Genomic DNA, 144,179 nt, shown 5'->3' with positions numbered 1-144,179 from the left:
TGTCTGGTTAATACCTTAAAACAGTGACGGGGGTTACACTGCAAGCACACCAAATATTGTTGAAAGAGTGGTTTATCCTCCCCTCCCAGCAGAAAGGTTGGGGGAGTGTGTATGTGTGTCTCTGTGTGTGTTTGGGGGGTGTGTGGGGGGGGGGGTGTTGCAAAATACATCCAGCCCGTGATGAGGAAACTCAAGCCCAGGCATACGGCTATGGGGGTCTGTGAGGAGGGTAGAGCAACTGCATTCTGCCACACGCAAGCAGATGCTACAGAGTCAAGAGAGCCAAAGCTACAGGTTGACTCCATGCATTTTAATTTCCCTACACAGATGCCTCTTGCCAGTTGTTCTCTAATAAACTTGCTTAAAGTGGAGACGCCTGTAGCGGTGCAGACTCGTCTGACTGAAGGAGAGAGAGAGGGGGCTAGAGGGAGATAGTGAGACAGAGAAAGAGATGTGGGGGTAGGTTCGGGGTAAATAGAGACTGGTAAATAAAGGTTGGTGGGAAAACACTACATTGACTGTCCAGCTGGATTCCCCTGACCACTGTTCTGTGTTGCTGTGGCCCTCTGTTTACAGCCAACATTGACCACGCAAAGTATCAGTTTCCCAAGACCATATGGCAGTTCTCCAAAATTGCACTTAAAGACTGGGAGCATTTTGCCCTTATCGTTGCACAGAAAACAGATTTATCCATTTGTTGTGGGTGGCAGTTTGCTAGCATCAAAGGGAGGTAGGGGGCGAACAAAACAGATGATATGTAGTGATGTGAAACAAAATAAAGAGACCATGTGACTGCAAAGAGCCAGTGACCACTATCAAGACAGTGCAAAGCCAGGAAACACATTAGTGGATTTCCTGACTCTTGGCCCTGCTTCCTTATGGACCACAAGCCAGCCAATTTATCAGGACAGGGACACTAAATTATTTCAAAAGCACACCCCCTTTGGCACGACAGCTGGTAGACAGAATGGTCAACTCACTCATGGCTCCCTTCTGGTCCAGTATCTCAGGCGTGGACATGACCAGGTTCAAGGACGGTACCATAACCACCCACATACTGAGAAGCTAGCACTAGAACAACCCTTCCCAGCAGGCCAAGTTCATCAGCAGACAATCTTGCACCGTCCAAGACGGCCCCCAGGCCAGGCTCAGCTCAGAAGAGCTGGATAAGGAGCTGGGAATTGAACGGAGGCATGAGTGTCATGTGATCCAACAAATTTTTTCTCGGTTCTGTCCCGTTCGGAGGCTCACTGCTAGTTTTCCACCCATTGCACTGCTCATCTCTCCATGTCCTCACAGTCTATGGAGGCTATGGAAGCCATCTGTGTGATGTTCAGTATCTTTTTTTGAAACACACTGGAGCGGGCGAAAGCCACAGCCTCCCATGCAACCTCAAGAGACACCAGACGCAAGGTCACTCTCTTCCCCTGTTGGTCCCTCTCTTGTCAGTATCTCCTAATCCAGTAGAGGTTATTTACTCACCCAAAATCAGCGAGAGGCAGATTATTAGGGTAATTTTCTAGAGAGTCAAGCTTTCACAGGAAATGTAAGCCAATCAGACGCTAATTAATATAATTTGAGGATAAATAAGATTTATGGGTGCTGCTTGCAGTGCATCTTGACCTTTCCCACGTCTTTCTCTCAAGCATGATCACGGATCAGAATAAACTTCATTATCCATCCTAATTTTTACCATTACGAAAAATAATGTTCCGTTAATACACGTATAGGTCACGTCAGCCATGGGTCACTGAATGTTACTTCCCCTGAAATTATGATCAATTGTGAGTCCATAATGAAATGTGCCGCGCTTTTACTCTGCTGTAAAAGAATCTCTGTTTGCAACGGTGGCCCCAGACGAAAGTGAATGTTTTAGTGTGCTTATGTTTTTTTTCCTAGTTTATACCTTGCGGATAAAGAAAGCCACAGATGCCCAGGCATGGATGGAGGATCAGAACGTCCTATCTCCGCCTTCAAGAGCAGACAGCGGCTCCTTATCGGCAAGTCGTGACAACAAAATTAAACTGTCGTGACAGCCGGAATGAGGGAGGAGCAGTGATGTGTGAAAGTGTTACGGGGTGAGACCACAGTTCTTCAGGATCTCCCGGGCTCCAGACAAAAAGGAAAGAAAAAAAATAATAAAGTCCAAATCACCCCTCTTCACCCCACCCAAAGTACAGCTACCATACCCACACACACACACTCACACACACACTCACATCTCAGCTCGTCATCTTACACACGCCCTCGCCAGTGGCTGCTGAAAGGCAGCAGGGCGGTGGCTAGGCACACACTTGACAACAGACGTGCCGGGCACGAGTGGCAGTTTGCTGTGGCGGACTGTTTTGTTTTCCGAGCAGGAGCGTCTCTGCCTCATCTCACGTCTCACATCCATCCATGGCTGGAATTTTGTCCTACTGGCGGGCCAGCTGGCTGGTTTGAAGCTCATTAGTCCTGCTACGCGCTTACGCAGGCTGTTGACAGGCCTTAGCAGCCACCGAGTGTTCATATGCCGCGATAAGAGATGAGATGAATTGTATGGTTTGTCTGCACTGCAGCTCTCAGTTGCCACTGGATTAAAGCACATTTGAAAAACCTTTAAGAAGCTAAGTGGAATCTGGGATTGCCCATACGATTTGTTTAATGAGATCGAATAAGGAAACCAAACCTCTATTTGGGTCTAGTCCAAAAGCACAGATTGGAAAAACTCAATGTACTCCCAAATGGGGCTGGGCAGAATACACAAACCTACTGATACAAACAGAGCCTTTCTCAACAACTTGATTTGGTTGTCTGGTAGAGAGTGTCTGGATTTACATTACCAAATAATCAAGCCATATTCAGTCATATGATACAGCAATTGGAAAACAGGCAACCAAAATATCAACTCTAAACCACACTTGTGCAAGGAGAACAGAAATCCAGATGAAGAAACTAGTATTTAAAAACAAGATATGCTCTCAATTATGTTATACAATTCTGGCCTCAAAAAATAAGACTAAGAGTGTGTCAGATATCCTTCTGGAAAATTCTTTGTGTAACAACAGGTAGGCCCTAATCACCATGTTCTTTAATGGCCCATATGATCAGAGCAATTCCTCTATGAAGTACTCATCAATATGCAAATTGTTAACACAGTTATATCAAATGACAGTGAACATGCTTTGCATAACCACCATCTTTCAGCAGATAACGGAATATAGCCTTGTAGCCATGACGCCCAACATGAAGCCATGTTGGCAGACCTGGTAAGCATGGAAAAAAAACTCTCTGAACTGGGGTTTAAAAAGGTACCATTAATTCATCATAATTAATTTCTGCTGCGGTGAAATGATTGTGATATTGTATATATAAATATATTGTATATATAATATATAAAATATATATTTTAAGGTCACATCCCCTGGCCTTCTTCTAAAAGATGTCAGGGTATTTACAAGACCAGTCTAAAAAAAGCCACATTATCATGTTGAGTGGTTAAAAAGAATACAAAAAAGGGAACTAAAATGCTTTTAAGTGCTCTAGTACTGCATGCTGCTGGCAGGCCAGTAAAGATATCTAGAGGAGGTCAGGATGTTTCTCCACACGGCCTCATTGCCCTCCGCACTCAGAGGGGCAGGCTATTGAGAAGCGCCACAGGGAAGGACCCAACGTCCACAAAACCGAATCCGAGGTGCAGATAGATAGATAGATAGATACTTTATTGATCCCCAGGGGAAATTCAAGGTCTCAGTAGCATACAGACAACACACACACATTCACTAACAGCAGAAAAAGTAATTAAAAGTATATAATATAAAAACACAACTAAGCCATAAGGGCAGTAGAAGATAAAGAATGTACTAAATATACTAAAATACAAATTATACTAACTAACACTTAATCTAAATCAATTCTAAAAACAGTATCCACATAGTGGTGATTAATTGCAGGGAGAGGGAGAGGGGGGGAGCGATGAGATAAGGGCCCTGGCCCTAATAGCGCCAGCCCCTCAGCTATATAGCCCCAGCTACCTGCGGAGAGATGGAGCACGCTGCCAGGGCTTTGCCTCCTCTCCACCTGCTCCCGCAGATTGCTGCTGGCCCGCCAGCCGCAAACACAACACCTGGGTCGGCCATCCGCTGACTCATGCCGTAACAGTGCGTCATGTGGAGGGGTGATAGATAGAGCGAGAAGGGGCAACAGTGAGAGAGAGAGAGAGAGAGAGATGGAAGGAAAAGGGGGAAAGTGAGCGCACCATTCCGAGTGTGCTGAGTGAAACTGAGCCAACTTGATATCACTCCGACACAAACCTTCCAAGTCATGACTTCATAAGCTTCAGCAACTGCACTTTCAATTTCTTTCTAACTACTGCACTTTTAAATGCAACACAGTTGATAATAAAGTTTTAAATATTTTTATTGTACCCCGTTTAAATAGATCTGAGGTCTGAGTCTTGTGTCTGGGTGAAGAAGGCATTGTGCTGTAACACTGTCTGTGGGCTGATCTGAAATCAGACACTTCATCGCCTGGTTTAAGGAGCGTTGACCCAGGAGTGATTTGATTAAGTATCAGTCACAGGCGTTTTGAGCTGGTGCCTACAAACCATGCATGAACTGGCAGGACGCAATGCCAGACACCAGTCTCTCTCCCTGGGAGTACTTGCTGGTCATGGCATGGGACTAAGGCAAGGGATAAATCAGGTCAGCATCACCTACCGCACTAACTGTTTACAGACCACTTTTTGACCCTGTATGTCAAACAAATCATTCAAAAGCCACTAGCGCTGCTTACGCTGTTTAAATCACAGAGAGCTGACAGTCAATCTTGGTTAAGACGGCTGAAATGAAGTATATTTTCAGACCAAGCATTATTTTCATTACACTATCGTACCAGAAGTCATTTTTCAGCTACTGCTGTTTCATGAAACTACCATGGAAGAATGCTGCCCATCTACAGGTTGTCTGCATTCTATGAGTGCAATGACAGTGGTGATGCATTCAGACAGAGAGTCAAGTCAAGGACAGTCTGACTGCAGCACGTCAACGCTGGGGAGCTGGGAAATCTCATCTCAATCATGCAGTCGCACTGACAGGGAGTTGCCAACACTGGCTCGTGTGTCAAAGCAATCAGCAGGAACTGCAAAACACTGGCATACCCCTTTCACACTGTTCTTTCCTGGTCAAATGCTCAAATGAGGGAAAGAGAAAGAGAGAAAAAAAGAGAGAGCACTCTTCCACATAATAGACCACTCAATGAGGGCTTCGGGAAGCTTTTCATCACAGTGGACCCACTCCACCCATCCTGCGACCCACTTAACTGTCCCAAAACCACAACACGTCTCGCATTACTACTGGAGTGGAAATGCCACACGCTACACCGAGCACAGCAACCGCTACTGCTGTCTTTGCTGTTGGACACACAAGCTCACACACACACACACACACACACACACACACACACACACACACACACACAGACACAGACACAGTGACAACTATTCTGTATTATTGGAAAGAGCAAAGTCACTGTTCGGGTGATAAGCCCTAAGGTGGGATTTCAAACGTCCTGTTCTTATTTGATTTCTTTCCACCTTTGCTTCCATCTTGTTTGTTTTTCACACAAAACACCACATCCGTCAATGAAACATGAGGTAACAGAATCTACAAAAAAAAAAAAAAAAAAATCACAAACTCAGGGAAAAGGGCAAGTCACAGTTGGATAAATGACCTTTGAAACTTTTATTTCTATCGTTCCCTCCATCTCTCCCTCCCCCTCCCTCTCCCTGTCCCTCTCTCCCTTTCTGCCGGTTCAATTTTTTCTATTTGTTTCCAAGCACACAGAAGCAATTCTCTGAGCATTCCCCTGGTAACGCTCACAGATTGTCGCTATGCACCAGCTCTGTCAATATGCAAGCAGAGGTTGCTTCATCCGCTCATTATTCCACATGCATTCTAATTGTTGCACAGCGAGGGCTGTGCAGGGACTAGCATTGAACCTGCTCCCATGTCCTCGTCTGCAGTCTCTGCGTACGCCGCTGGCACTGTGAAATCAGGAACAAAAAGGGGAAAGGACCAGGGCATCAGTTTTTCAACAGCTCGCTAATGCAATGGCAGGGCACTGGCCAACAGCACCGGGGTAAAAAGGCAGTGAATAGCCGTTCTGTTAAATGTGTTTGCTTTGTGACACTCCCAAAGGGCACTCCCAAACCAACTAAACCCCCTAAGTTATGCTTATGGTGTGTACTCCCATTGCTTCAAAACCATCTCTCGGCACAAGCTATCCAACCGACCAATTGTCAGCCCTCCTGCCATTACCGGTGGGTCAGCCACAGGTCAGTGACTTCCGATGACTATCCCATTCCCTTTGATGACTCCCGTTTCTCCCTTAGTAGGGTACATTATGCCAGAGCAGCAATAGAAAAGCCAAGGAAGTCCAAGATAATTCCCACCAAACTGGTATTGCTAGTCATTCGCTTTTTTACCATTTCCATTTTGTATTATGCAGCAATTTCTCTTTCGCCTTCAACGGCTGAATTATGAGCATGCAACAAGCATTGGCAGTGAAAAGATGGGGAAAGGATGGGAAAAGGACTTTCCGGAAACAGGGAAAGAACAGGGAAAAAAAACAATCTGCCACTTGCTGAAAGGGATCTCCTGTCTTATGCACGCTGAGTGTTGAATTTTGATCCAGTCTCCTGCGACTCCAAGCCGAGGGGAGGAGTGACCCCATATCACTCCCCATCCCTGGCTGCCTGCCATCTGCTTCTGAGGTAACACAAGGCAGACTATGACACCATGGGAGCCACATGCAAGCATGACCTCCTCTCTTATGTCACTTCAGTTTTCCCAGGATGTTTTAAACTGCCGGGCCTTATTTCAGATTGCAACAAAAACAGAGGAGTTTGGAGCTTTGAGTGCCTAGGTAGAGTAGCCAGCGGGTGAGGTGGAAAACCCTCTTCATGCAAGCCTCAAGCATCCTGTCGTCTGACTGGCTACAGTGTGATTACCCAGCCTGCAGTGCACTGAGGTGTTTAGCGTCAGAGCAAGATGAGAGGTTTCCCACATGCGTTCTCCCTGCATGTTTTGCCGCCTGCTCTCCAGGGATTGTCAGAGGCGGACAGGCTAATCCCCCGATGGGCGGCTCGTGATGGCGGAGGTGCCGGTGCCCACGCCCGCAGCTGCAGCAGGAGCGCAGAGGTGGTGGGTTAGTGTTCCACTCCAGTGGTGTGTCTGCACGGCCGCCCGGTCTCCAAGGACCCACAGCATGGGAGCAGAGGGGGAGTCCGGCCTGTCAATCTAATGTCTGCCACAGTGAAGTACATCAAAGCCAGACAGGCTCCCTCCTGACCCCACAAGTCCCACAGTAGCCAGACAGCAAGCCCAGCCTGTCTGACTACATCACTGAGTTTGGGGTTTTGTGTGGGTGTGTTAAAGTGCATATATCAATGCCGACTGACTGACTTTGTGGGTTTGTGTGCGTGCGTGTGTGTGTTTCGAAGGGGTGGGTTGGAGTGAAAGAGTAGCTGTCTATCTCTTTAGAAGTGTGTGTTTGTGAGCAATAAAAAAAGAATAGTTTTATACTTCAGTGCTCCCTATTTGTGACCAGCACAAAAGGGGGATACAGGGGCAATAGCCCTGACACCAGACACAACTGCCCAATTTATCACAAATAGAGGGGAAGACAACATTCACAGAGGCCTATATCAAAGCTGACTGCCTGATCACAACCTCATAGATTATTTTCACCAATCTGATGAATCAAACACTGCATGAAGGATAAATTCTCACTCATGTTTAAATGGAGGCAAAATGAGGGCTTTGGGTGATTTACTTGATTTACACACGCTTGCTTTTCTTAAAGGTATCAATGGAAATGCAAACGGACAGTACAGACCAACCCACATTCCATGAAAAAATGCACCCACTCTATCACTGGAATCTGTGAATACTTTTACAACCACACCAAGGGGCGACTTGCAATTGGTCAATTACAACCCACGCGTAAAAAAAGGATTTACAGCAACTCGTGTTTTCCTCGATGTCTATGAAAAGATTCATCTCCGCGGAGGTTATTTAACCAAAACGCATCTCTGTTAAAACGTGGGTTATGTTGCCGCATCCTGACTGGTTATTTAAAGAAATCAATTAGGTCGACCGAGGCTGACAAAATGCTGTGCTCCCTGCCACAGGGCACAAATCATCTATTCATTCCCCCTAATCGGCGAACATTTCGTTCGAGAAAACGGGGTAGGCTAAACGTGCATGAACTTGAGCCCGACACAGTGGGCTAATAACGTTTCCCTGGAGGAACAGGAGCGGCCAACAAGTAAAGCCTGTTCAGCCAAGCGAGATCTGAGTCACAGTGGCCTGTCAAACTCCGCGTCACTCTGACAGTAATGACTTGTTCTCGGCTTGGGTAAAAGCCTTCGTGTTCGTCGTGCGCTCCGTATTGCTCCGAAACCAAGGAATTTTCAGAAAAAGAGTCGTAAAAGGACAGTACGTAAGGGGGCGGTGATCTGAAAAATTCTTGCCACTGTCAAACAAAGCAATGAGAATGAGAATGGGTAGGGGTACTGCGCACACGGGTACTTCGTAATCTTAACATTACCAACTCACTTTATGAAGCAGCGGGCTCCCTCGAATGTGTATCCTTCTTCCCATCCTGTTGGAAGATCTATTATCGAGAGAGGGGGAGAGAAAGAGAGAGAGGTAGAGAGACAATAAATAAATCGAGCCCCGTGAAGCCCCAAATAGAGGCGTGTGTGTAATATGACTGCCGCCAACAGCTGTTACAATGCATGCGTAGTGATTTGCTTCAGCACACCTTTTTACAATTCCACAGTGATCTGCAGTGGTATTAACTGGTCACAACTATGTCCTTATTAACCCTGGTCTTTTTATGCAGCAAGTAAGCGTTGAATATGCAACACTGCAGATCACGCTGAGTGCACGTACGGTGGCTAGCATTCTCTGCTTTCCTTTACTAAGCCATCGCAGTCAATGTGTATTATTGGAGAAGATTAGCTATTGTAACACCTTTCTTCCAAGAAACACAGGTTACACGGTCCATTACAAGGGCGAATTATGCAGCATAATATGCTATTGTATTCTAAACTAGGAAGGAAATAGCCTACTAAAGAAATCCGTGAAACCAGGAACATTCTGTTTCAGCGTATGTTCGTTTTTGTAAAGGCAAGCAGGGCAGAAATGAGATTTTTCATTCTTTTAGCCACATGTTTTGTAAGAGGCGACCTGTCAATGACATCTTCACCAGAAAATGACACCTCTCACTCCAACTCCAAGCGTTCCGACAGACAAACGCCTTTCCAGTTGGTTCATTCCACTGAGTAAGACTGAACTTTTTAACAAGTGTCAGAATAAGTCCAGGTCAAATGGTTACTATACGCCAAAATGAATAGGCAGAGGTAGTCGATGCGTTAAACATGCTGCTTGGGACTTCAGTTAGATTTCTGTAGTTGCCAGCGGTGTCGAACTACAATCTTTATAATCAGATAGACATTTTTTCTGCAAACCTTATTCATAGGCCCTAAATATAAACAATACCTGGAGTTTTTCTGTGTCCCGTAACAACGGCTTCTCCAGTAATGGGATGTAACCAGGTTGTACTCTTTGCTTCTTCACTGTTGGTAAGAAATGGAAAGGGTGAAAACGTATGCAACAGCTGGAGGTAAAAAAAATTGAGATAAAAACAAGCACCGTATATCCGTAACATGAATCCATTAAGTATTTACTTGATGAAGAATACTCTTCCGTCCCTGGTTACCCCATAACTCCAAGAAGAAGGTAGGCAAGAGAGCCAGTCCGGGTTTAGATCCGCCGCCATGTCTGGTACTGTGTAGCGATGGAGGCGCGCGCCTCCGTGCTACTCGCGCGTACACAGACACCCTAGCAACGGGTCTGAGTATAAGGGGAGAGAGACATGCCTCTGGGGGGCGGGCGCGTGCTAGCAAAATTCCACTGAATTTACCCTCACCACCTCATCCTCGGGACACCAAAACTAAAGACTAAGATTGCTAATGTTTAAATTATTTTGGAGAAATGAAGGCAACGTCCACGTTGCCGTAATAGCCTGTAGCCTGCTTATGGACATGTTCAATTACGTTGTTTAGTGTCAAATAAACCACTTGGGTTGTTTTTAAAAAGAAAATCTTCAGTCAGGGAAACCCCTTGTTGCCCAATAAAATGGATTTAAATGACCTCTGAATGTCGTTACTATCAAAGGAATAAAATGGATGTATTCCGAAAGAAACCAATTCGAAGCCATTCGTGCTGCGTCAGTGTATCATTATGACAGCAGTTAGTCCAGCATATTCAGATTAATCGTTTCCCCGAGAAGAAATATTGAAATTCATTGATGAAAAATGAACTCTTATGCAGTAGGCCTAGCCTATGAAGCACAACCTGTTGAGGATCATAGGACCATAGCGAATTTTGTTTCATTTCACATCAGCTTTGAAGACAGCCTTCTTGCAAATATACAGTAGCCTAGTCTACCACTGAAAAACAGTGCTGCTCTGAAAACGATTCTGATATGAAATAACTAATTAAACATTTAGAAATTGATACAATAGTCACTTGGATACAACAGAGACTACAGAGAATAATGACTTACCAGAGTGTTCCTCTTCAGCAACTCTGTCTCATATGTCCTTCGTCATACAAAAGGCATATATATTGGAACAGTCATGTCACTGGCTCTATGATAAGTCTTCAGGGGATTTGAGTCATTTGTCTACCCAAATGGAACTCTCTCCCACCCTTTAGACTTCGCACAAAGAAGAAGAGTGATTGGCTCCAGTTAATGCCCCAGACATTGTGACCCCTGCAGACACTCCGGCCCCTTAACCGCTTGTAAATCCAACCAATTAATAATCCAGTCTGTCTGAGACGCTTTGGCAGATTAGCCTGTGCACAAGTAAAGGCCGCTCATCTGTTTAAGACCCTCCCAGCTTTATGTATTTTATTTTGTTTTGGTGACAATCAAAAGAACCAATACAAATTGGATGCCTCAGATGTTTATATTGTTGACTTATCTTTTTTCTTTAATTCCACTCTTGACTCAATTTGTTGTTTACAAGGGACAGGGAAAATTAGAATTTCAGCTGTGATTGTTCTGAATTTCAATGACTTATAGTTATCACTGTGGCTTAGCCGCCCCTTGTGCGTTCCTCTTGTGATGCTGTGGTTGACCATTTGTCTCAGCGGTCTTGTGTATCATTAGTCTGAACCCACTTATCACTTCATTAGAATGCAGAGTTTTCAACTGCCATGGCCGAACAGCGGACTAATCTGTTGCGAAATTCTCACATCCACCTGCACAAGTCCTCCTTGGGATGTCAAGGCCACTCAAGGCTCCCATCAACCTCCTAGATTATTTCTGAGCCAGTCCCCCCCACCACCACCACCACCACCACCCCCACCACAGTTATTAAATAACCAAGGAGCTCTGTTCACATAATGATTATTAATGAGTGCCCCACTCTGTCCAGTGTTTGAAGTGGTGCAGATTTTGTCCGTCTGACAGAACTGCTACCGAGTCTGTTTGGTGGTGTCCGCTGGGGAAGGGCTGTTGCTGCTTGAAAGCCAGCGCACCTGTGACTGCCGTGGATGAACTCCAGGCCCCTCTCCCAACCCAACTGTATTTTTGCTTTTAATTACAGAAGCTGACCTCTATTTCACATCTGTCCCCTTCTTGCTGGATCACAGACTGCTGTGGGACTCCAGGTCCTCTGAGTAGCTCAAGTGGTGAGTATTTCAGTACAACTTTTCAATTGCCTCTGCCTTATTGAGGGACAAGGACATGCAGCTTTTTGACACTGCTATGAGGATTACCTCAGAAGCGCAAATCCCCCCCCCCCCCCCCCCCCCCCTCCCCCACACACACACACACACACACAGTCCTTTGCTGTACTCTGTCTTCTTTTATGTTCTAGTACAACCTCTTTACCCTTTTCTTCCACAAGGAGTTTGTTCATTCATTTGAAGCACAAGGATAGTTATTTCCCTGGTTCACATTTCACTTTGTTATATGCACTCCTTTTACAGCACGGAGCTCTCTGTGTGTGGTAAACCTTGCCTGTTTATCCTGCGTGGGTGACCAACCCCCAGCACCCTCCCACCCCCCATGCCTTGCCTAGCAGAGATAACCATTGCCAGCTGCCAGCTGGTCGTTCTGTATGGATGCCTGTATCCCCCCCCAGAAGAGAGCAGGTGTGTGTTTCCAAAACACTCTAGAGGTGGTTCGTTTTGCCTTCATCTTAAATATTGTGACACGCTCTAAGTTACTGTTAACCAAAACAAAAGACCGTGATTTACCGTGATTTATTTCTGATGATGTAGATGGGTCTACAGTGAGGGTTTACACTGTATACCATTTTGATACCAGATTTGAATAGAAGTCAGGCAATAGTGTTTCACATGATACGGAAGGGCTATGTATTAACTTATTTCATTGTGTTGAACAATCTGTGGTTTTCAAATTCAGTGCAGAGTTGAATTGATTTGTTGAGAATGAAATGCAATGTTGTGTTTGAATGAAATGCAATGTTGAAGGTTGAAATTAAAAGCTTGGCAGGTGGTCATTTTGCATGTACATTGTTTAAGTTGTTAGTCGCATGGGCTAAAAGTATAGAGCACTGAACAGAGCAAGTCGTGACACCAAGTATTAAAAATGGCCGTCTGTGACTCAGGTCAAACGAGGGCAGCTCTGCCCAGGAGGAGATGAGAATGCCAATGCAGCTAAATACCAAGTTTGTTTATATTGATCCAGTCTAGCAGAGGCCATTGTTGGGTTTGGGAGGCAGATTGGAGCTCGATTATAAGGATGGAAATTGCACGACATGCAAGGATGGTCTTATTTAACACCACTATTCCATTCTCAGTTTTATTAAAAGGCATTTGAAATGGCTCTTCACTTGTATTCATCGTCAGGTTCTCCAAGTCACTGCAATTGTTATGGCAGAGTTAATTCAAAGATAGAAGCCAGATTTTTAAAGACAGAATTTTATCTTAGACCTAGCACGATCAAGCTGCTATAACAAAATGTATAACAATCAAAAGGGTTGCAACTTCTGCCAGTAAAAGGTGAGTGCTAAGGTGAACTTTAAAAAAAAAAAAAACAAGAGACAGCATAGTCATAAATATTTCAGTTGAAGAGTGTTTACTCCTGGATGGATTTGGTTTCAGTTCACGAAAAGTCTAGAAAGGTCTTTTATCATCTCAGGGGCGCCACCAAGGGGTGGCCAGGGGTGGCTGCGGCCACCACAACATAAACTCTGGCCACCCCTAGCTACTGTATGTTGCCGACAGACGCAAAATGTGTCCAAATTCACAACCATTATTCTCTGTTGAATTGCTCACGGAGTACTTGTCACACATAAATCACACACACGTCACGTGGAAAAGGAGAATCTGAGCTTTCCCATGATATAAGCGGCTAGGTGATGTGATAAACAGTTCACGAGAAAATTAATGTTGGATATACATGTAATTGAATAATATTTCTATTGGGCACATAGTGCTTCATCCATCTCCACACCCATTCTCGGTGGTATATCCCATGAACACTTTAGTCAACACATAGCAAACCATATATCAAAATAAACAGCAGACCTTACAGGGCACGAGGCTATGAAGTATTCCTCTGTAATCCCGAGTAATCCGGTTTTGAAATTGCAGCAAATTTCTACGTTATCCAACTTTGGGCTGAAATTGTAATATATTCTAATAGCAGCCCAAAAATAATGAACTTGCTTTCCAAATCAAAGAATCAAAAGTTGGTCATGGCATGAACAGATCAACAGTGCTTTTGAATAGATATTTCTACCAGTATGCTTCAGGTGACATGGATGCAGACACAACGTATTTTTCCCTAATATAAAGGCTGACATAAGATATATATGCAAGCATGATCACATCATCCCAGATATGGGTAGCCTACTGTAGACTGTCTTGAAAACGATATAGCCTATGAAGAGCTCTTTCCCAAAATGCTATTAATCCATTTTTGTAAACATTAATAAGTCATGTTATTTAATTGTGTTTTTCAGGTAATATCAATAAAAATGCAGTTGTGTTGCTTTGATTGACAAATAACAAATTACCCAACTGAATAACAATTACCCAACTACAGTTCTGAAAACAAAATCACAAAAAATAAATAGTTTATGAAAATGCATTAAAATTGAGGATATAGCGTTTTGGAGCCAAACTCTTACAATGACCAAGATTAGATTAGATTAAACTTTACTGTCATTGTGCAGAGTATAAGTACAAAGACAACGAAATGCAGTTTGTATCTAACCAGAAGTGCGAAAAAGCAATGTGATATACAAAGTATAGGCAGGTAGTGCATAAACAGTATAAGATCTCTCCACTGATTCACTCTCCAATTGATTCAAAGTAAAGTGACTGGTGTCTCTTTTCATCCAACAAAACAGATGGGACTTTCATCTTAAAAATGTTCTGGGTCCCAAATGACAAATTAAGTTGAATGACAAGATGGTTTAATAATTCATTTAGAGGACAAATTCCTCTTACATGATGAAAAATAATTCTAAGTTTGACCTAAGTTTGTCAAAAAATCAATGCTCATCCAACTGTCTAAAAGCCATTTTCTCAAAGTGGCTGCCTTCAAGGATTTTATGTCTTTCTGGTCTGTTTTGAACATAACTACATTTTCTTTGTGACCAGGGGGTGGAAAGCACATACTGTAATGTATGGTGTGTTTTTTTTCACCATCTGTAAACACCAAGTAAAATTCAATCATCTTAAGCTTGTCAAAAAGGCAAAGGATGATTTCTTTTTTACTCTCGCCACGGTAGAGTTGGCCACTCTGATGGCCATGGTTGAAGTATTTCGGAACTCTCCATTTCACGCCTTTGTTACCATTAATCTTAGACCACTTGGAATGATCAAGGTCAATTACGTGATGAATGGCTGGATCATGGCTCGGGAGTTGCCAGAGGAACCAAGGCTCCGGGCCATCTGGGATTTGCCTAAGAATGACTAGGGCCAGTGTTGTGTTGTGTAACAGTGTTGTGTGTCTTGGGTTCAGAGTCCGAGGCTCTTCAATTTCCTCACATCACCCATATTCCCTGCAAGACAGTGTTATTATATCAGGAAAAAGAGCCATGACTTGGCATAAAGCCTGGGCCAAACTTCAAAGACAGAAAAGCATCCTTACCATCAACAAACTACATGCTGTGTTTGTCAGGGGAATAGAGACCTACACATTTTGAGATCCTTGTTGTGTTTGGGAAAAGATGTTTTCTGGTAGAAGTCTGTAAAACATTAAAACTCTTCAGTTTAATTGCCATCATTATCTCATGTCGAAGCTCTTTTCACTGCGGGCAATATTACTGTATTCTATGTCTTTCTTCTTTCCAGTTTCCTTGTCAGATCCAAAGCATGTTTGCTTAGCCTTTTTTATTCTCCTGGAGGAAATGGAAAGAAACATCTCGTCCTCATTCTCGGTTGTCCGCCGTATTGACAAAAGGAAAGGTCAGTGTTTTGAGTCTCTTCCCGCTCCCTTTGACAGAGGCCAGCATTTCTGTGGTCTGATGAGCCGTTGCTCAGGCTATCACGTCCCATGGTCCTGGCAGAGAGAATGTCTGTCTTGCCTGGCCCCTGTTGGACAACCAAACCCCCACCCCACAACTCCACAGCTCTCCCCACTAGAGAGGCCCAGGTCAGGGAGGCCAAGAGAATGGCAGCAGGGGTGTGTTTGGTTAAACTCCCCTTGCCCCACATCTTACAGCGTAGGTGGGAGGGAAGATTCACAGTTTGGTATTTGTGCCCTGCGCATCCAAGCTGTTTCCAGAGGTCAAGCAATTTGGTTGGTAACGGTTGGCTAGTTTTCAGTTAGGATTGTACTCTAAAAAGTCCCTGAGCACATTGGAATATACATAATTCATGAAAACAGACATTGGACTAAATGGACTTGGGGTATACTGAATCTTTACAGAACACACATGTTTAAACTGTATTGTTATACCAATTTGATATAGAGCACATTTAAGTACATAAAACAGGATGTTATGAAAAAGATGTAACACGAATTCATGAAGAGATCTGTTCTCTAGCAGGTTTAGAGACACTTTCTCACGCAGTACAGTACTCTCACAGATTCCTGCATGCACACACTCAATTGAGAAGACAAACTCCCGTTCAGCACACATTCGGTAAATATTGCACTGTGCACCATTACGCAATCTCACCAGGATTCCAATCAAGCAGTTTTTAATCACGCCTGGCCAGACCAGAGGCATCATCATGTAATTAATGGCTGCGTATTATCAGACAGCTGTTGGAGCCTTTTTTCTGTGCGGGCTCCAACATGGCAGGCCCCTCTGGCTGCTCGTCGCCTGCTTGTTGCACGTGGTGGAAACCACACGGTGAGAGCCTCAGTGGAGCGTACACTGACACAACAGCCCGAGTCAAAACGGCACAAACAGACGACAGGATCATATGAAGAGAAAGGCTTGTGTTTCACGGACGTGCCTCTTTGCCTGTGTATCCATCCTTGTCTTTGTCACACTCTAACTTTTGTTCCGTCAATGTTTTCAGGTAACCTGGCAATAGCCAGATGAATTTCGCTCCGCCTAGCTCCACTCATCCATCTGGAACCGATCCATTGAAGTGTTGCTTCAGAAGGCTGGGCCTAATCAAACTCACATCGAAGCCAACCCATGACGCTAATAACAGACTCAGTCGCTTCTACGCTATGTCACATCTATGAAACTCCCGCCCTGCGTCCTGATTGGCTAAACCATAAAGTTGGTTGGAGAAATCACTCTCAATGGAAGAGGTCCCAGATGGATGTGAGTGAAGCTAGGCGGAGCTAAGCGGAACGACATTCATCTGGCTAGGGTCAGGTTAGTTTTCAGGACCTTTCAAGGGTCATATCACGTCAGCCATCATAACACACTTGTTGTCTAGATATTCATCCCCTATTGGTCGGTATGGCCTGATGGTGAGGGGTCTGGGCTTGCTAAGAGAACACTGGTAGTAGGTTGTGAGTTCCAGATCCCAGAGGATTTTCCCCATATGAGCATCTGCTAGATGACAAATAATGTGATGGAATCTCTCATTGGCTGACTATGGACTTTCCTCCTTCACACTCCCCGTCTCTTCTGTCTACACCACTGGGCTTCGCTCGGCCTTCCCTTCTCAGCAGCTCTCAAGCATGTGAATGAACTGCCTGCGCACATTCACTATGTAGTGGGTCACCAACTTGTTTTTGCACCATGGCACACAATGCTATCTATCTGCGTGCCGGGCAATTCTCTCGTTTTTTTTTTTTTGCAAACCATGCACAGCAGTGAGTGGAAACATTGTTTTGTCTCTGCGAAAAACAGACTTGTTGTTCCACTGCTCGTTATGGAGAAAAATGGGAGGCATTTTCCCCCCTCTCTGGCCCCGTCTCACTGTTGACACCACGCTTCCTCTAGGCTGGACCTCCATGTCGTGCTGTCAGGGAGGGGGAGAGGGTGGGGTGGGGTGGGGGAAGAGTGGCAGAGGGAAAGCTATATGGACTCAACTCTGCCACTGGCCTCATAATGAGTGTAGAAACAGATGAGCTAGAATGGACAACCTTCCAATCCATCTGTTTTAAATACTACCGTCAGTTTCTTCCTCACAGGTTTCTTGGTGATATTTATAATGAGGGCATTGTGGGAATTCATCGTGCCAGTTCATTCTACCTTTTTAATGTGCTGTTTGCTTTGTTATTGAGACTTGAGCACTCTTGAGGGGATATGGTTTCAAGCTAATGAGTCTAAAATGAGCAGCTTTTAAACACACCGCCTATCCAAACTCGCAGGTTTATCAAGATTGTTGCATTTCTCATAAACAAATATTATCTTAATTTTCATAAACACCAGAAAGGTGGTCTGAGCTCATTATGTGTAGCAATTCAAGGAAAAGACAAGTTTACTGTGTGGTATGTGTTGTTGATGTACTGTATGTAACTAGTTTGTACATGTATTTGTTATTGTGTTGTTGTTGTGTATTTTTAGTTGTGCACAGATTTGCGTTGCCACACAATGTGTTCTATTAACACTTCCCAGGCACATCAGGAGAGGTAACTCAGGTCTGTTTTGCAAACACTGACCTTTGCGGCAAATCCTTTAATATGTTGAGTGACAACCTGATCCTTCTGCATTCTTTTGGATAAAAGAGGTACTTCTCTGTGAGCTTCATATCTCCCTCTCTTGTTCAGTGGGTATTTTTAGTGTGATTGTGTCAAGCCTCATTAGTTGGTGATTTTCTATCGCATTGTTATTCATTGACCTGCAGTTTGTAGAGCTGGCTTGTGTATCCAGTTGCACGTCTACCAGGTTGGCTACTGTCTGATCTCCGCACTGTAAACCCATCTATATTGAATGTCCTCGTATTACACTATGTAAATTACTCAGTAAATTAAAATATACTGTATAAATATTGCATGACTTCTGATGTCAAGCTCAAATTTACACAGTGACATATTGCAGGCACTGGGTGCACTGCGTAGCTTGCTAATCATGAATGCAACAGTATGGAAGCACATTAGTCCCCATGAGTAATTTAGATCGAGAGAGGAATGGCATAACACGGCAAAACATAACTTAACATGGTATAACATAGCATATGTGGCCAGGTCATTTTATGTTAACGTCATGAAAAAGTAAACATTCACGTCTGCCACTATACATTTATGGTTTTGCTAAACTCAGGGATAAATTAACTGTCCCACTTTCGTCATAAACTCCCTATGACATTCCACTGGATTGCAAGCTTCGCTAATTTTGCACCATTTGCTTATACACACAGGAAATCAAACACACACAAGTGCCGTGCGGTGGAAGGAGTAATTAGACATCGCATCGTGCTGCCGTAATTGGCCTAGCGCCAGCCATCATTTGCTTCCTTGCAGAGATCAGTGGCAAGCCGAGCTGACAGACTGGTGGGAGGTTTCTCAGCAAGACAGCGCCATGTTCTGTGCGGAGAGAGTTTCGCCCTACAATCTGGTCTCTCATCAAACACCAGCAAATCATAATATGATCATGCAAACTCTACCCAACCCCTCAACCCCCCCCCCCCCCCCCCCCCCCCACAGCTCCCTTCCTTGGGCATCAGGGTTTCTTGCATAGTGGCTCACACTGCCATTTTGATTTCAGTTTTCATGCTGATACCACTGTATGTGTCACCAGATGTTTTGTTGTACTATTATTTGCACACCTGTTGTTTCCATGAAAACAAGTGCATCTTCACTGTGTGGTTTATCAATTGCTCTGTAATATCGCAGAGCCCAAGTTCCTGCTTCAGCTGGGTGGCATAATCTGCAGCTCCCTTGTTGGCGCGCTCCAATTGCAGGGACCAACCACAATGATATAAAATGCACAGAGAGCCTGATAAATCAAGCAGCCGGAGCGGGCTGCTTCAGCCGAGCGCAGTGCAGTGCAGTGCAGTGCCGCGCTGAGCAAAGCTGAATGCTGCTTTTGTCTGCGGTCCCAGGAGGGCACCTCGTAATAATTTACCAAGTGGGATCTGCAGCCGGAGCGCAAGCCATGTCTGCAAACAAAGTGCAGCTCTGTGTCGCTGGCTTGTGTTCTGTGTGTGCCTAATTTGCCATGATTCCACAGAGCAGGCATAGCGTGAGGTGAAGTGGCTCACAAAACATGCAGATCTCTCTCTCTTACTCTCTCACACACACACACACACACACACACCTCTGCCACGTCTGTTGAAATGCAGGGCTTTTCTGACTGAGTGGCTCCTCAGCCCGTCTTGGCTGTCATCTCTTGGCTGGCGTGTCTCTCAGCCATCCGTCAGTTAGTAGCCAGAGAGCAAACAGTGGCTCGCGTGTGTTCAGTCCCCCTCCTGCACGCACTCGTCTGTCTCTGTCTGTCTCTCTCTCTCTCTCTTTCTCTCTCTCTCTCTCTCTGCTTGTTTCCGCTCGCTGCAGACCAGGCCCCGTCGTGCCCACAAGCCCCTGAGGTCATGCCCTTGGTTGAAATCAAGCATATGGTGCAGCCTTTGGCTTTCCTAAGGCTTTTGGAGTTTTGTGGCCTGTGAAAAGCTGACAGTGCTTATTCAGGTCACGTTGCATTGCATATACACTCTCAGAGAGAGAAAGAGAGAGAGAGAGAGAGAGAGAGAGAGAGAGAGAGAGAGATAGATAGATAGATAGATAGATAGATAGATAGAGAGAGAGAGAGAGAGAGAGAGAGAGAGAGATCAATGACAGAGTCTTTAATGCAATGCAGTGACCCACTGCCATGATGAGAATGCAGAGAATGTTGTAATTGGGTACAGCATGAGCATCTGGGGTCTCTCACTTGGTGGATGTGCACCAGAACAATTCAAGCCCACCACTCACTCTAGCACCACTTTGTGATTTGTGTCAATGAAGGGAGCAGGTCAACTAGTTCTTGCACCAACTGAAGTAGCATTTTTATATGCAGTTGTGGGGGCTCTGGATTGCGTTTGCTCCTAGCCATGCCTCTGACACACACTTTTACTCTTGAGCCCTGAAGTGTCACCTTAATCCCCCTTAATCAAAAGTTTGTGTCAAGGCCACATATTTCATATCACAGAGTAAAACCTGGAGCCGTCATTCAGACCTCGGAGATGCCATGTGTGCCACCTGAACGAGACACCAGTGAGCACCATCAGGGGTCCATGTATCATGTCGCGCTGATTGATAGTGGTACAATGAAAATGTCAGCAGAGAAAGAGAGAGAGAAGGCTTCACAAGGCAGAGTTGATGGCTTGATTTAAAATCATGGTGGTGGGGGGTGTAGCATTCACAAACACCAGAGAAGAAATCTAATTAATAATAACGGACACAAAACCAGAGCCTTTATCTTAGGCACTATAATTGCAGTAAACTGCCTGCTGCAGTGTGATTGCTAGCCTTAACAGGCCAGGCAAGTGCTAAGATGATCGATATGGTTTATGCATTACCAGGACCAGAGTCAATTAACTGGATGAAACTTTTGTTAGCTCCATGGGTGAAAATTTATGTTATATATTTATGCACCATAAAATGCTGAGTGATAAATGATGGCCATGATCGATCTCTCCGAGCAAACGTGTTTTGCAATAGCTCTACAATAGTCCCTCTGTACAAGACATTACCTTTGGCAAGTGAGAATAAAATACTGAACATTTCTTAGCATAAACTATCTGCGCATCCAGATACTAAGACACAGAGTTGTGTAACACTTACTCAGATTGTGATTATTATGTTAAAAGCTGATAAGGTTACTCGTTTAATCAAAAGCGTTTAATCTGTCTAATAAAAACAGTACACTCAAGCCATTAATGTAATGAGATCTTGTCTGTTGGAAACGCAAGCATTAAACATAATTTAAAGCAATTGAGCCGCTTTGAAGAGGTGAATGCATTATTCTCGTCTCGGCTCTGGAGATGCGTACTCTACCGGCTGTTTTCCAGACTTCTGTCCTCAGACACCAGGAAATATTCATCAGCTTAGAAAGACACTCAGGACATGAAAAACTTTAATTTCTATTTAAATATCAAATGTACTGTAGACTTTACCTAAAGGATTGGGGACTATGGAAAGACAGAACTGTCCATGGGGCATTCTCTATAGAACTGCAATGAAATTACACCACATACTATAAATCTTGATGTGAAAAGATAATCAACATTCACTCCCCCGTACTTTAGTAATTACAACCTAATTCTTGCTGAGGCTTTTGGTAGATTTGTTCAGCTGAGGCCCGTACTTGAACTGGTCTTGCATCAAAATGAAGGTGATAAATTTACACTGACAAAAACAACAATGAAATAGCCAAAATAATTACAGTAACATGAATTATTAAGAAAGCTACTAAATAAGAGTGTAGATTCTCACTTCCAGAGGGAGTCAGTTGCCAGTGTCTGGACAACTTGTGTTTTCAGCATCACACAACTCACACAAGTTGTGTGATGCTGAAAAGCTCCCAAAACCCTGGTTTGACATTCCTATCCAGTCTGAGCGATGAGCCAGTGGTGAACCATTCTACCGATGCCACCGCACGGATTCTCTTTCCACCTAATACCTCTAAGCTCAGTATGGCTCTCTGAGCTCAGTTTCTTTCTGTATATAAATATCTGTTCTTTGGTACTGTGAATAAATGTTAGGCTCCTATTAATGCAGGCTAAGTGGTGACTAGAGGGATGCCACATGTCTAAATGCCATGTGTAAGGCAGGAGGGAGGCTAGCTTTGCCCAGGCTAGCGCTCCCTACCTTTTTAATGCATAGTTGTCCAATTGATGGAATAGATTGAAGCGCTAAACTAAGGGTGAATGCCAATTTACCTCCATAACATAATTGGAGAGGGGCGACAGAAATGCTAGGGCATGCATTTGGCCAATAATAGCACTGGCCTTGGCATAACATTAATGAAGCTGTTATTTGTCTGATTATTGTTTAATGTCTATTATACAGCATTCATAATTGCTGATCTCCACAGATAAACAAGCAAAACTGAAAACTACTGAAGTAAAACAGAGTAATTTTGAACATTGATTATTACATTTTAAATGTCACTTTATGGACATCACTGCCAGGTGTCAGAACCTGCAAAATATACAGGATGTGAGACAGCAGGCGATTCAACACCACAAGTCAGTGTAACAGCCTTCCTCTGCTGTGGTTAGTAGGTTTGGACATGGGGGTCTGCTGATCCAGCCCCTGCCTCTCCCTGTGCTGCTTCAGCGCTCTGGGCCAAGACCGCTGGGATCATTGGTCCTTCAGCCGAGCGCCTTTGAGCTCAGCGGGTGCCGATGGAGGCTCGGGGCCCCGCGGGGGAAGGGAAACCCAATGGCTCAGGCCCACTTTCATCCTCCACGGTGACTACTGGGGGTTGCCAATGAAGAGCACGAGTCAGCGAGCGCCCCTTGCTGTCTTTCGCCAGCACGCAGACGGACTGGGACACGCTGCTCTGATTGCCCCTGCAGAGAGGAGGGCATTACTGGCCCTCTCTGTGCTCCAACGATCAATAGAGACAGAGAGAGAGAGAGAGAGAGAGAGAGAGAGAGAGAGAGAGAGAGAGAGAGAGAGATGACATATATTATGCTTGATCAATTTTGGCTGCTGTTTCCTTTGATATGTGTAACATTATAAAACTTTTTTAATTTGTGTCTTGATCTTGAAAGTGTTAAGCTGTTGTATACAGTGAATTTGAACTGTATGGAAGCAATTATATGAACAACCTCCTCCATTTTCTTCACAACAAAATACCACAGAGGGTGGGGGGGTTGGTTTGAAAAGAAAAGCAAAAAAAAGGGAAAAAATGCAGCATCGGCACACAGCATCTATTGCTGCATGAAGCCTTGGCACCATTCTGCCCCTATGCAGTGCCTTCCATTCAGCAACGTGAGTGTCCATCACGCAGCCAGCTACTCTCACAAAAGCCTCGTCAATCTCCCGGAGTGACAAAAAACCAGCGGCCTTTAGCTGCTGAGCCGCTGAGACCACAGAAACCCTGATCACAGGGTGGGAGGCAATGCAGCAAGCAAAAAACAACAACACAAGAACAGCCTAATTTGATTAAACATCCCTCCCATTGTGTTTCTGCTTTATTGGCGAGGGGAGCTGAAGCCAAGCACTGTGGCACTGCCCGGACTTCACACAGAAGTGGGCGAGGCAGTGGCCGGCCTGTGAAACGCTCGCCATCCGCGCTGTAAAAACGGTGCCAGTCGCTTCTCCTGGTAATTGCGTAATTGTTAGCGGTTATCTGGTGCCAAAGGGGTGAATGGTGCCGTTTAGGAGCTCGAGTGCAGCTCTGGATAAGGCTACTGGTTCAAGGTGTTGGAGCATCAGACCTTGAGTATTCAAGGCAGTGGAGATTTTAATCTGCCTCCCTGAAGCTTTTTTTTTTTTAAGTATATTTTTTGGGCTTTTTATGCCTTTAATTAGATAGGATAGTGGAGATTGACAGGAAGTGAGTGGGAGAGAGAGTCGGGGTGGGAACCCGGAAAGGACCATGGGGCGGGAACCGAACCCGGGTCGCTGGCGTACGGTGCAGGTGGCCCAGCCAGTTGCGCCACAGCTGGGGCCACCATGGGTTTTTATCGTTTTTGAGCTCAGTTAGCTTCAGGACTGAAAGCTTGAACACTCTTTAAACTCGGGCATTATGGTTGTATGACAATGTTTGGAAATGTACCATGCAGCTCGTTTAAAGGCAGTTTATTTGCACTGTGAGGAATACAGGGGTGCTAAAATGCACTTCATACACTCAGTAAATAGAGGATTTTAATGGCTCAGTCAGTACTATTCTGCACAAAACACATTTACAACATCTCTTCAGTCAGGCGAAGCTAACAAAAGATAGCCATTAAAATACCTACAGTATGCCATCTTCTAGGTGTAAAAACAGATACATTAAATGAACATGACGTAATTGTGTTGCATGAAGACACTATTGTACACAAAACAAAATTGAAATACCAACCAAAATCATGTGCCACTTTGTAACTGCCTTGGGTTTGGTTTAGCCCGGCCCCGCCCGCACACCTAGATCTTCTTTCAGGGAGATCTAGTCTGAAACACCATAGTTCATAACCGTCTCCCTCAGACAAGAAAAATGTCAGGCCAATCAGCGATGAGAGAGGAAGACGAACCCGAAACTTATTGTGATAAACAGAAGCAACAACACCTGCAAACGTCAAAAAATGCAGTTGGAAAAATGCTGAAATTTATTTACAGCAAAGGTACAGTAGACCTACAATGTAGACCCACATACATTGTTTCCTGACTGTTGATGCTGTTTCCTGTCAGTTTGTAAAGTTTAGGCGAAGTAGAAAGTAACATTAGGAATCTCTAATCAATGTGATTGGTAAGGCTGGACCAATGATTTCAAATTTAGTGCCCGTCGCGATGCAAGTGTTGCAAACGTTTCCCAATCGAGTCACCAGACTTTATTTACTTCGTAAATGAGTTTGGATTTTTCCAGGCTAGGTTTGGTTGCCAGTCCACCAAATGTCTTGGGGTTGGTCATTCATACTGCAAATTCACATAAAGGGCACTTACACATGCAAACTTTAAAGGAGAATTCCGGTGTGATATTGACCTAAAGTGTATTGAAACATGATACCGAGTGTGAACGTATGTCTCATAGCCCATCTCGGCTTGTCCCCTGCACTCCAAAATCTGGCGCTAGTTAGCCGATGCTACCAACAGCTTTTTCAATAGTGGTGCTTCGGCATCGGGCTAGCCATGCAAATAAATCACTGTTTTACACCCATTTACAAGGCTCAATGTATCTCCACACTTCATTGGTAGACTTCCGAGGGCCCTGACATTTAAAACGAGACATTGAGAACTTTGAAAAAGCACTGGTAGTTTACTTACAAGACGATTTATACAGACAGTATCTTCACAAAGTTTAGCGTTTGCAGCCATCTTGAATTTAGTCACGATAAGTCGAGCAACGAGTAAGAATGAACAGGTATGATAAGGGATCAGATTCCAAAAATAATTCAGTGGAAATGCATGGATTCCAGTTTCTTCCAGTAGCAGCAACAGATTTTGGAGTGCAGGGGACAAGCCGAGATGGGCTATGAGACATACGTTCACACTCGGTATCATGTTTTAATACACTTTAGGTCAATATCACACCGGAATTCTCCTTTAACCACTTTAAGATTTCAACGCAAACATATTCTGTGTTTGAAATGCCTTGATCTGTCTGAACATTTAAATTATTCACCAGTTCAAATACCTTTATTACAATATGAATGCACTGTAGCTCATATTTAAGGTGGGCTGTTTGAAGAAACCATTTGCACTGGATCAACATCTCATGAATATTTACCTCCAGCAAACAGGCATCTGAATGTGATGAGTTATCATGGAGAGCAGCAGTTCAAGGTTCCTGTGCTCTAACATGTATTTATAGACACAGCATAATGAATCCTCAATGGCTAGCTGTTGACATTATAGTGTGCAGGAGAATAACGCTGTTCACCATTTTTGCCAAAATGTGAAATGCAACGTGGAGCTGACCATTCCGCCGTCTCTGTGGCCCTGCACTCCACCCTGTCATGTTAACTTGTTGAAAACAAGCTCATCCCGGGGATTGGTGTTTTATGATGTGGAAGCAATAAGGGGAGGAGATACATTTGTCTTTGTGTTTCCCTTGGAGACGGGTTTCATGTAAATGCAAAGTGCATGTGCTTACGCTGAGCCTTGCACTCTCCCCACCACTCACCCACACACAAGCGCTCACTCACTCACACTTCTTTTCTCTCTCGTTCGCCTCTGTAGCTTCTTTTCTTGGCGCTATGCTTGGATTGCAACCCCATTCCCTGCTCACATTCACTCTCTCTCTCCTTTCCTCTTCATCCCCTCCTCCTTGACACAGATACTCCACCGTGCAGTTGATGTGCAGAAGAGACTACAAACCAGCATGGCAGAGACACTTAAATAATAACAGAAATTAATGGGGGGTGCGAGAGAGAGAGAGAGAAAGAGAGAGAGAGACAAAGAGTGAGAGAGAGTGAGAGTGAGAGTGAGAGATACACACAACACACAGCGTTTCTGTGGTTTAAACATGTTTGCTTTGTTGCATTGAAATTGTAATATCATGTTCAATGGCCATGGTTTCATAGGCCATTAGGATTAGTGCATATGGCGGAATCTGGATGCAAGCCAGAGCTTTTCGCAGGCACACGACCTCATTTCCCACGCTAACATAGGCACAAAAAAAAACAATGAAATGAAAGAAAATCTCACCACACTTGTTTGCTTTTCAGTTAGTCATCCTGTAGGGACCTAAAGGCGACGAGTGAGAGGGGTTGGAACGTCCTCAAGCTCAAGCATGGCAGGCTCACTCACTAAATAATTGCTTGAGTGGGGGTGTGGGTGTGGGTGGGGGGGGGGTTACTGTACCATTTCCTGCACATTTGCATTTCCTACCAATTTGCCTAAGAGATGAGCCAATCTCTTCCCCTCTCAGTATCTTTTATTTGACAATTTATTTTGCGCGGATGTCATCCAGAGCTTTCCCGTGCCAGAGGCTTTTATGAGGCTTCTATGAATGGAGTGCATGTCAGATGAAATGGAACCTGAATGTACTATTTAACAGTTCAGGCGACTTAGAGGCAACCTGGATGTCAAAGTGAGCAGAGAGCAGGGTGACAGGGAATGAGAGGGAAGTGAATTGAGACTTCTCTGGCAGACCAAGTCCGATTTCATAACTCACACTGCCTTTTAGTCGGATTCTCCCCTTCAGTGGTCTTATTTCTCAACAGCTGGAGTTGTGAATCCGTCCCCATTTTTGACAGATTATTTAGAGGAATCCAAGCTTCACCAGTATAGCCAAATAGATAGCCAAGTTAACTCAAAGAGAACACAGATTGGTCTCATCTATTGAGAGGTATTTTACTACAGACAGAACACCCCACAAGTGTTCTACACGCACAAAAGGCCGGGGACCCTCTAAATGGGAAACTGTGCTGATCAATTAGATAATGCTGGTGTTTGCCAAAGCACCTCCCATGCCATCTGAGTGTGTTGCTTTCCTTTAATGGAATGGAGATGATCAAACAACTGGACTGTGGCAGAGCCATAATAAATTTATGGCAGGGAGATTACATTTTTACACAGTTTATTAGCAGAGGACATGGATTCCATGGTGTTCGGCAGCAGAAACCGAGCAAAAGACAGGTGAATCATCTCATAGGTCCTTGTTTGCTCTATAATGTGGGAGGCCCCTTAACACTTTCCAATTAAATACTTATCAGTCACATTCAGCAACAAGTTGGCTCTAAACAGCAGGCCTGAGGAATTGGTCTGAAGCCAAGGAACAAAAGCATTCAGAGCCAGCAACCCTGTGCATCAATGCATTTCTAAATGGGCTCCGGTGGTGCATCGATCGCCTCTCCCTTCCGCCACCCCCACCTTCCGCTTCCAAAGAGAGATCCCAGTAAAACACTGGCATCATTAGTGTAAGATTTTTTGGGTGGCATCAAAGTAATGGAGCAGATGATTAATTACCCAGAGGCTAGTGTTTTGCAATCGATTGCAGAACAGGACCCCTCCAACCCCTCCCCAAACCTGAATTTTTTTTTCAGTGTCAGACACAGACGTGGAGGTGTGTGTGTGTGTGGGGGGGGGGGGCAAAAGGCTGAGAGGGTTTGGTGCTGCAGGGGTGGGGGTTTCGGTGGGGTTTTATTTGATTAGATTTAGATCTCCTTCACATCCAGACGCGAGCGAGAGCAGACAGGGCCCGGAGCAGTGCAGCTCGGCTGCCAGGTCCCTCCCTCGTCTCGGCACCAACTCTGCCTCCTCCGCCGCCACTCAGGGAGACCCCTTCGCCTCGCTCGTCGCCAATGTCATCTTCAGTCAGTGGACGGGCTATCGATTTGTCCCCTCGAAGAACGTATCAATGTTCTTTATGCTAAGTGTCGATATCAATGCGGTACAACGCTGATTGGGTCGGGCTGGGAGGGATTATCAATCCCAGCGAAAGTGGATTAAGGGTGTTTAGCATGCAGGGGTACAAACTGATAACCAGGAATTACTTTGTTAATGTCACAGATACCCTGTGGCTGACAGCCTGTGTGTGGGGTTGTATAGGCTTTGTGCTTGCCCGTCCTAGCGTGTATCGCATTCAAATACGTCTGTGTTCAGGAACACATTGAAAAATGCCTCTATCAGATTCAAGAAGGGTGAGAGCATTGATGCATGGGATGGCTTCTCTGCTCAAGACGATCATTATGATTCGCAGCAGTTTGCTGAATGTGATTTTGCCTGACCAACTGATGGCCTCCCTTCCTCTGTTCTTTAGGCCGTGAGCCGCTGAGAAAGACCGATGCTGCCGACCCACCGCATAGTGACCTTAGTGAAGGTCAAGGAAGTGCAGAATGCAGACGAGGCCTTGGGCAGAGGAATGCTGTGGGAGGGGGATGAGGAAAAGCATGCTGGAGAGCGTGTTGGATTGCACGAGCAGTGTTTTAGCGTAGGAAACATCCAAAACCACAGCGCAGACACATAGTTTAAGCTCCTACTGATACGTGACCTCTGGCCTGAACTCATGTGCTTAACCCTTTCTTTACCTCCCCCCAACACACACAGGGAGTGAATGAGAGAGTGAGAGAGAGAGAGAGATACACACACACACACACACACACACACGGAGGACAGGCACGTAAAGCCAGACAGACACATTGTGATAAAGTCTCTGCGACACATCCACACACATATGCACTTAATCACTCCCACAAAAAGAAAAATACGCAAACACACACTACGCTATATTACCAAAAACTCTGAAACAGACACACACACAGACACACACACACACACACTCTCAGAGAGCCATCATACATGCATCCAAACAGAAAGACATTTTGTATGCAACATTTTCAACAGTCATACAACGAGCAATCATTTTTTTTGATGGTCATTATCATCACTGTGAAACATTTTGTTCTACTTGTTTGAGTTGCAAAGAGCATCTGGGTTGTGTTTCGCAGAGGGTGATGTCTTGCAGCATTTCACAGCAACTGGAAATGCTCCACATGAGTCTTAGAGGTCAGGCTGACTTCAGTGGACAGACAGCCCTTAAGTCTGTTTTTCGACACATTTCTCCTCCCAGCCATGGAATGACTCAGAAATTAGCTTTTGGGTGTATTTGCCCTGACATTTAAGAGCAGATAAACGGCGGCTTATGCAGCAAGCCTTTGTCACTTCCGCCTTAACTGGCTATTTGGACAATGCGAGGGCTGGTGTTTGGGTAAAAATGTCACCCAGTTTCTCTGGCAGACAATGTTGAGATTAGCTCTGGTTCTGCCCTGTGGCAATTTCCGGTCTCAGACTGTTAATTGCGAGCTGCTGCTATCAATTTTAATCTCATCATATTTTTTTGTTCATAGATAAAATCTCTGCTTTAGAGAGCGGTCTAAAGCCGTTTTGATCGCATGTTAGCGTAATAGTGAGCGGCACTTTTTAATAGAGATTAAATGTCCACCAATCCATCCGTCTTCATCACAATGTTATGCGTGAATCATTTGAGCATGTAAAATTGAAATTAGATAATACATTAGTTGATGGGGAGAGGAATGCTTGAAGGGAGTCATGTTCAGAGTTTATTTCTCCATTTATAGTTTGTCACAGATTGATGCTTCCTAGGTTGTGCTGGCCTCTTCCTCAGTGCTTAGCACATTTTCCCCCCCACTTTTTTCAAACTACGGGCCCTATCATGACATTCTAAAGTGCATCGTCACTCGTCAAAAGTCTATTCAAATTTAGTAGGATGTCCAGTTCACATTGGGAGGGGTTTCGTTATCAAACGTGATGCGCATGGCGCAACAAGGTCTTCCTACGTTTTTTAATCAGTCATATGGGTGTGTTTGGGGCGTACCATCATTTTAAACCAATGAGAATGACATCTGTCATTCCCTTTAACGGTGCAATGCGCGATATGTCAAATAAATGCATCGGTATTTTGGCATTCAACGGCGCATTTGAAGGAGGCTGCTTGCTAGACCGTATGGTCATAGTCATTCTTAGTCATTCTTAAACCATGCTTTACTAAAACCTAGCATAGCCTTCACGCATTTGCACTCGTCTATTATTTGAACTCATTGGCAAAGTGAAACTAACTTCACCAAGGAGTCAGTCAACGACAAGACAGTTATATGCAGTTACTTTCACTATTGACTGACAATGGGTTACCACCGAAAACATAGGCTGGAAAAAGCAACACTTACCCTAATATTGCTCAAATGACTGAATAAAACAACATTTATCCTGCAGAAGAGTTGCTTATATCTCGTGACAGTGCGTCTTCAGCTGTGCTCCATACGTGTCTCTCGCCTCTCCCCTAATCACTTTTAACAGTCATTACCAATTTGCAAATGATGGTGAATAACTACTCATTATGAGATGTACAGTATTTCGTAATATCTTTATTCTAATTATGTTTCCCATTGTAATAGTGCAATTTGTAATGCTTTGCATGGACGTGCGCTGCGGTGCTTTCATGAATGATAGAAGGATGGTGCGTGCACCTGCCAATATGACTGTTGACATGCGCTCTTAAAATAGCATATGAACAACTCGCCAGTGACTTCTGACCAGGTTTAGGTGGTGTATGATAGCGATTTTTAGACAACGCGCCAGGCACCTCCCTAGGTTGTTAATTGCCACACCCCTGGGCGCAATGCTTAAAAAAATAAACGTGCAAAATACCAAATTAAACTTTCCGCGGGTGAATAACGAGTTTTACGCCATGCGCTGGTTCCCAAAATACAGCCCTACTAGTTTGACTCCAACAACCAAATGCAATGTTTGAAGGTAAACCTTTCCAAAGGAATATGGCTTCAGTAGGGTTGTAACACCTGTGCTGCTATCAAAACAAAAAAAGGTCACTAGCAAGATTTTATAGTTGTCCAGTTTTAGAGCAGTCAAAACTAGTCGTACAGCAAATGACCTAATTCTTCCAGCTGTTTTAGCAGCTGTGTCATTTTATCAGCATCCTGTCAAATAGTGCCTTGCCTTATTTGTTGTAGGTTTTTTAAAATTGTGCCACTCAGCTGTAGGACAGAGGATGTCATTAATCTGCCAAGTCAGCCAACCCTGTGCAGGCTTTTTCCAGAAAACGCATTGATGGGGAAACCGGAGAACCCTCTGGAACATTTCACCGGCGTTTTGTCATCTGGGTCACTGTATTCACACACCCACTGACTAGCATAGTGTCCCTGTTGGGCGGGCTGCCAGTGTCATCAGTGGAGGGGAGTAGCGCGGTCCTCCCTTGTTGGCTAGGGTCTCATGGACAGAACGGGAGGAGGGTGACGTGTGTGTATGGGGGGGGGGGGGGGGGGGGGGGCAAATTATGTGTGTCAGAGGCGTTGCATTGCGAGGGCTGTGTGGGTGGGATAGAGCATGTTCTGAAGGTGGTTGTCATCATCCATCAACCCCTACACCCCCCCCCCCCCACACACACACACCCCTCTGAGCGACTGTGAGCTCCAGCTAGCTGACAGATGCTCAACACCATCCTCACTGCCTCCTCCTCACGGAAGCTAGAAGTGAGAAACAGACAGACAGAAAGAGTAAGAGAAAGAGAGAGAAGCACGCATGGAGGAGAGACGACGCATAAAGGAAGGAGTATGACAGAGAGAGAGGCAGAGGAGAGAGAGAGGTAGAGTGACAGAGAGAGAGAGGCAGAGGGAAAAGAGAGGTAGAGTGATAGAGAGAGAGAGGCAGAGGAAAAAGAGAGGTAGAGTAACAGAGAGAGAGGCAGAGGAGAGACAGCCGGCCTAATTAGGCAAGCCATGCCCGCACATGGCACTGTCGGCATCCCGCATCAGATATAGTATGAGTGCAAGTACCCCCACACATAAACACACACACACCAGATTTCTCAGTCATTAGTTCACACAATTAATGCCACAGACACAGCGAGCAGAGGCCATCGTTTAACACTTGCGTCAGTTGGCTTGTGGTTAGTTGGCTTGAGAAAAATTATCATCCTGACAACAATATTTTTTGCCCTGTAATTGCCATAGCAATTATAGATGCTGTCTGTTCCTCAGTTTAATGGGTTTTGTCTTGAATGAAGTGCTCTCACACACACACACACACACACCACACACAGAGAGAGAAAGAGAGACAGAGAGACACAAGAGGAATGATGAAACCCTGTGTGCTCAGGGGCAAACTGACACATTGAAACAAACACAAGACCAGAATGTTTATTTAGACACAGTCTGATGAAAAAAATGTCACAGTAACAATGATTTATCAGGAGCTCTGAACCCCACCCCACCCCCCATCTCCTACTCCAAACTAAATAAAAATAAAGGAAAAAGTCGAACTGATGCTGCAAAACATTCATTATGTGGTGAGACTGCAGGTCAGTATTTTCCCACACAGGGAGATCTCTAAAACGCTTAACGTGACAAAAGAGCTTAACCTGGCTTAATACCAAAACAGCAAAAAAGGAAAACCAATTTTCTCTCCCAGTGGGCTTGTCAATACTGCCAAAAAAGGACACAACAGTTGACAAGTTTCTTCTATTAAGTATTCCCATGAGCACACATACAGAAAACTCATCGTGCAAATAAAGAACAACCAACCATTAGCATACAGTATATAATAAGTATTCTCCCCAGGCTTACGGTAGCTGCAAGATTTACATTGAAATCCCTCACTATTTCCTGTAGGACAGCCACTGGATCATCCATTTAATTACTCTGATTCAACTCTTTTCTCCCTCTCGATCACTTTAGCCTGGTGATTAGCATCTGTTGCCTCTTCCTTCACTCAGCCCTAATTGAGATCAGACTTTTTTTGTTCATGGTTCCTCAGTGGTGTATTGACCAACCTCTGTTGTAGCGACAGCCTTGGTACATTCAAGTAGTGTTTTAAAACCCTTTTTAATCACCATCTGTAACCTTTTTAACCATCTTTAATTTAGCTATTTTATGCTAATATTAATATTATTATATTACCTGTAGGGCTATATGCTAATATTAGCCATAGTCCTTTTATATGTATATTATATCATCATATATTATGGCTGATAAATTGTTACTCTAACACAGTAAGTTGCTTAGCCTGTATAAAAGTCTGCTAAATACCACGGACATAAAATAAACATATGTCTGTCAACATGGTAGTCTGTACCTAAAGTATGGGGAGGGTTCAGTGAACTCAGAATGCATGGAGAGAGTAACTTAGTCTACCTCACACCACTGGCACTCCCAGCACATCTTAATCTTGCTCTGAGCTGGATAGGGATTGGAGTTGTCCCAAGTTACTATCAAGGACCACATTGATATCCGTCCCATGGCTCAGACTGAATTGGGTTTTTACAGTCTTACAGACATGTCCTATAATTGGGGCCTGAGCTAGTAGAGACATGCAGACCTGGCTATTGCAGTCCCAAGTAATGTGGTAAATATTGATGCTGCACCAGCCTGACAGGACCGAGTGCAACGGAGTGAGGAATTATACTCCAGGGTCAATGGCTGCGAGGTCTGAGGGATTGGCTGAATCTGCCGCTCGGACCAAACAAGGTGAAACAGCCCCTGCACAGACAGAGTCAGATCAATGTCCTAAACGTCCGCCTTGATCCTAATAAGCGAGGCTTATCGTTGCAGATATCAGTGTTGCTATTAGCCGCACCACAATTATCTTCTTCCACCGTCAACAGGTCAATAATCAATCGGCACATGCAGCTCGCAGGTTTTGGTTGTGAGCCATGGGCACGTACAGACAGAGGATTTGTGGATTTGTGACACCTAACCGTATACACACAGGTTTACCGTATGCATGCCCTTGAGCGAAAATGTAAACACATACACATACCTCACATCTGGGGCCACACAAACACATGCTCTCATCTCAGTTTATATTTGAGAAAATTAAGAGGCAGCTCTGACTAGGCAGAAGCTCAATCCCCTCTCTGCCTTGTCTGGCTCCCATTATCTTAGCATTGTCAGACGTGCCTCTCCATTGCCAACGGCCTCATTAGCACAGGTTGACGCTCCATTGAGCGTCGGGTACAAGCGGAGGACAGGTGGCTTAGCGCAGAGGCATTTTTCCTGCCTGCAAAATTGTCTCTCTGCCGCAGTGTTGAGGGGGCTCGTGGTATGGCGGCAAATGCAGATGCATATTTTTGCATGAGCAATACCTCCCCTCTCCTTTGACTCACGGGCGCTATGGAGGCACGGCACGACGGTGCCACCGGATCAGCACGAATCAACGGCGCCATCAATCACACAAACACTCCCGCATTTAAATGCCAGCATCCACACAAGAGAGTGTGCACGCACACACACACACACACACACACACACACACACACACACACACACGCAAACCCACACACACGGTTTACCCTAGCTTTTGAGAGCTTGCTAGCTTATTTGTTTTGCTGGCAGTGGTCATAATGCTATTGCACTGGTCAAAAAATGGCCACAAATTGGGCCAGTGGAGTCCTGGTGTGACACGGGTCCTCCCCGCCACAGCACAGCTGGGCCCAGTGATGCATCATTCAGAACCTCTGCTCCACTTTCTCCTCTCTCCACTCTTCCCCCTCAGGGCTCAATCCGCAGCACACACTCTCTCTCTCTCTCTCTCTCTCTCTCTCTCTCTCTCTCTCTCACTCTCTCTCTGTAAGAAACTGTGGGGGAAGGAAAGCAGACTTGACATAGGCGAGGCAGCCAGAGCTTGTTTGTTTTCTTGTCAGAAACAAATCTAATCAGCCCCCCCCCCCCCCCCCCCCACCCCCCACCACACACACACACACACACATAAACACACCATCCCCCTGACTCCTCTGTCACAACCCTCTGAAATGTGGTGAATGAGAAATACCCAACGGGTGGAGAGGAAAGCACCGTTGACACGGTATAAGAGATTCCGCAGCTGTAGTCAAAGCGTGAGTGAGCAAATGTGGCCTGCCAGTTACACTCCTCTCATGCTGTAAGGACTACCACCTCATCTGACTGACTCACGGGCTGCCAGACTGAACGCCTCAGTGATTTGTTCAGCATGACCCCACTGGTCAACCACACACATCACAAATGTCAATGAATCGACCGGTTTGTTTTAGGGTTACTTAATGCCTCTAAAAGAGAGGCAGCCCAAGGGCGCAAAGGCCGACAATCAACATATAGCTAGTTTCCAAATGAGACCTAGCATGTTTTGTGGGAAGAGCCGCCATTTCTCACCGTCTGGGTTAGACATACGCAATGAGCAGCGATGTCTGGCAGCTTGTTTTGGATCCATCGTCTTGGCGTCCACTCTGACTAAAAACAGAGGTAACTGAACGGATGGCTCATGACGGTGCTAGGCTGCTGAGAAGCACTTCAAAGTCAAAGTCAAAGTCAGCTTTATTGTCAATTTCTTCACATGTTCCAGACATACAAAGAGATCGAAATTACGTTTCTCACTATCCCACGGTGAAGACAAGACATTTTACCAATTTAAGTCCACAGACAAACATAACATTCAAGTAAACAAAAAAGTAAGTAAATAAGTAAATAAGAGGGCACATATAATAATGAAAAAATAAGAGCAGCAAAATTTGGTTGAAATTGTGCATGGACAGTCAATGACCACATAAAATGACAAACTCTGGACAGAGCACATAAATTTCAAGATCAGTATGTTGAAGACCAGAAGAAACACCCGTGTAAAGATAAATTAGCTTAGATACGAGGTTAAAGTTGTGGTCAAGTGCAAGAGCAATTTGTTGATCGGATGTGATCTTTCCCAGAGATGCCCAATAAATAACGGGTGTGCTCCATCACAGGAAAGGTCACAGGTGAGACAGAGTCCTGATTCTTTATGTGTGCAGTGAGGGGGTAGTAAATTGTGTGTGTGTGTGTGTGTGTGTGTGTGCGTGTGTGTGTGTGTGTGTATGTATGTATGTATGTATGTATGTGTGTGTGTGTGTGTGTGTGTATGTGCGCCTGTGTGTTTATGTTCTTGTTTGCTCGTCTGTGTCTGTGCCTGGCCATCCCCCCCCCCACACACACACACCACTGTCTTGCTCTATCTTCATAGAGCAGGCTGAATAGTACAGTACGTGACCCACAAAATCCCCAGCCAGGCCCCAGAACAAAGAGACATTGGAATGCCCAACAAGTGCCCTCCACACACATACACACAACAGTAACAACACACACACAAAGCCCATTTAATCTCTAACGTGCTGGGCTTCAATTGTACCTCGCTTCCATCTGATCTCTTTGGGGATAGACCCCCTAATGCCCCAGAGTAGGTCTAGGAAATACTAATACTTGATCAGGCAGATCAGAGTTTTGATGATGATGATAAAAACTCCCTCCTACACATACAAGCAGGCTAATTGACACCCACATGGATACTTGCTCAGGCACCACCAGTGTGAAAAACCGCAGACATCCAGCAGCTGAATCCTGCTTCCATGCAGTTTGAAATCACCTGTGGCCATGCAGAGGTAGTAAATCAATTTGAGGGGAGCAATTTATTTCGGAAGGGGGTGGGGGGGGGCTGAGCTCAACTTTCTCAGACTGAAATTAAAGTAGAGAGAGTGAGAGTGAGAGTGAGTGAGAGAGAGAGTGAGAGAGAGAGAGAGAGAGAGGGAGGGAGAGAGAGAGAGAGAGAATTACAGCGCTGCAGTGCCTCATACATTGAAACTTTGCTCATGACCATCCTCCGCCTACGTCCTTCGCTCTCTTACCATCCACATACACCCCCTCCCCCACCCCACCCCCTCCTGTGTCATTCATCTTGTGTCGTCCACGATAAAACCTCCCACAGCTGTGGTCGTTTATTGCTCAAACAGAATTGTTTTACTAATTGCAACTGATCTTTGCATGTCATTATCCTCTGGATTACATATGCCCTACAGTGTCTGTGTTGACAAGATGGTCAGTTAAAAATACAACCATTGGCAATAACCTCCGTTCATGTCAAAATAAGAAAAAATACACTAAATTAGAATACAAAAGATTGAGCTCATGTCAAGCTCTGATAGTGCTTCTTTTTAAAGAGCCATGTGGGCTCGGGGCATTTATACATCACTGACATCAGAACTGAAAGAAAAGCAATTGATGGAGGCCCACAAAATGGACACTGGGTGCCAAGAGGGTCGTTGACATGCCAGTCGACTGGCAGGGCAGCGTACACCTGCCGGGAGCCGTAATGGAGTGCGGGGACAGCAGGTGGCTGCGATAGTGACAGGCCCTCGCACCGAAAACTGGCAGGGCATGAGGAAACTGGCCAGCGATAATGAGGTGCGTGGAGAGGAATCCACATTGCACAGTCTTGCATAATGTCAAGCCAGAGGCACTTAATCGGTGGTCGGGCCGGATGCAGAGCACAGCTCGCCTCACACAGACTGTTTGGGTGCAAGCAGCGGGGAAAAAAAGGACATCACTGATTTAATTTGTTTGGGAAAGACAAGCACTCCCCCTCTCCCCCCTCCTCCTCCCCCTCTCCCTGTCAGGTTGCTATTTTTGTGGGGAGGGCAAGGACGCTCTTGTTTGAGCAGACACGATTCTCTGACTGGGACTCATCCGTTTTGTCAAGCCACTCCCCAAAAACAGGCTCGGGCTTCTAAAAATGAACCGTAACATACGTACGTGTGGGCTATTTTTAGAAATGTATGTACATAACATCATCTGCTGTCTTGACATTGAGGCAGGCTGCTGGAAACACAGATGGCTGGCCGAGTCATGTTCTCTCTGTTTCTATTTGTCTTCAATGACCTTTTAGTGGCAAATCTGTCTGCGGTCTAGAGATGGTGGGTTATGGTCTGCATCAACACTGTCTGTTTGCCACCTGTATCTCGGTCTGTCTTTTTCCCCCCTTCTTCTTTGACTTTCTCTTTACGCATTCATCTTTCTCTTCTTTGCTCTCATCTCCGCTTTACTCTCCATCCCTCCGCCTCTCTCTCTCTCTCCCTCGTTCTCTCGCTCCCGTCGCCTCCACACGTCTTCTTTCTGAAGGTTTATTCGCCTCACGCAGTGCCATTCAAATTGCGTGTCGGGAGTCAAACTCCTCTTGGATTGCTTTTTGTTGTCGTGTGCTGCTGAGAGAGAGTGCATTTCTCTCCCCCTGGAGCACTCACTCCTCTCAGCGGACTCAATCTTTTTCAGCGCCAGACCTTAAACGCACATTTTCCATTCATGTGAAATCACCTTATGAAAGGTATCCTCCACACCAAATAGGACCTCTCCACTTTGATTGCTTTGAAAGCGTTTTTTTCCTTCTTCTTTTTCGGACCACCTCTGTATATCTTGATTAAGTATTTTTCCGACAATCCTTTTTTACGCCCTCAAATTTCAGATGGAATGGACTGAGGCGAAGTTGCCTGGTTTTACTGTCAACAGTCAGTCTGTATTTCCCATGTTTCGATGATTGCATAATAAACTATGCCATCAGCGGTAAACAAGATATCTTGTCCCACATGAATAATGCAGTGTTCAATCAAAAACAACGATGGGTCAGGGCTCCAGGTCAAATGGCTGCAATTGTGAAGCACGACAGTGGTGCTGTTGAAAGACTCCTCAATTAAACGACTTTCCTTCAGCTTTAGCAGCAGAAGAAGAATAAAATAACCTCTCCATTTGGGCAGCTGTAAAGGCCACATTGTTCTCACACCAGCTCATGTTGCTGAACCTTTTGTTGTTGATTTAAATGTTTTTCATCTTTTATGTGTGTACACATCCTGTCCACGTTAGAATGCTGATTGAAAACAAATGATTTGCCAGCTGTGCCTTTTCTCATGCCAGTTCAGAGACCAATAGGTGTTTATGAGCAGGCCCAGGCATGGATGCCAGCTACAGAGGCATGCTCTCGCACACACACACACACACACACACAGGTCAGGAGCAGCCATGATAACTATCCTTGGCTACCTTTTCTCTAGCACTTCCCTTCAGCAGAAGCAGCAGCAGCAGCAGCAGCAGCCTCTGCCACCACTCAGTGCCGATCTCTCACCGGCGCTCCCTGAGTGAAACTGACGGTGTGTGTGTACTTATAATCTCATCCCCCTGGTGCGTTCTCCCCCTGCCTGTCTGATTGATTAGCCCAGGCGCGGCTGAGCGTCCACCGAGCTGAATCAGGCCACTGTTTCTTGCTGAGCGCCGAGATATTGGAGCAAATTCAGACTCTTGATGTGCTCCCACCCCGGTCTGAAGATGTCTATCTGTACGCTGACCCGAATGGAAGCCTTCTGTATTTCTTTCAGGGCTGAATGTTTTATATGGCATGATATCATAAGAGAGCTGCTGTAATGGAAAGGACAACTCCTGGAGCCTTGCGCTATCCAGTCAGGTTGATTTGTTAAGACATTTATAGACCCTTGTGCAGTCTGGCTTTTGTGCGTGTAAAATGTTAACATGGCTATTGACCCGGGAAGCCTAAAACCGTTTTAATGAGGTGCTCACTGTGAGGACGTTCCGGCCCTCTCAGGCTGGCTCAGTGTTCCAGATAACCATCGTCTTATCACCTACAGCAGTCGGGCCAGCACAAAATGGCTCTCGTTTTTTTTTTTTTTTTTTTGCTCGAGAAGTCCAGTTCCTACATTTGCGCTCATGGACGATAAGAATGATTGCCAATTACCAGAACCCTTTTGCCGACATTTCAGTCTTTTGCAGAGACCAGTATTTCCTCTATTGGTAGGTGTTTCTATCCAGATAAAACCTCGGCAGTCTTTTGCTGCCGACAACCTTCATGTTTGTTTCCCAGCAGCTAAGAAGTAATTACCTTGGAGTCTGGCACTGACATTGGTGTGAACTGTCAAGCAGTGAAAGCTCAGGACATGTATGAGACAGCTCAGTGTGCTCAACGACTGGTACTGGGTTTACCAGTCTTATAGCAGGGAATAGACATACCACTTAACTATTACATATGTGGAGAGGTAGACTCTGCATTAATGTTGCTCACTCAGGTTAAACACATTATATCTGAGGTGCTTATATTTTTACTGTGTCTACAAACTGCCGGGAACATGATACGCTCACTTAATCAGTTACTCTGTCAGGGACAGGAGCTCTCTGTCTATACTGTGCACCTGGATAAGGACATGAGCTTCCCTCCTCCTTCTCTGTACTTCCAATCCCCTCTGGCTGGTAGCTTCTTCCTCCTGGTTGGCTGCCACTGCAGAGAGAAAGAATCTGTGTGAAGCACGGCCAGCAGAGTCACTCTCATTACTTCAAAAAGCTTACAAAAACAACACGGCACTTCCTGTTTCTTAAGTTTTTTTTTTATTTCACTTCTCTCCTTAGAGTGGTCATTGAGTGGTCAAATGAAGAGCCTGTAGTCTCGAGCATTGCATTATGACCTCAAGAGGCCGATCAAACTCCAAGCACCACCTGGAGCTGGTGCAGCTGGGTAGCCCAGCTAGCCCTGGGGCATGACCTTAAACACTCACAAGGCAACGCCAGCTCATTAGCCCTCGAGATGTTCATTTATTTACACAATGCACTCTGATGGTAATTATGTGATGCAACCATGGCAATATCTATTTTTGCATAAACAGAAATTAAGAAAGAAAGCTATATTAAGGATAAACAATCTTTGGCAATAAGGCTAGATGAAACAAATGTTATATGTTATAAATGTTATACAACAGTTGTCTTTGATAAACTTTGATAAAGTGTTAATGATAAAATGAGGGGCCAGGTTTGATGGGACACATCAGCCTCTCATCACATCACAAGAAACATACATATATAACTACATGCTGGCCTACTGTTTTCACACTACAAACAAGATGAACCGCATAGTGGTACATTGTATGACTACAGGGTGTTGCCAGCTGCTAGTACACAAATTTCCCATTACATGTTCTTTTCATGCCCTACACCTGCAACTCATTGTAAACTGCAAGTTACACATACTGTAGTAAAGAGTCTTTATTGTCCTATAAGGATATTCTTTTTCACACATATCATTCTTATTATATTCCATGCAGGATATCCACAGCCTCATACATATAACATATAACATAACACACCCCATGACATATAACATATAAGACACCCCATACCCCCCTCTCCCAAGTGTCCCTCCCTTCACAACACCAAATAAGCAAAAAGGTGGACAGTACAGACAACACGAAACACAAAAGAATAGGGGAGATGGATGATTGTCACAGGAGTTTGTTAAGTGATTGCTGAGGGTACAAAACTTTTCTTAAAGTGCGCTTTTTTCCAGTCCAGGGCTCTGTATCTGCGGCCAGATGGTAGTAGGGTGAAGAAACGGTTCAGGGGATGGTCAGGGCTGCATGCTATGGTGCGTGCAAGGCGTGTGGTGGCTGCGTCATTTGCATCAGTGAGGCTGGGGGTGGGGAGCTGTATTATCTTGGATGCTAAGTGTGAGATTTTAATGAGTTTGTTCTTGCTGGTGACATTTAGTATGGTGAAGAAACTGGGGGAGCAATAGAGTAGAAGGGGTTGGATGATGCTTTTGTAGAGTAGCAGAAGGAGATGGGGGGCAACATACAGTAATCTTAGTTTGCGTATGGCATACAGTCTCTGTTGTGCACGTTTCTGTGTGATGGTGACATGTTCATTGAAGTTAAGCTTATTGTCAATGGTGAGACCAAGATATTTGAAAGTGCTGACCTGTGCAACTGGTTGGCCATGGATGGTGATGTGAGTGAGTCCAGGGGGTGATTTTGATGCATGAATGACCAGTTCTTTTGTCTTGTTAATGTTGAGTTGGAGGTAGTTATCAGAGCACCATATTGAGAGCACCAAAGATTGTAGTCTTTTGAGTAAAGCTTGAATGGGGGGCATTAGTTAAAAGACTACAATCTTTCAAGAATCTTTCCCAAATCTTGTCAAAGTTGTTTGGTGTAAGGAGGGCATTCCTTGTAGGACCTCACACAATTCAGCTGTTCTAGGCAGAAAACAATTGTGTTACCCCTCTATTTACAAGACAGTATACTGGAAACAAAACAAAGTATTACGGATCTACTCATTTGGGTCCAAGTTCCCACAGGGACTCGAATCCAACGCACAGTAATTTCCCGATCCCACCCAATCTCTATCTCCCACTCACTTCCTGTCACTCTTAACTGTCCTATATGAATAAAGGCAAGAGAGGCAAAAATATTCTTGGAAAAAAAAACATTCTAATGAGATACAAAAATGTCAGACTCAGCAGCTGCTACAGCTTTACAGAAAGAATTAACTATTTTTAACACTTAATTTAATATTGTTATTACCAACACTGAAGACACTGAACATTTTTTAAATAATTATTCATTTAAATAATATTTTGCTTTTTACAGTCCGTTCCATCTGAGGCTATTTTTATGGTATGCTTCGAGACAATCAATGGGAGCTTTAAGCAATAAGACTTGACACTACAATGAAAAATATTTTGTTTGAATTATATTAATTATATTACATCAACATTCACTGATATGAAAAGGAATAGTGATTTTGCCATAATGCTCCACTCTTCCCTAAAGTTGTATTTTGATTTCTGAATGTCAAGAGCTCATAACATTTATCGACTTTATTCCAAGGAGGCCACTTCTAACAGTCAGGCACAGTTATAGACCCTATCAACAATAAAAACAAAAACAATGCTTGAACATTCTATTTGGTTCTACTTCCTCTGCATTAAGATAACATATGGAATGTTAAAACGGAAGCCTTGTGGGGCCAACTATGATGCTGATAATGGAACTCTCTTGAAAGGGTCTATGGATCCTTTTTAACATTCCATATGTTATCTTAATGTAGAGGAAGTAGATTGGGGCCCAAATAGAATGTTCAAGCATTGTTTTTGTTTACCTTGTTGAAAGGGTCTATACAGTTATACAACAGACTAAAGAAGCACCTGTGCTGTTTTACAGTTTGCAAGGGTCACCATACTGTAGCATGAGCGGCTCCAAGGTGTTCTGTGGTAAAACAAAACGAGGTGGGCAGTTCTCAAAAGGTCAGTCCTTTGTCTGAGAATACGCTTGGCATGCATGAGTTTCACACCTCTCGATCTTGTCTCTGTGCGTTCTCCATCACAGACATTTCAGCTGCCGAAGTGTCAAGGCTCTAGGAATGCTGGGAGAACTTTTTTGTGTGTGTGTGTGTGTGTGTGTTTGCGTGTGTGTCAGAAATGGGCTGCAGAGCGGAGAGTCGTGTTTGTTCAACAGTCTCGGGCTGTTGTTTACATTGTGAGAGCGAGAGAGAGAGAGACAGAGAGAGAGAGTGAGCGAGAGAGAGAGTGAGAGAGAGAGAGAGAGACAGAGAGAGCGAGTGAGTGAGAGAGAGAGTGAGAGAGAGAGAGATAGAGTCCATGTGGTGTGAAGGACGTCTCAGGCATCTTCAGATTCTGAGGTCCTACCTATAAAGGCACTGCGTGCACAGAGCCTCTGCTGCCACATGGAAGTGACGACAGCCTTGAGGAAGGTGAATGAATGAGAGTGAGAAAAACAGTAATGGAAGGGAAATAACAGATGGGCCTCTGCAAGCCTTTCGTCTGTCTACATTGTTTTCTTTGGTGTGTGGGCTGTATTCCAAGTGTGTGTTTGAGTGAGTGTGTGAGTGTCTAGTGGCTGTGTGTATGCTTGTGTGCAGGCGATCAGAAGGGAAAAAAAAAATTGTAAGTATGAAGTCCATAAAGGCACTGCTGCTGTGAGTGTATTTTAAAACCTGACCCAGATCTTTCAACACTGACTAACTGAGTTCATGCATTCCCCTTGAAGAGGAGAACTGAGGAGGAACATCATGCTCTCAGTTTAGCTAAACACAGGTCATTTCTCACTCTCTCTACATCTCTCTGCAAATGTGTACACACACACACACACACACACACACACACACACACACACACACACACACACACACACTTGAAGCAGCCTAAATTTAAAAAAAAAAAAGAAAATAATAATAATAAATCACACAAACAAATTTCTCTGAACTAATGAGATAAAAATATACAATTTATCACCAGAGGTGAAATTCTTTACTTTGTGTTAATCGTCCACTTTTTAAAAGTTTTTCCTGTAATTATTAAGGTGGCTTAAAGAGAACAAGGTGTACAAGAATGAGTGTGATTTATTAAAAGTAATGCCCTGCCAGCATGAGCAGCTCTGTTTTGGCTCTTTTACAAGACCACTATTTCCCCCTACCTACAGTACCTATGCCGTCTGCCTGCCTTTGAAACAGCAGATAAAAGCATTGCACTCAAGGTGTTTTTTTTTTTTTTAGCTTTTATCTGTTTCCTTTGCAGATAATTAAAAAACAATTTTGTTGTGTTCAGGATTTGTGAGCCCTTATTTAGTTTTATTGTACTGTTGTTTCCTTGGTTACTGTACAGTTACTTTAGTACTACGAAACAGTGTTCCTTAGTTTGGATATTACGTGCATAGGGGAAATAGAAAATGAAGACAACAGTAGTGGAGGGAAACATAAAGATGGCAAAAGATGGCTGAACTAATCCTATCCAAAATAGACGTGCAAAATTATCACTTTTTTACATTTACACTACAATGACAACCAAGATCAACTATACCTCAGAAAAGGCAAGTTTTCAACTACCTAACACCAGAGGAGTAGCTATCTATGATACTGATAGAGCCATGATGCCCATCAAACCAGAGCTAGCAGCCAACATACCAGTCGTCATCAAAGGCAATTCTACACAATTCAGCTAAGCATTTCGCTAAGCAATTTGGAGTCAGCTAAAGCATTCAGCATGCCCATCTCCTGGAGCCAAAGGTCAAAACGTGTTCCTTCCTTGTTCATCATATCAGCTTTCAAAGGGGTGCAAAGACCCTTACAATCACCATTACCAAAACACTGGACATGTGTTGGGAGTGGAAAGTCAGGAAGTGCTCGTCACCACTACAAACACGCATTCCACACATTCAGCTCCTGCTCCAGATACCTCAAATAGTTGGTTGGGTGTTCACACAAAGTTTTCAACTCCAGGCCACATTTCCTCCCTTTTTGATCTTCCCACCCACCTACACCCTGCTCCCATCTTTACTGAGCATGGATCACAATCCTCCAGCTCCCACCAGCCCTCTGGCGGAACGGCTCTGGCTATATTATTTAAGATCAGGATTTATCATCTCTTGTGTGGAGCTCATTCATATCTGGCAGCCTCCTCAAAAGGTCACGTTAGTTCAGGCAAAGTATGAAAAGGGACAATGTGGTCTACAGTAAGTGATGAACAATGCATGAACACATATTGGACACCATTTCTAATTTATAACAAATTTCTTACGTGCGTTCCACTTTTGGTGGAACGGAGGAGGAACAAAAAAGAAAATCCATAAGTTGCAGATGAATTTTGACGGGCCAACAAGAAGCGATCCATAATTCATGTCGTGTAGCTGCTGTTGTACAAAACGCCTCGTGTGGCACATGTCAAAGGGTTTCGTTATGGAAGCCAGGAGGGATGCAGCTCCAAATGGTTTAGCGCTCGTCTCTGGCTCATCAGCGCCGTCGCTCACTGGGGTATCTGAGAGCCTACAGGCCCTCTCCCTCTTCCTCCTCATTCAGCCTTCATTAGGCCACGAAAGTGGGCTCCCACTCCAGGCCCCTCTGCTTCAAAAAGCATTTCATCTTACCGCTAAGAGTAGCCTACTCCTAAATTGCACATAAAGTTTTGAACTTCTCATAAATAAATATGACCGTATGAAACCTGAAACCTGTCTGAACTTGCGGTTCCTCTCCCACTGAGCAGGATTACCATTGCAACAACACATCATCAGTAGGGTAAAACTAACCTGTCTCATGACGGGCTAAACTCAGCTCACGTTCCCTATTAGTGGGTGAACAATCCAACGCTTGGTGAATTCTGCTTGGTGAATACACTACAGACTGACACAGTATCTTGTCAAAGTTTATAAAAAGCATGTACGATGACGTTTACTGTACATGGACAAAAAGTAGCCTAATTACATTTCACAAACAATAAAAATGTAGGCCTACATTTAGTTTACATTTGTTGGTGTCATTATTGCATCCTTTACAAGCTGCAAAATTATTTTTTGTTTTTATTTTAGAGTTTTAGATTTTGTGTGACTCGGCCTGTGTATTTCATTACAATGTGACATGTAATGATATAAATGGCTGTCTTCTGATCTTTTGTAAGTGTGTTAGGAGTCCTCTGGACTACTTCTAAGATCTACCAGACTTAGGCATTACTTTTAGCATTTAAAATGCTTTGTCAATTACACTTTGACAAAGCATTAGGATTCCTAAAGTTAAGACTGACACACCTACTATTTTTAGGAGTTTCTCCTATATTTGCCGGTTAGAAGCTACTTTTATCCTTAAAATTCTTTGTAAAAACAGGCCCTGGACAGCAAGCTTGACCACAAGGCACTCGGCTCTCCAGCTTCAATTAAAGGCACCCAGGCACAAATACTTCCCTCTCTTTCTCTCACTCGGATTGTTATCATAATTTCTGTGATTAATTCTTGTTTTCCAATGACTCACATATTTATCCTCCCTGGGACTGAGAGTTGCCTGATCCATCCTGAATATGAGGAATGCCTTCTACACCTCCTACACATCCCCTACCTTGGACAATGTCTAAAAGCATTGGTAATTGCATTGCACTTTGATGTGGTGGAATGTCTTGTCATAACAGTTCAGTAGGCGAAAGGAAAAAACATGCTCATTTGGCTGTCAAAGCTAGCTTATGACGCTGCAATTAAAGGGTGTTGGAAATAGCTTTGCCTCAATTGGGGGGGGGGGGGGGGGGGGGGGGGGGGTGACAGATTCGTTTTCTGTGATTAAGTCTTCCCTTCTTACCTATTTCCATGCCCTGCAGCAATCTCCCTTCTTTTTATTTATTTAGAACTACCCAGCCACTCTTTGTCTCATTCTTTTTCACTTTCTTTCCTTCTCTGCCTCCCACAGCCATACATCACATGGCTGAATTATAGCTGTTCTGTGGCTTGCCATTTTAACTCAACCAACTTTTCCTCTTCATTACTTGTGCGAGGGTTGTGTGTGTGTGTGTGTGTGTGTGTGTGTGTGTGTATGTGTCTCTCTCTGTGTGTGTGTGTGTGTGTGTGTGTGTGTTTGTGTGTGTGTGTGTGTGTGTGTGTGTGCATCTCTCTTTTGGAACGTGGACACATCTATCAATCTAATAGACACAGACAGAAAGACACACACACACACATACACACACACACACACACACAGGGATAAACTGAGCTGTCACCATGGTGCCACAGCAGCATTGCCTGGTCAAGGGTTCTCTACATTCTAATTAGTCAGACTGTATTAGACAGGTGAGGGGTTCATTGGTTATTGGGTGCTGCCACAGACTGATAACAGAGGCTATCAGTAAAAAAAGAAGCGCCGCTGAGCTGGCGCGCAGCATAACAGACCCGGCCGGAGGCTCTCCCCCACCTTCAGCTGCCGTATTCAAGGTGCCCTCTCATTTGGAAAAGGTCCAGTCCATTTAATATTAAATTGGAATCCTTATCGACAGGTCTGGTGTCCATTTGGCTTCTTCTTTTGGTCTGTTTTTGCTGCTGAAGTACACGAGGCCAGAGATAGTGGTAATTGCTGGGTATGCTATAGATGCATACACTGCATTTAATCTGTAATGCTGTGTCATTCCTCGGTGCTTTTAATAGCCATCTCCCCCAGGAGCCAAACGGAGCACGGCCGTATAAATCAAAAGCCAGAGCTTGCTGTCAATTGCGTCCTGAGTCACACAGGTCACAAAAACAAATCCGGGAGCAGAGTGTAGAGCCGCACAGAGGGAGAGGCAGGTCTCCTCTGCGTCACAAGGGGAAGTCAGGCGGTGTCATCTCTCTGGATGGTCCAGATGGTACCTGGGAGAAACTAAACAGTCAAAGGCCGACTCCTTCTCTCCCTCCTGCCCTCTCTCTCTTCCTGTCTCGCTCCTCAACCCTCTCCGAACCCTTTGCTTGCTCTCCCACACCCACACGGTCTCAGAATAAGGGTGAGGGACTGTAAGGAGACAATCGATATGGAAAGGGGGCGGGTGATGGATTGTGGGAAAGTTCTCCTCATTTCCTCCATACTCACAGCCTGGCATGTCTTGACCTTTTCACCCTCCAAGGACCGTAAGGGCTGTGTGAGTGAGGTCATCCAGTTTTCACTCTACTTCACCCAGGCCATGAAAGCCACAGATTGCAACACAAATGCAACACATTTCCTTCAAAATGTCCTACACAATGAGACTTATTGAATCATGAGACACTAGACAGTCATAAATGAGGACCCTATATGGTTATATAGGTTATACAATTTCAAAATGTCTTAAAACAGTAAAGAAACGTTACTCTACAGACTTATAAATTGCTTCTGTTTCTCATGTGAGATTCTCTCATGTGGGTTCCCCCCACACACATACAAACAAAATCAAGAGTCTTAACATAGATTGATTTGGCATGTGTGTGTGGGCAGGTCTGACGAACTGGTCAGGGTCATGATGTGTATTTTGTTTACCCTGACCAAGCCCCTTCACTTAGGCGCGAAATGAGGGAGGAGTGTGAGACAGCTCAGATCTCCATTACAGCACTAAATTCCCATGCTGCTCCAGATGGCCAGCTCGAGTGGTCCGGCAGTTTAAATATAAAGGCGCAAATCCTGCAAGGCCCTTAGTGCTCCCTGATGGAGGGGATGGGGGGGGGGGGGGGCTCACTTGACCCAACCGTGCCTGACGAGGACGAAGGTCAATGTGATGAGAGATGGGCCGAGAGGTGGAGGGTCTTCTGGACGAGTGTGATTTGCACTCCAGCACAGGCTCTCAAAACACCTGGCCATCACTCTCCGCGGCCTCACCTCTATTACGTGAGCGGCCGTTCGGCTGGCCAGGGGGCTGCTGACGAAATAGGGGATCTGACAGTAACAGTCTGATCTTAATCAATGGCCATTGATTTACCACTTATCTTGGCCAGGGAAGGTCGATGCATTGGCACCCGGCCCCTACATAGCGCTCCATCACAATAAAGATTGAGAAGTGAGGGAGGGGGTTAAGGGTGGGCTGGTGGGGAGGTCCAAGGTGAGCACCAGGCAGTCAGGAACATGGCGCTGGGCTTCACTCCATTTCATTTTCCATTAGGGGCAGGTGATTTCAGTTGATTTTTTCTTTACTCTCACTCTTTGTACATGCAATGCAGGAATATCAATAATCCGTTAAAGCGTGCGCTTGCCCTCACAAGGCCCCCTGCTGTTGGTGAAGTATCAATCATTAGCGAATGGCGGCTGGGAGTTTGAAGTTTGCTGGAGTGTATAAAAGCAATAAAGTTGAAAGCCCTGATTTCCTGTAAACCTACCATCTACTACACACACTCATTGGGGAGCAGTGTGGGAAGAGCCACTCACTCTTGCCTCACTCATATGATTTTTTAAATTCCCAGCACTTCATAGAGCCCTGGCAATATTAGAGCTGGCACTGCTGCCATTAATGAATCCCTGATGCACAAGAGCTGCATTGATTGTGCAATTTTAAACCATCTTATGAAGGGTCTTATCAAGAGAATTTAAGGAGATCCAATATCATATCATATTGAGAAATTAAGGAAAGACAACTTGCCCTGAGAGACAAATTACAGAAGGGCCAGTTGTTACCACACACAGGGCTTAGTTTTCCCTCAATATACTGAGGAAAAGACATTGTTTTAAGACATTGGCTTGTCGAGACTTTGTATGACTGAAGTTAATTCTAACATCCTTATGTTATACTATGCATCTATGTCCTTAATAGTAAATTATTGAGTAGTATGATGTAGTGTATTATATATACTATACCTACAAGGATTTTCGATGCAGAATAGCATAATGGATATCTCATAAACTACGATGATATGCTGACGATACATTAGTTAGAACTGCAAAAATGATTAAGATGAATGATTAAGATTAAGAAAGAAAAAATCAATAGTCCACAAAGGTCTCCTTTCCTACCCGAATATGAGTATCTGGAGTAACCACACAAAAACACAAACACATGATGAAATTCATCCTAATTCATTTTAGCACCAACACCCACATGTGGAGACAAATGGATTTTTGAAAAGGGGCAAATAAGTGGAAAGTCTCTCCCTCTGTGTATAGGACCATTCAGCAGTCTTTAAAGAGAGAAGCTTAAAACACCCTGGTTATGCAATTCTGCTGACATCGCTGCAAGCCCTGTAGTCTTACGAAGTAGATCACAGTACCTACACTACTTGGAACCCATGTCTAATCAATGTTTTATGAACATGCCCAATCTGTCCTCTCTGTTGTGAAAATATGTGCACTTACCAATTTTGAGACACGCTTCGCTGGCACTGGCTTCATAGCCTGGGGTAGTTTACAAAGCAGATGGTTTTTTCAGCACAGTGCAGCTGTACAGTACATGCTGCTGTTTTGAGTGTACTGCAGTAGACCTGGGGCCACTTTCACAGATGTAGACTTGGACTATGGCTTACATATACGACAAAGTCAGACTTCAGATAGACGCCTCCATTGCACAAAGCAGTTATTCACCGTCTTCAGCAATTCAATGAATTCTCTGTAAATTAAGGAAGGAATTGTCTGGCCGGGTAACTGCATCCAACCACACAAATCAGTTTACCCCAGCTGAAAATGCTTGTCTGGGATCCAAGGAATCCAAGTTCAATTTCAGTTGCTTCTCTATCGAGAGTGTTACCTTTAGCTCAATAACTAATATTGGATTGGGCTAGTGTACCATAGGTGCAAGCCTAATTGTACATTCTAGTACCGAACTATAAGCGGATTCAGTAGGAATGGGCTATCTCATATAAAAAAGTTTTGATGTTAAAATACATAGCTGCAGGTCAAGAATTTTGAAACTATATGTATATATATATATATATATATATATATATATATATATATATATATAAACAATAGAAATAAATAATAATCAAATAGTTGACAATACTAATATCAGAATAAGTCAAATATGTAGAAGTTATATGTTCACACAGCACTATGCAATGCCTCAAGAATGTATAGTTTTCATTTCTAAAAATAAGGGGAAATTCTGACTATTCATAGCTATGGAATGAGACAACTAAGAAAGCTTGTGGATACATCTGTGATGTGGATTTGTGTAATAATCACAGGGTTCGTGGAGGGTTTGCTAGTATTGATGGCATTTAAGCAGTCCAGACTGAGCCTTTCGCCAGAGGCAGACATAGACAGGGTCAGGAATGGTCCAGCGGGACACCGCCGGGATTTGGTTAGGACAGTCCGTCTCATCCAAATTTCCACCCCTCCAGATATGGCTTAAAAAATTTGGACATAACCCAGGAAATATTAGCGCATTACTTCTGCACAAGATATGTAATTTATCTGAGAGCCTAGCCAAAAGGGAAGCTAAAAGAGAAAGAATGTGTCTACATGAATACATCTCAAGACATATAATTTAATTTGCCACTCAGTGATCTGTGAACAGACATTTATCTCAGGATTCATTTTAAACTCCCCTTTTTTCTGGGGCAAGATATTATCTCTGAATACTCCCACTTACATTAAGTTTCAAAATAGGAAGACTGACACTTCAGTCTTGATAGCATTGATGACGATAGCAGGGTGTGTGTTTGCGTGGCCTGCATTGCTCCACCACACCCACCACCGCTAATGCTGAGGGCCCAGCTGATTTATCTGCTTCAACTAGCAAACTCTCCAAGCAGCTTTCCCAAGGGAACTGCTCCGAAAACATGTCAGGACTCCCTACAGTAAGAGTAGATCTGGGCAAGGTCGAGTGACAGTCGCATGAAGGAGATGAATATCTCAGGGAGATGCGTGGGAGGGCAAAAACAAGGTCCAGTCAGTGAAAGTGATGAGAGGCCCTTGCACAGATCACCCCCCCAGCCAGTAAAATCTGGATGTGGCACGAAAACACCATCACTTTGAATAGTCCTCGGTAACACTTGCCCTGGTCATGAATTTACATCTGCTATCAAATCAAATATTCCATTCAGAACAGAGATTACAGTGGGAAATTACCTTGTACGGGGTACCACAATTGCCCTCCATTTTCTGTGTGAAACTTTGCTTTGCTAGAAGTTTCCACCCTTTATGAATACATTAAGGTTATATTGATAGGCCTGGTGATAACAAGAGACACAGTAATGATTGGTTTGAATCAGAGAGGGCATCTAGAGAGAGGCTGATAGTTAAGAGGAAAATTAGCCCATAACAAGGCACCGATCGCAGCAGCCTTTGTAACCACACTGGAACTGTTGGCCACGAGTGTGAAGGATGTAATTTCTTCATTTACATAAGGGTCATAATAGGTACGCGCCTCCATTAATCTTCCCCCAATTTAATTAGTCTTTGTGTTGATGGCCTGTTTCCTGTAGGAGTTAAGCAGGCATTACACAGGAATAATGGCGAATCAGAACTTTCACAGGGACAGGAATGACTGCAAAAGCACTGGGATCGCACAGTTTATAAACTTGAATTAAGGGGGATGACAGACAAGGCGTGGGAAACGAGACATCAAGACACGCAACCCAGCTGGGTTTCTTGGTGCAATCAAATAAACAGGAAAACAAATCGGTGGTGGTGTCTATTGAGTGTGCTGCCTCTCAGTTCTCCTCATCTGAACAAGACTGAAAATCATCTGGCCGTGTATGACTGATGAGACAAGCAATCCTCAAGGATAAAAAACCTCCTTTCTTACGCCATAGGGAACAACACGCATCATTAACAGGTTCAAGTAAATTTCCATGATAAAAACTCTCTCCCCGTAGCGAAAGATGGTGACTGACAAGATGAACTAGGCTTTGTAGATGACATTAGGTTAAGCTTTAAGTCATCATCCTCTGACAAGCATTATGTCCTCAGCTGATGTTTTCCCCATCATTTAGTCTTTTCACTGGCAAGAGACAAGTCAGCAACCATTCTTAAGTGCAATGTATGGCAAGCATGTCTAGCCCCTACAATGGGATGTGCAGAGGGAAAACAATACTGACAGTACTAACAGATTATACTCTTTCAGTAAAAACTGGACAGTCTGAGTCGGCTTCAGAGGCGCACCTTGTCAACAGGCAAGGCAAGCAACTGCTTGGAGCCCCGAGCCGCTAGGGGGCCCCCGACCTGGTCTCACGTTTGCCGGAGAATTTCGTCCATATGAGATTGAATGATGTATTTTGCGAAACAGCGAATCTGCACATATTTAGGCTACTGTGGTAAACGTCAATCGAGGGTGCAGTGATGATGGATCAACATCGGCGTTTGGCATTTAGCCTACTCAATGAAGTTATAGTAGGCTAATGTTAATTGGCAGAAAGATTGAACATGGTTTGCTACATCTATACGACAGTAAACTTCAGCTAGCTAGCGACAGTTACAACTAGTTAAGCAAGGAGATGGTTAACGTTATGTTTGTATTAGGGCGGTCAGCCATAACATGCTAATTGCGATGCAGTAGCCTAAGGACCAAGCATACGCGTTAATTTTTTAGAACCCAATTGACACAAAGTGCGTCAAAAAACACACCCTTTCTTCTTTGTTACATTGCTCCGGAACCGTTCATCGCAGCAAGATGAAACCTCTATGGCGTGACACAGCAGTAGTGGGTCTTTCCAACGAGACCACGCACTTATATGTACGATCAAGTATGAAAATAAAAAAAAACATGAAATTAAATCAAATTGCATCATATTTACAGTCTATACTTCTCTGCGTCCACCCATTACTCTCGTTTGAATTACTCGTGATCGCATAGATCAGTGTTTTTCAACGTTTTTTGAGCCACGGTACATTTTTTCACAGAATTACACACTGTGGCCTAATATTGTAAAAATAATGACAATTTAGTCTCTCATTTGTTTACAGTTCAGTTCAGAGTCGGCATTTTTTCTTTTCAAGGAGGCCTATTTATTTATGCTTAGCCTGATTTGCTGTTTTAGGCCCTACGTCTTTTCATCCATATTAGAAAGCTATACCGGACTGTCCGTCGAGTTCTAGCCTATTAAGTGGCATAGGCTACGTGAACGCAGCCATCATATTGCTGGAGGCAAGCACCTACACGCTCTGGGCAACACTAGCTGACAATCAGAGACACCTGTCTGATTTCCAATCAGAGACACCTGTTTCTCCATTGGCCTCCACTAATTGTTGCCCCCATGATGGCATCGCTATTTACGTATGTTCTGGAGCCCATTGCGTTATCTAGCTTTCCAATATCTATTTTTCACCACCAGTTCTCGTCTGCATCACTTGATTAACAAGGTCATTATTGCGCTATTAGTCACCCACGGACATGAAAGAGTATTTATTTAGCAAGTCACTACATTGCAGGCACAGATGCTCAACAATGGCATATCCTAGCCTACTATTTGCAACAACTAAAGTTTTTGGACCAATTAAGTGAAATTGGACAATTTCCCATGGCACACCTGATGATCTCACGGCACACTGGTGTGCCAAGGAACAGTGGTTGAAAATCACTGGCATAGATATGGCAAGCATATCAGATGAAAGAGGAGACACAGGGCTATCCATTGGTATCGTGTATATGTATCTGGCTTATAGAAACAGATGAAGTGATGGCAAAATAGTAACTTCATATAGCTGGACTTACCCCACGTTTCTGTCTGTTTTTGTGGCAAAGCATGTTTATAATCCAACTATTGTATGTTTCTCTATGGCAAAGCATGTTCATAATCCGGTTTTGAGATCCTAGCTAATTTCTGCATGGCATCCAATTCAAGGCTCACATTGCATCCCAATGTTCAACAAAGAAACCCCTTTTTTGCCTCTACTTTGTTCATGGCAATGCAGTAAAAATTACACCATAGGGCCTAGGCACACACTAACATGCAAACTCGGTCCAAGTCAGGTCAGATCAGTTCGTGTCACAGATATGGAGCACAGAAAGGTCATTTTTCATCACTAAATAAAAAAAAAAGGCATTTATTTCTGTAAGGCGCACACCACATATGTCTGTAAATTGCTCAGCCCCAGAGAATCCCTCCACCATGGCAATGATATTGCCAGATTCAGGACAGTCTGCTTCACACACACACATGTAAGGCAAGTCGAGCTGCCAGCTTGCAGTGGTGAGATACATGTCAAAATATAAGAATTTTTATAAAACGCTTTTTGTATTTTTATTATTTAACATAACCTAATGGTGATAACACTTGTCAGTAGGGCCCCCTTGGATTTTTTGCTTGGGGCCTCACAGACTCTAGAATCGCCTCTGGTCGGCTTGATCAGACATGACTTCTATTGCTACAATAATCTTTAATCTTTGCGAAATTCTTCACACCCACACACCCTGCTATTTCCCCCCCCTTTCTTTTGATTAATACCGTTAGGTTTCCACCACTGTGATTCACTAAAGAGGTGGGGGATGGGGTTGCTTTGAGTTCACCGTCAAAAACAAACTCCTTTGCATTGCCCGCTCTAAGCAAACAAACGAAGCCCAGCGAATGCAGCCAGGTCAAGCAACTCGCAGGCCCGCTAATCAGACGGCCTGGGAAGGAAGAGGCAGCACAGTAATTGGTTCTGCTGGGTATGGGAGGAAAGGGGGGAAACATCTTCACGATTCAGGGTCAAGGGGGAAATTATTATGTAAATGTATGATCAGCGTTCAGTGAAGCTGTCGTTATTTTGGTTGCTGTAAATATCACTAACAGCAGGACTATTAGGGAAACACAATTACAGTGTGGATTATTAGCATTCCTGCTTCCTCCATCTTCGCAGATGTGTGGACTGTTCCGAGATAAATCGTCCCACTGCCAGATGTTACAATGTCCCCCCTAACTGATTACAGTCCAACTTCTGGAGCGGGCGGTTACGAGATGGGCATGTTCACAAAGATGGGGAAATCTCCTGAGAGCGTTCAGGAAGTCCGAAGTGATGTCCCCTGAGTATTTATAGATATCTCAAAGAGGGTTCTGTTTTTTGGTGACAGCTGTGTAGTATCTATCGGTGCTGAAGCACATTTTTTTTTTAAAAGTATCTTTGATTTTTAGAGATGGGAGGGAAGTTTTTTTCCCCTCTCCCCAAGTTTTCTTCCACAGAAACCAAATTATTCACACATCATTAGAGAGTAGACATCTCCGTCAAACGGCAGACTACTTTTGAAATTCAGCCTTGCATTCTTATCTCTTTCTCTATACCTGAAGAAGATAATTTTCTATGATTGCATGTTAAGCCACAAGGGGGGAGATCAACTACACTGACAGTTAGCATAAAATGTGGGTTTGACTGCATTCATATTCCGTTACAGAGAATTCTCATACTGTCATTATCATTTTATTTATAGCTATGCTTGACTTACAGCCAAAAGCAGGAACAATTTACAATGTTATGAACGCTTCATTTAAATTGTGTGTATAAATCAGGTACTGAAACTTGACTATTTACTTTCAGCCAAGGATATGGAGAGCATGAAGATTAGCATTTCATTAGCAATTCCCATTGTGTTTGAACTTATGCATTAGCTACTGTATTGACTTTAATGAGTCACTCCAGAGGACACTCATGCATAGTGACTAAGCTTAATGTCATGGTCTGCCTATATCACAGCAGCTTTAACAAAGGCACATTGTACATTCTGTAAACAATCATCTGTAAACTCAACTGCAATTTTGTCAATCTGACTGTAAACAGGCTGCTATGAAAAGTAAAATTTTACTGCCTCTCAAGTTCCAAATCCCCCCGTGATGGTAAAACATTCCATTAATCACCTCATCTCAAACATAGACCTGGGGCTAAGGAGCAGCTACAGTGAGAACTTGTGAGTCTGTAATCACATGAGCGCACTCCAGATCAAGCAGGCGTAGAGTCTTACTGCCCAGTTCTTTATCAGCAGTGGCAACACAAAGCAGAGTCATTGGAATGCTCTATAAAATAAAATAAAAGTCATATTATGCATGTATGCACAGTTTTAATTTAATTTGATGTCGTCATATGTCTGTCAGTGAAACACTTCAGCTGGCAAGCTATATATAAACCCTGCAGTGCCTCTGTAAGATGGAACAGTAACAGTATAATGTGCCTATGATTTCAGCAGCACTATTCATTCTGAAAGGACAATCATGGCTAAGAAAGGGTTTCCATCCGCAGCAGGAGTCAGATAAAGAACTAAACAATCACAGATGTCCACCTCTCCCGTTTGTTTTGCATGTTCAAAACAAAGGCATGGTAAACTAAGAGATAATCACATCGTCACAATGTGCTCATTATCAGTCAGACACCCCCAGCGATGACCTAGGTAAGTTCAGATTATAGTGTGTAATTACTATTATGGTTTGTACTCATCGGACAGTAATGACTGTAATGATATCCTTGGAGGGGGAGAGATGGAGACAGATAATTGTGTATTTGATGTCATGACACCTGTCCCAGTCCATGCCTTAACCCATCAGCCCCTTACTGCTCCCAAAGGAGCCATGTGGCAGACTGTGTAATTACGATACGGTACCGTGTACTTTCTCAGCGACATGATGCAAAGGCACGAGAGTCTTTACTGCAGAGACAGTCATCAGTGTGTGTGTGTGTGCGTGAGTGTGTGTGCTTTCTTGGTTTGTTTAAGGTGTGATGGCAAGACTGCCTGGAGCTAAAACGGAGTGAAATCCTTGTCTATTTCTCTTTCATAGCATTAATTCTTTCATTCATTCATTTAGTTTGTTCAATGCCAGGATTTATTTAGCATTTTGCTTTTACGGTTCTGTTTTTCAGGCAATCCCCACTCCAACATTACTACCTGTGTTGAATACCAACACCCTGCTAAAAGGACAACGCTGATATGATTTATTCTAACGGTTCTGACAAGATGTTTGATATATGCCTTGTGAATTACTGACCTAGACCATACATCACATGTGCTCGGAGCAGCAAGAACCAAAGTGAGATGGGAAGGACAGTGGATCTCAGTGGACCAGGCAGCTGCTGAGAAATTCTACTCTTTACTGACAGATAAAGAATTGAAATTTTTTGAGAAAGCTCACCATTCCGGCAGCCAGTTAGACCAGACTCTGGAGTTCTGGAAGAAGTAAGAAACATATAGAGAGAGGAGAGAGAGAGGGAAATTGTGTGATGAATTAAGCATTGCAAGTGTAGTTTCTGATAAGTATATGATCAATGAAGCAGGGGAAGCACATGATCACAATCACAATTGTAAACTCAAGATCAAGAATACAAGGCATATAGTGGAGATGAATTTCTTTTCTTGTTGTATCACTTTTTACTCCCTTCTCTTCTCATTTCTTCTGTTTGCTCTCCTCCCATCTCCAGCACAATTCCCACAGACATAAATCACGTTTAATGGGATTTGGGGCTGTTAGACAAAAGTTGCCTCTCTGCTTGTTCTCTGAAATGTGCTGAAGTGGGTTTCACTGTTCGCACCTCAAGGTCTTGTTGAGACGCTGGGGGTCTGTCTTGTTCTTTCATCTTGCAGTTGAAAAGGCACTCCAGAAAAAAAGGCAATTCCGTTTGTACTTGTGTTTCAGTATTTCATCCAATGGCTGGACAAAAGTTTCCATTTAAAATATTATCATGCACAACTGACTATGATTTATTGATTTTGGGTGAATCAGTGGGCTAGTGGATTGAGAGGGCATCTTGTAGATTTCTGATGGTAAAAATCAACTCAAAAGATATCTAATAGTCCTCACCTTTAAAGTATCCCCATACTGTGGATGTGTTTCATGCTGCCACCTTTGTTGCTGTAGCCTTACAGCAAGACTCTCTGCCTTCATTAGAGGCAGTGAATGCCTTAGAGAGCTGGAAATCCCTTCAACAGTGCTGAATGCTTAAGCAGGTGTGGAAGGCTGTCTGTTCTTACTGATCTACCGAGACCGCTGGGTGGTATTCACCTTTCAGGGGCGCAATGAGCCAACACGACCAGGCAGAGCAGCAGGGTTCTTTTGTTTACCCATTTCTTCAGAGCGGAGTTGTAATAAGTGCGGCACAGCTGGGATCTCTTATGCAGCTGGTGTCACACTCTTAACCTCGTTCCCTCTCGGATAATCTTGCATAAGGGCATTGGGGATGAAAGGGCCCCCCATCTCTGAAGGGGTTTCTCTGTTGCAACCACCCCACCCCCCACCCCAATGCCGCCATGTCTGTGCCTTGCCCTTCCTCGCTCCTCCAGCTGAATAATGCATCAAGTAGACCAAGGCAGCCAGCGGAGCCCCAGAGGAAGCCAGCTGTGGGCAAGTTACATCATTCTTCTGCCCTCTCGCGGAGCTGCCTGTCTGCCTGTATTGGACAGAGCAGACCTGCTGTTCAGATTTAAAAAGACCAGGGTCAGGTCACACACAGACACAGACTCTATAGAAACGATGGGGAGTCTACTGAAAAGTTCTGCTCCAGCTTCTTTATGGCGACCAAAAAGAGCATTCCGTTCTCATTGGGGGGGGGGGGGGGGGTTCATCGGTTGACTGAAACAACCCTGACTGGAGTCCTCTGCATGAACTCATCTAGTTTCCATCCATTGCTCCGCATGAGCGATCCAAGCCTATTACACTTTAAATTTAGGCTTTGCAAGAGTTGCACTTGTGCTAGGCACTTTTTTTTAACACCTGTAAAAAAAGAGACATCTTCACAATGCCATTTCTTTTGGTAAGTAATTACTGATTTAATTATATCCATGGCATGAACTGCTTACGCAGTCTTGACAGTGAGAGGCTGGTGTTGTGAGACCTTAATTAGATGGTATTGTAGCCATGAAACTCACCGTGACCAATGAGGCATGACGAATTCAGAGCACAAAACACCACCAGGATAAAGAGGAGGGAGGTTGTGAGGGGGAGAGAGAGGGAAGAGAGGGGGAGAAAACTGAAGTAGTTTTTTTTCTGAAGTGCAAACCACTGTGTCAATCAGCCGATGAAAGCTTCGGCATGTGTACACTAATAAAGACGTTTCTCCTCACCACACTGATAACATCGCAGCTGGGCTTTTAACTTCCAAAGATTTCGGAGAATGAAGACACAGCCATCACTCGCCACTCACACCCCTACTACCACCACCACACTCCTCCCCGCCTTTTCCATCTCACTCTTTCCTAGTTTTAAAGTCTCTGGAGCTATATGTGCAAAGAGCAAAGAAATAGTCTTCAAAAGTCTTCAGGTTTTTTTCTCTCACTCTCCAGCCATCCAGCAATTCTGAGCAGCAGCTTCTCTGGATGCTGATCACATCAGTACACCCAAACATTTCTAATTCATATTATTCCGAGCCAGCTCTTTAACAAGAATAATACATAAATGTGGTTAGGTTAAGAGGAGAGTTGACATACTGAGGGTAACTGGTACAGCTATTGCCCTTTTGTTGATAGAATTTTTTTTTAGATAAGATCTTAAACATTGATGCATGGAAAGATTTTTGATGATGACTGCATTCTCTACCTATATCAGGTTCTCTGAGGCCATCGATAGCCCAGATGATTACCTCAGTCAAGCATCTGTAATCCAGTCATGGACCAATTCAATTTATCATTTGATGTATATGAAAGGTGCACCATGAATTAAAAGTGCTTAATGAAAAGTATAGTGAGATCTTAAATATTAGCTTAACAATGACAATGACTCATAGGGAGTAGATTAATGCAATTTGTCTAAGGTTAATCAATAAATATAATCAAAATGACTGATTTGTAAATTGAAGTGCTGGCTGAATAATGTAAATTGCTTAATGTAATGTAATCGTACCATTACTTCATACTCCATGAACATGGTGAGAAGTGAGTGAATTGATCTTTCATTATTAATTCCAAAAGTCATGTTATATTTGGGTTATGTTATAATTTTGTATCTCACCACCATGCATCATTATACATGTATCAATACATTAGAAAGATTGCAGTCAAGCTTGTGACACAAGGCACAGTCCGAAACATGAACAACTTGAACTACTAATTTGCCAGGAGAATCATGGCTGAGCATGAAATATAGATGAATGTGTGAAGGCTCGGAAGTGGCAGTATTGGAAACAATAAACACTGTTTCAGAAATAGGTTCAACATTAGGTTGATAATGAAATAATCAAAAAATAAAGGTGCCTAAATGGTTCACTACATGTTTTCATAAAGAATCATGACTTCATGCAATCATGCAAGTGAGAGGTTCTTCACATTGGAAATGGTTCTTCAGAAAGACTTTTTTCATATCTGTTTGCCTTTTCTTAAATGGTTCTTCAAAGCACTATAGCCTTAAGGGTTCTTTGAAGCACTACAAAAGGTTCTCCTCTGGAATTGCTCTGAAGGACCAATTTTGGCACCATTATTTTTTAGAGTGTATGGGCTAGTGCAAGGCTGATGAAAACAAAACAATAATAAAACATGAATGGAATGTAAAAGATCTGACTTTTTGTGCTGCAAGGCAAACAATGTGCAAATCTCTTTGGGGGCTTTCACGCTTACCTCATTTGGTTCGGACCTTCGGACTTTTCAGTTTGGTCCGAACCAAAATTGCAGGTGAGAAAGGTGCCATGGCCTACGGTCCGGAGCAAAAGACCAAAATTTGGTTCAGCCAAAAGAGGTGGTCTCGGTCCGGATCAAACTGAACCATGGTTCAGCTTTTTGGATGGTTCGGACTTTCGGACCAATTACAGGATGTTGAGACAGCTAGCTACCGTACAACAGATAATAAATAGCCTAAAATGAGCCACGGACGCATAGGGGGAGAGGAGGAGATCATAGCCTATTTCATTAGAATTTGGTCTGGCAATTTTTGTTTTAAAAGTCAATTAGAAAAAAATGCATTCAAATACCGACATTTCTTTTGCTTTCTGAATTCCGAAGCTGAAAAGAATCTGCGGCAGCAGTAGGCTATATCAAGGTAGCCTACCTGAAGCCATAAGGTAGGAAAAGCCACTGACTTGACAACATGTCAACGTCAGATGCACGTCTGTAAACAAACCAATCAAAGGGAGACGCAGCACACTTAGGTGGTAACAACGCAGGGATGTCTTGCCAAGTTTTTTAGTGCTAGAAAAATTGCAATGTGAAACCATTAACTAACCGGATCAAATGTATTCAATGTAACTAAACATGAACGTTGGTTCGGACTTTCAGGTGTGAAAACGTCCTTAGACCTTCCTGACATAAAAGCAGATTCAAAAGTTCTATCATTATTTGATGTTACTGACAAAGTTGTAGCATTATATGATGTTACTGACACATAGGCCTATAGCAGTGGTCCCCAAACTTTTTCTTCCGAGGGCCAGCTCACTATGCCTGGCTCTAAGAGAGGGCCAGAGATTCGGAGTATATTAGTAAACATAAATAGCTTAGTGCTGTGAACAACAGCAGTCTACCTTAGTTGAATATTCCATTACATTTAATCATAGGCTACTGCAATTTAATACCATTATTAGCTGTGTTTATATTGCCATCATGCCATATCAGTGTAAAATGTAGCTCAAATGAAATAATACTAATAAAAAGACTTTAACATTCTCAAAAGTATTAGCAGGGAGTCCCAAAAGTGTATTTTATCCAAAATGTGTGAACTCTGAACTCTGTGTATTTGCATACACAGCTCAAGTTGTGAACATGCAATATCCTACAAATAATTTGAAGTTCTCAAACTATGAGAGTTTTATGAAGTGCAGGCAAAAACATTAGAAATGACCACTTTCACTCACCTGATGAGAACTTGATGAATTTGTATGAACATTTGAACGAGTGAATAAAAAATAGAAATAATAATCCTAGAAAGTCCCAGAAATATGACTTGACTTAGTTAGTTATTAAAAATTAATTGATACACTTCTAGAATACTTTGAGCACTAATGCAGTCAGCCTCTTGCATTGTTTGCAGGTAGGCCTACGTTTCATTCCGTTTTCGATGGCAAACGCAGAACAGCGCCAAAACAACCACCAGTGGACAAAAATATTACAGTATTACATGAATGAATGGGAGGAAATTATGGAAGTTATAGTTTGACGATGTCGTACTCCCATGCGGGCCAGATGCTATATACCGCGGACATGTTTTGGGGGGCCACCCAAAATGAGGTGGCGGGCCGTATCCGGCCCGCAGGCCGTAGTTTGGGGACCACTGGCCTATAGGAAAGAAAAAACACCAGTTCCTGAACCCCGATTGCATTTAAGTGCATTATAGGCCTAAATAAATCTAGCCTAGTAAATTTATGCACAAACACACCGCCTACTTTCATGCATGCATTCTCAGTCCCAAAAATGAATTTATTGTTTTGACTGCAAACATCCACAAACAACAGTGAAAACTTGTTAAATGTCTGTTTTGCATTTGATCAGGGATTAGAAACGGTTCAAAGAAGGAAAACGAAAAAAGGTAAAGAACAAAATTTTGTGATGAACGTAATCGAAAACGGGAACAAAAACAATTTCAGCTGTTCCGGAGTGAAAACAATATTTTCAATTTTAAATAACCGGTTAATAACGTTATTTTTCGTTCCAAATAACCTTTCTTGAAATATTGTGGAAATAAAAAATAAATCTTGAAATAAAGTTTTATTCCGGAAGTGATAGGCTTGGCTACCTTGGCTGCCTGCCAAGCCTCAATGTTCCCCAGACTGCCTGGCTGAAGTGAAACTATTGTTGACACTAGCGAGTAGCCTGTACAGTAGATCCATATCTTCCTGGTCCTATGCAACTTCACAGTGGTAAGATGCTACATCCAATGTTACATGCCCTTACATTTTCCTAATGATAAATACTGAAAGTGTGTGAAACTTAGGCCTAGTGCTACCAGCCACACTTAAAAACGTGTCGTGCAATTGGCAGCAATTTCGGCAGAAAATGGGTTAGCTGCTAGCCTCATTCTAGGACCTAGCTTGAGCCTATAGGGGCTTCATGTTGCTTTTCAAAGTTCCTCACGCCACTTGCCATAAATAGTCTAAATGAACAGTAGACAAGGGGTTTGCAATGTGCTGGTTAGCAATCTGACATTGAAAAAACAGTGGTGTAATTAGCCTGCGGATTTGGGGCTAACAGGTCACTTTCTTCCGACCTAACAGATGGGACGTCACCAGGAAAATCTAGCCCGAAAGTTTTACATCTACAATCCTGTAGATAATACATCGCACTGCAAAGTAGATGGATGCTCCGACTCCATTAAGGGCAACCATGGAGGAAATCTTTTGCGGCACATCCAGAGGAGGCATCCCACAGTGTATGCATAACTAGAGAGCGCGTCAACTGATACATGATCGACTGGATCAAAACAGACAGCTGATAGCCAAACAACACTAGACTCTTTAGCGATTAAAAAACCTCGCAGTAGGCCTATATCTGTTCAGTTAGCACCGGACACTTTGAAAGAAGCCTGTCTAGAGCTCGTTACTGCAAATGGTCGACCTTCTTCTCTTATGGAAGATTCTGGTTTCCAGAAAATAATCTCTCCAATTGTAGAGGCGATGGGAAATTATGTTGCAATCAACCAGTCAAATATCAGGGAGATGGTTATAGATACCGCCAGAATTGAACGTTAAAAATCTCTCAGAACAGCTCAGTGACAAGCTGCTGATGTTAAAAACAGATGCAGCAACATGCAGGGAACGCTCTGTTCTTGTAATTAATGTACAGTTTACAGATCGTCAGCAAATAGTGCTGAGAACTTACAGAGAAGCACACTGGAAGCTACATCTTATTGATCATTCGCGGCGTTCTTGGGGAATATAATTTAACACTTAATCAGATCTATTCAGTCACAACTGATAATGGGGCTAATATGATCAAAGGTGTGTCATTGATGACTGAGATGCAGGGAGAGGAGATCCAGGGGATGGATGACGAAGATAAGGGATCAGATTCCAAAAATAATTCAGTGGAAATGCATGGATTCCAGTTTCTTCCAGTAGCAGCAAGCAGCAACTGGAATCCATGCATTTCCACTGAATTATTTTTGGAATCTGATCCCTTATCATACCTGTTCATTCTTACTCGTTGCTCGACTTATCGTGACTAAATTCAAGATGGCTGCAAACGCTAAACTTCGTGAAGATACTGTCTGTATAAATCGTCTTGTAAGTAAACTACCAGTGCTTTTTCAAAGTTCTCAATGTCTCGTTTTAAATGTCAGGGCCCTCGGAAGTCTACCAATGAAGTGTGGAGATACATTGAGCCTCGTAAATGGGTGTAAAACAGTGATTTATTTGCATGGCTAGCCCGATGCCGAAGCACCACTATTGAAAAAGCTGTTGGTAGCATCGGCTAACTAGCGCCAGATTTTGGAGTGCAGGGGACAAGCCGAGATGGGCTATGAGACATACGTTCACACTCGGTATCATGTTTCAATACACTTTAGGTCAATATCACACCGGAATTCTCCTTTAAGGTAGAGTTTGACACTAGTGAGCTGCATGGGCGTCCAATGCTTCAAAGTATAAGATGCGCTGCCCACACCTTACAGTTAGCAGTACTGGATGCCTTAAAAGATAGACAAGTGTCTAACCTCATAGCAAAAGCCAGGAACATCACTAAAAAACTTAGAACGCAAACTGTAGGTGCCGTGCTAAAGAGAATGGGTCACAAAAGAGCTATCATCGATTGCATACTCAGGGCTTTCTGTGAGAATATGGCCACTGCATCTTAGCGTAGCGGAATGGCAGGAGATCTCTGTTTTAGTAGATGCATTGAAACCTGCCAAAATAGCAAAATGTCTACAGTGTGACCAGTTAACAGCAGGAGATTTCTGTGGTGTGTGGCTAAAATGCCAACTCGAAACAGATAAGGTGGAGTCCAGATTCGCTAAAACCTTGTCAAGCTGTCTCCAGCGCCGCAAAACGATGCTGTTCGACAATGTAGCATTTATCTCTGCCGTTTTTCTCGACCCGTGTTACAAAGTCCTCCTAAGTGACCACCGGACTGACGTGGCTAAAGTCCACCTCACTAGAACGTGGGAAATAATGCAGGCCCTGGCATCCACCAAACCTTCTCCTCAAACCCCGTCATCCTCATCTGAGGAAGAAGACGAAGTAGATCGTTTACTTCAACAAAGGGAGACAAGTCGCAGGACAGTCCCAAGTGCTTCACTGTCCAATTTCTTAGACGTCTATGCTAGAGAGGCTAGACATAAAAGAAGCGAAAGCATCTTTTCTTATTGGGCTGGCATGTCTAGCGCAAACCCTGAGCTATAAAAACTTGCAATGAGTGTGCTGCCTATGCCCGTTACCCAGGTCAGTGTAGAGCGTGCCTTTTCGTCTCTCAAATATATCCTGTCTCCTTTGCGCAGCAATCTGAAGGAGAATGTTTTGGAGGACATACTTTTCCTTAAACTGAATAAGCAATTTGGTATGTAAGCTATCTGTTTTCCATTTAAAATAGCTCTCGAGTTAATAGAAGAGAGTAGGCCTAGGCCTCTAGCTATGGACATGAGTTGTGTTTATTTTGCGCGTAATGGAGAAAGTTTTGTTGGAGATGCTTTCCGAATTAGTTTGAATGTAGGCCTAAATGTGACCGGCTGAGTTTGTTGTCATTTTTTGGGTCTAGGCTGCTGCATTTTCTTGCTTTCCTTTTTTTGAACGGACATCAGCTCGAAAGACATGGCCATGTTTGTGTTTAAATGGTAGCCTACTGCAGCCTAATTTCGTGTTGCCGACTATCCGAAAGGAGGAACCTTTTGTACGGAAACAAATAAAATTTAACTGCAAGGTGATATAATGTGGTTTCATTATTTATTATTCTTATTATAAGTTGTAGGCAAACTTTTTGAAAATAATGTTATTGGTTAATAATTAGAGGAGAAGCCTAGGAACACTGGAACGGAACAGAAAAATAACGTTTCTGGTCAGAACGAAACGAAATGAAAAATATTTCGTTTTTAATCCCTGCATTTGTTCAAATGTTGTATTAATTTCACATTGAACGTAGTTCAAAGCCTATACCAGAGGGGAAAAAAACACTTCACCTATGGCAAGGTATTGAAAACCGTTGCTATGGCTACATAGAAAAGAAGCCGCTCACATCTTGAGTTCTTCAGACGTATGTTCTGCTGGAGGAAGTGGGTGATCAGGTTTTTTAAAAATAGAGGAGCAAGACAGGTAATCCACATGTTCCCATCTACCACGACCTTTGTAACAGTTAGTTGTCGTGCAAAATTTGTACAGTATAACATGTACAACTACAATCTCCTACACTACAGTCAATTACATTTATACTGTTTGTAAAAGTATTTTCCAAATAGCAGTATGCCCTTTATGTATTATTTCTTCATTGACAGACCATTAACATCCATATTGTCTATGCCATTTGCAAAAATGTCATAGACAAAAATGTCATCCAGTGTAGATCCAAGTCATGTAAACCTATTCAGGTCATGTAAAGAAGGCTTCTATTTCCCTTGATATTTCTTATTCTTGTCTGACAATCATTAGGTGAATCTCGTCATGGGCAGCTATCAGGCTGTGGCCATGGCTTGGTCAGGTTGATGGTAGTCATGGCTGTTCCCTCTCCACTGTCATTTAGAGATAATAGTGTCTGAATTCACCCCCCCCTTTCATTAGCTCCCTCCCAGACACTAGTATTCACCAGAACACCACAGAGACAAACACAGTATCTGGATTCATTTGGACAGACTCTTATCCCAGAAGAGCCCTGACTGTGTGTGACTGGAGGCGTCTTTGGTCCCGCTATCATCACGTATGAATCTCCTTCTTATTTCCTTCTCCACCGTGTGCCTGAGTGAGCAGGGAGAGGGAAAGGTCATCTCTCATTTGCCGCTCTCTGTTGACAGACAGCCTTGTGATATAAACGGGCATTGTCAAGAGGGAACGTTTCAAATCCCCCTGCGCATACAGCATTCAAAAAGGTACATATGCACACTGCTATCGCGCACAATAGCGCAACTGAATCCATGGAGAACAGTGTTGGCCACTCCAAGGTCAGAAGTTCATTTCCTATGGGAGGGCTTATCCGGAAAGATAAATGTATGCATTCAATACACTCAAAGCTATTGTGGATAAAAGCATCTGTTAAGTGAATGAATCTCAACAGTGCATGCATAACGGTGGCACTAATACACCTATCCTCACACTTTGTAATCAGATATGGCTCCCCTTGTATAATGAAACCCCCTGTGAATTATGGGATAGTTGGACAGTGCAAGAACCATCAGTGAGCTCATATTGTTTTGAGTCGATGGGCTCCGTTTCGCACCTTGAATCTGTCACTTTGCTGAATTGAACACCCAGCCCCCACCCCCCTACCCACCACCACCCTCTTCCTCTGAGCTGTCGTCCGGATCCCTCTCTGAGATTCTCCCGGAGCATGTTGTGTGAGTGTCTGAGGCCAGGCGCTTGTCAACTCTTGTTGCCCGGCAATGTGAGTGAGGAACTGCGTTCGCGGCTCTCTTCTCACACACACACACACACACACAGTGCCTTTGGTGTTTCCGATATGTGGACAAGATAGCGTGCTAAGTCTGCTTCCATTAATACTGTCCAGGAAATTACTTTTTGGGGCAGTAATAAAGTAATTAGAGCTTTTTGTGCCTGCCATGGCACAGTCAGGGAATTCAAATTGGTTTGGCAGCTCAGGAACAGAAGAATTGACGCACTGGTGAATGTACTATAGGTGTTTGTGCTGCAGTCTCTCTTTGTTTGTCAAACTATTATTAACCCAACATTATCAGCTCAACTGAGGGATTCTGTTACTGAGGATTCAAACAGCAACTACCGGATGGGCTATTCAATAAAAAAAAAAAAACAGGCTTTAGAGCGTGCTGGCAAATCTCAGAATGACTTTTAATGATCTGCAATGAGTAAGGTCAAGATGCACACTACATTTCAACATAAATGTTCATTGGCAGAACTGCATCCCACACACAAACAAGAACACACTAGTCATAACAAAAAAGGACAACTCACTCAAACCCACATAAACATGATTTCTTATTGTAATTTTCTATTATAAAAGCTAAAAGCAAAGTAATTTCATGTTAATAACTACTACGATATGAAACAAGCTGTTAGATTAGGGATAAGTACAATTGCATGCCCTTCCAAGTACACAACCAAGTAAACAAACTAATGTGGGCTAAAAGGAAGAGGGGACAACACAACATAAAAGAAATCTCTTAACTAGTGCTGTCAATTAAACACGTTATTAACGGCGTGAACGGAAACCTATTTTAACGGCGTCAATTTTTTTATCGCGAGATTAACGTTCATTTTGGTGTAACAAACTTTGTAGTTTTTTCACATGCTGTTGCAACAACTAGTAACGTTAGAACAACTACAACACCACACCGATCTAGCCAGACCGGAAACTAAACAATACGCACTGACTAATGGAATGGAACAGAACTTTGTATGTGCTGCATAGGCTACACGCCCCCTTTTAGGGGGAAGATGACTGATATAATGGAAATCTATGCTGCATCAAAGTGGAGAGCGAAACGTGCTTATAGTAAACTTACTAAATCTTGAAACAAACATGAATAAAAGGCACAAAATAAGGTTGGTGGTAAGAGTTATCTGTGTGTTTATGGGATTAATGTGACCATGTTCCTTGCTCTCTCCAGTAACAGGAGTGTCACGAATGTATCGATAGGCACAGTCAAACTGCCCGTGGCTGACTAATTAAGTTCAGCAAGCTTAACTTTACATGTCATAACATCAACTAAACATAAGTCACACATTCATTCTATCACTTGTAATATGAACGTAGCCTATTTCCTACAACTAGGTGAGATAATTGGCTATGTTATACTGAAGTTCCACAGTTAGCTAGCTAGCAAAGTCGCCACAATATTCCGTACAGTCTGCCGCCTCTGGTTTGGCAAGCTAATCGTTTTGCATGTGATATTATGGTAAGTGTACATGCTAAATTTGTATAATACATGGGGTATTGCAAATGAATAATGTTGGTAATGTACATCGTTTCGAGGTCCGTGTAACGCTTTGCAGTGCTATGTTCTATTTGCAGAATTCACATGAAAAAATATAAAAATAGACTTAAAATCCGTTATCCATTCTTTAGGACGGCACAGTAAATGGGTTATTGTTGCTTATTTTGATTTTCAATTGAGCACAGTTACGGTTTTCTGTTCAGAAGTTAAAAATGTAAATGATGCTTCAATTTTCTAATTTTCCTTTTTTGCGCTTGTGGTAGGACTGAACCACGAGCACCGGGGGGAGAACACCATCTAGCTGGGCCAGGCTAGATGGAAGAGAGCGCCGGCTGAAGTTGTTTGTGATTTTGACTCATTACTTTAGAGATTACTAAAACTTTTTGGGAGAAGACACGTTAAACATAACTTTCAGCCTATGTTGAACATATACAGTATATTTGAATACCATGGCCATGCCATAGCAAATAATTCCCCAAAGCAGAATGCTTTGCCATCGACGTCAGTCTTGGCTATACCGGATACAGGCTACCCCAAGCTTTACACTAGACTAGGTTTCACTAGGCTAAACGAAGACACAACAGTGAGCCTAATTTATCAGTTCATCCATTTATTAATTTCAACAGCCAATTATAGCCTACATTGGCCTGTAGGCGGCTCAAGTCCATTGGTAATGCTCATGTAGGTCTTCAAAGCCTCCCAGAACATGAGTAGGCTAGAACACGTAGGCCTACTCATAAGTGTCAGGACCATAGGCTACTGTAAAAAATAGGTCAGGACGCAGCAATGTCTCCCTCTGCATCTGAAGTTCTGATCTCGAGCTGACATTATCAATCGCTTGGCACCTTGATGCAAGCTGAACTGTGTTTGATAGCGCCCCCCCCCCCCACGCGTGGTTCAGCCCAACAAAAACAGTAAAAAAGGCAAAAATCCAATATTAACGGAATTTTATTTTAGTTTTCGATCCAGTTTCTGTTTTCTTTATCTTGCGTGACTAATGACACATTTAGAAAATAGCAGCAATTACCTATTTGCTGACCAGTTAAAAAATGTGAAAATTGGATTATTGAACACATTTTTTATTTGGATCAGATGAATGGAGAAAATAGAACAAAGCACTGCAAAGCGTTACACGGACCTTTCGACATGAGTAAGTTACATAAACACAATTCTTCATAACTGCCGTGTTAGTAAAATGATTGAATGTCCTGTGAATTAATAACTAGATGTAACGTCAACGTGTGGTTACTAGCTGTCTTTCATTGGTATAATATTAATGTGTTTTCCGCTAAAATGGGGCGTGATGCAGATCAAATGTAATGTAACGTTTGAAGGTTTCAGGATACCAAGCGTTGTTCAATGCAAGCTTTATTGCGAGTACGAGAGCAGGGACTCAGACACAGAACATAATGCAGACAGGGCAGGTCAAGTAGACACACACACTACACATACAGGGGAGGACGCAGCCCCCCACACAAAAAGGGTCACACACGAGGGAGAACTAAAAGGGGAACATGTCACAATAAAGACGCTAACATTACACTCAAAACTAAGGAGAAACACTGACATAAACCCCAAATGTTCACCCCCGTATCCCAGCATGCCCTGCGTGGGAGAACGCTATGCAATGTCTTGTGCGCTGACGTTACAGTATCTTTCTGATGATGCGCCGTTACGGCTCCCACACACAGCTGCGTGCATCGCGTTGCTGGAGACGCATCCCATTCACTTTAAATGGGCTCACGTGATCCGTTGCCGAACTGAATTGTGGGTCCGTCGCGTCGCGTTTCTCCCGCTGCTCGCGTTGAAGAGTTCAGCTGTTGCTGCACCGACAGACGGCACCGGCCAATCAAGCCAATCTACGGACGGCACCAACCAATCACATTACGGTTTTACTTCAAGTCATTTGCATAGCTACCGTCGGGAACACCCACTGGAATGCGTTGACGGAACGCAGCTGTGTGTGGGAGCCGTTAGTAGGCTATGTAAAGGCCTGCTGCACACACTTGGTTGGGCTAACGAGCCGGCCAAAGAGTAGTAGCCTAGGCTGACGCATTAGTTGTGTGCCGCCAAAGATTTTTTCACCGTCACTTGTTCTGTTATCAACATTCCTCTTTGGCTGCTACTATTTGCGATGCACTCTGCTTTCGACATTCATTTACATTAGATTCCATTCTTTTCAATACAATTCCGCACACCAGCATCGCACTTTGCAGCCGTGTAAATCACGATTCAGTTATATTTGGTCGCTGCTCCATAAAATCCATTGTTCATCCAGTGTTTGCCTGTTAAAAAACTTCGGCGTTGATGTGTGTGGCAAGTGACAGTGACTGTGACCATAGACTGTAGTCCTATAAAATGGCAATGCACTCATGTTGAAAAGTTCCTTATTTTCAACTGAACTCAAAGATAATGAATATAGTATGAATATAATATTTTCTGTTTGTTATGCCCTTTATAATGTGTGTAGGCCTACATTTTGTGCACGCACTTCTGCAGTAGCATTTATTTCAGTTTATATCAGCTATATTTCTGAAGAATATATTGTGTTGCCTCAGGTCTGCTGCACATCTTTTGAAATTTGATTTGAAATAATCAAATAGACTTATGTCTTAAAGTTCAGTTAATAAAGTAACTTGCTTTGCTTTCATTTGAATCCCAATCAAGATAAACAATAATTGCTTTATTGTTAATATGGACTCCTGGAAAGTTCAGAAATGCAAAATAATAGAATTTTAATCATATGATAAAATATGTGATTAATCGTGATTAAAAATTTTAATCGTTTGACAGCACTACACTTAACTGAGCCCCAAGTTAAAGCAAACAAGCATTGAAGTGTTGCGAGGTGGGAAGTCCGAGGAGAATGGGAGTGGTTAGAGGGGTGAGAGGGAGGTGGGGGTTTAGAGGCAACCCCACCCATCATCTCTGCCTGAAAGAGAAATGAAAAGCGCTTGAGGGAATGGATTCCATCTGATATAATGGAAACCCTCAACTCTCTTGTCACAGACAAGAAGCAAACAATGGGCACATGTGCTTTGCTCAGTCTCTGTAGGCCGGGTGAATGTCACAACTCCAATCCTTTCTCTTGCTCTCCCCCTCATCTACTCATCCAAGAGACAGATGTCCCCTGAACAAAGCTCTGGGCTGAGCAGCACTATGAAACTTACTGTGTTGGTGTGCTTAGTCAAACAGACTGTTGTCTATATGGCTCCAGGCTGGCGAGAGACAGCTGTGTATAGGAGGAGTGGAACCACTTCAAGCATGATCTGCTCTGCGGTTCTTAACATAATGAGATCCTGTGGTGCACGCATTCCTCAGATGAGGATAAAAAACAGATCTAGCTTAAGGCATTGATGTGCAGCACCGTGATTAAAACAATTAATAGAATCTCTCGTAGCCCAAAAGGCTAACCACACCGTACCAGGCTTAGCTCAGAGCCAAAAGTTGCCATTCTTTCTGGTTCAGTGCACCATCCAAAATCAATACAGTGGGATGAGTGTGAGGGATCAGGTGAGTAAGGTGATGTTTCTGACGTGATAGGTTGCCTGCCAGTAACAGAGAATGTGATTGAAACTCTATTGCGAGAAATAGATTAAATCTGGCTAAGTTAAGTCACAGCAAGTAATCTGGTCAATACAATATTTTTTTCCATGTTTCTATAGCCTATGCATCATAGTTTACATACACTATGTACATCATCTCACTACAAGTGAGAAAGAAAGCCACAGGAGAGTGCAGAGCACTTTTCCCCAAATGATACGCAGTCCCGCCTTGTTTGTGTGCACCTCACAGAGACTAACTGGCAGCAAATCAAATTGCACCAGTAATCTCATCAACCACAGTTTTGCATTGACAGATTACTGCAGGGATGCAAGGCGCAAATAAAGCAGCAACGACAAATTCAGATGTCTAATTGCCCCAAAGATTATCTTGTAATGTCTTAGATGCATCCGCAGCATAGCTCATTAGATCCTTTGAGTAAGACTAATGTGATCAAAGCATTCGCCCTTGATTTCCAAGCGTGTAGTAAAAAAGATTATACAAATGAATTAATTAATAATGCAATCAATCTATCTCTGCTGTGAGCTCACTGTCTGTTATTTACCACAGATGCATTAGTGAATTAATAGCCGATCCAGTGGCAGGCTTGCAAAGTTTGATTCACGGCTCCCTTGTGTATACATTTCCATATTACTCCCCTTAGATGAAAGGGATGGCACTCTCATAAGGGGAGCAGCTTGTTTATGGCTACCCATCAGATGTGGCGATTGACTCAAGTGCTTCTTTGATGGCCAAGGACTCGCAAATAACTCCAAGACAAAGCTTCAGGCATCAGGCAGATGTTCATCTCCGATATGCTCATGATACACTGTATCTGGTATCCAGCATTTGCTTTGTACTGCAAGACTTTCCAGGGCAGTGATTCTTTTTTAGGACCTCAAGACAAATCCTCAACAGATATCCAAAAAGACGAAAAGGCTATACTAGCCGTTACACTACAAAATATCTGTGGTGCCCAGAAGCAATTAGATGCAATTCCAACAGCTCTGCCAGCCCCTCTCCCTCGGCAGCCAAGTGTTGCAGTGGTGAAGGCCATCATGGTTCCAGATGTGAGTGTATGCATGATGTTAACAATTTCTGTTCAGCCTCCCCATGGCTACATAACGACATGTATTCAAAATAGACTGTGAAGACTTCAAAGGGAAAACAAAAAGCTGCTCTTTGTCCAAACACATTAAGGCTCAACAGGTTGCATTAAGGAAGTGCTTTTCCAGATAGTGTGTTCTTGTTTGCTTTCTGCCCATCACAATTAGCTTTTCATTGTGTCTATGAATTAAGATTTTATGAAGAAATTATGTAACCTTGAAAAAGGAGAACATCTCTTAGCTACAAGCTACAACCACCAACTTGTTTCAGTGGAGATGCAGCCATATAAATATGGTTATAATAAAAATTATGGTTATACTAAAAAACAACATATTTCTTGATAAAAAGCCAAAGGACCACAATCTCTTCTAATGTTTTCTGATGAAGCATGATAATCTTTCCCTAAATTTAAACGAGACACCACAAACACGCTGAGCCTGAAGGGTGATTTTCAACATGGTGTTCTTTAACTCTTGACTGCCCTGTTTTTGGGTGCACTCCTTTTCACCTTTAAACTTCACCCTCATGAACGGTCATCGGCATTAAATACTTTTTTTTCTTATCTAAGATTTAAGAAAGTTTTGATCTCTCCAGATGGATGTTCCTTGAGCCAAAGCCTCTGCTTTGCCATTTATCAACTCTGTCCAGCTGTGTTACCTCAACCACTTACCACTACCTCAACTGCCCATCCATTATTGCCTTCAGTCAGCCACTGCATGACGCTAACCTTTTCTGAGGGTACCCTTCATACCAACGCTCCCACATACGCATCAGGGGAGGGCTCTGTTGTTGGGCAGTTTTGTGACGGCAATTAGAGGCAGTGGGATGATGGGATATTATTACCGGGAGGTCCTCCCACCATGGCGATACAGCCGAGTTGTGTTGAGGGGGCCGGTGGTTGCAGCCGGGAGACGGATGCACTGCTGTATGGATAGTGACAGCTGGTAGTGGCGAAGGAGAGGAAGGGCGAGACCAAGAGATGGAGGTGGTAGTAGCTGTGTGTGGTTGTGTGTGTGTTTGCGGTATGGGGGGAGGAAAGTGTGTGTGTGTGTGCGGGGGGGGGGGGGGGGGGGTGATTTTGTATGCAGAGGGCCTCTCACTTTCTGGGTAAGGTGTTTGCTCTTCAGACTCAGCACCAGGAGCCTAGATACCACGTCTCACGGAGCCCACGGCTGCGGGGCCGGGCAGACAGTAGCAATCCGTCATGAATATTCACCACCCCTGCTCACTGGGAGGCCAGGGCGCTGTATCAGTGCTTGCTCAGAGAGGAGCCAGGAATGTTAGTTTAAATGCAACATAAACATCTCACCGTTCCCTCTTATTTCCATGTGTACAGAGATGGTAGATGAGACTGACCTGTTATAGCGTGTCGGAGCATGTAGAAGAGAGGTGGTGAATGTATGATGCACGATGTTTCAATAATGAGACAAAAACTCCTCTCCTGGAGTAATACATGATCATTATTTTGATGTGAACTTGCATGCAGTTAGCATTGGAAACACTGTGTACACCGACTGCAGAAGTGAAGCTTCACAATAAGGCATCTAGCCTACCTGCTATTGTAAGAGGACCATAGCCAAATTCTGCAATGCAATTAGTGGCTGCCTCTAAAATAAACATGACACAGCCATTGTTGCTGCGGCACACATGACTCAACAAGGGCCCTGAACATCCTGGCTAATAACATGGGGCACTGTTTGTATCACAGGCTCTGGATGCGTTTTCATGTATTTTACATGAAAACCCCACACCCCTATCCCTGAAATGGAGGACCTGAGGCCCCAGGCAAGAAAAGGTGTTGTTTCCGTCTGTTGCTGGTGGCTTCTTATCTATGTGATTAAAGTTGACTTTAAATGTTGCCCGTGGGCCTCAATCTGGCATTATATAACACTGTGTTTGTCTCAGCCTCTTTTTTCCATCTCATTTTTTTTTTTTTCTTTTTTTTTTTATCATCATTTGGTGCAGTGCCACCATTTTCAGAAAGAACGGGTTGGGAAATCTCAAGCCCCTCTGGCCACTGCTGTCTGGGGGTGGGGGCTGGGAGAGGGGAAACGGCCCCTCCGCACACACGGCCGCATTACCATGCTGCTCAGGGAGCTCCCATCGCTCATTGCTCACACAGTGAATGGGTTCGGGGATGTGTGTGCGAGACCGTACGAGTGCACTGCAGGCAGAGTAAAGGCATCCAAACGTGACAAGACAAGAGATCTGAGGGTGTTTGGCAGAAAGGAAAGGGAAAGAGAAAGACAAAATTCGATGTAACCAAATATCATGATGCAGATCATTCATGGGTGCATTCAAAACCCACAAGATACAGTACAGCTGTACAGTGTGTGCTGTAAGCAGAGAATTCAAATGTGGAGGAGAAATTCAATTATGATGTTGTGGCACGTAGGGTGATGAAGAAAGACCGTTCCCGTTCTTCACTGGTATATTTGCTTCTCATCATGTTAGATATAGCTTTATCAATGCTGTTGTATATAGTAGGTTTATGCTAGGTGTGGGAATTGACACAGGGGTGACGATACCATCATATTTAGACCATGATACAAAGTTCCAAATCTTTACAGTGTACAATACACCATTGTGATTGGATTACAAGATACTTCGTGATTTATTTCATATTTCACTGTCCTGTAGTCTCTGCAGACCTTTAGGTGTGGAAGCCTATGTGGTACTACATATACCTGGCCTTATAGCGTGTAGCCTATTAAAAACATGCAGCTCAAGTTTTGTGGCAAACGAGTATATTGGATGAAATCATCATTGGTTTAGCACAGGCAATATAGCAACTTAACCAAAAGGATTTTGTGGCTGTTTTGATTTTGGTGCCACAAAGTCCTAATTTCAGTATTTCAGTTAATTTAATTTGTAGGCTCATTTTATCTACAGCATAAAGAACGTACTGTAGTAGGCCTACTCTCTATTTAGTAAACCACATGTAGAAAGCTATAATGTTTAGAGCAATATTTCTACTATACATGTACAATAGTAACCTGACTCTCGCCAGATTAATTTCGTGCCGCCTAGCTCCACTCAAGCTAGGCGGAACGAAATTCATCTGGCGAGAGTTAGGTTAGTACTTAAGTACAATAGTAGGCTTCAAATAAACTATTAAAGCAACACCAAGGAGTTTTTTGTACCTTAAAATAATGTTTCCAGAATTGTTTCCGTGGTTTATCAACTCGTAACAGGGTGAACGACACTTCTGCATTCGCTTCGCGGCCCTCTATCGGCTGTAACCGCACTATGTAAGTTTGCCAGATCGGGTAGCGGGTTTGTAGTTCGATGGAATGAGACATAAGAAACTACAAATTTGACTTGCATGATATCGCAATACATCGTATACTTTCATAAAATCATGCAACATATTCTACCTTGTCTATGGACATCGTTATTTGCAAAGCCGTTGCTGGATAAACAAATAGCGTGCGACAGAAGAAAAGTTCTTTGGTGTTGCTTTAACAGCCTCTGCTATTACCATTTAAGGCCAGCAGACAGCAGTAGGCTAGGTAGCCTAAATGCACACATGACAACACCAAGCGACAAGTGTATTCCCAACAGTAGGCCTAACAAAACACGTACAATATAGGTACTTGTTTTTAGTCTTGCACTGGTTTTATGATAAATTGCCATTATTCTGTTAGTTTGTGGGATGGTGGGGGACCGTATAAGTGCTTGTTCAGCTAGCCAAACAAGTGCAATCAATGAAAACAGTATACCTCCTGTAGCACCACGAACATGGCTCTCCCTCCAGCTGAGGTGAAGGTGCAGGGCGCGTGTAGCTATTTAACCATTCCCATGATGTTTGCGGTGATGAATTTATGTGGGGGTTAAAGTAAGTTTTGTGTCTTTGTATCTGGTTCCCTCTACTGTCATGTTCCATCTCCATTTCCATGTCATACTGGGAGAAGGTACTCTGCATACAGGGAACATAAAACCTCCCAGTGGTCATGCTTTTACAGTACCTCTCCAAGACCTTTCAGACTTTTAAAGCAGACCCCCCCCCCCTTTTTTTTCCAACATTGACTGTATGTCTGGTGTTTTGCAACATGAAATATAATGCTTTTTTTTATGTGTGGCAGGATAGTGAAATACTATGTATCGCAGTTAAATTTAGGCTCTCATTATACTTTTGCTTTGGTTATTGCACCACACTTAAACTATGATCATTAATCTGGCTGCAAGTACTGTATTCCTCTATCTCTGGGGAAATCTCTTTTGTCAAACACTGGTATCATGGCACGATCACAAACACCATGATCAGTCTCGACCCTGTTAACACACCGCTTTAATGGGACAGACCGGAATAGGACCCATCGGTGGGGCTAAGAATAGTATCATGTCAATTGCATGCACGGAGTGTGCTCTAAATCTAAGCAGTGAAATGGAGAAAGAGGGCATGTGAGACATGTGATCTAGCTGTGCAAGGCTTTCAGGACTCATAAATTGAGCTTTGAATCATGCTGGAGAGTGTATGCACATGGCTAGGGGGATGGAGTCACTTTTGCTGTTTTGAATCTCCATAGCCTACATTCAATACAGTAAAAAAAATAAAGTGAGAGAAAAGTGTGTACCATATGTACTATTTCTACCCCGCTGTAGCTCAGTGGTTAAGGGATCCCAATGGAAGATGATTACGCACACACAGCGGTCCCTAACTTCCAGGCACAGTGGTCCCACTTGCTTGCCTGTTTTATCGGTGATTTAGAACCGGGCCTTGGTTCCCCTGGGATCCTCGACTTCAGTCTGAGAGTGAGGAGTATGCAAGGTCTCGTGGGGCCAAGTGTTTTTCCTCTCTCCTCTACCACCTCGCCTTTTTTAAAGCCATATGCTTAAGTGGCTTGTAAACCCTCAGCAAAGCAATGCCACGCTGTTTAGCAAACGCCTGCGTCAAGTCTTCGTCAAATGAATCTCAGATGTGTGTCAGTTTGAGGAGATGCATATGTGTGTGTGTGTGTGTGTGTGTGTGTGTGTGTGTCCATGTACAGTATGGTGTGCGTGAGAGTATCTGTGTGTGTGTGTGTCCATGTATAGTTGGTGTGTCCATGATAGATGTCTTGACAGAGTGAGGAGGGTCCACCCCTGCTGCCAGCTGTTGAGCTTTTTATTGGGGAAGGGCTAAAATCAGCCAAAAGACTGCAAGGACGCAAGTCAGTTGCCAAGACAACCGATGAAGACAGCCAAGGCATTGGGAAAGTGTAAGGCTGATCTCTTTTCATGTGAAAAAAACACAATGTTTCAATGGTACTAGAGAGGACAAATAAATCATACAAATGTGCCAAACAGGAAGTGATTCAAATCCTTCTTCATCATTACAGTAGCTCTGATTTCCATATGATCAATTTTCATGACCATCAACCCCCCAACCTCTTCCATCTACAACCTGTTCACAGATCAGACATGACACTATGTTACACCGTGTGTGTGTGTGTGTGTGTGTGTGTGTGTGCGTGCTTGTGCGTATGCGTGCAAACGCAGGCGTGCACATGCATGTGTTGGTGACGTGTGTTTGTAACACAGATTATAAGGTAGCACAAGCTAGAGAAGGGCTAATTGTAGTGCAGAGAGTTTTTAACACTGAGTGCTTTGAGCACACATTGGCACATTTGCCTGCACACTGCATCTGACACCCGCGTGTGGCTGCCAAGCGAATGCACCGGAGGGGACGGGTAAGGCCCGCTTGCAGCAGCATATAATCAGTTCTGCCTGGCAGTGCAAGCTCTCATGTTGCCCTGACTCCCCCCCTCTTTCTCTTTTTCGGCTTTCCAATCCAAGCCAGCTCAGTGGAGGATGAGCCGTTGACACTCCGTGCTCGGTCGGCGATGGAGTGGAGGGTGGAGGAGGAGTCGCAGTTTGTTGTTGATATAGGCTAATCACATGGAGCGGAGTCAGGCTAGTTTTTGTTTGTTTGTTTGTTTGCTCGATTCCTGCTTAGCACCTTGGTTGCTCCAAAAGCCGCGGCTAAACATGGGCCACCCCAGCTGTTGAAGCGTCCGTTTTTGTTGGTGCCTCCTGCTGCCATGTTTGTGAGTGTGTGAATGCTTGTATGCGTATATGTGTGTGTGTGTGTGTGTGTGTGTGTGTGTGTGTGTGTGTGTGTCAACCAGACAGAGAGAGAGTGAGAGATAAAGAGGGGGAGAGACAGAGCAAGTAGCTCTGAATTGTAGCGAGAGATGCCAAGCGGTTGGCCTGGGAGTGAGAAGAACTGCATAATGCCTGGCCTTGACAAAGTCACACTCTGCCAAGCATGTGTTCTCAAGCACAGTGCTCGCTCTCCAAACACAACAGTAAGGCCTGACTTGTCACCCAGTGGTTTGGAAAAAATTAGGGCATCTCTTGTAACTGATGTTGCAACAGTAATGGTTGCTACGAAGAAAAATCCCACTCAGTTTTACTGTTGTGCCCTTATAGTAATCCTCTGGTTTGTCCACATCAACGACGAGCAGTTTTTAGTGGGAGAGAGGCTGTTTTGTTGTTTACATTGATGGGTTGATGAACAGCTTTTGGGCGAGTTCTGGAGCCAGCTCTCTTCGTCTGCAGCATGAGAGGACCTGAGCAAGCCTTTCCCCTCCTTCACCCGCGCTGGCATCTCCACACGCTGTCCAGCTCCCTGCTGATGGATCAGACTTCGGTGAGTGATCTGAGGGGATGTGTTTGTTCTCCAGCCGAGTCTTTGGATATATGTGGGCCGACTTTGAAAGAGTCTTTTTTTAGATCCGGGATGTTCTGCTCCAATTCCCTGGACAAATCAAAAGCAATATCCAAAGGTCTTGGAAAATGTATGAAGTTAGGGCTGAATGGGGCATTTTCATAGCCTCTGGTTTACATTGCCTCTGTTGAATATGTTTTTTACCAGTATGAAGTATGAAGTTAGACATTTTGTAGAAGGGTACTCAGAGCAGCTGAATAAAAAAATACAAACAACAAATAGAATTGGAATATTCGCCACGGGATGTTATGTTATAATCCAATTGGAGTTAATTTACAGTAGTGCTTTGAATGCCACAAACAACTAGACAAGTATTCCTCTGAGCTGAAAATAAACAAACACATTCCAGTCTGCGTTCATTTACTACTCATGTTTTGCATCTGGCGATGGAGTTGAGCATTTGGAGTGAGAGAATAATGAGGCTTGCTGTCGCATACTCTTCATTGATCCCTCGGGTAGAAAAAGCTGATGTCTTTCCTTAAAGGGGCACCAACACGAGTGAAGTTGTGGCTGCTGGACATTTTTGTTGACCCTTCTGGCTCGCCAACCTTCACCCAAGTCACCTCTCTCTCTCTCTCCCCCCAGACTGAGTGTCAGGGCCCCGAGTAGGGCTGTCGGCCCAGAGGGTGACTCAGCCTTTTCTCGCAGACGCGTCCTCTCTCTCTGCTCCTACTTCCTCTATTGCGCTAAGCACCTGTCACCACAGCGCCCGAGCCCTCCGCTGCTCCCGTCCAGCAGCAGACCTGTCAGCCGTTGTGCGGAGAGGCACAGTGACAGGGGCAGTCTTCCTCTCCACCTCCTCCCATCCTCCTCTTCTTTTTCCTCTTTTCTCTCTCTCTCTCTCTCTCTCTCTCTCTGTCTCGCTTTCTCCCTGGGCCCCGAGCCAAGGCAGGACCAAACCCTGACCTGAGCTGTCCCCCAGAGCCCCACCACCCCCTCCCCTCGGCTGTTTAAAATTCCGCTTTCTCCTCCCTCTACCTGCTCTCCCGGTCAGTGCTCCGTTGGGGTGGGTTGAAGAGTCCGCTGAACACGGCCACCCTAAATGGCACCTTAAGTATTCATTCGCCCTGTCACTTAGCGTGCCGCGCAAAGTGCACCTTTTACGCCTGATATCGAGAACTCTTCGGAGGAGAGGAAAGGAGGAGGAGGAGGGGAAAAGCATTCCTTCCATCTACTCACCCTTTTTTTTCTTCTTTCCTCCCCTCTTTGACAGGTTCAGTGGAGTGTGCATCCATTTGATGTTTAAGCTGTGAGTAAGTGTGTTTCTGGTGCAAAGACTTTCCTTGCACTCCCCCTCATTGTATCTGTTTAGGATGCAATTGCGAGCATTTGTTCTACCCACAGCATTGACAGTGAAGAGAAATCCTTCCAGGGGAAGCGCTTTTCACACCCAGTTGCAAGACACACCGGCTCGCTTCCTCCCACACCCCCACAGTGTAACTTATTCATGTGGCTTAAATATGTGTGGTCAGGAATGTAATCAGCTTTAGTTAACAGCCTCATAATAATTACCAGGAAGAAGCCATTTCAGCTACTAATGCCCTGTGGGCACTTCAATAGTGGTTCAGCAGTGTTCAGTAGTGTTAGCATATGAAAGCTGGAGTAGCTACTCCATAAAATCAAAAGAAGAAATGTAAACGAAAAGAAGAAAAGACTACCATCCTCCTCTTTCTGTGGAGACTCAACAGGGAGCCAAGGAGTGCAGTATGGCACAATATATCACACTGTATAAGGGCAACGACCTGTAGCAATCAAAGTCGCGCCGTCAGAAGGCAATACGGCTCCACGCCCGGGGTCACATCTCAATGAAAAGGGACCGTGAGGGCAACAGCGCGCCGGCTGGCATTCGCAGCCTCCAAGTGTTTACTCCTTAGAAATGAAAAGAGCCCAGGGAGAGATTGGAATCGAAGCGTCAACGCGCCGACGAACAATGTGTATTACCTGTCACTCTGCGGCTGCAGGAGAGGAGGTGAGGGAGGTGAGGAGGATCGGGGGGGCTCAGGGGCTCAAGCGTTGCGTTGCGTTGAGAGGAATTCTAATAGGTCGAGTCGGCTCGCCGGCTTCCCAAGCGGGTCGTGCTCAGAGGGAGAGGAGGGAGAGAAAATGAGAACATGAGGTATGACCCGCGCAGCCAGATGGAGCCTAAGTTAGATTTTCATTAGTCCTGGTGCTTTTTTTCTTCTGTCTCTTGCCTCTCTCTGTATGTGTCCTGTCTTTCTGTTAAAATCTCTTACACACACACACACACACACACACATACACAAAAGCATACAGTATACACACATTCCATCTGTCACTCTCTCTCTCTTAGTAACTACCTGTCTTGTTCTTTCTAGATTTCTCACACTATTTGGCCTTCACAGTACCTTCTAAAAGTATATAAGATACACACACACACACACACACACACACACACACACACACACACACACACACACACACACACACACACAGATTTCATCAGCCTTTCTCCTTGACTCTCTTGGTCTCTCTTTAACAAACTCTTCGTTTCTCTCTCTCCCTGTATCTCAATCTCCCGTGAACCGATAAGGCCAAGGCTTTCGATGGCGGAAAGATGGATCGGGGACATTGTGACTGACAGCGTTGCCCTTTTCGTTCTTGCTGAGCAGCAATCAGGCCGATCTTGTCGCCCGCCCCGCGGTCGTCTACGTGTGCTCAGGGCCCCTGAATGGCCCCAGAGCAGCCGGTGCCAGGAGTCCCCCAAGCTCCCGCGGACTGCCTCTCAATCATAACCACAGATGCCGTAAGCCCCATGGGGGGGGGGGCAAGGCGATGACTCAGCCCTATTTCCTGGATGCGATCGCTCCAGGTTTTCTCGAGTGAGTGTTTGGTCGCCCGAGACTTCTGGCGCTCCACCGTTGTGCCGCTGCCGTGCTTGTTAATGCTGCCACATGATGATGTTGCCTTTTAATAACGTCTGATGCTCTAAATAATCCGCTCCTCCTTCCTCTCTCCCCAGCTGTGTGGATGCTTTATTGTGTGTGTGTGTGTGTTTGTGCGTGTGTTTGTGTGTCTGTGTGTGTGTGTGTGTCTTTTTATTCTCAGCATGCCTTGTGCGTCGGGGGAGTGATAATCTAGCCATTAAAAGTTAGCCTGGCTCAGCGGTCTTCTGCATGCAGCTCCACGGCTGGACTCTGGCTGGCTGGAAGCTGGACTTTGTGTGGCTCTGTGATGTGAATCCGGAGCTGGGGGGCCAGGACTGAGTCTCCAGTTACTGCCAGCCTAATGGGCCAAAAACCTGTTCATCAGAGAGAGAGAGAGAGAGAGAGAGAGAGAGAGTGTGCCATGTACTTTTGTATTTGTGTGTTTGTGTGTGTTTGCATGCATATACTTTTGTGTGTATGTGTGTGTGTGTGTGTGTGTGTGGCAGAGGTCAGTGGATAGGTTGGCTGGGACGACGAGCCCTCTCTGGAGTATTCCATACCCACGCTAGCTTTTCTACTCCAGCCGGGTCTCTGTTGAGCAGAGCTCATGAGCGCCATGTTTAATGAGAGCTGGTTTCATTCTAAAGTCTGCAAACATGAAAAAAAGAAGGGGATGGCAGATCTTTTAATAAAGAGCCATAGCCTTGGGACACGGCCTTCTGATAGTGCTGTACTAGCCACGGAAGAGCAGTCAGAGAAATCTGCTTTCATTGATATGCCAGCTAAGACCTCCATCTCTTCTCTTCCTCGTGTCTGCTCAACGTCTCCTTTTATCTTTTCGTGTCTAATAGAAAATACGTCTGCCCATACGTCTGGTACATTCTGTTGCAACCTCAGGTCAATGCCCTGGGAGATTGGAGATAAACACACTACAGAGACATTTTTGGCAGTGGGCAAAAAACTACCATTTTAGCTCTGGCTTTCTTCCAGTTTGCCAAAATCTAATATACTGGCACTACTGCAAGCAAGGTTGTTTTAATATTTATACTGAGTGAGTGCTTGAAAAATACAAGATGTTTTGGCCATTTTTTGGCACATCTTAACGATAGTTGTGGAAACTGGGGCATCCGTTAAGTTGGGTGGCCAGTACATGCAGATCATTCATCAACACTTTCATCAACACAGATTGCAATAATAGTCAGTTCTCTACGACTCAGAGATAATTTAGATATTTAAATGCAAACCGAGGACAAATTGGCTCGGTTAATCCACGGCTTGGGCCATGAATTAAATATAATTGAAAAAAACAGGAATGATCTAATTAGTCTTTGAGAGATCAAAGTAAAAGCAGTGTCTCTGACAGAGAGAGAGACGTGCATTTGTTCAGACACACACACACACACACACAGTACCTTACACATACATAGTGAAAGTTAGTCCCCAGACACAGAAAAATACCATCAAATTGCATTGGTGATGTATAATATCTTGTTGCTGGTGCTGCTCTTGTTGCTACAGGCTGAAGTCGTCCCTTATCACTTGCAGGCTTGTTTTTAATCTGAGACCAGAGCAAGGCCACCCAATGCCTCCATCGCCTCCTGATAGAACTCTGAACTTACTTCATTTGCTCTCTCTCTCTCTCTCTCTCTTTCTTTTTTCATCAAATTTTCTTGCTCCCTCTTTTTATTCTCTCTATCCTTTCCTCCACATTCCTACAATGAAACCCCACTTTCACTTCCAGCCAAATTAGTTACTTTCACTCCACTCAGTTTCTCCCTATACTCTCCACATTCCTTTTCTTCCTTTTTGTTTTTTTTGCTATTTCTTTTCTTGTCCTCCTATTCCTCTCTTTCCTCCCTTTTCCACCACTTTTTTTATGCTCTTCACTTACTTCTCCCATCAATCACTCACTCCCTTCTCGATTCCCTGGAGGGTTTCCGTCCACCCCGTCTCTTTCAGGCAGTGCATATTAAGGCTGATACCATTACGCCAAGTCCCAGACTGAGAGGCACACTTTACCAGCGCTTTTCTTCTCAGTGTTTAATCTTGTTAATTAAAAGGCCACATTTATCAGACATTAACTGCACACACTGACTTAATTCCAGACACCCTTGTCCCAATTTGTGCCCCCGTTCATCAACGTTTGTTATCTGGGGGAGATAGCTGTGGAAGGTGGGGGGCTTTTCACCGAACCAATTTTGCTGTTTGGCTGTGGTCGGAGGAACTCTCCCCACACGCTGAAATAAGCTTCATTCGCCACAGAGCTGCAAGTGGCTAAAAGCTCCTCTGGGCTTGGCCAGATTCTCTTTAAAGTTGCAGAGCCAGTGCCATCATCTCCTCCAGGACTTTTATGTGCCATCAGGAGTGCTTAATGCCAAGCTCTGACTTAGGAGAGTGGGGAAGGAGGTTTATGATCTCTTCTGAGTGCCTTGACCCCACTACGAGGGTCGCATTCACCAAACCTGCAACAGCTTGTGCCATTTTCACAAGTGCCCCACTCTGTCAAGGCTTTTCACCATCTCCCTGTCCTCTTTCTTTACATCAGATTCATAATTCATAAACAAGACGCTGTGAAGAGGAGGAAGGACACATTTCCCAGAGATATGGTGAAGCCATCAAGTCATGAAAAGTGCCACCAGTGGCAGAACAGTACTGGCACGAGATGCCCCACTCTGTTATCGCCTTGCTCTCGTGTTGACCTGCGGCCAGGAAATTAAGACTTCATTCTCTCTCTTGCCGCAGGCACTAGTCGATTAGCGCATCCAATCTGATCCTAATATCACATAAGGCACCAAAGCAAGCACTCGGCGCGTGTGTGAGGGCGTCACTGTAATGTCTTCAGTCAGATTTCCGACGGAAGAGGAGGAGCAGGGACCAGACACACACGCACAACCCGGTGAGAACGGCCCCCCTCGCTAAGGCCGAAACTGCCAGTGTTAATCAGGGAGATGAATCACTCGCTCTTCCTGGCGCCTAATAGACCCACAACGAGGTTCCCAATGGACAGAGGAAATACAGTAATCAGTAATCCGGCCCAGTGACTATGCAAGGAGAAAGAGTGGGGGAGGGGGCTGGGGGGGTTTGGTCAGTGCTGATGAAAGTGGAGAGTTCTGAATACCAGAGCTGGGTGAGGTGGATCAACAGACCAATAGATAAGACCAGTGGGTTTAGCATTGATCCACTGATTATCATGACATTTCTTACAAGAGTCTGAAAACAGGAAAAGTGAGAGGAAAATGTCTCCATGTGTTAAGCAGGTTGTGGTAATTAAAGTGTTCTCAATTTGGCTGGTTTACCTTGCAAAGAAACTGGAGGAGAGAGAGAGAGAGGAGGGAAGGCTATTGGCAGCAAGCCTTTGCTTTTAAAACAAGATGGATTTCAGCTGAGAGCTGAGCGGAAAAGCATGGTGGTGAGCAGCAGCCCAGCCTCTGTGGTTTGGAAACACACACACACACATACACACACACTCTCCCCTTGTAAAGAACCCTGTTGACGCTTGCTCGGCTGAATCTAGTCCATCTCTAGCCGTCTAATGCAGCCTCTGCGTGCTTTGCAAACACTGCAATAGAGACATTTGAAAGTGCCCCTGTCCTACATAATGTTGCCCTGTAATCTAACACAGAGGACTGTGTTTTTTCTCTCTCACACACCTCTCCGTTGTTTTGAATGCAGGCAGCACTAGCGTTGGCCACATGACTAGCGGCCAGTGTGTTATGTGGGGTATGGGAAGCATATAGCAACTGGCCATGTCAGTGTGGGGGAAGAAACTAGAAAAGGCTCTGCAGAGCATCTCCCATTCCAGTTGCCTGGTCAGATGACTGGGCTGCTCTGTTGCAACATTGCTGAGATTCATGAGGGCTAGTGTGACTGAGCATTTGTTGGATGACCACATATGAATGTAGATGATTTAAGTGTGCAAGGCTGCCATCTAGTGTTGGTTTGAGGTAGTGGTGTATGATGGAAGATGTGCTGATGGGTTTCAAGTGAGATAGAGTTGCCTCAGAGTTTGTTGTTGTTTCCCGTCCCAGGGATAAACATGACTTGAGCATGGCCTAGCCCAACAGGAAAAAGCTCTTCCATCTAAAATATGAATGAAGACTCCCCCTTTGTGTTTTTTCTATTTTTTTGTTAGCTCCATTTATCATTTCTTGTTCCCTGTCAGAGCTACTAAGTGACTGTAGGTCATGATGTAACTCTGAAGCTCTAGGGCAGCACAACCTCGAGAGGTATAAATATTTGTGCCACGAGTGAATAATTCAGCCACACACTCTACTTGTGACCTAACAACAGTGACTCATGAAAAACAGCACAGTGCAGCAGACTTTTTTTTCCTACAAAATGTTTGCCTGCACAAAAGTGACAAGATTCAGGATAGTATTGTGTGCATTGAGAGCAGATAAAAAACAAAGCATTAGGTCTTTGTCTGCAGCAACATTCAGTTTTAACATTTAGCAGTTGCAATTGGCCTGTTTTTAAACAGATCTTGTCTGCACAAGTTCTGTATATGTAAACCGCTATGACACTGGCTTTGAAATATGGATAAATTAATATTTTTGAACACATGTATTTATATTAATTGTATTCTGAAGAGAGCAATATATTGACATGTTACAGTGTGTTTTGCTCAAACACTACATGATGGAAGATGGTGCTGTGTGCCAAAAAAACAAAAACTCTTGACCTTTACATTCAAAACCAGAATATCTAGCAGGTTTGTGAACTTTAAAAGGTATTTTGCTGATGATGGCTTCTGGGGATTAGTCTGTCATTCACTCAAAATGGTCCTTGGGGTCTAATCATATACAGATAGTGATCTCAGACATAATACTTTTCATGCAAAGCTCTTCTGGTAACGGCAGGCCTACAATGCCTTCTGGGTCAAACATGCTCACCACACACTTTGTAATAAATCTAAGCATTGAGGCCCAAGAGGCCGTAGGTTCTAGTGATCTAAGAAGAGTTAAGGGGTGTTGTTAGGCACAATGTGAAGCTGATGCTCAGTGGGAGAATGTCTTGTGAAAGAATAAATATTCCATGCTCTCTTCTGCTATTAAGCTTTTGCACCTACGTCATAATGTCATGTGACCGTTTGTTTACAACTACAGTGGTAGGCAAGCCTACAACAGTCGGGTTGCATAGGCTACACATAGTTACAAATAGCTTCAAAATTGAAATATTGACTGGGATGCCGACCACTTGTGTAGGCCCTAACAATTGGTTTTACAATAAGAAGCAAAAGGGCTACGAACGACCGTTTAGCCTACCTATCCTCGTGGTTGTGGGGGATGATCATTAGCAGCTGTGAAGTCTTTTATTCTCAAGATAGCCTAATGGTGTAGCCTACTGTCTACAAAGACGTAGGCTAAAATACAAATCTACAGTAATCCAAAAATGAATTGCCAGAGATAGGCTATGAAGGGAAAAAGTGCAGCATTTTAAACATGGCAAGATTATTTTTACCGGAACAGTTTGTTCTAATTTGTCTCGTGAAATTCGTGCTTGTGGACATCAATCACCTATCTTCTGTCCTTCTATTTCAAGTTATCATGTCATTTGATTATATAATCACAACAAATGCTAATAAATGAAAACAGAATAGGCTTATGTGCTATAGGCTAACGTTACAGGTCACAGGTCTACAGAGGCTAACTCCCGTATGTCAAAATAAACTGATTTTATCCTAATTGTTTAGCGATCACACACAACAACTTAACACAGCAACCTCAAGCACCACTGTTGAACCTAGGCTACTGCTTCAGTCATGTAAGAAATAAGCAGTTTATGAATTATCTTTACCCGTTTAATCAAGTCCACATGACCAAAATAACAACATATTTAAAGTCTGAGCTAGCATAACAGCCTAACTAATAAAAAGTTTCATACAATTAACCCTTAAAGGTATAGGTTTTTGAACGTTCTAAGTTCCGCAACAATTGAAGGTTCTAAAATTCTATGTTGAATTCAATGAACCCAGATATTCTTTAGAACGTTCATTTCCCAACATTCCCGTCACACCGGTGTGACGGTACTCCTTTAAGGGTTAATGAACTTTATCACTCACATTCTGAGTTTTTCTGGGTGGTTATATATCCATGCAGATCGTCTTCGAATAAGCCATCGCTGTTATATGATATAATATGTTACAGGATTCATGACTAACGCCATTAATGTTACATGATGCTGACTGACGCTGGCTATAACATAACCTAACATTTGGTAGTCTGCCTACCAAAACCTGTCGCTGTTCAGTTGAAGTTAAATGATCAAATATTGTTTGATTTTGTGTCAGCTTTCAGAAGGAAGACATGTTCCTTTCTGGTCAAATTTCACAGCTTCTAAGAAAGGCTATCGTCTTTGTGTAAACCGAGTTTTGAACAGAGAAAAAAAGTTAGGCTACCATTAAGCTACATGCAGGTTCTCCCATAACGTTATCGATACAGATCAATGCACCAAATCAGGGCGATTTTAGCCTGTGACAGGCTATCAAATATTGAACAATGGGATAACGTTTCATCATTACCTTTATTGATGCCTGAAATGTTGACATTGCTGAAATACAGAGATGTAGCCTACTGAGAGGCAGCTGCAGACAACGATGTTCAATGGGTTCAACTTGTCCCTTGCCTACCAGCTGGATGTAAACAAAGCTATAGAACCTAGAATACGTCACATGAAAAACGTTAATAGGTCATACCAAAGATCCTTGATTACTCCGCTTGAACCCTCTCTGGTCATACCCTTTCAAGAGAGTTCCATTATCACATCATAGTTGGCTCCACAAGGCTTCCGTTTTAACATTCCATATGTTATCTTAATGCAAATGAAGTAGATTGGGAACCAAATAGAACGTTCAAGCATTGTTTTTGTTTACCTTGTTGAAAGGGTCTATACTTAACATTCATAGGAGTCTACCGTACCTCCAATGTGTGGTGCATACACCAAATACTTGTCAGGGATCTCTCTCTCTCACACACACACACACACACACACACACATACTGTCTGTCTGTCTCTGAAAGGTGTTGGTGTATGTGTGACAGAAAGAAAATGGCCACAATGTATGAAAGTAATGTGTGTTTGGTTTTGGATTTACTTCCATCATTGCTGCTACAAGAGATATATGGTACCCAATAAAATAAAAGCCTCAGCGTTTCTTTTTTCCAGTGCAAAACACTGAGGTCCCGAGACGATGCAGGTAGCAGGAAGTTACGTCAAGGCGGGGACTCTGAAATGGGTGAGACCTCTACGGTGAAGTCAATTTGAATAAACCAATCACATGCAACCAGTGTTAAATTCTGATCTATCTATCTATCTTTTATTAATTAACTTCGGCCTGACTGCCCACTTTGTGTGTCTGACTTCGCTCTGGCCACAGTGTGCGTGCGCTGTCGGCAAAATACGCTGTCAAACTCGCACCCTGAGTCATTCTCATGCTTTGAAATGTAAAGGGTAATATTTTTATTTCTATCAATGATAAATGGATAACATGTCCCATCATATATCAACATACACTCCATTGGTTTGTTTTTCTTCTGTTTTGGTATTTCAAAACAAAAAAATTATATATAGAAATCACTTTATTCCTGTAGGCCTAGTGTTTGAGCTACTTACACCACTGTGAGAGTTCTTCATGAAAATTCTACACATCACCTGTTAACTCTCCAGCTATTTCTCCAGCGAGCCACAAGATGGTGTTGTAACTCCTCTATGAGATTGAGCAATCGGAGGAATGGAGATAAAAAGTGATATACTACACCTATGAAGTAGATCTGGTAAAAAATGTCGCTAGATGACGTCACGCACTAATTTGCATATCAATTACGTCACCAGGTCGTGACACCACCCCCCCCCCCCCCCCCCCCAAAAAAAAAATGATGGCCCTTTAATTTCCCTTTACGCCTGTTTGCTTTTCTCCTAGGTCTACTCAAATAGGCAACTTTAAGAGCCTAATTTAAATATATTTAATTTAATATATATTAGGGTAATTGATACACTTTACACTTCTGTACATCTTGTATGGCTACACCAGAATGAGCATTAAGTGGCTGAAAATCAGTCATTTCCAACCTATTCCCAACTGCTGCATTTGCTTTGCACAGCTTGAAGTCTGAAGCCTACTTTCCTTTGTTGAACAGTGCTGGAAAGCGTCTCCCTGTTTCCCTGTCATCGTTGCTCTCGTCTCGTTGACTCTGTTTGTAATCTCACCCGAAATTGCTGCACCTTCCAATAACGTTGTCTGAGCTGTTAGATCTATAGAACATCTACTACCGTGGATAACATGGGCTGATACTACATAGGCCAGTCATTACAGTGCATGAAAATGCACTGTACTGTTCTTCCTAGGCAACTTCTTATTATTATTATTATTCCGCTTACCACTTTTTCCGTACGCTATTTCTCTTGAACAGTTTGTTACGTAGGTCTTCAAACAGATCGGGTTGGTATGACTTTTCAACTTTGAAACTTTTATACTTTTTAAACTATTAAAGAAACACTTTTTAAAAATCCCCATAGACTTAACATTGCCGATTGTGACATCATAATATGGCCGTTAAGCAATTAGAATCCTATGGCAGGTGTTCAGGCCACCTGCAGCCTCAGGCTTTAAGCATACAATCTGGGTCAATTAAGACTACACATCCTATTCAACTGTTTCCTCTGCCCAAAACTGTTTCAAAATAAAAGTCCTCACTACAATAATCCACTGTTAAACAATGTAACCCATTAAACTACTGAACTTTTTACATTCAACTTTTAAACGGTCTACTTTTAAACTATCATTAAACTATCTATCTATTAAACTAGCTGTCTATCAACAACTTTTAAACTATCTACATTCAACTTTTAAACTTTTAAACTATATACATTCACTAGCTGTCTATCAACAACTTATAACTTGTCATCAACTATGTCAACACTTTTCATCAACTATGACTCCTACCCACTGTAGCTAGTTAGCATGGTTAGCAAAGTTAGCATGTTAGCATTGCTAACATTGTTAACATTTTAAAAAAAACTGCTAAAAATGATTAGCTAGGTTAGCTAAGTCACATGGTTAGCATGTTAGCATGTTAGTTAGCATTTTTAGCAAAACAGCTAAAAATGATTAGCTAAGTTAGCTAAGTAACATGGTTAGCATAGTTAGCATAGTTAGCATAACTGCTAAAAATGATTAGCTAGGTTAGCTAACATAGTTAGCATGCCTACTAAAAATGATTAGCTAAGTTAGCTAAGTCACATGGTAAGCATACTTAACATGTTAGCATGCTAGTTAGCATAGTTAGCATACCTACTAAAAATGATTAGCTAGGTTAGCTAAGTCACATGGTTAACATAGTTAGCATGTTAGCATTGCTAACATACTAGTTAGCATAACTACTAAAAATGAAAACATTAGCTAAGTTAACTAAGTTAAGTAACTTGGTTAACATTATTATCTTTGATAACATAGCTAGCATAACTGCTAGCAAACATTAGAGCCATTCCAACTGTCAGTTATCGTCAATTATCTACCTAAATAATTTAACCATTTAAATTATCCACCTATTTAACCGTTCAATCATTCCAACTATATTAAACCTTATCTACCAAGCAAATCATTTAACTATATAAACTATCCACCTATTTAACTGTTCAGTCATTCCAACTATATTAAACCTCATCTACCTAGCAACCAATATAGTTTGTTTTTACTCTGTATGATATTTTACATCATATTTTTTGCATTTTCATGCACTGTATTTCCTTCAGGAAATGCTTTTCTAGTTACTTTTGTAATCATTGGGCAACGCTTTGGGCGAACTCGATGTACAGTAGGGTAGGCCTAATTCACAAACGAAACAGTGCTGAGACTCTTACACAGCACAGCCGAACTCACTGCTCACTCAGAAGAGTAAAAAGGGACGTTACATGCCATCACATCAGAGTCTCAAAAAGTCTCCAAGAACGCCAGAAAAAGTAGCTAGATTTGTCGCTAGTCGCTTTTCACAAAAAAGGTCGCTTGGGGGGTCTGAAATCTCGCTAAATATGGCGACAAAGTCGCTAAGTTGGCAACACTGGCCATTTCCTGTCCCTGGAAATTTATGCAAATAGGGTAGCAGTACACGCCCCCGCACATTTATGCAGTGATCGGGCTCTCTTTTTAACATTGAGGTCTATGGCAGAATCCAAGAATTTCCCAGAATTTGTCAAAGTCTTATTTTTCTGAGCAATGGATGCACATTTCGGACACGGTATCATGATCTCCAAACCCTCCTCCCTATTTCAGTAGAATGTCGTGATAGTATGACCCTCCAGTCGGGAGAAAATCAACATTAATGAAGGTGTACACCAAGTTTATTTTGTACTCCGGCTTGTCTGGCGTGGAACCGAGGTGTTCAAACGTAAGTCATACGTCAGTGACACGCCCCTGTGCAGGCGGGAACTGAACCAGAGCCCGTCTCTGACATGAACCAGGACGACCCATCTTGCTACGCATTCATTATCTTTGCCTCGTCGGGCATTATCCCTTATGTACGCTATGCATTACATCACACACGTTAACACCTGGGGCACTCCACTGGACTCACATGTCAATCCATCATAAAGACAACTGACAACACACAGCATACAGATGTCTTCTGTTTAATATGATTTCATTTACCTTACATAACTTTATTTCACATTTTTGTCCTGTTTATTTCTGTTTACACTCTTTTCTGTATGTTATACTTTGTTCTGTACAGGTTGAACTTCTGTATAGGTTGAATTTTGATACGCGTCTTACTTTGTCTTTCGTTATGTAGGGGAGACCGGGGCTGGTTGGAACACTTTTCACTCTCGGTTATAATTCTCCGTCTTACAATGCGTTGAAATGGTCAAATTGTGATTAACTGAAAGCTTGGGATCTCAGCTACAAAATGTATACATTCAATGTCAACAAATGATCCCTTGTTTTTAGTTATTTATGATTAAAGTGGTGTTGTGCATGTGTGCCAACCTGCCCCATGCACGGGGTTGGTTTGCACATGTAGTCGGGGTTGGTTGGAACACCTATGTTATAGTCCTTTGCAGTACTCCTTTTGGTTTTGTTTGAAGTGCTCATCTATATCACTGCCTGTAGGGCTTTGCTGATGTCTTTCCTGTGTGTTTTTCTTCAGTAGGGCCCACCGTCAAGACCAATTTGGTCCCTACCGATTTTTTTTAACTTCAAATGTTTAAAAATGTCTGAAATGCTTCCAAATGTAAAACTATGTTCAGTAATTACAATAACAATGTTAAAATAAAGATTGATGATGTTTTTATGAATAAAATACAAAGTTTATAGATTTGTCACAAAATAGCCATAGGGAATGTATGTGCCAACCAACCCCAAAATCAGTCTGCCAACCTGCCCCGCCCACATTAGGTCAAACTTTTTTGCACAAATGCTGTTAGCCTGCTAATATCAGTCACCTCAGGTTTTCAAACTTCATTTAAATTATAGATGAGTCCCCTAGCAATCAATTATAATCTATCTTTTTTTTTATATCCCTAACTATTACCCTTCTAGGATGTATTTAGTGGGAGGTGCATATTCTAAGTTTTGACAAAATTAAAAAAAAGTTGTTCTCACCTAAAGGGTGATTTTAGTGTTGGAATTTTGTTGCAGCTCCCTCTAGTAGCCTGGATATTAACAGTGTTTCAACCTGCCCCTGTTCCAAACAGCCCTGGTCTCCCCTATTTTTCTAGGAACTGTATTTATCTAGGAATTTTATTTTTCTAGGAATCGTTCAAACTTTGGATGTACTTGGTCACCCAATACTCTATTTTTACCTGTGCACACACTTATCAACATAGGAAACCATTGCACCAATTAAGTGAAGATAGAGTCAGATAACCCTACATGGGAGCATCTACGCACAGGCAAGTCAGCATTTATGGGTCTCTGTAGTTATACAGTAAACCTACCCCTCCTTCTAATGATCTTAATGATCTGTACAGGTCAGCACACTCTCTGACGCTTGAGGCTCCTGTTTTCTGATGAAGAGAAAACTACAGAAAACTTTCAGACCACAGTTAGAGTGACTGCAGGTGTACAGGGAGAGAAGGACATACAGCGAACAAGATATATTCATACTGGATGAGCATCAAATCTGAAGACGGTGAATATCCCATGAAGGACCTTGGTGCAAAGATGGAGATCAGAGGAGTGAATGGACGGTCCTCTAAGCTGCCCAAAACTCTGTCCCACTCCATTGAGGAGATCCTGAAGAAACCATGCAGACTTTCGGATCCAGGGATACCATCACTGACAGACTATGGAACTACAGATGTGGAAAAAAAGACGAATGATAAATCTCAGAAACTAAAAAAGTGTACAGGTATGATATTTTGGTCTGAACCTTGCCATTTAAAATCTTTTGTTCTATTTACAAATTCATCCAAAGTAATGTTTTGTAAAGCTAGTTGATAATTTTATGTTTCAAAGATATATGATGCTTTGGACAAACATACTGTAAGAGAAGAAAGAAACAAGTAAAAATAAGAAGACAAGAGTTATTCAGTTTGATCTACTTTATCCTTGTAAATATTACGAAGTGGTAGCTTTCTAACATATAAAGCCTTTGCTGAGAGACAATTTATTTGAACAGTGTCAGCTGTGTTTACCTCATTTGGCGGCATTTGTTTGGCAGAAAATGTACTTATAAAGAATTTGTACTTTTGTTTGTACATTTGTCTTTGTTCCCACCAATTCCCTTAGTAAACTTAACATGTTTCTTTGCCACATGAAACAGAGTATGTACATACTGTTTAAATTATTACAATAATTAAACAGTTGATGTGAATTATTTCTGAAAAATTAAAAGTTGCCACATAAAAATGTAGTAAAGTTTTATACGGTTTGTCTTCTAGGGCATCAGGTGAGCCACCGACGGATACGGACAGCCTTCACGCCAGCTCAGCTGGAGGTGCTGGAGAAGGCGTTCCAGGAAACACTGTACCCGGACGTCCACACCAGGGACCAATTGGCCTCCCGCACACAGCTGTCCGATGGCAGAGTTCAGGTAGGGGCAGAGCCACAATGATGACTCATCCAGAGCAGAACATAAACAAGGCTTTGATGTCTGTGACAGTTCAGACTTCACCAGAACCTAATTAATGTGGGAAATTTAATTTAATGTTTTGTTCCCATTATATTATTATCAAAGATTCAATATGTATAAAACCAAGTCTCTCTTTTTTTAATCCAGATCTGGTTCCAGAATCGACGAGCGAAATGGAGAAAGAGTGAGGCCCAAGTCCACACCAGAAGTGCACCCACATTACCGGTAAATACAGTTAAATGTAATCATCACAGCTTTTCACATCACAAATGTGCTCATGCCTAAAACTCCCTTATTTTAGATATTGGTGTTTCTCAAAATACCACAGTACCATAGAACATTATAGTCTTAGTAGGGCAATAATAAAAAATAAGCCTCTGAAGCACACGGCGAATGAGTAAAACGTGTAAAACGTGCGATAGTGTGACTTGAGTTTTCTGTCTGGTGTCACACAGTCGGAGCACATCCTACCTCTGTGTCCTCTCACTGGACCTGGGCACCAGCTGTTCCACCCCCCACAGCAAGTGCATAAGCACTTCCTGCTTGAGACATCTCCTCCACCTCTCATTGGCTCATCCTTCTGCACCTCACTGAAGTTCTACCCCTGCCGAGCATCAGGCATGCTACTCGCTCAGACTCCATACCGTCCCTTTATCTCAAAACATATATACAGCTGACAGCTGACAAACCGATCTCATCTTCAACCGCATCTTTGTTTTTGTATAATGTGAGTTGTTTGTAAATATGGTAATGCAATGTAATATTTTTTTTTTAGAATACAAATAATAAATTAGTGTTATGTATTGATTGTATTTAGTCACACACTGCATGTATGAGATGCTTCATACAGTAATTATCTGAAGAAGCTTTATAAAGTTACAGTTTATATTAATTTTCTTGCTGATTCTAGCTGAAATTCAATTGAGCTGTAGCTGTTTCTGAACCAAACTCAGTTCCACTATACTACATGCAATTTAGGATTGAACTTATTTTTAGAGTAGAAGATGACAGATGTGAAAGTAGGCTGTCTGATCAATTCTCTTCAGGGCAGTCTAGGAAGTGGTGATACTGATTGTAGCTTGGATGTGGTAACAGGGGTGAAGATAAGTTCAGTTAGGTGTGTGTGTGTGTGTGTGTGTGTGTGTGTGTGTGTGTGACAAGCCCAGGTATTACTAATGACATTAAGTCTGATTCTGCTACACTTAAATTGAACAGAGACTTCATTAACCATTACCACACATTCTGCAAATATGTGAGGTGAAGTGTGCATAAGTATTCCTCTGTGTGTATGTAACTGGGTGGAAATAATCTCTTCCATCCCTCTTCTAGACCTGGCACTCAAGTAGTACTTATTACTGCGCTAACATGTCATGTCCTTGTTACACTGTACTTTGGTTGTTTTTGTTTCTGAAGTTTGATTGTTATTGTCTTTGAAGTCGCTTTAGATAAAAGTGTCAGTTAAATTACAAAATGAATGCAAATATAAATATTTGTCTACATTTAGTTAAACTCAGGACCTTACATCTATTGTAAACTGGCTTGCTATACACAAATGTCCCAACTGCAATTAATGTTATCTCATGTCAGGATAAGGATAATTTTATTGCTTGTTATGCTTATAAGTGGAACATTTCGTTGAGATCCCTAATTATCGCTGAATTTTTTTATTGCCCTTTCAACGATATATTGAAGCCTTATCTTAATTTGGCCGAGGTCATTCTTCGGTCGGCAGGTTACACATAGGGTAAATAGTGGAACAGTCATCCATATTCCTGAAATAGACGGACCTTGTCAGCTATAACTACTGATAATCAGATGATTTTCTTCAGACAAACAGGCATTGGTTTCACCATAGTATACTTTTCAGTTCATAGATGCGTTCAGTTCATAGATTGAGTTCTTCAATAATCTTCAGTAAGGCAAATACCGAGAATGTATACACGAAATAAGAGGGTATGCATGGTAGCCCTTTCCCAAAAAATCTTTTACCGTTTATTAAACATAGTCTGCCTTTGCTTTTAATGTAGTATGTTATCTCGATGTAGGCTAACGTATTCCTCATAGTGTGTGGTAGTTGTGATTGCAGTTGTGTTACCCTGTCATGGTTGCTGACATTATATCTTAGCTAACAGAAAACTTAAAATGGAGAGCCAAATGCACACAGAATTGAAAAGAGAAAACAAAAAAACATAATTCTCCTTCTACTTATGCAATCAGAGTCCTGCAATTTAAGTTTAGAATTATCTTATTGGGTGAATACTTCAGAAATATATTGTCAACCTTTACTGTGTTGAGTCAATGGTTTCAAGACTACCTCTCTGATAGAACACAGTGTATAGATGTGTAAGGGTGTAGATAAGAAGGTTGGGCTAATGGTAAAAGGTAGTTTGGAGTTGAGGAGTTGGACAGCCACAGGCACAAAGGTTGCCTGCCTCCTCTTTGTTCTGCTGCACAGGCTGCAGAGTCATCATCTGAGGGAGAGGCATTTAAAGGAATGGAACAGGGCATGTGAGGGGTCATATAAAATCCTGCCAGCCAGCCTGATCATCTGCTGCTAGCACATAGAAGAATTATTCATTACTTATGCGCTGTCTGTAGAGCAAGTCATATCAAATCTTCCATGTGTATTTGACTGTGTGCAGAAATACTTGAAAAATCTGAAATTGGTTCCTAATGAATCAAAACCTAAATTTATGATATTTACTAGATCAAGAAATTCTGATCTTAGTGTTTATTTGTTACCTGAATGGGACCCAAATTGAGCAAATTTCTCATTACAAATATCTAAGTGCATGACACACATGCTTGAAGTAACAAAGAAGGTGAAAAATAAATTAGGATACAGGATCAGGACTTGCTTCTCTCTAGAAAACAGAATGACCATTGTTCAATCATCTATAACATCAGGCTATGGTGATATTGTGTGTAAAGGCAGTGCCCTCCACATTGAAATTACTAGACGAAGTTTACCACAGCACTCTTCACTTTATTACTTGGGATGATTTTAGAACTTATCATTGTAAACTTTACGAGAATGTGGGATGGTGGGAAAAACACTGCCTCCTTTTTGTTTATGACAAGTTAACTTTCTACCTTACTTCTCTTCTATAAATTAAATCAATTTGTATTCTCACTCACAGGGATTTATATCCCCTGAACTTCCTCAGATCAAATCTGAGTTTGGAAGATGTGCTTTTCATTTTTTGCACACAATAAATGGAACAAATTACAAGAGGTATTCAAATTAGACCAGTTTGTGTCAGAAGACAAATGTAAGGGTATGATAGACAATATGGTTTTACAACTGTTTTATTTAAGTTTCAAATTAGATGTGTTGTTGTTTGTTTGTTATTTGATTGTTGTATGATTGTGAACTCAGGGGGTTGCTGAAAAATCTTGCCTGAATAAACAATGGTTGATGATGATGATGATGAGTTACCACACACTCGACATTTGGGCCAACATAGTCAAATCTTATCATATTTGGGAGAAATTGTAAGACTCAGAATTCACAGAAGTACGGTTACATTGTTTATTTGAGAAAGAGTTGATGGAGACGCATTATCTGGATAGTTATCTGAGTCAGGTACATAATGTGTGAGGGGGGGGGGGGGGGGGTGCATGTGCATATAGTTGTGATCTTGCCTTGAGACAGTACATAAGTAAGTAGATAAACTTTTCACCCCATGCCTTATCACTGTTTATGACCTCTGAGCGTGAACCCTGTGTTATTGAGTTGATTGCTTATTATAGGCTACACCAGTCACCAGCTAGCCTGACGTCCAGGCTAGTCGCCAGCAATACAACTACAAAGAATGTTACTACCTCAGTGCTTCTGGTATCTTACTACCAGCGGTGTAGTAGTAAAATAAGAGGTGGGTAAACCATGAATTCTGTGATCACAGTAAGGTGAACTGCATCATGCGATATCAGATTTTTAAAAAAGAACATGTTTGATTGTTTGATGATGGTGGAGGATAATATCCAATTTATAAAAAAAAATACCAGTGGTAGTTCATAGAGTGTTGATGAGTGTACATATTATGAATGTGGATAAAACAGTTTTTTTAATGTTACGTAAAAGTTGCAATTGGTGAACTCATTCCTATTAATCATGAGGCATCACAGCTACACTTAAATATACTTTTTAAGATTGCTCAGAGTAGTTTTACATACTGTACCTTGGGATATCTGTTACGCACTCTTTTAACCATCTCTTTAAGGCTAATTTTGTCAAATTGTTAGAGCAAACAAGACCTTTCATAATGGTTGCCTCTTAATATGACTTTAATTGCCCGTATCAATTAAAATTAATGTTCTTCCCAAGTATTTTTATCTGTTCCAGTGCATACCAGTTCTTGTTCCTCTATCTTTTTTCAAATCTTTAGATTCTATCATCTCATCATTTATTTGGAATGGCAAAAAACCTAGACTGCGTAAGGCTTTTTTCCAAAGGCCAAAGGACCAGGGTGGAGACCCATGGGGAGACTGTCCTGGGTCTCCATGGAAAATAGTGTCTGTAAGCAGACCTCTCTGACAGGATTTGTTTGGGTGCTGCTCTTTCTGGGATTGGTCATAGGCCTAAGAGAGAAAAACACATCCAGAGGTGCCCAGTGGTGAATCGTTCACTTAGGGGGTGGGTTCAGTTCAGGAGGACATTTGGCTTTCAGAAATCTTCTCTTTTAAGCCCAATAGCATTTAATCCCTTTTTTGCACCATCAATTCAAGATAAAGCTTTTCAAAACTGGCATGGTTTCATGACCTGTTTATAGAGACCACATTGTGTCAAAGCAGTTTGACCTGCCTACTACACATTGTTTTTAGATTTCTCCAAGTGAGGCACTATGTACAGTGTCAGGTACCAATTTTCCTATCTTTACCAGTTTGAAAGGGTCTCAAGGTTATATAATTTAATATCAGGCCTGGACTTCCCACCTTTAGTCACAATCCGGGCAGCCTGGGAGCAAGACTTAGGTTTAGACTTCTTAGACCATGTCTGGGAGTCTATTCTGAAACAGGTGCATGGATCTTGTGTGCACGTCACTCCCTAATTCAGTTCAAGGTAATACATTATGTCCATCTGTCTAAAGTAAAACTTTCTAAATTATATCCAGATATTTCCCCAATATGTGACAAGTGCAAGAGCACACATGGTTCCCTTATTGATATTCTGGTCCTGCCCCAATCTAGAAGACTTTTGGTGTTCAGTTTTTGACACTCTTTCTGAAATTCTAGAAATTAGGGTTGAACCAGATCCTCTTGTGTCACTGTTTGGGGTTGCCCCAGAAGAGCTTCAGCTGCCTGCAGCAAAACGTAAGACCCTTGCCTTCGCCTCATACAATACAATTTGGGGCCCCTTTCTTTCTTTTCTTTTTTTATTATTAATGTTTTTGGCAGACAGCAGAACATATAGAGCATAGACATCAGGTGAAAATTACAAACATACAGTCAGTTCCCTGTCTTTTTTTTTTTTTGATAAAGCATAGAAACAACAACACACACACACACACACACACACACACACACAAAAAAAACACAAACAAGAACAAAGTGCCTACAAACTTACATTAACATAGACCTCTGAATATATCAAACAGTTAAATCCAATATAATACCAGTATCAGTTATCTATCTAAGCAGACATATCCTCTAAATAATTCAGAAAGGGGCTTGGGGTCCCTTTCTTAATAGCATTACAAACTCTGACAGTATAGTCGATGAATAGTTGCTTGTGCCGTATGGTTGTCCTTTCTATTTGAATATTGTGGGGGGGGGGGGGGGGGGGGGGGTATATGGATTGTGGGCTGGAAGATTGTGTTGAACTCTTAATGTCTTCCTTTTTTTGTATTGTAAAGAAAAAGTCAATAAAAAGACCTATGAAAAAAAGTTGCAATTGGTGAATAAACTCTTTTGAGAGGTGGATAAACTCTAATAAGAGGTGGATAAAGTCTACTTCTGAAATTTCAGAGGTGGATAAATTGTATTTACCTGTGATTAGCCTCCACTACATCCCTGTTTACTACTGAATAAAGGATTCAAGGGTGACAGTTAAAAAGATGATCTAGGAGAACTGAAGTCTTCAGACAGCTAGATGTTGTTCTAGATAGTTGGCAAGTAAATGCAGGATCTGTCCTCTTGAAAATTAAACTTAGCAATGCTGAAGATTTATTAATCTAGCCTGTTAATTAAAACATAGATGATGGAAAATGACAGCTCCATGTTTGGACATTGGTATTAAATATGATTTGGAAGACATTTTGTTTATTATTAAGCTTGACAGTCAGACTCACGTTGTAAATCACAAGATAATGCCAGAGAGTTTCAATAAGACGTTTTCCAAATCCTATGTAGATCTTAATTGTATGGTGTAATTTAACTTCATCATGAAGCTATGATTACGATTACGATGATTATGATTATGAAGAAGGTCTGTAGGCCTCTCTCGCAAAATAAACGCCTTATTGCCCCCCTTTCTTCAAATAATATTTTCATAGATAGATAGATAGATAGATAGATAGATAGATAGATAGATACTTTATTGATCCCCAGGGGAAATTCAAGATCAGTACCACATAGTGCCACAAGAGGAGGCTCTATACAAAAATGATTCTATATTGCTCTAAACACATTTAGCAGCAACACTAGGTTTTGTTTTAAGGGGATAGCTTTAAATAGGCTTCTATACATGGTGCAGGCAATGTGTCGATTAATAAAACAGTTGGCTAGCCTGTGTGACCAATGACATAGATCATTTGAGAGATACACTGAAGGTTTATAACATAATGCATTTGTCGAACTGTAGGCTATTGCAATACCTTAAAATACTTGTAATACACCTTAGCTACCATGGTTTTATTGTAAACAACTCCATAGTCTGTAAACTTATTTTTGTTATCGAAGACCGCTAGGCGTCTACGCTTGTCACATCAGGAGAGACGATGTAGTGACGTCACGGACAGAGGGATGAGAACAAGTTAGTGGTACCTCACCTTACGGCAGGCAGAGAGATGGCGTCCGAATCCATATGAATAAGCAAAAAAAGAAGAGGAAGAAAGGATGCTGGGTGGTTCGACTGTTAGGGATAGGCCTACGGTTACAGTAATACGCCATTTATTTTAAAAATGATTGTAATTATTTAGCCTGTGTGTAACTTTCATCAAGATGGAAAGATTCATTTGATTTTAGAAACACTCGCGTTCAGTCTACATAGCAGTGTTGATTTGTTGTCGGCCACAGCTGTTTTCTGCCTCCGCCTCCCTGGCCAGCCAACGCAGGGACGGCGGGAGACGGAAGAGGGCAGAGCGAGAGAGACAGGCGATGGCTGCAGGGGGAGGATGCGGAGAATCGGTGGACCAGTACCGGGCCGAGGTGGAGCGCCTCACCCGAGAGCTCGCGGAAGCAAACCGTGAGAAGATCCGTGCGGCAGAATGCGGACTCGTGGTCTTGGAGGAAAATCAGACTCTGAAACAGCAATACTCGGACCTGGAAGCAGAACAGGAGACGCTGAGACAGGAGTTGGAGCAATTGCAAGAGGTAGCCTAATGCGGTTTCTCCCCAACCCAGAATATGCTGAAATATTCTGATTTCATGTTGGCTAGTGCCGTTTAAACGAATGACATCTGTGCAGCTGAATCTGTAATGTGTACATCCCTGAGGTTGGGGATAGCCTACAACGAGCAACAATGAACTCCTTTTTAGGCTACATGTATAGTGCCAGGTCGCCTAACAGATTGGGTTGGGTCAAGGAAGTTTTCTACCACAGGCGGCTTAGTAGGCTATCGGCCCAGTGTTTTGTTTAATGTAGGCTACAATAATTTTTGTACATATGATTTCCATTAAACAGACATAAAATCTAGCATTGAAACTCAGTAGGACGCTAGGCACACGACTGTCAGGTACGCCGCTGAAATGCGCATTGTGGTGCAGCGGATGTAACTAATAGCCCACCAGTGCTGGGTGGACATGTCATGTGTCCATGTGTTAGGATGTGTTGACACCCAGTAGGTCCTATATGCTGAGGACTTTTTCTTTCCTGATTAATAAAGTGTAACATCCCAGTAGCCCTAAAGAAAACTCCTTTTAACTCCTTTTAACTTTTCACTATTATGCAAGTCACTTTGTTGTGTGGAGGTACAAAAGAAAAACATAAAATGACAAAGTCATAAAAATAGACCTCATTGTGTGGCATGCTCTGCAGTGATAAGCTTTCATCGTTTCCAGCTTTTGTAGTGGGATGACAGCTCAAAACTCACAGCCTAGCCACTTTATAGTGAATTGTCAACACCCTGTTGTGGTTGATGGTGCTTTTGTGTGTATGTGTGACATTGTGTGTTTTGGGGATGGGGAAGATGCACACCCATTATGCACTCCTTTCTGTGCTTTACTTCATGGTGAGAACTTGACCTTTCATACACATGTACTTCATTATAGTGAGTGACCAACCAGCAATGGTTACATTTTTATAATAAATATAACAACCAATACGATAGACTTTCTGGCCCGATGTTACAGTTCATGATTTGTCCACTGGGCAGTCCATTCAAACAACTTCTGATTTTCTTCCATTCTGATCCTTCTTTAAATCTTTTAAGACTGCCCCACCCCATTACTGATGCCCTTGCCTTCACCCAGATGGCGTTTTAACTTTGTTTATGATAATGACCCACTGTATTTATTCATTGAGTTATTACCATATACTTCTGCTCTAGAGGAACCCCTGCGGGTGCTGAGGTGCAAAGTATGCATTTTTTCGAAGGTTATGATAGGATGGCAAAAATTGAAGCTTAAAAACACAGGGGTGTATCTCTGTTGGCCTACATCCAGTTTCAGTATCCATTTTTAGTCTGTGTGTCATGTGATGTACCCACTCTTAGAAATGGTGATAGTAATCCAGACAAGGAAGTTTGAATTGCCATGTAGACTATAACAGTTTACTGAAGTCGGCCTAAAACTTACATTCAACAGAGTTAGCTTTTGAAACAGGTGTTTACAATATGTGCAACAACAAGTATTGTATGTCAGAACTGCGTCTGTTATTTCATTTACATTATGTTGCATAGGAAAAGGAGCATACTTCAAAATGCTGCTCCTGCAGTTAAAGAACAGTCAAGTCAGGCTTCCTTGTGTTAATATGCTTTATTACTTCAGCCATCCAAGCGCTCCCCACTTCCCTTGTCTACACAGAAAGTCCTCAACCAGGGCCTCTTCGCCTCCTACAGCAATCACAACTCTTCATTTAATCTGGAGGAACTGTATTGATCCTGGTGCTCACGGATCCATAGACTGACAATGGGCCACTCAGAGTATGGCTCTCAGACACAACAGAGCTGTGTGTTTGTCATCGTGGTCTTCAGTATGTACCTTTATTTCACATACTGCTGTATAGCCTGGGTGGGACAGGCAAGCTGACCGGGGTGACCGTGCTGCATGATCTTCCTCTCTGTAGTACAGAAGAATAGCCACGGTTTTGAGTCTTGATTTGAGTTGAGCTTGCTGATTTATAAGCTCCTCTGATGTAGCAGAGCACATCCACTTCATCCAAGATGAAGGCAAGACACCAAGAAGTTATTCTGATCTTGAATAGCAATGTGTGCTAAAATAGTGGCAGTACAACACTTGCTTGAGAATGGATGCTTTGTGGTTATGTCAGTTGATGCATATAAGACTGTGTTGTCAGTCAACTAATGGTGGTCTTTGTCTAAATGTCACTAAATGCTACTAACTAACCTTTGTTGGTTATTAGCTACTAATAACTGTGGAAATGTCATTGAAACCCCATGCCTATTTAGCTATTTAATTAGGATGAGGAAAGCATGCTCATACATTATTTCCAGATCATTTGATAGCACCATTCCTTGGTGCTAAATTCAAATTCCCATTCTCTGAAAGGTGAAGCAAGCTCTTTTTGCATTCTCACAAATCTCTACAGTTTTTTGTAATTTAACAGTGGCAATAGCTTACTGTAATCTTGTCAATTTTCTGATATGTTTTCCTAGACAGACTATTTCATTTTGGCGCACTGAAATCTAATACAGGCGGCGTTGGCTCTGGGAATGCTATTTTTAAAGTGACACTGAAGAAGAAAAGGAGGAGCTGATTCCTTGTCTCTCTCCCTGTCTCTCATCCAGTGCATGCTCTGTTAGTATGGCAACAGAAGAGGCCCCTTGGTCCAACCTTTGCAGAAGAAGACTGGCTTTCCCAGGCCGGTCATCACGGGACATGTTTTTAAGCTCATTCCTCGCTCCCTTAGAGATGAACCTGGTGGGTTAGATGAACAGTATCTGACAGAAAAGACACCGCTCTGCTCCCTCCAAAGGAAGTTATATAAAGGCCAGAGAAAAAGGGCTATAATAGTCTTACAGTCACAGAAGAGAATAACCTAGGAATGACAACACTGACACTGTCATTACTCAAATTTATATAGTAATAGTCATCAGTTCTTTTTTGTGGTTTACTCACCATACAACCCATTCACTTTCAATGTCTTCACTGTCACTCTAGCCAACCCCAGGACCTCTTGCATACATCTGGGAGATTTTACTGGCAGTTGGAAATACATAGTTCAATACAAATTAGCGTTGTGTCTGCCACATGTTGGCAGGTTTTCCTTCCATCAAAGGACTCATAGTTATTGATATTACTTCCTATACATTACCATGCATTATTGTTAAAGTCAGTAGAACATTGCTGTCTTGTAATACACCTGTATTCAGACCTATAAAGATGAATGCAGTTCTGTGAAAGGGTTCTTAAGGTTTCCTGCAGCGTTTTTCTCTGTGTGATTGACAGGTGTTTCACATGCAGTGTGATGCATGTAGGCAGTGTGAAGAAGCAGTCATTTGTCCCAGCTGGTCTCTGCTTGAATCCTCTATGACAGACAGAATTGTCTATTGGCATCATACTTAGGGTTGTAGCATGGAACCTTGGAAGGAGTCTCTTTCTCTCTCTCTCTCTCTTTCTCTCTCTCTCTCTCTCTCTCTCTCTCTCCCCTCTCCCTCTCTTTCTGGCTCTCTGTGAGTACACGTGTGCGTGTGTGTATGTGTGTGTGTATGTGTGTGACTGTGTGTGTGACTGTGCACTTGGCAAGGAAGAGCGCCTCATTGCGTAAAAGGATGACAGTTTCTGGAAGGGGTGCTAGCTTATTGCATTTGCCAGCACACTTATTTTCGTCTGTCTAATCGGAAGGACAAGAACATGCGGCTTCTCCTGGGATATTGGATCCTACTAACACAATTTGCAAGCCAGTTAGTCCCATACATATTATCCCAGTTCCTAATTATTCCTATATTATCCTTAATTGATCAGCTCTTGTTATGATATGACTGTTCAGAAATAAGTGCCCTGTAATAGCCTAAGTCATTAGTGACTGCCTGAAGATTAATAGATGACTTCCCCATATGGTGGAGCTGTTTACATCCATTATAAGATCCCAACCCATGGAATGAAGTCTGTACTGTTTATTTGGAAGGAAATGCATGGAAGGCTACTCTGCTGTTGATTCCTTCATAACCTTTAAATCCAGCTGCTAATATGATCCGGCGTAATGAGCTTATGGGGGGCGCCTGGATCAGTGCTGCCCGTAAGTCCTGAATCATTCATCGGAGACCAGGGGGGGGGTGGAGGCTGACTGACTGACAGAGAGCGGGGAAGGTGGGTTGCACTCTCGTGCGCGCGTCAGAGGCTGAGAGCGATAATGAAAAATGCAGAGACTATGCAGTCGTTTGTGCCGCCTCCTCTCTAAAAGCATCGACCGTGCCCTGCCCCCCCCCCCCCCCCCCGCCCTTCTCTTCTGCCCCTTCTCTGACAGCCTGGGTGGGGGAGGGGGGCATGTGATGTCAAAACACCCACCTCTAGGGACCAGAAGCAGGTGGTTGTGGGTGTGTTTTGATAAGAGATAGAGGGGGAGGAGGGGGGAGTTGCTGTTAACACGATTATTATTTTCTCATTGAGGTGGAGTGTAGTGGAATGTCTGAGCTCCACCGGGTGGCTGGAGGACGATGATGAAGCAGTCTGATGGAGGTGTGTGTGTGTGTGTGTTTGTGTGTGTGTGTGTGTTTGTGTGTGTGTGTGTGTGTGTGTGTGTGTGTGTGTGTGTGTGTGTGTGTGTGTGTGTGTGTGTGTGTGTGTGTGTGCTTTGCTGTGCTGTGCAGGCCACATACAAAACAAGCAACCTCATCAGTCTCCAAGGCTATTTCTGAGATGGGAGCACATATGGGAGCAAGTCCTATGTGCGTGTCTGTGTCTTTAAAAATAAAAAAACTCGTCCCCACACAGGGAAAAGGACCTCCAGGCCCTCAGTAGCTCTGCGTGCAGTGGGATAACGCCTTGCCTGCTCGGGCATCCTATGAATTATGGATCCCCAGCCGAGTCACATGCTCGCTGGCGCTTTAGGGACGTCTGGAAAAGCCACTGCTCGTCAAGGTGCATAACCTACATAACAAGGAGGCGATCATTGAATAATTGACTAGCTGGTGTTGTCATGCCTTTTCCTTTCGTGAGGGCAATGGTTCCCCAAAATATTTAGGTAAAAGCACCTAGACAGCATTGCCTTGTCTACTGTGGTCTGCTTTTACTACATGGGTGTAAATCTTTCAATAGGAGCATGGATTGAAATCTCTCAAGATGGTTGTAACTCACAATGGCTATTTTCCTCAAGCCCGCAGTGCATAGAACAAGAAATCTATTGCTGTGTGAGAAATGTATTTGCCACTCTATGTATGTGAAACATGATGAGAAATAGGAACAGAAACAGGAAGAGATGGATAGACGAAGACAATGAATGAGAGAGTGAATGTAACAGCAGAAGAGAACGCTGAAGTGGAGAACAGTCTGGGAGGACTAGACTGATTTATTTCTCATTGTCCTTCCATAGTGTGCATGTCTTGGTCTGATCCCTGTGTAATGAAGTGGCAGGAGAGACCTGAGGGCTGAGGCCCAGCTGAGCATGTGGATGGGCGGTCAGTAATCTGTGTTTATGGCCTCAGGATGAAAGCTGCCTGCAGCTCCCACATGCCTCCAGTGGACGTCACTGATTGTTCTTCAGCTCAGAAGAATGCTATATATTTATATTTAGCTATCCTTGTGGGAACAGACACACATAATATCCCCCCTCACACACACACACACACACACAAACACGCATGCTTACACACTCATACACACATGCACTCATCCATCCACACAAATGGCCATACACACACACACACATACACAGTAATTTAGGGGAAAGGGTTCAATTCTCTGAGGAACAGAATAGAAGATGAAGTGGTGATGTGATGGAGTGCTTTTGTGTGTGTGTGTGTGTGTGTGTGTGTGTGTGTGTGTGTGATTTAATTAATGTGTGTACGGTATGTGTGTGTGCGTATGGTGTTATGTTTATTTTTCCTATTGTATATTTGCAGTTTTAAGTGTTTTGATTGCAATGCACCGTTCATTAGCCCTGTGTGGTTAGGCATGATATTGGGTATGATTATGACTTTATTCTACAGTGGATGCAGTTGGAGTCCCTGCAGGCTTCTCCTCCCATCTATCCCAGGAAGCCCAGCTCGCTCACAGCCCCCAATCCCAGCTCACTACGGAGCGCTGCGTAAGCCCATCTCAGCCCCCTGTTCTAATGTGGATTTGTGGAAACAGTCCAAGGTAATGTTTAAGAGAGAGAGAGAGAGAGAAAAGAGACAAAGAAAAGGAGAGAGAGAAATGTGCCGTAACATTGTAGAGGGCTTCATGTGTTTTTGCTGCAGTGAAGATTAGACATGAAAGTGCAGTGGGGCTCCCACGCCTCCCAGGCCCGGTATTGATCAGCGTCTCTTTTGAGCTGCATTCCCCCCCCCCCCCCCCCCCCCCTGCATCTCAACTTACAGGGAGGTGGTGCAGAGCGCCCCACTAAAAAGAGATCAGCACATGTCCTGCAGCTATGAAGCAGTAGTCTGGCCCCCATAGTCACAGCGGAAGCAGGAAGCCAAAGTCAGGCAGAAACTTCAAAAGATGATGCATGAGATAGAATTAGATATTTCATACGGTTTCTCAGCAACTGTGCTTGCATTTCAACTAGTCAACATATAAGTATGACTGGTGGTTACTATAGCAAAGGATATCTCACTGAATTTAAAGCCCAGAGTTCAGAATTTCATAATTGAAAACATCAGAATTTGTGATCAAAACCTACTTAAAATATCATAGTTAAACTACTACTACTAATGTTGGTCCCTACAATGACCAAAAAACCCATCACGCAAAGAGACAGGAAAAAAACATTTGCAGTTTGTTGTTATTAATATGCTCAGTCAGGTAAATGAAGCTTATTATGACCGCCGCTAGCAAAGCTAGCGAAGCGGTCATATAATGATTGTCAAAGTTTTTTTTTTTTTTTTTTTTTTTTTTCCCCTCATCTACTTCCTGAATTTTTGGTCAACGATACCCGGGACACCGAAACACCGGTGCACATGAAATTTGGTGGGTCTAGACTTTTACGGAAAAAATTAGTTTCGTTTCGGGCCACTCCCCCCCCGTGCTGGGCCCCCCGAACTGCAAAAAAAGCCGTTTTTCCTAAATAACTACCTGAACCGTGGCACTGAGGATGAAGAATCTTTTATGGTATGTTGGTCTCAAGGGCCCGCATCAACCTGCCCCATAATCACTCATTTGTGATTTGCACCACCCCCCCCCCCCCCCCCCGTAAAAAATGAAAATGCAATATTATTCTGCTTTAATCGCCCCTATCTTCAGTTAAGATGTTCAGAGCTGCACCAAATTTTATGTGTATAATTGACCTGGCATTCTCTGGGGGTATACCAAGTTTCGTAGAATTTCATCCATGGGGGGGTCTAAAAAAAATTAGGTTATGTGTACATTTAGTGACTGTACACTCATTGGCCTGTAGATGGCGGTGCACACATATACACATGCACACACACACACACAGGCACCCACATACTATCGGTATTAGAACGGCCGATACATAATTACAAATTCAGTAGGATTAAAATAAAGCCAAAATAAATATTCATCATCATCATCATCATGGCTGCATTTCCAGTATTGGCGATAAGTAGTCGTTTGTCCACTAGATGGCGCATCGTTGCAGTGAGACATAATTTTGTTGGAAGTTAAAAGTGGGTTGGAAAAACAATGGACGCTTCCTACAAGGACTGTAGTTTACCGCAGAGAACGTCTAATAAGGATATTCACATGAAATGTAATTCCCATTTCTTCTTGAAGCCGAAATAAATCTGAGGATGTTTATCGGACATGCTTGGTTTTTACTGCTAGCGTTAGCGTTGGTTGAGTGATGGAGGCCAATTTGATTGATTGCATTTGTAGAAAACTATAAATGCGGTTATACCAAGCAAATTGATAGCAGCACTGTAATTGTATCTTTCGACTCATTTGTTGCACGTGCTACAAAAATCATTCTGTGCAATGGAAGATTTACCAACGTTACACCGGTCTGATACAGTTTTGCCTATACATGCGTGAGACTGAGACGCCTATTTATTTTGTTTTAAGTCCCATTTAGAAGTGGCTACTTCATTCGCGCTTTCCTTGACTCATGGAGCTGCGTGAATTTTATTACAACTTTTCGCCACGATATGGCAGTTTAAGTAAGATTGTGGCCAAAACTGGTACTGCAATCACTTTCAAATTACTGTAGAGCGGTGTATCCCCTCCCCCTCTCCCCTGACTCGAGGTTGCCAACCCAGATGCTGAAACACTAGGCTACTGACTTCGTGATTAGTAGATAGGTGGAGGGTGGCGCATCAGGCCAAAACACAACATGACATGACAAAACACAACATCAACATCAGTTGAGGGCTGCAACTTCACTTTTTAAATGACAATATCCTGGCCAGACTACTGTTGTCAGTGATATAAGTATTTGAAATGAACATGATTTCTTAATGTCTAGTGACATATCAGGGTCATTTTATGATTAATTGAAATACATTTCTTACATACGGTTCCTTTAAGTCCGCTTGATACTGTAAGGAGTAAGCCATTGGTTTCCAAAGGAGATTTTATTTGTGTCGCCAGCATAGCCTATTGACAATTTATGTTGTAAATAGGCCTACCTTATAAGCCTACCTGTAGCTTAGGGAAGCTAACAGCTTTCTATTAGGATCTAGTTTGTTAGTTAAGTTTTGTCATAACTCCCTGATGCATTTAGAATAGCCAGAGCGTGGATATCTCAATCGGAAAATTAAACAATATCGGGTGCCTATGGACTAGGCTGGGTGAACCCAGGCTGATCTGCCCGCTATTTATTTTTTGATTTCTTAAAAGATTGAGCTTAGTCTGGTGAAAGCCAGACTAGCCATGGACCTCAGTTACACAATGCAAGGGAACATGAATCAGCCTATATTTGCACGAACAATAACGGACAACAGCTCTTCAACTTTGGCCAGTTAAAATGTGTATGAACAGTCTAGCGACACATTTCATCAAGGCCCATTTGGACATGTCAGTTATTTGCACCACTGGTTAGATATAAAACAGCATTTAGTTTCAGACTACTGTTACTTAATTTGTGCATTAACAATAGATAGATAGATAGATAGATACTTTATTGATCCCCAGGGGAAATTCAAGGTCTCAGCAGCATACATACAACACAAACACATTCTTTAACAGCAGAAAGAGTAATTAAAGTATATAATATAAAAACACAACTAAGCAATAAGGACAGTAGAAGATAAAGAATATGCTAAATATACTAAAATACAAATTATACTAACACTTAATACAATATATAAAAATATACTAAAATACAAATTACAAAAATACAAATTATACTAACTAACACTTAATCTAAATCAATTCTAAAAACAGTATCCACATAGTGGTGATTAATCAATCAGAGGCGCTTGCAATGACTGAGGGAGGGACTGAGCCTGTGACTCTCTGTGCATAGTAAGGTATGGTAAGGTGCTCTAAGGTGCTCTGTGTGAATGAGTGTCATGGTGGTAGTGCAATGGTGATAGTGGTCATGGTGATAGTGCACAGTGTGGCCACAGTTCGGCTGTGGCATGGAGGGGGGGGGTTATGCATATGTGCTAGTGTGCTAATATAGCACGCAAACAGTGAGGCATAAAGACAGTGGTACAAGTGGCTAGTGGACAGACAGTACCAAACATGGAGGGGGTGAAGAGGCAGACAGACTACTGTATGCAGAGAAGTCTATCTCTCCTCTTCCCTTAAGTGAGGCATTGAACAGTTCAATGGCCCTGGGGACAAATGACTTTCTCAGTCTGTCAGTTGTGCAAGGCAGTGAGCGAAGTCTCCAGCTGATCAGGCTCTTCTGCTTAACAATAGTGCTGTGGAGTGGGTGACACTCATTGTCCAAGATGTTGATCAGTTTGTTCAGGGTCCTTTTGTCAGATAGTGAAGTGATGCACTCCAGTTCAGCTCCCACTACAGAGCCAGCTTTCCTTACCAGCCTGTCAATTCGCCCCACATCCTTCTTCCTTGTGCTTCCTCCCCAATAACGTTTCAGACTACTGTTACTTAATTTGTGCATTGACAATAAAGTATTACATGAACTAAAGATGACTAAAATCTTATGTAGAAGAAGAAACATTCACAAAAAATCCATTTATCCAAAAATGACCTTTGTTTTTGATAGCTGTTGAAAACGGCATGGAACTGACAGAGATGTTTTTGTTTATAAATAAATAAATAAATAAATAAATAACATTATGCTGATACCTTTTGCTTTTACCAAATACAATGTAGCCTACAGGTGTAAGTGACCTTTCATCAATCCAGTTGCAATGGATGAACTGTGATGAACTGCCTTACTTGTGATTGTTTAGAGATTTTAAAGGTTTTATAACAATGCTACATCTTCTTTGGCTATTCTACAATCTATTCACCTTTTCAGCACCAGTAGGCTACTTTCTGTGCAGCCGCACACACACACTCAGGCATGCCAAACAAGCATACACAAAAGTTTCAAGAGTGGGGGATGGAGTAAAATATGGAGACAAATTGAAGTGTGATTTATTTTCGCGGAACGGATGTACAGGACTGAGCGGCGGTCATATTTTGTACCGCTATGCGGTACATCTAGTTTATTTAGTAAGCCATGTACCAGAGTTAGCCACACACATGCAAGCTAGTTTTCATCTGCAGTCCCTGGCAAGTTGATGTTAAACAAAGAAGTGGAAACAGAGATAACACACAAACATGTGTAAGAAACATAACAGCATAAACACTGACACTTAAGCACAAACAATTGCTGTAGTACACCAGTAACACACTGTACCTACAGTATATGGCAAATGGAAACAGCGCTCTGCCTTTGTCTCATGAGGAGTACTGCACAGTGCAGATAGAGCAGTGAACCCTCTAGTGTGTGCTGGTATATTGCACCCGTAGTGTCTCAGGCAGGAGGCTTTACTCAGACAGTGATGAGGCCCGCCCTCCCCATCTGTGCTTGTGTAGACCATTGGATCCCCCTCAGGGACTGTGTGAAGGGATCAGTGTGTGTGTGTGTGTGTGTGTGTGTGAGAGAATATTGTAACAGAGGGAGGGGACAAATGGAAGGAGTGGAAGTCTGTGGTGACATCACCCTGCTGTTTTAGTTTGGTTGCTTCCGTTTGTTGTTGTTCAAAGCAGACTAGTTTAATTCATTTGAGCATGTCTCTGTATACTATGCACTTTGTGTGTGTCTCCATTGTTTTTGTATGTGAAGAAAAAGAGAATGAGAATGCATTTTCTATATTTATAAGGAGAGAGTGAGTACACGTGTGTGTTAAGGAGGAGAACAGTGCATATTGTACAGTATGTTTGTGTGTGTGTGTGTGTGTGTGTGTGTGTGTGTGTGTGTGTGTGTGTGTGTGTGTGTGTGTGTGAGGGTGTTTTATGTGGGGACACAAAAATGATATCATGTATTCTATAGCATAATGTGTGCTGGTCTGCCAGCAAAAAGAGCAAAACTGAATTATAATGTGGCCTTTGAGAGAACCCCTAACTCAAGAAAACTGTTTTGGAGTTTGACAGAGTTTACAGCTCTATTCAAAAGAACATGGTTGCAGGCCAAACTCCCACCATTTATTTCCACCATGGACAACAGAGAAGAAGTCTCTATAAAGAAGTAGTGTCCTTTTTCCCCTCTTTCCTTCTCTCTCTCTCTCACTCTTTCCATTTCCTCTGTTGTTCTAATTCCTGATAATGGAGAGGCAATTCAGTCCTCAAACAAAAGGATGGCAGCCGGTTGGAACTGGGTAAAGTTGGCATCAGTGGGCTCATTAAAGTCTTATGAAATTCCCTGAAATGTACGGACACACCTTTGTGTGGTTAAAGGATGACGGGCCAGTAATGGACCAATCAATGGCTAGTCTTTCAATGATACCATGGAATACATGATGTCACCCCTTTCTCTGTCTTACCCTCCCTCTGTCTCTCAGACTTTGGTCTGTTGGTCTGTCCGCTGTGTAAATCAGAGTCGGTAGGGGCATAGTTATCAGGGTGCTGTGGCCGTGTCATTTATTAACTGGACTATAAAAGTGCGCTCTAGATCTCCCCAGAATGACTCCCACGGTACCGCTGAGTCACCCTGTGACCGGCCGGACGATGTTGTCTCTCCGCGCCGACCCAAAACACAGACTGGGAGGTCCTCTGGCTTTCTTCAGGAGACGTTCATCTTCAGACACACCCCCCCCCCCCCCCCCTTCCCGTCCTCTCCTCTCACTGTCTGTACTGTTTGTGCCCCTGAGGTACAGATTTGATCTGGTGCAGTGGGTCTGCCCCACAATCCTTCTCTAGTGAATGAGAGCAGAGTAATAGAGAGGGAGAGGGAGAGAGGGAGGTGTCCACTTGTGAATGTTAAACACTGTCCTACAGACCGGTGACTCTGGTCATGTGACGGGGGCTACATTGACCTTTATTTATCGCTCTCCGTGGTGCTGAAACTCCTGAGGTTGTTTGCCGCTATTTATAGACTGTAATATATATACACTCTACTTCAGCCAGGCACTGGGTCCACGTGGAGTCTGTAAGACATCCAGAGTACAGGTTATGAATTTAGAAAGCTACAACACAGTCCATCTTTCCTTGTAGTCCATTATTTACTGTGGGGTGATTAGTAGCACTGGCCAAACTTGGCAAGCAGCTGTGAATTGTGATGGATTAGCATTGCAAATGAGTCACTATAGCAGTTGAATATTAGGATGAGGAGTTGCCTGAACTCGTGTGTGTGTGTGTGTGTGTGTGTGTGTGTGTGTGTGTGTGTGTGTGTGAGAGAGAGAGAGAGAGAGAGAGAGAGAGAGAGAGCAAGAAAGAGGAGAGAGGAAGAGATGTTTGTTGAATCTGATGTAATGTTTGCTATGACAACCTGCGGTTTCTTCTTCTCCCTGCGTGCCCAGTTTCTTTTGGAGGGTCATCGGTGAACAACAAATTGCATTAAATTGTAATCTCATCTCACCAATCTGATTATAAATCCATAAGTGATTTGCCAATTACATTGAAAGTGCATGACGAGTGCAAAGGCATAAAGCTTGAATGTGTTTGTTTCTTTGGAAGCATACTGTAGATGTATGAATATGTGTGTGTGCATGCGTTCGTGCGAGCATGTGTGTGTGTGTGCACGTGTCTGTGTGTGTGTGTGTGTATGTGTGCATGTCTGTGTGTACACGCGCATTGTAAATAAAGCAGCCCACCACACAGGATACGCCTGTAACGAGAGCAGGGCCAGCGATGGCAGCCCGCCGGTGTGCAGTGTCAGCTTGGCCCTCTCTCCTCCCTGCTGTGTCCTTGTCTACAACACACAGTGGGAGGCCTATCCTATCCCACGATGCCTCACTTTAGCCCTCCCTGGATGGAGAGGGTGGCTCAATTCAGACACAAATTCACCCCCCCCCCCCCTCCCCCCTCAGGACCGCTGAGCCAATAACTAGACCTTCCCATTCACACACATCAATCTGTCCCCATCTCTCCAGCCCCAGGGAGGACAGGTCCCGTGAAGGCAGGTCCAGTGGAGCCCCCTGTGACAGACTCAGGTTGGGCGTCAGAGTCAGTAATGGGATTTGCATTGAAATCAAGTGCTCCTCCAGTGGCAGTTGTGTGTGTGTGGGGGGGGGGGGGGGGGGGGGGGGGGCTCCATCTGTCTCCAGTGAGGCAGGGAGAATGGAGTCTACTGAGAGGGAAAGAGATGAGTGACCACTGCCTCTCGCCTAAGCAGAAGGGGTAGGATATAAAGAAGAGGACACATTAATGGGCACAGTCCTGAAAGATAGTTTTGATAAAAGTTCATTTTAAACGTCTAGACATTTTAGACGTCTCATTATACTATATATCACTATGAAAGTTGAGCCTATTAGTGGACTCCATTTTCAAGTGTGTTCTCCAAATATACACTCTGATCAACGTTTGAGAGAAGATAAAAACAAGGGACAAAACAAACAATGCTATTAGAGTCTCGACCATGTCGTCCTGTATAAAGCATTTGTTGTGAAAGGCTGTAAGGTCAGGAGAATTGATGTTGATGGCCAGAACAGGGCTGGAGGCTAGCCTGCTCCACGGCTGTGCTCCAAATGGAACTCCACTCCGTTCCGGCCGCTGTGGTTGAGCACTATGCCACCTCGTGCCGCAGCACTGTGTGGAGAAATCTCTCCATTCCAGCAGGAGAAATACAGGGAGAGGGAAAAGCTATTTGCACCAGTCCCTCACCCTCTCTCTCTCTCTCTCTCTCTCTCTCTCTCTCTCTCTCTGTTGTTCTGTCCAAGATCCCTTTCAATGCTTTCTCTCTTTGTTTCCAGAGAGGCAGGTTCTTTCGCACCTCCGATTGATTTCTTCACTCCATAATATTCCCCGTCTCGCTTCACGCTAAGAAGGCCATCGATTGGTAGCATCGCCCTCCAATGTGAGGCCTCCCTCTACCAGCCCTGTCGTCCATTCCAGTCACGCCAGGGGGATAATGAGCAATGTTCGCCTCCGTCATTAGGGGAACTGACCTCTCCTCTTGTCCTACACACCTCTGAAGCTTCTCTTGTTTACAGTTTATTTGTGTTTTTCATTCTCTTTGTGTGGTTTAAGTGTCTCTATTGGGCAGGATAACAACTCTATTGTCTGAGGCAAAACATAACTGGATTTGGTTGGGTGCTGGGTAACATTTCTATTGTGTGAGGTAACAGATTACATATGCTGGAAGACAGCTCTTTTGCCTGCAGCTGATACTCTCTTACCTCTTCTGGATTGCCACCGTTTAAATCTTCCATCCCTCTTTATCCCTTGACAAGTAAAACACATGTATTCTTCAAGAATGACAAGTTCTATGCTCTCTCTCCCACTCTCTCTCTCTCTTTTCTCCATCTATGGTAGACTTTAAAATCCATTTCCTCAAGTCTGACAAGAAAATAAATGAAATATCCTGGGCATGAAAATGAAAATAATCCCTCACTCTTTTCCTTAATGAAATAGTCGAGACTAAATCCCCCCCCCCCTCCTCCTCTGTCCTTCTCTATGTCAGGCCTTCAGTCAGGCGTACACCACCCAGCGGAAGGTTGCCGAGGATGGCGAGAGCAACGAGGAGACGCTGCTGCAGGAGTCGGCCAGCAAGGAGGCCTACTACATGGGCCGCCTGCTGGACATGCAGGCCGAGCTCAAGCTCAACCGCTCGGTGACCTCCAACACGCAGGCCGAGAACGACCGGCTGGCAGCCCTGCTGCAGGAGCTGCGCGAGGTGAGAACACACACCTGTGTGTGTGATACGCCATGCAGTCTGTGGTCAAATATACTATGGTCATCATGAATGAAAAATTATTGGTTAAAGGTACACTATGCAAGATTTTCACCTTTACGAAGCCAATTTGATGGTAAATGAACTTGTAACAGGCGAATCGTTCACCTAGCACAGCTATATATCATAGACGTAGCGAGAAAACCAGCCAACTTCAAGAACGACGGCCCAAGAAATCTTGCGAGAATCGTGAAACATTACCTTGTCAGTAGATATAGCTCTTTGGAGATAATTTTTGCCTGTTGTTAATCCTTCTCCTCCACAACAAAAGCATTTTCATTGTGTACAGGGGGGATAAGTCACAAAAAGTTTGCTATTTACAACAGAGTAAAATATAAATATATCGCGACTCCAGAGGGAGCTCTACAGTTGCCAAAAATATGTATACCTGCATAGTGTATCTTTAAATAAAATAAAAGAAAGCACCAGCAAAATGTCATTGTCATTGGAATCATCTTAAGTTTCCCCCACCTTAAGGCTTGCATCAGCATCATGACAGCAATGAGAAAACCTCAGAGAGTTTGTTTTAGCCAAGTGCTGTTCCAAGTGGGGTAAATTATAAATACAGTGTATGCATAGATCTATTATTAAAGGGTGGTGCTAGGAGGGAACTGGAACCCCTTATGCCATAACAAATGAGCTAGAATTTAGCCCTCAGACATGCAATGGTTTACAGAAGGAGAGCATGACCCTCACCGCAGGGGAAATTTGTGCTGCTCAATTGTTGTGGTGCTGATGGTTTGCAGCAGCTCTCTGTGAGGGGAAGACGTGGATGCCCTGAGCAGAAGCTGACCCAGCAGTGGCTCCGCATGCAGAGTGACGGCCACTGTGGCTTGAGGCGCGCTGTGGGGCACACAGTATTAATCAACTGCATGTGCTTGCACTACAGAGAGAGAGAGAGAGAGAGAGAGAGAGAGAGAGACAGAGAGCGAGAGAGACTGCACACTAGACTACACTAGTGACGGCTATATTTCTTTGCATATGAACCTTGTACTGTCTTGAGAGATGGTGTTCTCTAGATGGGAAGTCTGCTTTTGTTAGATTTGCCTTATTATACAGCAGCAAGGTGCCATCATTTGCTGCTAATGTAATAATGACTAATGTTTAATTATGTTTTAATCATTAATTGATTGATGTTGATTAATGTTTTCTTTCCTGTTTGTGTTTATGGTGTTCTGATGCTTTTAATGATCTGTCAAGTCTAATCTTCCTTCACTCTCTCTATCCCTTTTTCTCTCTCTCCCTCTTTCTCTCTCTCTTTCTCTCCCTCCATCCTTCTCTCTCTCCCTCTCTCTCTCTCCCTCTCTCTCTTGCCTCTCCCTTTCTCTCTCTTTTTCTCCCTTTCTCTCTTTCCTTCTCTCTCTCTCTCTCTCTCTCTCTCTCTCTTTTTTTTTCCCTTTCTCTCCCTCCCTCTCTCTCTCTCTTTCTCTCTCTCTCTCTCTCTTTGCTTCTCCTTGTTTGTCTCCCTCTCTCAGGGAAATGAGATGCTGGAGCTACAGAGGAGCCGGATGCGGGAGGAGATCCGGGAGTATAAATTTCGGGAGGCTCGCCTGCTGCAGGACTATACGGAGCTGGAGGAGGAGAACATCACTCTGCAGAAACTCGTGTCCAGTCTCAAACAGAGCCAGGTTCGGTCATAACTCAGGCCCTCCTCTGTTAATCTGCCATGCAATTCCAGGAGGCCGTCTATACTGTGTTTCCACTCTCCACCGGCCAGCAAAATAGTAGTCTGTGTACTTACACAGATCTACTCCCCCTACATCATTTACAGTTGTGAAAGGGTTACATTGCCTTACTCAACATTCAGTGACATTCTCTTGACAATTAAGGTCGAACAGCAGAATTACATAAATAAATTTGCATGGTTGGCTTGAGTGACAGTGGGTGTTTTAAGCATCAAAGATGTATACTGTGTTGGTTAAATTCAGTCTCTCCACTATATATTTATATGCTTTAGACTTATGTTCAGTTTAGTTAATGACTTTATTATTTGAAAGTATTGCTAAGGAATGATGCTACAAACCATAGCAACATTGTAGCTACATAGAGCCTGTGTCAGATCCATGGTCTATATAGAGTTGCTAGTATTTAGCATGAACAACATATAACATGTAAAAACCTATGTAGATCCCTTATTCTCTAAACTGCTGGGTCATCCTGGCATGGGCATGCAGTACATAGTGCATGGTCCAGGGTTATGAGTGAATGGTGGAGTGTTACTCCTCACTGCCCTCTGCAGGTGGAGTACGAGGGCCTGAAGCACGAGATCAAGGTTCTGGAGGAGGAGACGGTGCTGCTGAACAGCCAGCTGGAGGATGCTCTTCGGCTGAAGGACATTTCCGAGGGCCAGCTGGAGGAGGCGCTGGACGCCCTCAAGAGCGAGCGCGAGCAGAAGAACACCCTGCGCAAGGAGCTGGCCCACCACCTCAGCCTAGGTGAGGGTGGCTTTGTCCCTGGCAGCACCGGCACCCACCTCTGCTCCCTGACCTCGGCCCCGCCTAGCGGCAGCGCTACCCCCACCGCGGCCACCTCGCCGGGCAGCGAGGAGGGGGGCAAGTGCAACGGGCACCTGCTTCAGGGGGCGGCCGGGGCGCTGCTGCTGACCAGGGCCAATGGGGAGCTCCGGCAGGCTACCGCGCCACGCAAAGGAGAGCAGCCGTCGATGCCACCGCCGGACCTCTTCAGCGAGTTGAACCTGACGGAGATCCAGAAGCTCAAGCAGCAGCTCGTGCAGGTAGGGCGGCTAGTGCTACCTACTGACCAGGGGTCGTTTACTGTCATTAGTAAAAATGCACTTTAGATCAAATAAGGATGGCAACTAAAACCTCAAGTGAAGGAAGATTTCCCCACCACCTCCACAAGATGTTTACTTATCATACCACATATGTTTACCATATATTACAGTAATTTTTCTGTGTATTAGCCTCATTGTGTATAAGCCGCAGGACAGTGTTTTATGCAAGATAAAAGAAACAAAACCATATTAATACCATATTAAATGCCCTGTGTATTAACCTCATAGCTGAAGAAATTTAGCAAACTCAATGTATAAGCTGTGGCTAATAGTTGGGAAATGACAGTATACATTGATTGCATCTACACCATACAGTGGTCACTGCACGTCTTTAAGGATTCCATAGGGCAGGAGCTGTGACAACCTCTATGATTTAAGAGCTGCCCACCCGTATATTACTAGTGTGCTAACAGCAATTTTATCGATAAATAGAAAAAACAGCTATTTTATGTGCTTTTGGGCCATTCCATGAAATTCTTGAGCAATATCATTCTCTTTGCTCAAAGAGGGAGGGGACCTGCTGGTGAATTGCTTGCAGCTTGTATTGTGACACTGGCACTGCAAGGACACTGAAAGGTTCTTCTACCAGTAGAACCCCTTTTAATAGACGCCATGCTGGAAGGGAACATCCCAGAAAGAGAGAGAGAGAGAGGAACCAGTGCCGCATTAGTGAGGGGTGTTTACGAGTTAGATACTGCAATGTCTACAGATGAAACCTGACCCTACTCTCTCTCTCTCTCTCTCTCTCTCTCACTCTCACTCTCTCTCTCAAACACACACGAACACACACACACTTCCTGATGCATTTAGCTTATTATTAACCTCCATGTCTCCAAGACTATTGATTGCCTATTGTAGTGATTCATGTTTGGGATGCTTGGGAAGATCATGCAAGCTGTTGCTGTTCTTAGATACTGTATGTAAATCATGTTTTGTTGAAATAGAACATTCTAGTGCCTAGAGTTGGATAGTGATCAGTCAGAAGTATGTACAGCCCTTTTTGTTATAATGTGTACTTCCTCATATTTGGTCAAGAATTACGTCACATTTCAAGTGATAACAAGTGATAGTGGCTTGCACAGAAGGCTTTACACACAAAAACCACTAATTCGTGTGTAAGTTTAACAGGGTGACGTGACAACAGATGAGAGAACTCAGATACAGGTAGTTAGGATACAGGTAGTAGCCTCTGTAAGCCTTCACATTGAGGAAGTGATACATTTAGCTTAAGTGCGAGATTAAGAATAAGCGATGTGATACCCTGATGTGAGAAAGCAGGAAGTGATGTGTGAAAGTCCAGAAAAACCAACATCACTGAAAACAAGAAGAAATGACCTGAATGAGCCCAAGCTTTGTTCCAAACCTCAGTCACTCTAGTTGCTGATAGTTTGCATGACAATAATGCGAGTGATAATTGCGGCGTTTTTTTTCTCACAGTTCCATGGTGTGGTCTGTCTCTGCTTCTACCTCTGCCTCTGTTTCTACCTTATATACTTAAAAAAAATAGCATGTTAAGTTTGTGCACTCGCAGTCTATAGTGTTGCTTTAGCACAGACCACTCATACTTTTAGCCTTAAGCCCAATTCACACCAATGATTCGCAACGAGATGAGCTGCAACATTCTATAAACCAGCAACTTGCTGCAACGTTCTAAAACCTTGCAACAGCGACTAGACATGGTGAATGCTTTGCGACGGCTTGCAACAGCTGGCAAAGGCGTGCAAAATTTAATTCACACCGCTGCAACACGGTTTCGTCTGGTCGCAAATCTTTGGTGTGAATTGGGCTTTAGTTGATTGTAGTTGTCTCACGTGTCTCTGGTGCAGGTGGAGCGGGAGAAGTCGACTCTGTCCACCAGCCTGCAGGAGTGTGAGGCCCAGCTGCAGCACACGCAGACGGCCCTGTTCGAGCAGCACACCCGGGCACGCCGCCTCCGTGAGCGCCTGGGCTCCATCCGCCGACGCCAGCGCAGCACCGGCGACAAGAAGGCCCTGGAGGACGAGGAAGAGGAGGAGGACGAGGAGAAGGACCTGCTGTCGTACGCCGAGGGCCCCAGCGTGGAGGTGATGCGCTGCAAGTACAAGGTGGCGGTGACGGAGGTTGTGGGCCTGAAGGCCGAGCTAAAGGAGCTGAAGGAGCGCTACAACCAGCGGGTGGAGGGCGAGGCGGAGGTGCGCGGCCAGGGTCAGATGCAGCAGCAGGCCCTGGAGGGGCAGGTGGCCCGGCTGGAGCGCAGCTGCCGCGAGGGCCGCGAGAAGGTCGCCGCCCTGGAGGCCGAGGCGAGAGCGGCGGCCGGCGCGGCCAGCGACAGCCAGGCGCTGCTGAACAGCGCGCAGGACGAGCTGGTGACCTTCAGCGAGGAGCTGGCGCAGCTCTACCACCACGTCTGCCTGTGCAACAACGAGACGCCCAACCGCGTCATGCTGGACTACTACCGGCAGAGCCGCTCGCCGTTGCGCGGCGGGGGGGTGCTCAAGGTGCCGCAGGGCCAGGAGGAGCACCGCGCGCTGCTGACCCCGCGCCTGGCCCGCCGCCTGGCCGCCATCAACGCCGCCACCAACGCCTCCAACTCCTCCAGCGAGTCGCGCAGCCCCTCGGACTCGCCCTCCAAAGACCCGCCGGCTGCCAGCAAAGCCGCGGGCGAGCGCAGCCCGGCGCGCACCACCCCCAGTGCCTCGTCCTCTTCCTCTTCCTCCTCGCCTGCTCCCGACACGCCTGGCGGTGGCGCCAGCAGCGGACCGGACCCGCGTCGGGAGCCCACCAACATCTGCCACCTGAACGCCATCATCCGCGACCAGATCAAGCACCTGCAGAGGGCCGTGGACCGCTCGCTGCAGCTGTCGTGCCAGAGGGCTGCCGCACGTGAGCTGGCCCCGCTGCTGGACAAGGACAAGGAGGCCTGCATGGAGGAGCTCCTCAAGCTCAAGTCCCTGCTGAGCACCAAGCGGGAGCAGATTGCTACGCTGCGGCTGGTCCTCAAGGCCAACAAGCAAGTGGGTATCACTGCACTAACCACAGATTTCTGGCTAAGGGTCATTCACACCAGGAAAGATAATGCTAAAAATAAATGTAACTATAATGATATGAGCGAGCACGCTGACCAACGAAGGACAGTCTCCTTGTGTTGTTGAATGTTATGTTTAAATGTGAATGGAATCTCAGGCTCTTTTATAGTTCTCAAAATCACTCTGAATGTGATCGCCAACGTTATTGTTCTTCATGTCGTTATCGTTATAGTATAGTATGTGTTGACATCGTTATTCATATTAGCTAGAGCGATATGTTTTTGCCGCTATCGTTATAGTCATCGCTCTTAGTGTGAACGGCCCTTGAGTACTCAATGTAATACTAAATACATACAGTATATGCTTTGCACTTTTGTAGTTTTACTTTTCTACACTTATGTGCTTATTCGCCTTATTCACGCGGCAGCCATTGTAAACCAAAACGAGGCTACAGGGTACACAAACCAAAGGATTGTTGTGTTCTCTGCATTTGCCAGTAGATTGCGAAAATGCATTAATGATATAGTCAGTGTACCCTGTAGCCTCGTTTTGGTTTACACAATGGCCGCCGCCTGAATAAGGCGAATGGCAACTATGTACTGCAACAGGGACTAGCTAATCAAAATTTGTTTATTTCACTCACTGAAACAGTCATTGCCTGTGTGTTCTTCACTAATAGTGAAACTAGTGTAGTTTTCTATCCTATTGAGTAGATTCCTAGAGTAGAGACCATGTAACTTTACACTGATGTTTGAGATCCTTAGGTGCAGCATTGGCCTGTAGTGGAGATGTACATTGGGGAGGGTTAATTCATCAGCATTAGTGCGGTGTAAATGATCTTGCTTGCATGTTGTGTTTTGCTTTTGCCCACTTTGTTTGCCCATAATAAGGGAAATCATTGGAAGCCCCCTTTAATCAAAGTAATGCAATCTGATTCAATGAAACTCTTTTTTCTCTTTTCCTCCAGTTTTATTCTTTGGGATTAAAAGCTCAGACCACGCCATGGCCTCTCTCGGCCCCTTGTGATTTACAATGGAGCGCGTTTATAGATTTCCGCACTGATGTGAAAGCGCTGGGCTGTACGGCCGCAGTGCAATTACTACTCTCATCATGGTGTGCTACACACAGTCCAGTCACTCCCTTCCCAAGCCTACATACAGTACACAGGTCACACCAGCTACTGATGCCTGCAGTAGTCCTGTGTCAGCATGTTCTATAGGATCCCAAGCCCAACGGAAAATGTATTATTAAAAATAGTGTATGACTTTGGGGTATGTTGTCATGTTCAGAGTGTAGAAAGTGGAGCCATTAGCAGGAAGTGAAGGTTCATTCATCATTCGAAAGATCTGTTCCATTATCCATAGCTATGGCTATGCCACAAGCGTCAACCATAAGTTATGAAGCTCATGTCACATTTTATGCCTGGTCTGAGACCATTACTCTCCTCAGAGCTTGAAATTTCCTTTGTCTTGACTTGAGTGGATATAATGTACCTTCTAAATGGTATCACTCCGATATGCAGATGCTGATTCATATATGCAGGACATATTTTAGGTTTATGTGAAAAAACAAAATACACAATATTTGAATAATGTTTATTTATATGTTTATTCAAATACCGTTTGGAAGAATGGGGACATTTTTATTCATCATTCCAATAAATACAAAACTAGTGTTTTGTAGAAGGATGATGGAATAATAGGGAATATGTTGCAGGTGGAATTCTTTTGTGTATGTTTGCCTGACTATTTATATCTCCATCAACTAATTTTAACCATCTGAAGGAAAGCTTAGACCTGCGTTTGCATTGTCATCAGCATAGTCAGCAGTTCTATGGACTAATCAGGCGTTTGATGATGACGATGATAAATGGCTCCCATGGTTCCTTCAGACTGCAGAGGTGGCTCTGGCCAACCTGAAGAGCAAGTACGAGAATGAGAAAACCATGGTGACGGAGACCATGATGAAGCTGAGGAACGAGCTCAAGGCTCTGAAAGAGGACGCCGCCACCTTCTCCTCCCTCAGGGCCATGTTTGCCACCAGGTGAGAGAGGCCACACACACATACTCCACACACACACACACACACACACACACACACACACTCACACATACACATGTCCCCCTCAACTATAAATCATCCCTCGCTGACAGCTAACTGTAGCCTGCTGGGAGATGCCTTCCCCACCACTGTGTGTCACTGTAAGGTCAAAACAGAAATAGCCAGCAATAGTATTGTGGGAACACTCAAAGAGATGGTGGCAACATCTCTATGGTGGCATTTCTTTGACACCCCTTGGTCTTTCTGTCTTCCTTTAAAAGCTGATGTCTTACTTCTTGACAGATTGTCCAGAGGGCCAGAATATGACTCACCTCTCACAATCTTTTTCAGGTCTTTGTGACTTTTCACTTGTGTCTCTTTCCCACATCACTTGTGTCTCTTTTATGGCTCTGTTTTTCCCCTGTCATTGTTTCTTTCCTTATTGCCTCTCCTCCTTCCAAATGTGACTTTTTCTTTCTGATCCTGTTCTTCTTGAAATTGTCTTTCTTTCAACCTGTCATCCCCTCTCTATTTTCTCCCTAAATTATGTGTCTCTCTGTTTTCTCTCTCTTCTTACTTTGCCCTGTCACCCCTCCGTTCCTGTCCTCCACCCCCTAGGTGTGACGAGTACGTGACCCAGCTGGACGAGATGCAGCGTCAGCTGGCGGCGGCCGAGGACGAGAAGAAGACGCTCAACTCGCTGCTGCGCATGGCCATCCAGCAGAAGCTGGCGCTCACTCAGCGCCTGGAGGACCTGGAGTTTGACCACGAGCAGTCGCACCGCACGCGCTCGTCCAAGGCCTCGCGTCTCCGGAGCTCCGCGCCCAAAGTAAGTGGACTGAGCTTGGCCGGCCTGGCCGGCTCACCCCCCGGCTCCCCGGCCACGTCTTTGGCGGCTGCGGCCTTAGCCGCGGGTCTCCCATCCCCCACCACTGTCTTCGCCGCATCCTTCGGCAGAGCCCCCCTGCCCCCCTCGCTCTCGTCGTCCGCCCCCTCGGCACCGAGTAGCCCCCCCTCCCTGGAGGCGCCGGCCTCTCCGGCCTCCACGGCCTCCACGTGGACGCCGCCGGCCACGCCGCTGCGGCTCAGCCACTCGCAGTGGTCCATGGGCGTGCGGACGTACGTGGTGGAGCCCCGCTCGCTCGGCACCCAGTACCCCCACCTGAGCCGGGCGTCCGCCCTCACCCGCCGCTACAACGCGCCCGAGTCGCACGCGGCCTCCTCCGCACCACACCACAGCCCGGGCTCGCTGCCCTCCTCCCCCTATCGCTCGCCCGCGCTGGACACCCAGCGCCTGTCGTGGAGCTCCCCGCGCACGCGTCCCCACCTCCACCCCCTCATTAGCCTCTCCCGCTCCTCCGTCTCCTCTGCCACACGCTACACCCCCTCCAGCAGCTACAGCCAGCTCTACTCCCGAAACTACACCTCCAATCACCACCGCTACTAAGACTGAGGCCAGGTTGACATAGAGAGGAGGACTGACTGGTTTCCTGTTGTGTGCTGTTTGTTTTGCGTGTGACAAGCCTCTTTGCTTTTCTGAATGTAATAGTGACTTTTTTTATTTCATTGTTTTGTTGCTCAGGGATTTTTGTATTCGTAAGGCGCACTGGTGGCCCTGCCTTCCCCCACAGACTGTTGATCGGTCTTCTTGAGGACACTGTGTATTGCTGCTGATTCCTCTCTGTGTGTCCCACTCTCCCTATCCTACTTGAAAACGATGAACATTCTGAGAATGTGGACTTTACAATGTAAGCCTCCACTGACAGAGAAAGCAGAGAACATTCAGCACGGACACTGGCCAGGCGGCTGAGGCTATGACTATGCTTATGACTTTACATAACGGTGAACCGTACTAACACCCCTATAAAAGTGTTCACGTCTTAGTTCAGTGTCATACTACTACACACCAATACTGTATATGCACTGAGGGATCCAGCACTGTGCTCTCTGACCCATCCTATCCTATCTAGTTACCTTTTCTACTGATGAGGTTTTATAACAAGAGTGGTTCACACTGAAATCCGTTTGAACTTACTAGGATCGTTTTCAGTCTGAAATTCAGGAGAATATGCTGGAGACATCATCTGATTTTTTTAAATATTCCACCCTTAACACCTTACAACCGTTCAATGCTAATCTTTGCAGTGTAACTTTGAGATGCTCATTCTGGTTTGTCATTTGATTATTTAATTTTCAGTGGAATTTCCCCGGCTAGCACATCCCATAAGGAAAATAGATTTCAGTCATTGATTCAGAGGGACTATAGTATACTAGCATGTTACATAGTATACTACAGTTCCCAGATTCATTCAAGACAGTGATGTAGGCCAATTAAAAGTGATCGTCCAAGATATGGATTTATAGAGTGCTGATTGGTGGATCTCCCCATTATCAGTTGTAGCTTACTCTTAGTGTGGACAGCAGATCGTCCCTCTGTTGGCCAGTCCCTCGGCTGGTTCTGCTGTGCTAAGAAGGGGCAGTAGTTTTTGATTGAATGTAACTTTGTGATGGAACTCTTCAGCGACATCCCACACCACAACTCAGGGAATCTCACACATGTTTGAAAGGTGTGTGTTAGGAATGATGCAGTAGTGCAGACTAGCAATGTACAGTCAGTCAGTCAGGCTGACACCACAGGAAGGGTTATATGCAGTAAAGACCAGTGAGGGTCACTAGCACACATAGAATGTGTCTGACACATATTGTTTACGTTGATTTTCAGTGAGGAATTAGCCGTCGGTTTAGGGTTGTTTGGTGTTAGCATTCAGAACTTTGCTTTCATACACGTTTTTTTGTTGGCTGGAGCATACCCTCTCGAGTGGACAGCCAAGTGATATCTTGCCAGACAGGACAAATTGCTGTCAAGGGCACTCTTTATATGTAGGGGCAGATTTGTACAACAAAATAGTTGGGTAGAGTCCCGTTGACCGTCCATGGTTTTAATTGTCCCGTTTTTTTGAATACCAGTATTTTTGTTGCATTGCAAAAAACCTATTTGGATGAGTACATAGTAAATATGTCTGTGCCGATCACTTGGAATTGTATTCCATATAGCAACTACAGTGTAGCATACTGCAATGTACACACTGTTACAGCCAACTCTTAATAATGCCAACATATGCCTGAGCACTGTTGTACTCTCACTTAGAACTGCTGAGCATTTTACATGACAATGTTTTGAAGTCGGTCCAAACTGACGTGGAGCCACTGAGCATTTGACAGTCAATTCCCTCATGGGCCCCTTCATTCTTCCATTTAAGACATTCAAGGCTGCTACACACCTCTCAACGCTATTGTCAGACCAATGGCACTGGGTGATGGTTTAACAATAACAGAACCAAGACTTCTCACATGCTGTTGCTCAAACCTTGCCAAAGTCACCAACTCTGGCCCTTACACAAGCCTTAGTACATGCAGTACCATTGCAGTACAACACTTGGCCTTACTGAAATCACTGGCCTTAGAGAATGTGTATTCAGCTATGTTAATGCACATCACACTGTTCACCTTTTTTTCACTCCAACAAACGCAACACTGGCCTTAGCATGTTCACTACATATTTTTAGACAGACCCCCCCCCCATATAACCAGTATTTTTCCACTGACCTGATGGAAGAAATTCTAAGTGATTCCTTTTAAAAAAAAATGCAGTATTAATGTACCTGAGGGAGTTGAAAGCCTGCAGTTTTTACAAACGTAGGCAGCCTTGCAATCAGCCCGTATGTTTGGTGGTGGTTGGAGTATGGCTTGTTTGTGGTCCACTACGATAGGTTGGGCTCAAGATTGGGTGGAGCTTGTAATCTGGACAGGAAGTGTTCTAGACGGAAACCAGTGAAACCTCCTCTCTGTCAACCCTTTCTCCGTAAGGCCTCTTCCACATACACAAACACACACACACATACAGACACTCACATACACTGTCTCAGACACACACATTTACAGTATACACACACACATCCACACACACACATCCACACACACACACACACACAGCAAACCGTCACCCAGTGTTCCCCTACTCAGACTCCTAAACCGCAGCTCATCTCCATCTGATCCCAATTCATGACGTGCCATAGCATCTCAAACCTGTCAAATGCTCTCAGGGTCCCTGTGGGTTATAAAATGTGTCAGCTCTATTCAATGAGCCGAACTTTCATCTTTTATTTCTTGATTTCTCATGCTGGGTTGAAATGAAAAAGCATTTACTCTGTTTCAGTCTGACCATCGAACAGGGTGTATGTTTGAATGTGCTGTTTTTTATATCTATAAATTATACATCAGACCACTTTTTGTGCTAATGTCTCACAGTCATCTTGGACAGACTGTTATCTCCCTCTATTCACTGAATGTGTCAGCCTGTTAAACCATACGCATATGCATGTATATAGGGTACAAAAAAGATATAACTCAATTGTGCATAGTGTTGTGTTAATCCACGTATATTCTGTAAATACCTGGTAAAAACAGAACTACACTTTGTCTTTGTCTTTCTTTGTTGCTTTTGTCTGCTTTATTTACTTATCTTTAAATTAGATATAAATCATAGAATTAGTTTAATTTCTGTTTTACAGCACCTCCCGCTAACAAATTATACTCCGCATTATTGCTTCCTCTTTGACAGATTAGTGTTATCTCCACAGTTTTATCTACCCAGTAACATCTAATCTGTCTACTGTATCTGGACTTGGCATTTTACCACCCTGCTCCATTGTGTCCACAGCAGTGCACGTTCACAGTCCCTGCCCGACAGAGGTTTTGGACAGAATATGTTGAGGGTTTTGTGTCTCCCACATGGAATAAATCGACAGGAAGGGAATTTACGATAGACAGTACCAACGACCAGAATGCTTATGGCAGGGTTATAAACAAAAGTGAAGGTACAGAGGATTTAGATAGATAGATAGATAGATACTTTATTGATCCCCAAGGGGAAATTCAAGGAAAGGGAAATTCAAGGATTTAAAGGTGTGTCATGTGACAGCTAATGTACAGACAAGAATACACGTGAAGGCCCATAGTGTGTAGTCTGCAGGGGTCTCCTGCTTAAGCTCTCAGGAACCTTGTCAGTTATCCAACCACTCACGCTCTATGCACTGTATAGTGGCTATTTAAAACAGCAAGCAATGTTAAGCATACAGTTTTGTGAGCGACTATATACAGTAACCACACTATATAACCACGTTTACATGGACATTTTTTTGTCATTCCGATTAAACTTTTCAGATTGAATATGACTCGCTCCAGTCTCAACGGCACGTCTACTTTCTCCATACGCATATCAGTTCTAAACTTCTCTCGCTTTCTCTCTCATCCCTGCGCACAGGGCTCTCTTAAAGGAGCCACACCATTTTACAACAATAGGTTATAGGCTACCCCAAACATCTAAACTTGATATCATAATGTTTTGTCAAGTGTACGCTTGTAATTGAAAGTAGCCTAATTATACAGTAAATGACTTCAGTCATTTTTGGAACTAGATATCTGTTTGAATTCAGTTGTTGTAACCCCAGTGTCTATTACGTAATGGCCTATTTTAAACTTCCGTGATCAATTTATATTCCCGTAACAGTGATCAATTTGTGCCCCCCTTGGAAAAATGTAATGCTCGTCCGTGAATTGGTGTCTTCCGCCGGGTCTGATTGTTATTCCAATTGAGCCGTTATTCCGTTTCTTATCAGATTAAAAATGTCCATGTAAACGTGGCTACTGTTTCCATAGTGCTTGCTGTGTTAAATGTTGCATAATATCCACGTAAGTTGCGGTGATCCATAAAGTTCTTGCTCTTGTCCTCCACATTATCTCTGTCCCCGCCCTGCTTGGTGGATCGATGTGGTTTCATGTCTGCCCTTCTTCCTACAGCGCTGTATGCATATCTAATCTCTCAGTCTCTCCTAGATCGTCAGCAGCCTTCTGCCACCACAGTGCCGCCATACCCCTCACAGCTAAGACGGAGCCGGGCCCTGCAGCTCCGCAGGTAACTCCACAACACTGACTACAAATGGGAGTGAAAAGTGTCAGGACCCTTTTATGATACTTTGGCAGAAGCATTTTTGATACAGATACAGATATTAGTTGTCAATCTTAATAAAAAATGTTGTGGCATTAGCAGGGATATTTTCGAAGGAGAAAGTGGTAGAGGAAGGAGGAGGTAGAGGAGGTGCATGAGAAGTGCATGGTAGGTGTGTTGGGTTGTTAAAAGTGTTAGGAGAAAAAGTACCTGTGGAAGAGTTGGGGCTTCAAGAGCTTCTTGAAGATAGAGAGGGATGCCTCCTTGTCAAGATTGTGCTTATGATCAGCAAGAAAACACTTAACGCTGAAAATAATGTAAACTGTAAGTTGTACTATTTACAACCTTACGCAGAGGATGGAAGTGTGGGTAACATACAAGCAAACATACTTGTGTATTGTGTTTATGGAAATAGCATTGTGTTGACATAATGAAAATAGCATTGTGTTGACATAATGAAAATAGCATTGTGGTTGTTTTGTCAAGTGGAACATGTTTATTTCCACCTTTTCTCCCCTCGTGGCCTGTCCCATGGGCCTCTCCGCAGACGCAGCGTCGCCGTCGCTCTCCAGGACTCGCCAGGCCGCTGGTCAAACAGTAGTAGCAGCCGCAGCCCTCCCTGTAGCCCCCGCTACTGCCTCCCCCAGTTGCACCAGTTCCGCCAGCTGCCACGGCCCCTGGGCCCTCGCCCTGCCTTTGTCCCTCCCCCGTCACCCCCACCTTAGGCCCTCTGGATGACCTACCTTTAGAACAAAAACACACACACACACACACACACACACACACACACACACACACACACAGCAGTGCCTACATTCCTCATCCAGCCACGCTGGTTCCCAAACCCCCCACCCTGTAAGCAACAGCCAGTCGGTTGCTGAATGTGGTTGGATGAGTATCGACTCTGCTGAAGGTGGAACAGAGACCTATAACAGGCAGGCAGAGTTGGCTGGGTTTGGGAGTAAGGCTTGACCTTTGAATCTGGCGTGTCAGGCCAAAGGACTTTCCATTGCTGTGAGAAGAGAGGCTATCATCACTAACCTATTCATATATTCATGTATTCCCATTGTTGTGTACTCTTATTTATTCATAACAGAACATTAATTGTTTACACGGTTGGACACACTTTTTGGACCACAGTTGTGTCAGCTGAATGTATAACTGTACAATCACTACCGGTTGAATGGATTAACCAACTATGGCAATGCACCAATTAAGCATGTGATGTTATACCGACAATGAAAGCAATCCAAAAGGCTTAATTTGGATTTAGATTAGTGAATGGGGCAATGGGGATCAAGATTCATTGTGATTAAACATAATATTTAGCTTCTGTGAAAGATTTGGGTTTCATTTTGGGAAGTTTATATTTCTGATTTTATATGACAACCATATTGTCCGGCAAAGTTTTTTGTACAACTTTCAAATAGATTGCATTGACTTTATTATTTCATTCCATATTATGCTTCATTGTCAGCAGTAATCAATGTCACATTTCAGTGAAGTATAACAAGTTACTTAAATGCAGTGAACTACCTCTTTAAGTATTCTATTCTCTATTCGCCTCAGCCTCATTCTTAATGTCTCTCTCTCTCGCACACACACACACACAAACGCGCCTACACACACACTTGTAGTTTCTCTCTGTTGTGTACACCTTCATTGCAAAACAATTCCAATAGCTTTGCTGACACACTTGAGTTGGTTGTTAGATTTATCCTTCACATGACTTCAGATTGAGCCATGCCACATGCCTGTTGGTTGTGAACGTAATGCTTTTGTGTTTTAATAACAATCCACCATGGGGGAAGCCCATAGAACAAGCACAACAACAACAAAATAAAACAACCGTAAAATGCATTCCAGTTCCCAGTTGTGATATTGACTGTTACACTTCAACCACAATTCAATGCTGCAGATGGATATCTCCCCAAATTTGCACCATTCTGTCTGAAGACTTTCTTCTTTGATTATTGAAAATCTTACTGAAAGACAGACTTCCCTAAACAAATACATTGTTTAAAAAAGACACTTAAATGAGTGAATATGTATAAAAGCTTATATCAAACCTTGAGACAGTTATGAGGTCTGAGGTGGAACTTCCAAGATATATGACGTGTATGACCAGCATACACCAAAGCATGGCTACAACTGCAAGAACAGATGATAAGATTGCTTGCTCCCTGCTTCTCCTTGCCTGCAACAGACAATAAACGTGACAAACTGCCAAAGACGCTGTTAAAATCCCTTTTAATTGTGTATTTGGTGAAAGTGTCGACATTCAGCGTTTTTTGTTCTTTTTGATTGATTTAAAGGTCATCTGAATCCTTTGGCCAACATCAGCACTGTCCTGCTAGATCATAGTCCTTTTTTTAAGGTGCCTGTCTCCCAAATATCACATCTAGTATTCATTTGTATGTTTCACTCTTTTTTAAATGTTGCTATGAGTTTTTACTGATAATCATCATGTAGATCAAATAGAACGAAATAGTAATGTACCAGACTGAAATCTGTGAGAAACACAAAGATTATTTGCACAACATTAGCCAGCCATGGCGTGGACTGAGAGAGATTAACTTCACAAAGGACAAGGGATGCCATTTCAATACAAACCACACAGGAAATAAATGTAAAAAAAGAAACACTGGGTAAGCAATACAGTGATACTCTTAGACTACATCCACCGTTTTGTATCTCACATTAAAGTATAATGCCTTGAAAATTAAAAATAAAGAAAAGTAACCATAAAAGTGAGTCAGTTGACTTTGTGTGTCAGTTTCATTTTAGAAGATGTCATGTGGTTATGTATTTTTACCTGCTGATATTTTACTTGAGTTCAGGTATCAGTAAAGCATGTATTTAAGAGCTAAAGGCAGAGGGCTACCTGTTGGCCTGCAACATGGCATCACCCACACATCTTTGTAAAGGCTGTAAGAGCAGGGATGGGCAGTATTTCTGATACATTTCTGATGCGATTTGTGTAAAAACCAGAGGGGGGGATGATTTTGAATAAGTTTGTAACCCCCCCCCCCCCAAAAAAAAAAATAAATTAAATAAAAAATGAACGAACGATTCATAGCCTAGTAATGTCATGGCTAATAATACTATTTTTGGCACCTTTGTAACATTTTAGTTTTAGTTTACCGTGGTGTATGACTTTAAACAGCGAGTGTGCTTGGTATGATGATCAGCTCCTCTAATGCAGGGTAGGACTACGTTTTGACAAGCATACAAATTCACCTTGTTCTTGCCCCATCTGAAATGACTTCTCTACTTTTGCTGCCTCCATCCTTTCTGTATTTGTTGTGTAAAAAAACGTTGTATATGATGGCACTGAAGTCTTAAGTTAGTGAATTGGCTAACAGTGTTAGTTGGTAACCAAATAGCCTACACATTGCGCTACACGCTGCATAGGCTACGTGCATTCTCTCTCCCGCTGTTTATTGTAGCCTGTAGAAAAAAATAGCCTATCATACTGTCAGTTAATTGCCTACAGTGCAGTGAAGAGTTTGGAGAGTAAAGTTATAGGGCAACTTGAAGTTTTATGAAAATAATTTACGAACCAGAACATAAAGACCATGAAGCTTCTATTTCTTGCAGCTGTTAAAACACCCGCTAGATAGTTTAAATACCCACCAACATTCGTTTTTGCAGTACAGATTATTTCTAAAAGTTATTTGTCTACTACTGGCTGATTTATCAAACGAGTGTTTTCTCGTTCGTCCTCCGCAAACTACATATTGAATAAGCGATGCCAAGCAATTTCTGTAACACTTTTTGTGACATTCAGCAAATATCTCCTCATTTAATGTAAGTTCCTTCGGACAATAGGCCTACGTTCTACTCTACGTGCAGTTGTCCTCCATCTCAGTTGCATCAGTTTTCTAATTTTGAAGGTTCTAAAACATTATGCTTCACTGAATCCTTCTCGTTTTCTTTCATTTGTCCAGCTAACTTTTCCATTGAACCTAGCCATTTTTGATGGATTACACACTCGACATTCTGAGGGACATTCCAGAATTAGAGGACATTTTGGCATTTACACTTTTTAAATAATTATTTTCTATTTTAACATTTTATGTTGAATATTTAAGAAATATAGGTCATAAACTACTAAATTATATGATTTGTCAAGCTCAGGCATCAACGGTACTTTTTCCACCTCATATGTTTTATTTGCTGTGTACATGTAGTTACGCAACCCTGTTACAAATACAAAATAGCATGAAAAAAGTATATTTTTTAAATATTTTTCAGTAAATCCTTTTTCATTCAATAAATGAAGTAATTTTACACTGAATAGTCATATGATTTCAGGTAAGATTGTTAATATATATTATATATGTTAATTAGACTAACTATCAAAGGCTTAATTATCTTCCATTTGAACAGTGACATGCAGTTTTTTCAATAATTCCAGTATCTATTCTCAAATATGCTCAGATACATTGTGCATATAATCATATAAGCTAAGGACTATAGATGTAATTTTTTGTGTGATAGCAAAATTACTTACCATTATTTATCCTTATTTTAATAAAAATGTTTTTGTAACAGGGTTGCAAATTGAGTCATAACATCATAAATCTGTATAAATCCATTAGAAATTCTGATATTAGGCCTATCTATTGCAAATAATCACAAATATCTAACCACAATGTGTTTATTTTCAGCTGTAATTGAATTTCAACATGTATTGTAGCACACTATGCTGCAATGACGCTGTACTAACAGAAGAACATCTGGCAATTTATTTAAAATATGTAAATAATGTTTAATTATACAAATACATTAATTTTTATCATTTAACTCAGCATATTTAATTATAAATATATCATAGTTAACAAAAAATACCCTGATAACTATGATAATAACCATGTTACTTTCATTAGAGTAACAGGGTTGCGAGTAACAGGGTTGCGAATTAATGCTAATATAGCATCTACCTTATGAACAGAAGCTAGCTGTGAAATTTTGCTATTTTACCAAGGTCAAGGACCAATGTGGTTATACAAATACAGAAAATAACAATTGTTCAACATTAATCTTAAAACATGAGTAACAGGGTTGCATGGTTAAGCTTTACATACTCAATTATCCCAGAAAAGTTTGAAAAAATATTAAAATTGGAAGAGGACACTCACCTTTGGTCTACCCATGTTTTTTGAAAATGATTGGATGATGTCATTTCTTGTTTGTAATATGACATAATATTTTAACCCTTTATCAGACAGGCAAAAATAGTATTGGTAACAGGGTTGCGTGCACATTCGGGGACACAACTTCATGGCACAATAAATAGTATTCAAAATATGTTATAATCAAAGAAATTATTTTTTACAGATACAATAAATGCGTATCCACAAAATACTGCAAAAGATAATATATTAAAGACTTATTTTAGCTGTTCAATTTGGTTTAAAAGTTGGTCATCAGGAGCCGGGGACAGGATAAAAAACCCATTTTAAGGGGTGTTCAAGAACTAATCGGTATTTTTAATCATGTAAAGGAACTACTTTTCCCCAGCAGATTATTATGTTTTGCTTCATGACAGTTTCACTTGCAGGTTATGTGAACATTTTTGTTATTTTGGACTTGAATATTTGAAATATCAGGGGGGGACAACAAATGTCCTCTAATTCTGGAATGTCCCCTGAAATGTCCTGCACGATCAAGGCCAAATTAAGTTATCACGCAGCCACTGTGTCAGCAGCATCAGTGCTGACAGTGACGGTGCGTTTCTGATGTCAGATTATTATGTAGGCTAGCCTACTAGACTGTTCTCACGTTGCAGCGCTTTACTTATATGAAGTAGCATTAATCAATCTGAGGGGCAAAGGGGGATAAATGTTGTCCCCCCCCCGACGATAAAAATAATTTAGCAGAGGTAGGGATAGGAAAACCAGAGGGGGGGAAATCCTCACCATCCCCCCCTACAAATCGCACCCTGGATACATCTATATATAAATTACAGGAACGTATGTCTGTCTTTGGGCCCTATTTTGGCGATCAGAAACGAATGGTCAGAGGCGCAAAGTTTATAGACATTAAAGACGTGGCCAGCCCACAATCACTCATTTAATGGCGTGATTTTATGATCAACATCCTTTAAACCAATGAGAATAACATCTGTCATTCCTTTTAACAGCAAGCAGCGCAACTTCAAACAGTGCATTGGTATTTTGATAATCAGCGGCGCATTTGAAGGAATCAGCACACAAAACCATATGGAACACAGGGATTCACCGTGGTCTCAATGACATAACAGTTCTACACAGCTAATTACTTTCACTATTGACTGACAAGTAGTTACTATCGAAAACATAGCCTGACAAAAGTAACACTTACCCTACCCTTACCTGCACTTACCCTGTTCAAATGACTGAATAAAAATACAAATCCTAAGGATATTTATCCTGCAGAGGAGTTGCTGCTTACATCTCGTGCGTCTTCAGCTGTGCTTTATATGCGCCTTTCGTTATTCGCCACCCGGCAGCCAGAACGAGGCTACAGTGTACACTTACCATCACACTTCAGTCTAGCAGATGGTGGTAATGCACTCCTGCACTCCGTTTGCAAACTGCCAAAAAAAAAAAAACCTTTCAGAAGAGTAAGAAGGGTTCGCTGGCCAGCCAGAGTCGGCCAGAGTAACCTTCTTCTTCTTCAGTGAGTTTTTTGGCAGTTTGAGGGTGTAAGATAGCGATTTGTGCTGGATCATGCGCCAGACCACACCTTATGTCGTTAATTGCCACACCTCTGCGCACCAGGTTTAATAAAAGTGGAACACATGGCGAAAAAATCCTTACATTATTGAGTGTAAGATAAGAATAAGCCTTGCGTCATGGTTTGCGCCACCTTGCACAGGGTACACGATAGGGCCCTTTGTCTGTTAGTCTGTTATTTGCATATCTCTCGAACCGTTTGTCCGATTGTTTTCAGACTTGACTGGTGTCTCGCTATGGTCACGAATAAGATCAGTACCGTTGTTTGGATAAGAAATGCAAAAGATATTGGTAAATATATTGGTAAAAGAAGCACACATTGGCTTTCGCCGCTTTACTGTAGCTGCTCCCTCTCTCACACAGCAGAGGATAGAAGCAGGGCTTTGGCAGAACTGGATCAGTGTAGGTTGCACAGGTAAAGTTTCGAATGGACCATGGTACAATGATAACTGCCCAAAATCTTATGCTAGTGTCAAAAGGTGTTGTGTTAGCTTGCTAATTGTTTTGTTTATTTATGCACTATTTTGATGTATCATTTCAAGTGCCCTAGTTGTGTGTATTTGCACTGTTTGATCACTACGTAGATCTCTAGTAAGCTTGTTATTGTTTGCTGTGCTTCACGTGTGTCGAGATGTCATGTAAACACACACCTGATGTCTTTCCCCACTAATGATTCCATTAGCCAGCCATTGGCTAAAGCACTAATTCCCCTCCCCATAAAAAAGCCATAGATGTAGACTCACGGCGCCCCGGCGATCGAATGGCTGCCTTGTCACTACTCCCCACCAGCATCGGATCCAAGACGCCTCTCCCTTGAGCACGCTACCTCCTATGCCACGCCGCTTGCCTCCTCCGGTTGAACCTGCTGCCACCTGCCTGCCATCGCTCCTGTGCTGCGGTTCCCTTGGCTACCGAGAGTCATTACTGCACGACTGCACTCCCTACTGGAAGGGCCGTGAGATTTTTATCTGTGTGAATGCGTCTGAAGTTTGAATAATCCCGCGGTCTCTGGTTTATTATCCTGTTCTGTTCTCCTGCCAGCGACGAGACGAAGACATTGGCTTGCTGAACGACCCGGAAGTTCCAGAGTGGATCGCGAGCCTTGGAGGCGGATCTGGACTGTGTGCAAGCTTTATTGTGGACTGAGCAACCCCTGGTGGCCCTGGAGCAGACTTTCTCCTAAATTGCTGCAGCTCTAGCTACTAGCTATTTATTACTTCCTTACTATTTCAATTCTACTTTTATCATTGAATATTTTAAGAATTTATTATTGTTTACATTGTAATAAATTAGAAATATTTTTATCTTAAAAACTCGCTTCAGTGTTTTGTGTTGTTGTGGCCCGGGGTTCCAAATATACACTGGTTTGGTTGACCGGTGACACTAGCACATATGGATATTAGCTAATATCTACTATGCTGATGGAAAGATCCAAATCAAACCTGGTATCTTACTCACTATAAGGGCAAAATGCACAAATACAATGTTTGCCCTGGACCTCCTAAGCAGATTGATGGATCTTCATTAAAGCACAGTTATTCATTAAAGTCCAGATTAACTGATAGGTATTCAAGGTCATGGGGTCAAAGGTTAAGGTCTAATTCTTTGCCTCATACAAGGCTATGGCTGACAATCAACATGTTAAGTCCATCTTATCTTACTGAAGTGCAATGTTGTTGTTTTAGGTTTTTATTGATGTCATAGATGCTGATGCTGATCAGTCTGATGAATAGTGTGAGGCTTGAAATGTAACTTCTAGTGATACTTCAAATAAAAAAGTAAAAGGGGAGCTAGTGTGCGGATATTTTTTGAGATTTTCTACGGCAATACTTTTTTACCCACCACCTGCCCCCACATAACAACAATGTGTGATGGGCTTTCCAAACTCACAGCTGAAGATTTCTACAGCCTGAAATGAATGGGATTTTGTGGATTTAGGTGAAAAAGGTGTTCACCTAATATATTTTGGACTGTACCATCAAGGGAAAACTGATTTAACCCGAACCATATTTTTTTCTGAAAGCTTATACCCTCAGAATGTGATCTATCATGACTTGAGACTTGTCCCACCCTCCTCATTAGTATGCTGTCCATGCATAATAAATACATTGGGTATTGGTAAATAGAGTATATGGCTGATACCTCTTTGGGCTGTACCATTTAGGGAAACTGATTCAACCACCTAAACCCTATATTTTCTGAAAGCAAATCTAACATAGGTTTTGACATTTCTCACCCCCCCCACCCCCCCCCCCCCCCTTTATTTTGCTGCCCGTTCATAATACATAGGGCCCTATTGTGTACCTGGTGCAAAGCACAATGCAAGTCTTATTCATATTATACACCCAGTCAGTGTTGAACTTTTATTATACCTTGCATCCAGGGCTGTGGCAGTTAACAACATGAGGTGTGGGCTGCCGCATGATCCATGGTGCAAATCGCTATCTTACACCCTCTAAAAACCCTTACGCCACTGACCAAGAAAAACCTGGTCTGTAGCGATAGCACAGCTAAAGATGCACCGTGACGAGATGTAAGCAGCCCTTAACAACCACTCCCAAACAACTCCACTGCTATCCTTGGGATTTTTATTGAATCATTATTGGGGTAAGTGTTGTTTTTTTCAGGCTATTTTTTCGACGATAACCCCTTATCAGTCAATAGTGAAAGTAAACTAGATGTACCGCAGAGCGGAACTAAATATGACCTCCGCCCAGTCCTGCACATTCTCTCCGCAAAAATAAATCGTGGTTGTCAATTTGTCTCCATCTCCTACTATAGGCCTATCCCCTACTCTTGCAACTTTTGTGTATGTAAATGAGTGTGTGCATGCTTTTGTGTATATGTGTGCTTCTGTGTGTGTGTTTTAGTAAAGCAAGGTTTAGTGGAATCCCTGTGGACACATCCTAAATGTCTTTAAGCTTTGCGCCTCTGGCCATCCGTTTCTGATCGCGAAGTTAGGGCCCAAAATCTACAAATAAACGACAAAAATCTACAGTTCAAATGATACCAAATATTTTGCTCTATTTACTGCGACCTTCAACCCTAATTCACTCAGACTAATAGCTTAAGGCAGTCCAACTGAAATGTCAAATGAAACTGAAAATGAAAATTAATAATTAAAAACAGCCCAAACAAGATTGTTGCGACTCTGAGCCCTCCTTGTGTGATGATGTTTACCTGTGTAGGTTCACAGGGCACCAACAAAGGCAACCAGTCCTATTGCCTTTATGCCAATCCTTAACAGAAACAAATGACATATCTCAATGAACCACGATGACAGAACAGATTGTTGGGTGTGTTTGAATTCCATTTCTACATTCCACAGTGGGGAGAAGTTCACCTTGTCTAAATTAGCTTGAATCTGC

General features: G+C 43.3%; 3 protein-coding genes across 16 annotated transcripts in view; 2 read left to right on the top strand and 1 right to left on the bottom strand.

Annotated features, from left to right (window-relative positions):
* The window catches only part of plekha5 (pleckstrin homology domain containing, family A member 5), a 119,089-nt gene extending 109,237 nt beyond the window's left edge, over positions 1-9,852 (bottom strand). For 4 of the 7 annotated variants that reach the window (XR_006026506.1, XM_042079236.1, XM_042079237.1 and 1 more), the window contains exons 1-3: positions 9,734-9,852; positions 9,546-9,622; positions 8,598-8,655 (exon numbers count right to left, since the gene is read on the bottom strand). Coding sequence is in view for 6 of the 7 variants with exons in the window: in XM_042079236.1 (XP_041935170.1) it covers positions 8,598-8,655; positions 9,546-9,622; positions 9,734-9,825 (227 nt within the window). In the remaining variant the exon portion in view is untranslated. Of the gene's footprint in view, positions 1-3,930; positions 4,126-5,264; positions 5,643-5,870; positions 6,023-8,597; positions 8,656-9,545; positions 9,623-9,733 lie in introns of those variants that run through there. The other 3 variants (XM_042079239.1, XM_042079242.1, XM_042079238.1) reach the window with 3 other exon arrangements.
* A 63,821-nt stretch (positions 9,853-73,673) lies between these two features.
* Positions 73,674-109,554, top strand: LOC121697679 (retina and anterior neural fold homeobox protein 2). 5 transcript variants are annotated; one of them, XM_042079326.1, is made up of 5 exons: positions 73,674-73,714; positions 96,191-96,788; positions 97,321-97,472; positions 97,659-97,736; positions 97,967-100,936. In XM_042079326.1, exons 2-5 carry the CDS (start codon positions 96,548-96,550, stop codon positions 98,186-98,188), a joined length of 693 nt encoding a protein of 230 aa, XP_041935260.1. In that variant the 5' UTR covers positions 73,674-73,714; positions 96,191-96,547; the 3' UTR covers positions 98,189-100,936. The 5 variants fall into 5 exon arrangements, 4 of the variants coding, with proteins under 4 accessions (XP_041935260.1, XP_041935261.1, XP_041935259.1 ...); XM_042079327.1 differs by lacking the exon at positions 73,674-73,714 and adding an exon at positions 91,621-91,681 and having other exon boundaries at positions 96,409-96,788; XM_042079325.1 differs by lacking the exon at positions 73,674-73,714 and adding an exon at positions 91,647-91,681.
* Positions 104,468-134,900, top strand: LOC121697639 (protein bicaudal D homolog 1-like). 4 transcript variants are annotated; one of them, XM_042079245.1, is made up of 9 exons: positions 104,468-105,044; positions 119,974-120,186; positions 121,719-121,871; positions 122,483-122,977; positions 124,864-126,030; positions 127,934-128,085; positions 128,701-128,911; positions 133,968-134,056; positions 134,637-134,900. In XM_042079245.1, the coding sequence occupies exons 1-9, from the start codon at positions 104,829-104,831 to the stop codon at positions 134,812-134,814; spliced, it is 2,874 nt and encodes a 957-aa protein (XP_041935179.1). In that variant the 5' UTR covers positions 104,468-104,828; the 3' UTR covers positions 134,815-134,900. The 4 variants fall into 4 exon arrangements, with proteins under 4 accessions (XP_041935179.1, XP_041935180.1, XP_041935178.1 ...); XM_042079246.1 differs by having other exon boundaries at positions 133,978-134,056; positions 134,637-134,714; XM_042079244.1 differs by lacking the exons at positions 133,968-134,056; positions 134,637-134,900 and having other exon boundaries at positions 128,701-132,546.
* Positions 134,901-144,179: the final 9,279 nt, after the last annotated feature.

The sequence above is a fragment of the Alosa sapidissima genome, chromosome 22, assembly GCF_018492685.1.
Source record: "Alosa sapidissima isolate fAloSap1 chromosome 22, fAloSap1.pri, whole genome shotgun sequence".
NCBI classification, from domain to species: domain Eukaryota; kingdom Metazoa; phylum Chordata; class Actinopteri; order Clupeiformes; family Clupeidae; genus Alosa; species Alosa sapidissima.
This window is presented reverse-complemented; position numbering and strand designations above follow the sequence as displayed.

What these genes read in the sequence shown, in the direction of transcription:
- LOC121697679 (XM_042079326.1), top strand. Translation starts at nt 96,548, where the DNA reads ATGAGCATCAAATCTGAAGACGGTGAATATCCCATGAAGGACCTTGGT. An exon ending in GAAACTAAAAAAGTGTACAG is followed by an intron (nt 96,789 to 97,320) that starts GTATGATATTTT and finishes TTTGTCTTCTAG; the next exon opens with GGCATCAGGTGAGCCACCGA. An exon ending in TGTCCGATGGCAGAGTTCAG is followed by an intron (nt 97,473 to 97,658) that starts GTAGGGGCAGAG and finishes TTTTTAATCCAG; the next exon opens with ATCTGGTTCCAGAATCGACG.
- LOC121697639 (XM_042079244.1), top strand. Translation starts at nt 104,829, where the DNA reads ATGGCTGCAGGGGGAGGATGCGGAGAATCGGTGGACCAGTACCGGGCC. An exon ending in TCAAGCAGCAGCTCGTGCAG is followed by an intron (nt 122,978 to 124,863) that starts GTAGGGCGGCTA and finishes TCTCTGGTGCAG; the next exon opens with GTGGAGCGGGAGAAGTCGAC. An exon ending in TCCTCAAGGCCAACAAGCAA is followed by an intron (nt 126,031 to 127,933) that starts GTGGGTATCACT and finishes TGGTTCCTTCAG; the next exon opens with ACTGCAGAGGTGGCTCTGGC.